The sequence below is a fragment of the Curcuma longa genome, chromosome 2 (assembly GCF_044706935.1).
Source record: "Curcuma longa cultivar G26 ecotype Majalengka, Jawa Barat chromosome 2, ITB_CL_G26_1.1, whole genome shotgun sequence".
Taxonomy (NCBI): Eukaryota; Viridiplantae; Streptophyta; class Magnoliopsida; order Zingiberales; family Zingiberaceae; genus Curcuma; species Curcuma longa.
This window is the reverse complement of record NC_133862.1, coordinates 15,711,414-15,855,592: the sequence shown is the minus strand read 5'-3', so window position 1 is coordinate 15,855,592 and position 144,179 is coordinate 15,711,414. Positions and strand designations below refer to the sequence as shown.

Sequence of the window (144,179 nt, the reverse complement as noted above, 5' to 3'; positions counted from 1 at the left end):
TCACCCACATCGTGCAGTGAGAGTCAACAACAACAACATATTATTATGTTATGATGTACAATTCAACAGATAACTACTAAATTTACCAAGATATACACAACATCAATCATGATAAGTCAACATAGATAAATAATTAAGAAGACTGTATTGATGATAAACAGATCATATCAAGGTCAACGATAAGTCTCAGGCAATGAATCAAGTAACGAATCAGGCAACAATGCAATAAAGATAATAACAGGATAATCATGCACTACGAAAGGAACTGTGTTAATCAATCACAGGAGTACCCACCTGGTGTGACACACGTTAAAATCAGAACCTCTCCGTATAATAGGATCCATAAATCAAGGTCCTGCAGATTACAACATATAACACTTACTAAGTACAATAATATATTAAATTCTATGCCAAAGTAAACCCCAACCGAATCACACATCTTAACCGAATTTAACCTAACCAAGTCCAATTAACACTAACTCCATTGGATCCCTCCAAACTGAATTAAAACCATCCATCAGAGATCAACCTGATTAGAAGGTCCATGAACCGATCCAATCAAAAAACCTGATCTCAATCCAACAGAACTAACAAAATCCTAATCAATTAGAACTCATGCCAACCAATCCCTGCTCAACTTCCAAATCCTAGTAGAACCATAAACACTATTAAATAGATAAATCAAATACTAATTCTATTAAACTCATTAATTTAATTAATTAATCACTAATTAAACCCTTCATTAACTTAATCAACTATTAATTAAGCCATCCAAAATTAACGAACCTATAGTTATCTTCTTTCTTTTCTCCTACTTCCACATATTAGGTTATCATCCCTAGACTGATCACCGTTTGCCATATCCGACAACCATAACCAACCCCATATTCTAATAGAACAGATCAATCAAACCGATCTGTTGAATGGAGACCAACAGTAAACCCTAATACTGACAATTCAAAGTACAAAATTCATTCACCCACTCAATCCCAATCCAACAACAACAGCTCCGATCACCCAACAAGGACCAATCAAGGAATTCAACCAAATTGAATTCAAAAACTTACCTCATACCCTAGAAACAAGCTTTAATTGACGGTGGTGAACCGTAAAGAAGGAGATCGCTTGGCAACCTGAGGAAGAAGGGAGGCGGTGCTGGTCGGGGCGGCTTCGGGCGTCGGTTGGACGAGAAAGGCGACGTCGGACAGAGGGTGGTTGCAGGCGAGGCGTGGCGGTGGCAGAGCAGCGTCTTTGCTTCTGGAAGAACGGCAACGACGAAGATGGCGTCGGGCGGTGCAGAGGGTGATCAAGGAAAGGAGGCGCTGGTCTTCGACAGGGGATGACGTGGGGGGCTGGAGCACGGGGTCGGGTGTCTTCTCCACGCGGCGACGGCGGTGGCATCGGGAAGAGGAGGGGATCATGAGGGGAAAGGGTGGCTAGGGTTTGCTCCCGTACTCTGCCTTTAAAGCTTGGAATTCATGTGATTTTCGACGTCGGACGTGGGCGTGTGATGACGCCCGCGTCCGTTCTGACAAATCCGGCGTTGGCGTCGCCGATTGCGCGAAATAGGGGAAAGAGTCGCATAGAACAGGGGAAGGAGTTGCGTGGAACAGGGTTCGTGATACGAGGAGTAACAGTGATTTTAATACCAGGATTAGGGTTTGCGCTAAACCGGCTTAAAATTTAGGTTTACTGTAACAAATTGAGTTTAATCTTGATTCGCTTGGTTTAGTAATCAAAGGAATTCTGATTTAACCCAAACCAGTTTTGTTTGATTCGTCTTCACAAGACAAATCTTCTCATCCATTTTTGTTTTGTCATAATCTTAACCTAACTCTAGATCCAACCCATTAACCTAAATGAGCTTGGTTAATTTGGGCTTCAACCCACTTAATCCGCCCCAATTAAAACTCAGGCTTTATTTGGTTAGTTCTAATCCTAAAATTTCTAGTATATTACATATCTCACTAAAAATTTAATTATTATTTCAAATATGTATGTGTTATAATATTATTTAGCAAATATAGATATGCTAGATCAGGTAGCAGCACCTAATGGCCAGATTGTCTTGTGAGTTGTTGAGGGTTGGTAAGAATTGATATTATTAGTAATTTTCAATTCATATATTTATTTATAATATATGTCTAATATTTATATGTTTTATAATGCAGTTCTTCTCCAGATGGCCATCGAGTTGTGACATACATATCCAGTAAATTTAGAGAAAGAGTATGCCTTTCTAGTACTACATCGAGACATCGAGACATCGAGATTTTTACTACCAGGAGTTTTTAGTAAGTTATTTTTATTATCAGAAGTTATATTTATTTATACTAATTTGTAAACTTTGTTTTTGCAAAAATAATATATCTGGGAGTCAGGGCACGAGAAGACATTTAAAGAAAGATGGAATAATATCTGTGTCAAACTATACAAGGATCTATTATACAAATGTAGAAGAAAGAGTCTAAGATCATCTTTTATCTCAGATGATATTTGAGATGCATGGCAAGCCATCTGAGCTACAGAAAGATGGTAGACTAATTCAACGATAGCTCGAGCCAACAGAAATACTGAGCTGGCTGGCCCTAGCATCGGATCTACAAAGCATACAGTTGGATCTCATTCGATCGTCGAGTATGCTATAGACTTGGTGAGTTTATAATTCATATATTTATATCAGAATATTTAATTATCAATAAATTTATTTTAATTTAATTATATTATTTAATAGTCAAGAATATGAATTACAGTAACCTTCTACTTGTTGGGAGATTTTTACCGAGACACACAAGTCAAAGGATGACACATTTGTTGATCCTCGATCGAAGATATTAGACGTAAGAATTTAAATTTTAAACTTATTTAACTATTAATAATAAGTAATTTTTCTAATTTTACATCTTATATGAATTTATTTTTAAATAGGATGAAATAACTGCCAAAGTTACACAAGTGTCTTAGTCTGATAGAGAGGGAGGTGAGAGATAGACTCTCTCCATCGACTATGCAAATGATATCTATTATGATGTGGTTGGTGGAAGGAAAAAGAACTCTACTCTTTACGGTCTTGGGTCCCAAGCGGGAGTCGTTTATGATTGTGTGATGGCCTTTAGGGCCAGGGGTTGTTCTGATGGATCATCTACTAGGATAAAAGCCCTAGAGCAAGAAAATCAAGCATTGAAGAATCTCCACATTGGAGCAAGAATTTCAAGAGTCTCATCAAGCTCAGTTGAGATACTAGGAAATTGGGTGAGAAATGCAGGAATTCATGGCTTGCATGAGTCAAACGCCGCATAATTTTGACTCTCAAGAGACTCAAGACCCTCAGGACTCTTAGGACCCTAATCAGTAGCTGCATGAGAGATATGTTAATATTTTTAACTTTCTTTTTTTATTTATCACTCATGAACATGCAAATTAAATTTATTAATTTTCATAACAGATATATATATTTAATTATAATTTATTTTTTTAGGATATTTAGATAATGATATATATAGGGACGGATCTAGAAATTAGAGTTAGGGGGAGCTTGACTTAATATAATGAATTATATATTATTATCCATATATATATATAATAATAATAATAAATCATTTACACTATACCATTCAACAAAGTTGTGCAGAAGAGATTGTATAATGTTGTCGTCAGATATTATTAAAATGCTATTGATTTAACTAGGACGATCATAAATTCAGTCCCAATCTTGCCTAAATCTTGAAAATTGCCAGTTCAAACAGAACTAGGGTTCTAGGGATCAACTTGGCACTGTAATTCACCCTGATTTTGGTAAGAAAAACAAACTCTTAATTGGTTGATCATTGTCTCCTACGAAAGATTTATTATTCAAGCAATTCAACCAGTTGCAAGTCTGGTCATGAATAATCGACAAATGTTTCTTTTGTTAGTTTGTGCCTTGTGATTGACAAGGAACATAATACATGAGGTAGGTTTGATTATATTAGGTGATAATGACAATGATACTTTCAACCACTTCATCAATTGATACAAAAAAAAAACACACAAAGCCTAGTTAAACAAATAAGTGGCTCTATTATCGCATCGGATTAGCGTGATAAAAGGATGAGGAACAAATTGTGCTGAAACAAGCAGCTAAATTTTTCTTTACCTGCCCACATGATTGTGTTGGAAGTTTTCCCTGGCACTTTTTTGTGGTTCCATTACATAGGTTTCAGCTTTTGATTAGTATTCTGATCCTGCAAGGAAAGAAAGAAAGAAAGAAATATTCGTTTGAACATCAGTATGAAGAACAACTAGTAAAAGCGTACAGAAAGATTTCCTGAAAGCAAACAAACATTTCAATTTAATTTTATTACAAACATTAGAAGTTAAAAATCATTGTAGTGCAGTCGCAAATGTGAGCGATCCACCGAAGAAAGTAGAAGCAAAAGGACACAAACCAATTGACTCCAAGCGTAGACCGAAAAATATAAATAAAAATAGAGGAGGAGGACTGGAGGAGCATAACCTGAAATCTGAATGGAATGATGCGCCATCGTTTCCTACCTTCCACAGTCAAACTTTCCACATCTTACGTTTCTTTCAATTAATCGATCGATGCCCATCAAACCCTCCCTCGTCTTGACCCGAATTGGAGGAGTCCACTACAGAAATGGAGCCGGCTCTCCAGGCGCTGATCGCCTCCCTAATCAGTTTCCTCTTCGTCTCCCTCATCTTCCTTGTCCTCGTCCTCCTCTGCCACTACGCCTCCAAGTCCCACCTTTCCGATTCGTAGGTCGCCTCTCGATCGGCCGCACGCGCTAAACCCCTAAAAAAATTATGGGAAACAGAGTTGGGCTACAGCCCATTAGAAGATCCGTCTCTGGATATATATATCTTCATCAATAGATACCAAACTAGCATTCAAGTGTGTAAAATCATTATCTTATTTATTTTTGTATTATAGTGTAGAGTAAATTTAAATTTAATTTATTAGTCATAATTGTAATTATATAGTTTATCCTTTTTTATTAATAATCTATCTTATTATATTTTTTATAGGATTCGATTTTACTAGTTGGATATTTATAGTTTTGGAGTGTATTTATATTTTATTATTTTTGTAGTTCAATTTGAGATATTCATTATGTTGGATATTTATTGTATTGGATTTGATATGTTAGGATTAATTTTAAAAATTTGTTGGATTGATTTTATTGTCGAGATGTATCATTTTTAATGCATGTTATTTTATTTGTGTAGATGTGGATTTGTTAATATATGAATGTGTTTGTGTTTGAATGCATGTGGATTTGTGAATATATGGATGTGTTTGAATTTTGTTTAGATGTGGAGGTGTGGATTTGTGAATATATGGATGTGTTTGAATTTTGTGAATATATGGATGTTTGAATATATAGATGTGTAGATGTGGATTTGTGAATATATGGATGTGTGTGAATTTTATAAATAATGGATGTTTGAATATATAGATGTGTAGATGTGGATTTGTGAATATATGGATTTGTGAGTTATGGATTGTATTGTATCATTTGTGTTTGTGTAGATATGTAGGCTGTGTGAATTATAGATTGTGTGAATTGTATCGTTTGTGTTTGTGTGGATATATAGGATGTGTGAATTGTAGATTCTATTGTATTGTGAAAATCATCGTTTGTGCTATTGTATCATTGTATATGTAAATGTAAATAGGAAAAACTTGAAAATAAGGAAGTGCTACCAAAATTGAAAAGGAATTTAGTGACAAAATTTTAATTTCGTCGTTAGATCTGAGACGGAACAATGCTTTCCGTTTATGATTTTAGCAATGAAATTTTTATTTTCGTTGCTAAATAGAACAATAGATATTTATATTTGTCGCTAATAAACATCCATCACTAACATTAGCGATAAAACTTTATATGTCGCTAAATATTAGTGACGGAATATAAATTCCGTCGTTCAATGCCGTCAATGATTGATTATTTAACGACGAGAAATATCAATCGTTAATCGATCGCTATTGGCCAATGGTGATCGAATATCAACGGATTTTTCCGTCGCTAATTAGCAATATTTTTGTAGTGACTACCTGTCCGACTGGATTTTTGTCTTACATCTGCGGCTCTCTCTGCTTCGTTACCAAGCGGAGGAAGACATTAAGTTAACCGTTTTGCTTTTAGGGAGTCAAGAGTTCCATTTAAGCCAACTTTCCCAAGTGGGTCTTAGTCTAGCTCTTCTAGATCCGGATATCTCGCTTAGTAGATTATATTATTTTCTCACATACTATGCCAATTTGATGAAGTCCTTCCTCGCGCTCGGACCTCAACATCCTATGAACCAAAAGCTCGTCAGTGAGGGCCGATGAATGATTCTGGTAGCAAAGTTGTTGTAGTTAATCACCTTCAAAAATTATTTCAAAGTAGGAACTTGTGCATTATGGATATAATAAATTTACAAGTTGCATGAAACTGCGATCCGTTCAAAATATTTTAACTGCATTGTGGGCTGTGAAAGCAGCTACTTCAGCTGTTGCTCTTTTGCTTTATTTCAAAGGTTTTCCCTTTCTTTTTTTTTTTAAAAAAAAAAGTAGTTAACAAAACACCTGATAAGTTAGGCTACCTTGCTTTCTTTGAAGAACAAGGAAAATAAAATCATAAAATAAAAGTAATTTAGCACAAATTGCCATGGATAAGAGAGCTTCCTTGAATCCTTGCTTTTAATGGGAACTTCTAAAGCGCAGGGCGATCGCAGAAAAGATAAAGAGAGCCTTTCTTTAGTGGTTGCTTAGTAAGAGAGGAATCGACAGGGGACAAGGGAACCAATTGAAAGATACTCAGCATGGAGTGTGTTGCCATGCCTGACAGAACCTTCTAAAACAGCCTTAAATCAGCTTCAGTTACGTTGCAGCAATATGATTGAGGTGAATCTGAATTATCTACTTATCTTTTTAGTTATATGAGAGAGGAGTTATATGTACAGGAATCTGACTTTAGTTCCAACCAAGAAGTGTCCGTTTTCTGTTTAGCAACAATGAAGCTCCTCGTGCTTCTTTGGTGTGGCCTGTTATTAGCTTGCGAGTCAGAGAAGGTGCATGGATGGAAGGAAGAACCTGAGATGAGAACGAAGGCGAAGGCGCGCTACCTGAGCTACGCTGAAATCTTCTCTGAGAAGCTTGATGCAGGGAAGAATGGACCATCTCCATTGGACGCCAACACAGCGTGCAAGCGAAGAGTTCGAAGAGGATCCGATCCCATCCACAACCGTTGCTGAGGCTTCGATCGACAGTAACTGAAGCTCAGAAGCATGTCAAAGAAACTAATATTCGACGGAGATGACGAGGATAATTTGGTTGCGCTTTGTTTCTCTGTGCCGTAAGTTACTCTTCTATTTAAAAATTCAAGCATCTGCTGTGGCAGTATCTGTACACGGATGGTTGTTGTATGCGAAAAAAAGTGAAAAACAGGATGTGTGCTTCCTAAATTTGGTTGTCGCGATGCACGCGAATCTAAATATTATTATTATTTTTTAAAATAATTTTTAAATTTTTTATAATATTTAAAATATTTTTAATATTTTTTATCTTTTATCATTTAAAAATTTTAAATCCAATTTTTAAATTTTTAAATATATTAAAAATATTTTTTATTAGAATTTTTTCTTTATATTTTAGTATTTTGAATCTATTTAAATAATTATCTAGTTGATATTATAAAATCAATTAATAATATTTTTTAATATTGATATTTATTTTTTATCTTCTGGTATTCTTCTGAATCAATAAGTTTTAAAAGATTATTTTCAACATTCACAGTCGAACCAACAAATTCAATATTGACTACAAGATAATCATTATCTCATCCAGTATCAATTGGTATTAAAGCTCTTAGATCCCATGGATGGTCATGATCGTGCTCGTGGCAAACAAGTTCTAGCTGAGGAGCCTCACATCGTAATCGTAGCATCCGAGATGAGATACTTCGAGATATACAAAGACAAGTCATAAAGTTATCTCAGTATCTAATGACGCAAGATCATAAAAGTCATAAGTTCCTTTATTCATATTCCGGTCAATACACCGTGGATGATCAAGCCACCGGTTCACGAATTACTGACATGCACACTTCTCGAAGATAGTCGTCAAAGAGACATGAAAAACACTCAAAGAGAGAGTTAGAATAACACCAGAGATGGATCCCGATAAGCTACTCCGATGCTCAAGTTAGAGTTTTGCATGAGAAATGAGTTTAAGGACTTGGATAAATTAGGATTTGATGTGCGCATACCTGTGCCCAAAATTGATCTATGAGATATTAGTATCCATTTAGAAAATATTCCAAAATATCCATTTCAGTTTTAGAAAGATTTTAATCGTCTGTGTCTTTTGAGAATATTTTACTACTTTTAGAAGAAATAATCTTAGGCTCCTCTGATTGCGTAGGTCGACTGACTCCATAGATTAAGCAGGCTCTGAGATTGAGACTCGAGGTCGAGATAGGGTCGATGGGTGATGTCGAGTAAGCGCCGAGTCTGAAACTCGATGTCAAGACTTGAGGCCGAGATGAGTCGGCACATGATGTCAAGTCAATGCCAAGACCGAAACTCAAGGTTGAGACTCGAGGTTGAGATGGGGTTGGCGCGTGATGCCGAGTGAGTGTTGAGATCGGATCTCAAGGTTGAGACTCGAGGCCGAGATGGCATCGGCGCGTGATGCCGAGTGAGTGCTGAGATCGAATCTCGAGGTTGAGACTTGAGACCGAGATGGCGTCGGCGCGTGATGCCGAGTTAATGCCAAAAGCAAATCTCGAGGTCGAGACCCGAGGTCGAGATGGGGTTGGCACGTGATGCTGAGTGAGTGTCGAGACCGGATCTCGAGGTCGAGACCCAAGGCTGAGATGGGGTCAGCGTGTTGCCGAGTGAGTTCCAAGATAGGATCTCAAGGTGGAAACCCAACACTACAAGAAAAACAGTCATAGACATCGGTTTTCCACCGATGTCTATGAGAAAATCGACCGATGTCTATGAAGGCGATGTAAAAGGTCTGACATTTTAGACATCGGTTTTTAACCGATGTAATATCACTCAACGACATCGGTTTGTAACCGATGTAGTACCGATGTAGTATCACTCAAAGACATCGGTTATGCAACGGTGTAAAACTGATGTAATATCTGTTTAACATCAATTTTAGCAACGGTTTTTGACCGATGTAATATCACTCAACGACATCGATTTTGCAACGGTGAAAAACCGATGTAATATCTGTTTAACATCAATTTTAACAACGGTTTTCGACCGATGCAATATCACTTAACGACAACGCTTCCAAACCGATGTCATTGAATTTAAAACTGTTGTAATAACACTTATTTTTTTTATGTTGTTTGTAAATTATGATCGAGCAAGATTACAAAATTATCATAATATTATAAATTTACCAAACAAATCACAAATAGAAAAGCACCGATATATTTAATCACCTCAATATTTACAAATAACCAAAAGTAACTAACACAAATATTCTTCTTGCAACATATTACACATTCCCTCAGCGTTTTCATTCCTCAGAAGGAACTAATAGAATCCTCAGCGTTTACAAATAACCTTTTGACTGCTGTACTTCTTCTACAGATACAAAATCTCCATCTAGCATAGCAATGAATCATGAGCCACTCCATTCACTTACTTGGAAAAGGCTTGGACCAGCAAGCTTTAAATTCTTGGATGCTCTCCGTAGACTTCTGTTCTTCCTTTAATGCATCAAATTGTATGACTGAAGTCTCTTTCACTGTTACCTAAAAATATGTAAATACAAGAAAAGAATTCAGAAAATATGTAATTTCCAAGTACAAGTAAAAGAATGCCAACAAGTTATGAGGTTCATGTTTAAGATTTTTCACAAAAAATAAATAAAAAACTGACCACAGCAACAAGAAAAGCAGCCTTCAGATTCCCACAAACGTCACAGCAAGCTTAATTGTTGCTACGCTTTTTTCCTTTGTTCTATAACCAGTGAAGCAACCAGTGAAGCAACCAGTGTATGTAACCAGCAACCTTTGTTCTATAACCAGATTAACCAGTGAAGCTTAATTGTTGCTACGCTTAATGGTTGATCTGCAACCAGTGAAGCAACCGCATGATTGAAGCAATATAGACTTTACAGTTGGGATTACAAAGTTGAAAGCTCAGGTTATTTTGTTATCATTAATTTAGAAAATGTCTTAGAAAATCTACAGTTACGGGTAGATTTAGCAATTAATCCTAAGGATAAATAAAGAAAACATAGATGAAGTCACCATGTTAGCGATGAGCTAGTGTATATTGTTCAGAAATTGCTAATTGAAACAGACATTATTTTCTTATATGGTGAAGATTGATGTGTCGTTAAGCAAATTGTGTTCACTTATTACAAAATGCTATTAAAGGGTTAATGTGCCTCGTTATCTTGCCGACTCTTTATTGGAAAGATCCCTTTAACAGGCAATTCTAGAGTAACCTGCCAAATTGCCAAAAGAAATACTGAGATTGATTTGAGAATTATTATTATTATTTCAAAAAGGAAATCAATTATATTTCAGGTCCACCAATATGGCAAGCAAGTAGGCTTATCAGTTTTGAAGAAACTACAAAGATTTTACCTCCTCAAATACTTCACTGTATGATATATCCACAAAACCCTGCATCCATTCATTGCTAGTATCAAGTCCGAGCATAACTTCCAACCATTTTAAAGCTGGAAACAAATTGTCAAATGCAAACATAGCAAGAAGGAACAGGTTGTCAGGATACCAATTTTCTGAATAGATTCAGTGATGCTGTATTCGATCCACCAATTTTTGCACAGAAAGTATGAATTCCATATTCCTCTATGGAAAAAGCCATCATCATCAGGATAGATTCTTTTGCGAGTCCCTTTTGACGGCTTCAATGAAGAAAAAGAAAAGAATTGGTGAATGAGAAAAATTACATGCAGCTAAGAACAATTGAATTTGAACAGACATTAATCACTCATGCTGCGGTGGTGCGGCGCTGCGGTGGTGGGGCGCTGCGGTGGTGCGGCGCTGCGATGGTGGGGCACTGCGGTGGTGCGGTGGTGCGGCACTGCGGTGCGGTGTGCTGCGGTGGTGTGGCGATGCGGCGATGCGGCGCTCGGTGGTGCGGCGCTGCGGTGCGGAAGAAGAGCAGAGCGGTGTGTGGTGTGCGGTGCGCTCGGAAGGATGCGGTGGGGAAGGTTAGGGTTAATGAAATGTCCATGTTATTTATTATTTGATTTATAAAACTATAATTATGTAAAACTTATAATAAATTATTTATTTATTTATAAACTAAATATTTATAAAATATTTAATTAAAATAATTTTATAAAACGTAAATAAAAATAAAATTTTTATAAACATAAACAAAATTTTTATTAATTTATAAATATTTATTTATATTTATATAAAGAAAATTTTTATTCATTTATTAATTTATAAATATAATAAAAATGTTTATGTAAAAATAAGTAATAATGATTTTAAATTTTTATTAATTTATAAATATTAATTTATATTTGTCTAAAGAGATTTTTTAATCATTTATTAATTTATAAATATAATTAAAATAATTTTATAAACGTAAGTAACAACAATTTTAAATTTTTATTAATTTATAAATACTAATTTATATTTATCTAAAATACTTATGTATGTGTGTGGTTTTATTTTTTTTGGACACAATCAAGACAATTTGTGACAAATACTTTTTTACCGTCTTATTTGAATGTCTTATATAACTATATCTTTAACCGTCTTTATTAGGTGTCTTATTTAATTGATTTTGAGACAAAATTTTAAATACTGTCTTAAATTTAATGTCTCAATGTAAAATTTTAAGACACCTATAATTACTGTCTTAATTACATAATATTTGAGATGAATTTTGTCACTGTCTTAAAATTTTTGTCTCAAAAGCCTAGATTTCTAGTAGTGCTTGCTCTGTCGGCTACGAAGGAGGAAGAAGATGAGGTAGGGCGGCGGCGGTAGACGGTGGAGAAGGAAGAAGTAGGGCTCGGGTTTATGAGGGAAGGGGCGCGAATATTCCTATTAAAATAAGGAATGCAAATGAAACCGAGGTTAAAAAGGTTATTCGGCGGCTAAACCACTGTAAACCTAAGATTTATTATAATAGTTGAACCAAATATTATAGTGAATCCGATCCAAGTTTGATTTTGGAAGCGCGTAGTGGAAGAAATATTTGGAGGGAGAGAGGGAAAGAAAAAACGAAAATATACAACGGTTTTAAATTGTTGTTATAGCTTCCAAAACCGTTGTTGAAAGCGCAAATAGACATCGGTTTTAAAATGTTGTTATAGCTTCCAAAACCGTTGTTGAAAGCGCAAATAGACAACGGTTTTCAAACCGTTGTCGTAGTCTTCAAAAACCGTTGTTGAAAGCGCACATAGACAACGGTTTTAAAACCGTTATTGTATCCTCCAAAAATCGTTGTCGTAGTCTCCAATCAACCTCTTAAAGACATCGGTTTTTGTTAAAACCGTTGTAAAAAAGTAAAAGACATCGGTTTTGCCATAAAACCGATGTCTTTTGAGTGTTGTTAAAGACCGATTTTCTTGTAGTGTGACAATAAATGGCATGACATAATTAATGCAACTAATCATGACAAATTATATGACATGGCATAATTAATGCAACTAATTATGATTATTTCCAGCCATAGCCATAGTTGTCGTAAACCTAATTTAATAAAATATGGAAAAGAATCCAATTTCACAAATCAGAAATTTTTAATTAGATTAGGAAATAAATTTCTACATCTAATCACATATTTTATTTTTAGAAAATATAATCTTTAATTAAGAAAATCTAATTAATTAGGAAACAAATTTCCTAATCTAAATTTCCTAACAAATTAGGAAATTCTAAATTAAATCTCAATATTTTCTTTTAGGAAATAAAATTATTAATTAAGAATATCTAATTAATTAGGAAATAAATTTCCTAATACGAAATTTCCTAACAAATTAGAAAATTTTTATAATTAGAAATTCTGAATTAAATTATAAAATTTCCTATTTTAGAAAATAAAATTTTAATTAAGAAAATCTAATTAATTAGAAAATAAATTTCCTAATACGAAATTTCCAAACAAATTAGGAAATTTTATAATTAGAAATTCCAAATTAAAATCTCAAAAATTTCCTAAATTAAATTTACGACTAACTACTACACGTAAAACAATTTTACGCGTAGGCCTTGCACGATCTGGCTCTGATACCACTATTGGGATCGTCCTGGTGCAATGTGCGTGTCTACACGTTTCGTAAACGTGCGCAGCAGAAATATAACAAATAATTAAACTAATTATTATCATACACACGCATGCATAGCAGGAAATAATAGCATACAAGGCATGGCAGGAAATTAAAATTTTTCTAAATAAAATTTATTCTACTTGCACAATTAAAATTTGTAGAATAAAATTATTCTAAACGTATACCTCGCGATGACGATGTTGAGCCATGTTGAATCAATCGAGCGATCCTCGTCCGAGTCCCGCCTCTACTGGTGATCCACGCCAAGCTCCCGTCTGGACGGCTTTGGAAGTCACGAGTCGCGTCATCGTCTTCGGTACTAGCCGATGATCGATGACGATCGAATCGAGAGAAGCCTTGTTCCCGAAACCACGTAACAACGTGTGTCGCGATCGTTCCGAGGCTTTCTAACTATCACTGAGAATCGTATTCTCGATGTAGTTTCGGTGGTCAATTATTGACCGCCGATAACGGACAAATTAATTGAAACCTTTCCGACGATAGATGGAAATTTCTCCGAAAACTTTGGAAGTTTCCGTGAACGAGATTCGTTACATGGCCGAACAAGAACAAGTTTTCTCTTCCGACAATGAGAATCAATAAACTTCTACAACAAGAAGTAGAGAGGTTTTATGGTTGGTAACAAGAAGCAAATAACTCCTCTGTTCATTAACAAGAAGAAATAAACTTCCTTGTTCCACAACCAAGAAGTAAAGAATTTCCCTTTGCCACAACCAAGCTACAAAGAACAAGCTTTCTTCTGTTCCTCACGGCAACTAAAAAAAAACTCTCTGTTCTTCACGGAACCAACAAGAGAAGAGGATGGGCTCCTCTCCAGTGGCTAAGTTCTTTCGGCAGCAAGGTGGAGAAGTGCAAAACCTTCCTCACGGTTACAAGATGGAGAAGACTTCCTCACGGCAAGTAGGTGGAGAACATCCTTCTTCTTTCTCACGGCAACAACAGAGAAAAGGTAGAAGAAGACCCATCTCCGTCTTTTGCTCGCGCGGAGGAAGAGGAGCTTCTGCTCGCGCGGTGAGGAGGAGGAGTAGCAATCCGGCAGTCTCTTGCTCCTCACAGTGGTGTCAAAGCGGCGGCAACCGCGGCTCCGACGACCTGCTTGTAGCTCCGGCTTTCGCGCGAGGGAGAAGGCAGGTTCGTCCTCACCAGCGGCGTCAAGGTGGAGACAACCGTGGCTCCGGCGATCTCGCATGGGAGAAAGCAGCTTCGGCTTCCGCCTCTGTTTGTCGCAGCTCCATCAACCGGCGAGCAGAAAGGCCAGCAAGGGGGCGGCAGCATTCTTCGGCCGACGAAGGATCGCCACAGCAAAAACAGCGATGAACAGGGACCTCCCTATTTTTATCGCGAGCCTTGGTTAAAGAGGGAAGCTACAGTGGCGGCTTCATCCAAACCAAACCGGCAAGAAACCAAACCTAAAGGAAAAGCCAAGAAACCCTAAACCGGGTTTAGCTACTGTAGCGAACCGAACCGGGTTCATTCTTGGTTCGCTTGGTTCAACAACCAAACGACCTCCGATTTGACCCAAACTAGTTTTGTTCGTTTCGTCTTCTCAAGACGAATCTCCTCATCGCATCCGTTCTGCCAAAATCTCTTCCATCGCGAACCAAACCAAGTTGGTTCAATTCGGTTCAAAATCGAATCATTTGGTTCATTAACCATACGGTCTCTGATTTAAACGAAATCAGTTTCGTTCATTTCATCTTTGTAAGACGAGTTCCATCATTTTGTCCATTGTCTGGTTCAACCAGATTTATTTCTCTCATTCTGAGAATTCAATTCTCAAACTCGTTTTAAGTCCTTCGGAGAACTTGTTGTGCGTGTGACCCAATAGGTTCCCGGCTATGTTGGCCGTCCGTAATTAACTATTAATTACGGAACGATCATGAGTGACACCTAGTAGTATATCATGATCCCCAATTGATCAAAAAATCAACGATTGATTCCAGAACAATTCTAAACCCTTCAGCAGCTATACTGAATCGTGTCTCGTTCCTTTCACCGTCTTATATCCGCTTGGTTCAGGACATGGTCTATGTGTCGGTCCCCACTAGGCTGACTATGTCACACCTAGCCCAAGCTGCTTTCTTGTCCTGTGGATTCAAGTTACTTGTACATGTGTCCAAGAGTACTCGTACTCTTAACATGTAATGCTTTGGCCAAAGACTTTTAGTAACAATCCTGACAAGCGGCCGCAAGGTATACGTCTCCTTTTTCAAGGAGCGGTGAATCCTCTGTGGGCTATTCAAACACCTTCGGACACTTCGACTTATACCCAATCATCTCGGGTCCACACCTCCTCGGAGATGCTTACTTAAGATGTTAAAGCATAAGTCTCCATGACCAAGATGACTTGAATACCGCAAGTCAAAGGAAACTCGCACTTAAGCTGCATTGAGATCTTCATTGACATATATATATATAGAACCATATGAAGTCTCAAGACAGGTCACTCCAATGAACTGGTTACCTTTAACCAGCATCCACGTTTAACTCTCAACATCTAATGTTGACAGCAGTGAGATCAGCTGCTTGGCTAACCAAGGAGTTCAAAACGTGCTAGTCTCGACAGAATCGATGACATCCGTGCTCATCAATTCCTTGACTAGGGATAATTTCAATACGCTCATAATTGCACATGTAGAGATGCTCACGAGTTATGATCCAATCACAAATTCTCTCATGTTATGAATCGTATTACGGACATTCAGTATTCGAGTTTAAGATCCGATCAAACACATATGGAATGTGCACTCAAATAGTGAATTGCTATTTATCTAATAAATAGTATAACCGTAAGGCGATTGCCTTAGGACACCTCTCAAATCTAACACTAAGTCTGCCGAGGAAAATTGGACTACACCTGGAGGCCGATCCTCCTGGTAAAAATATATATGCATGATATCTAGGGTGATGTGGGAGTAGGGATCTCCAAAAGGTAAATCCCTATGTGGATAACACAAGAATGTGCACTAAGATGGGCGGAGTCCTAAGAATGTACTAATGATGGAGGATGTGATGGTAATGTCCCTCTCTCCAACTCGAGTGGAGAGGGTCATGTCATCGACCTGGACTAGGTTATTATACAACTCGGCACACAAAGTTTTGTTAGACAGAGTCGTACAATAAACTAGTCGATGTAGATGGTAATGCTCTATAACCTCTATGGATGGAATGCAAGACCGTGCAAAAAATGCTCTATCAAGATAACTAGAATGCAAGGGTACATATGATAATGTCTCAAATCTAAGGCTATATTCCTCTGTGGGGAACCTAGGGTCTGTGCTAGGGGTCCTAAAGGGTCCAGCCTCACGCCCTCTTTTCTTATGTCTAAAAGCATAAATACAATTTAAATTTTAATGCCTAAAAACTTTAAATAAATTAATTTAGGGGGTTTTAGAAAGTTACCTAGGCATTCTGGAAATACTAGAAGAGAACTGACGACTTAGGACGATTTCGACGGCTCGAGATGGTAGAAACGTGGGTAGAAAGTGATTTGGTGCGTTTTTACCATGTGGGCCAGCGCTCTGCTTTTATAAAGCTATTCCAGTCGACTAGAATAGTGATTATGGTTGACTGGAATAAAGTAGCACGAGTCGACTGGAGCTTCATTCTAGTCGACTTGAATTAGAAAATTGTGTGCTCGAAGGAAATCCACGGCTGGTTTAGGGTTTCTCGTTTGGTCGACTAGAATATCAATTCCAGTCGACTGGAATTGACTGAGTAGCCATTTTTCAATTGATTTCTTTTATTTGATTTGATTTTAATTAATTAAATTTAACTTAGAAGTTGATTAAGATATTTGTGGTAAAATTTTAATTTGGTTGGTTTAAGTAAAAACTTAAAAATTTGTTAAGATTGGTTTAATATTAATTAAGTTGAGATTAATATTAATTAGATAAAATTATTAAATTTAAAATCAATTAGGAAAAACTCATTTAAGGATAAAATTAATTAAGTAAAATTATTTTAGTTAAAATTATTTAGGTAAAATTCATTTAAGATTAAGTAAAATTATTTAGATTAAAATTAAATTAAAAGTATTTAAATTAAAATTAATTTAAGTTGAAAATTATTTAGATTAAAATTATTTTAAGTTGAAAATTATTTAAGTTAAAATTAATTTAAGTAAAAATTATTTAAGTTAAAGTTAATTTAAGTAAATTGTTTAGATTAAAATTAATTTAAGTAAAATTTATTTAAGTTAAAATTAATTAAGTAAAATTGTTTAGATTAAAATTAATTTAAGTAAAAATTATTTAGATTAAAATTAATTTAAGTTAATTTCTAAGTGATTAAAAATATTTTACCTAATTCATCTCACCGATTTCTAAATTATCAAACAGTTAATCATATAGGTTTTGTGAGATGATTTTTCAATTTTATCTTATTAATTATTATTCAGGTATCTATTATTTGATTAACCTTGAGTTAGATTCAAGTTTAACCTTTCCACTTTCTAAACCTACATTTCAAAAAATAGTTTTCAGGCAGTGGCGAGGCATAGGGGCATTCTTAGTTATCGGAACAACGATCATGTTCTAAGACAAAACTGATTTAGGAAATTATAAGTTTAGCTAGTCTAGGAAAAAACTTTGGTCAAACTAATCTAGGATGTGGCGAAGTAGCTTTGACTAGTTCAACCTAGCTAAGCAGACCAAGTAAGGTACTCCTTACCCACTTGACTATTACTACAATAAATTTGACTTTCCGCAGCATGTCATCAACGGCGCACAATTATAGTGTGTTGTTAATAATAATTTTTACGGCGCGCCTAATCAAGTGTGCTACAGATAATATTTCATATTTTATAATTAACAGCACACAAATAACAGTGCACTATGAATACCATTTTTTGTAGTGTGCAAAAATTATACGCTATGAATATAAAATAATATTTATAAGTATTTGCAGCGTATATTGAATATATGTTGTTAAAAAATAATATTAACAGCGCGCATGGATGCACGCTGTTAAAGGGGGTTAAAAAATATCATTAGCAGCGTGCATGGATGTACGCTATTAAAAAGCTGTTAAAAGGGTTAATTGCAAAATCAGTATTTTCTCCCCGCCCGCTTTGTTACGTGCTCGATTAGGGTTTCTCCAACAAGGATTTCTCCTACCTAACCTCAATTAGGGTTTCTCCTTGCCCGATCTAACTGACTAGGACTTCTTGCTAATCTTTTGATCAACTTTAACCTGACTAGACTTCACTCATATCTAAATATCAAATCTTGTTTAGATCAACCCTTGGTCAAATTGACCAGACCTAGTTATATTATTAAATATCAAAACCCTAAGAACAGGCTTAGTGCTCTTTGCACCAACACTTTACTCTGTTAACCATAAAATTTTTAATTTTCATGTCTCTTATAAAAACTTAAACTTAGCATTTACTTTTTCAAGAATCTTATCGATCAAAATAATATCACCTATAAAAAAATATACAGTATGTATAAATTTAAAAATTTTAAAAATTAATAAATTAATAGAAATCAAAATGATATAAATTTTAAAATTTTATTTTTTAAAAAATAAATAAGTATAAATATATATATATATATATATATATAATAATTTTTGATCAAAACTAATACACTGTTATATAATAATTTTAGTTAAAATTACTATATAATCATATAATAAATCCAGTTAGAACTATTATTATTTTTAAATATTTGAGTCATTTTTAAAACATGTGTAAAGTTTAATTACATGATTCTATCACATAAAATTTTTATACGTAAGTACACAATGACCACCTTTAATACACCCATCTGTTCATTCATAGAAATATTTTAATCACCTTCGTAGCATAATTGAGTTGATTATGACGGAACAAAGTTATTGAAATAGATAAGGATTGAATCTTGATGAAGTCGATGATGGGGAAGTCTTGAAAAACCGTTCCGGTAAATTCTTGCAGAACAAAAATTTTTCCGAAACGATCTCAAGTTGCCCGATCGTTGGGCTCTTGTGTTTGGTTTACAGGATCCAATATAAACGTATAATTTAAATAAAGCGGAAACATTAAATTATACCTTTCTTCCGACGTTTCGGAAGATCGAAGTTTGTACCTGAAGACCTCTTGATCTTCTGTCGTATTCCTCTCCTCTTCTCGAACGTTGTGTGGGCAACGATCCTTCGAGAATTTCTCCACCAAAATTCTCCTCCCGATGGCTTGCTAACTTTCCTTTCTTCTCCGTAAAGAAAAGAGGACGAAGGAGCTTGTGGCTGCCGAGACTCTCGGCCACCAAGAAAGAGAAAACTTCGTGTGTTCTCAAAACCTTTACCACCCCTTCTTTTATAGTCTAGCCATCCTTTATTTATGGTATAATTAGAGCCACAAACATGGTATAATTGTTCCATAAACATGGTATAATTTGATTCAATCAAATCGGAGAAAACGGCAAGATTTCGGAAGTTTCCAATTCGAACCCGCGGCCTTTAATCGATCAAACAATCGATTAAACCACGTAACTTTTTCTCATTAACGTGTGTAATTGATCAAGTGATCGATTACACACATGGTAATCGATCCGGTGATCGATTACCAGGCTTGGTAATCGATCACCCGATCGATTACCTGCCTTTGTCCGAGAAAACCTGGTAATCGATCAAGTGATCGATTACCAAGGTGTGCAATCGATCAGCTGATCGATTACACTCCTTGTATTGGTTCGAAAGACTAGTTTCTTCATGAATTCTTCCACGGTGGACTTGAGGATTCCCAGAGGCTACAACAGAGACCTAGAGGAGGAATTAGTTTTGGCCTTCCGATGAGCTAAGGCTTCCCGTGTTCGCCCCGAACACACAACCTTAGTTCATCAATAATAACTCATACCACAAAAGAGTTATTATCGAACTACCGCACCAATCCCATATTACAATATGGGCTCCTTCTTACTATCAGTACATTAATCTCCCTGTGTTTAAGATATCGCATGTCCGTCAATTAAAATGAGTTACTGACAACTCGTATTTAATCGACATCTAATCCAAGAGTAGTACCACTCAACCTTATTATCATGCGGACAAGGTCCACCTGCAGGGTTTACATGATAATCCTTATGAGCTCCTCAAGGGGACATCATCAACCTAGATTATAGGACACAGATTCCTTCTATAATCAACAACACACCATGTACATAATACTACTTCCCAACTCATCGGGCCTTTTGATCTATCGTTCTAAATCTCACCCTTTGATGAATTAAAGAAGTACATATTAAGCACACGTGTTTGCTATTATATCGGGATTAAGAGCATGTACTTCTATAGTAACAGAGGTTTAGTTCGATTATATAGTCAGTATAAATCGAACAATCCTCAGATGATCCTGCTCAATACACACTTAGTGTACTAGTGTAATTCTATAGTCAAGACAGACTAAGACCGAATTACACTACAACCACTCCGATGGTTTGTCCAATCCATCTTGGTTGTGAACACTGTTTATAATCTATAAGGGACTGATAACATGGTCTTCTGTGTGTGACTCCGCACACCATATTAATCTACAATATAGATTAAATGGATACTGCAAAATATTGACCAAATGTGATTCTCATTTTAGAATATTTATTTACATAGCTAGGATTCTAGTATACATCCCAACAGTCGAGGTAATATGGCTCTACAGTGACAAACTATAGCATTTTGATTTACTTCCTCAAAGATGATTATGACATCGATCATTTGAAACCGCTAAAGTGACAGATTCCATCATATACTATAATAAAACTATTTTAGTCAGATAGTAAAAAGGTAAGGGGCGTTTGGTTTGATGTTTTTCTGTTTTCATTTTCTATTTTTTTGGAAGACGTTGTTTATTTTATATTTTCTAATCTTATTTTCTGGAAAATGAAATGTCATTTTCTAGGAAAATAGAAAATGATAATATATCATTTTCTACTTAGAAAATGGAAACGATGGAAAATACAAAAACGTGGAGTTGAAAATGAGAAAACGCGGGCCTTATTAATCTATGATTTTTTGTCTCCCTCGAAACAACTCTTTCTTCCTTCCGATCTTTCGCCGCTATTCTCCCCCAGACGCAACTCTTTCTTCCTTCCGCATCGCGATCTTCTGCCGCGTGCTCCTCCTCCTCTCCTCTTCCTCCTCCGTCGCGGCATCTGCCACCGACCCCTGCGGAGCTCTTCCGTGTGTACTACTCTTCGGCCGCGTGCTCCTCCTCTACTCTTCCTCCTCTGTCGCAACATCTTCCTCCTCCGCCCAGCAGACAATGGTCAGTTCTCCTATACCATTTGATTCCATGTTTGTGAGTATGTTCTAGGGTTTGGTTGTTTGATGGTCCAATTGTTTGATCCCAAAATTCATCCGTATATGTTTTTTTTAATTTTGTTTATCTATGTTAATCAAATCTCTATCAATGGTGCTCATGATCATGAGAGGCAACTCATTCTCTCTTCAATTTTTCTAAGTTTTTTCCACTTACTCCTTTCCTTCTTCAATCTACACCTACACCACGGAGTAAATAGAGCTATTTATCAAACGGCGCCAATACCATAGGGCAACTTATTTTAGGTTCATAAGGCAACATTTGGGGCTGACCACCTGTGGCACCCCCATAAGAACAAATAGTTTTTATTTGAGCTATATTCATTCATCTAGAAATCCTTTTCTAATTGAAAATATTTTTGTTAGTTTCAACATTCAGTGTTTGTACGGTTCGGGACTTCAGATATACTATATCATATATTCGAATTTCCTTTTTTAAATTTTATAAGTGAACGTCGAATCATAATTTAGAAGATTTCTTGAAGATCAACTATGCCCTCATCCAGATTTTTAAAGAGTTTCATATGCTTGGATTTATTTAAATTTTAAATGTTCAAATTATAACATGAGGTTGGATATGTTCTGAAGAGAAGAGGTTCATGTGGGTGTGCAGGTCTTGCAACATGACCAGAGGAGTTAGAGTTAAGGATGCAATAAAATGGGACTGTAAGATTTCAAACATAGCAAGGAAGAAACATCTTATGATTCACCAAAAAATACTACTAATAACTTTTAAGAGTAATAATGTTGGTTGCTAAAAATTAGAGTCATCCTTTGAAATAAAAATAAAGCTTCTTGTCACAATAAATTCCTGTCACAAATTTGTCACAACAAATCTGAACCGTTCAATTTTAAAATTAAGATTAAATCCAGGCGGTAGATTGAATGAATGATTGTGATGATTTGAATTTAATTTTCTATTTAAAATCTAACGGTCCAGATTTGTTGTGACAAATTTGTGATAGGAATTTGTTGTGACAAGAAATGACTCCTCTTGAAATAAATGTATGAATAATCTAGTTTTTTCTTTAGTAATCAATCATCTGCCCGCAGTTTTTTTATAATGTTGCAAAGGTTCAAATGCATTTTTTTTATCTAAATAGTTTCATTACTGAAGTTGATTTTACTTTTAATTTGTTCACAATAGATTAGTAATTGTATGTACACATAATACATTATGGGAGGGCATAATCTGTTGGTGCAAGGTGCACTAAGATCTTGCCTAGAGTTTCGATGTTTGACAATACACCTAAGTCTAGTCAGTTTGACCAAGGGGTGATCCAAACAGGACTTGATGTTTGGATGTGTGGAAGTGAGCGAGAAGACCTAGTCGGTTAGAATAAGCAGTGGAAGTCCTGATCTGGACGATCGGGCAAGGGAAGTCCTGGTGAGTGAGGCTAGGTAAAGGGAAGTCCTGATTTGGAGGATCAGGCGGAAGTCTTGGCAGAGTCAAGTGCACCAGGTGAAGTCTGGGCTGGTCTAGGTGACCGAGTCACAGCAGAAGTCTGGGCTGGTCTAGGTGACCGAGTCGCAGCAGAAGTTTGGGCTGGTCTGGGTGACCGAGTCGCAGCAGAAGTTTGGGTTGGTTAGAGAGAACCGAACCGTAGCAAAAATCCTGGGGGCCTAGGACAGAGCCGAGCACAAGTCCAACAAGTCTGGAGGACTTGGTTGGCATAAATTCTCCTGAGTGGAATGGGTAGGGGCGCGTTCCTGGAGTGGAACAGGAGGCGTCAGACTAACCCAGGATTTCGGTAGAAATCCAAACTTAGATCCACAAGGTAAAGCTAGGTTGACTTGGTTGTTTTCATGCTTGTTTTGCAGGAACCATAATGCAGGATCAACTTCAACAGGTCATAACTTTTGACTCAGGGCTCGAAACGAGGCACGATCGGATGCATTGTGAAGCCCTTTCAGAGATCTACAAAAAAGGTTTCTGGAGTCAACTCAAAGGGCTGGAGTCGACTTAGAAGGGCATTTGAGTCGACTCGAACAGCAGATAACGAGCAGGATGAAGTTCTATCTGCCACGCAAGCTGGAGTCGACCCAGATTGGTATCTGAGTCGACTCAGGAGCAGTATAAAAGGATGTCAGTGTGCAGAAACAAGTCATTCAAGCCAATTAACCTCCCTGCTCAACTAGAGGTGCTTCTGAACGCGAACGAGACCAAGCATGTGCAACCGGAGAAGATCCAGGAGGAGTACGCGGTGCTTGGACTTCCAGATCGACGGCTACCTGTTTGGTTTTAATTCTTACTTACTCCTTTTTGTTATTCATTTGTTTATCTTGCTTATTGGACTGTAAGATGGGTTTCTCCGCCTCCGAACACGGTTCGGAAAGGAGACCACTAGTGGACGGGCGCCTCCCAAATTAGGCCTTGGACGTACTAACCCTCGAGGGTTAGGAACCACGTAAATCCGTGGGTCCTTGTGTTTTGTTTTTAATATCCGCTGCTTAGTTTTGATAGACTTAAACGAAAGATTTCGAAAAAGCGACACGGCCTATTCACCCCCCTCTCTAGCACGTACATCGATCCTACAATTGGTATCAGAGTCGGTGCGCTCTTGATTGGACTAACCGCCAAGGGAGCAAGACAGCAAAGATGGAGGGGGAAAAAGGTAATATTTTAAATTTGCATTTTAAATTTCATATTATATATTTTAAGTGCAAGGAGAGAGGGCACTACAAAAATAAGTGCCCTACTCGAAAGATTCGGACGGCACCACCGGCGGCAACGGAGCAACCGATGCCAGGAGCCCGGAGGAACAAAGAACACATCCAGTGCTTCAAGTGCCGAAAACACGGTCACTACAAGAACCGGTGCCCGGAGAGGAAGACGACGAAAATGTCAGAATTGGAGGAAGCAATTCCGTAAGTAGTTTAATTTACGAAAATACCCCTAGGATGCATGACCATGCTAGATTTACTGTTTCTACAAACCTAGATAATTTTCTTACAAATTTAGAAAAATTTGAAAATTTAGATAAATTTGAAAAATTAGAAAATGTCAAATTGAATAATTCAATGGATAAATCTAAAAATCTAGATAAGATAGATTTGACTAATTCAAATTTGAATCTGTCAAATCTGAAAAAATCAGAAAATTTTAATTTAGATAAAAATTTGACTAAATCAAATTTGAAAATAGAAAAACAGAAATAGAAAATGAAAAATAGAAAATAGAAAAAAATTTCCAAACAAAACGCCCCCTAAATTCTGCATTATCAAAAAGAAACTTTAAAATTTACGTACATAAATTATTATATAACTATTTTAAATCTTTAGATACTCTCAAAATTATAATCAAATTCATTTTTAAATTTTTACTATTAAAATAAATAAAATCGATTAATACTTAAACAAAAACCAAATATGTGAGGTTGGTCGTCTCTCGTCGTCACTAATTTACATTAATACCCTCCACCAAACCATATAGTTTCTATTATTATGTGTGTTTTGTGTAGGCTCCTTCCCAACTCACTCGATCCCCACCCGCGCCCAACGCTGATGGACCAATCCACCGAATCCAAGCAAGAGGACAACCATGCCCCCCGCCGCCGACGACGACGGCGACTACGACTCCTCGGCCTAATTTCCCTGCTCCTCCTCATCCTCCTCACCGTCATCGCCGTCGTTCTCGCCCTCACCGTGTTCAAGATCCGGGAACCTTCCACTGTCCTCGTCTTCGTCCGCGTCCTCGGCGCTTCCCCGCGTATCTCCCTCCCCGCCATGCGCCTCGACCTCAACCTCTCCCTCGAGCTCAACGTCCGCGTCCACAACCCCAACTACGCCTCCTTCTCCCACGGCTCCGGCGGCCTCACCCGCCTCCGGTACCGCGGCGCCCAAGTGGGCGAGGCCGCGGTGGCCCCCGGGCGGGTCCCCGCACGGGGGACGGAGATGGTTCGACTCGCCGCCACGGTGGAGGTCGACCAGAACCTGACGGAGGCGGGCCAACTTGTTCAGGACGTCGCCAGCGGGGTGGTGGCCATCGACGCCGAGACACGGATGCCGGGTCGGGTCACTGTCCTGGGCTTCGTCAGACTCCACGCCGTCGTCACCACCAACTGCCGCGTGGTGTTCGGAGTGGCCAATCTCAGCGTGACGAGCCAGCAGTGCACCCACGACACGAGGCTGTAGACTGTAGTCTGTAGCCAGTAGCCGGTCACCGACCCGACGAACTACGCTGTAGTGAAGACCTGGCGTATTTTGTCTTCGTGTCCGCAGTCGTTAATTTATTTATTTAAATACAGCACGTCTCCAATCAGCCGTTCATTTTTTGTCGATGAAATTTGGTTTGGCCGGGTGTTCAGCCCTCTAGCTTTCCCCTTTTTTCGAAGTTGCAGTAGCTACGGAGGTGGATAAATTAGTTACGATAATTATCTTCATGCAAGATCAAGGAAAGGATGAAACTAAAGTGCAAGAGAGATTTAAGCAATCATTATTTAAGTAAATATTCAAATCCTCTTTTATAGCCTTTCAACTTTTTTAATTTTATTTGTTATAATATTATTTTACCGTCGATCAGTTAAAGTAGATCTGCAATCAGTGGATTATCATCCAATCCATTGATATTCTATAGATTCTAAGTCATCTAATTATTCCAGTTTCAAGATCAAGATTTCCCTTTAACTTTCTTATCGAGTAATCAATAGAGTAGCATTTATTATCAATTGCTTACCTAGTCAACCTGACACCAAATAAAAATATTTTATTCGTAAGCCACTTATACGGTGGAAATATACCACCTTCACATGTCCCATGAAGTCAATAGTCATGCAAAATTGACGGTCAAAGTCATGACGAGCTAGTCAGACCCTAGGGAAATCTAGTTCACTCTCAAGGGGACTCAAGTAACTTGCTTCGATCAATCTATCCTTGCCCCAACTTCTCCTCTCAGGATCGGGTACCTTCCTTTAACAGCCAACTCCTCCGCCTTAAATCCGACCTCCCTCTCCAACTCGACCTCGAATCTCTCATAAGACGATGGTCTCCCGATATTTCAGCTCAACTCCATATAGCCACCTCCTCCGCCTTAGAGCCAACCTCTCGTGAAGGTTAGAATGGACTTCTTAACGATTTGGGCTTGGTCTTTGGTTTAAGACTATAAAAGGATGAGGGAGGGGGCGGCAATTAGAGGAACAAGGCAAGAGAGAAAAGTTTTCGGAAAGAAACTCCTCTCCTCTTCTCTTTGGTGCCGCCGCCCATCATCCTCTTCTTCCTTCTTTTCTTTTCCATCTTCTTCCCTTACTTCCTTCCTATCTTTCCTTTGGTGGCCGAACTTCTTTCTCCAAGAAAAGTGGCCGGATCCAAGAAAGGAAACAAGACGAAGCGAAGTTGCTGCGAAGAAGAAGCAAAGCGATCCAAGGTTCTTCATCCGGAGAATTTGCATCTTTTATTTCTGGAGGTTCGTTGTCCACCCAACGTCCAGGAAGAAGCTAGGAATACAGTGGAAGATTCCGAGGTCATCTAAAGGTTCTGGTATGATTTATTTTCCGCAGTTTATTTTCGTACTAGAACTAGTAGTAGAAACCGTAGAAGGTAATTTAGGAATCGGCGATCCTGAAGGATCAATTGATCTAGTCTTCTTTATAGACTTTGTCAATTGATCCTAGGCGGGATAAATTTTTGTCCTGTGGGATTCTATGCTTCTCGGAGCGGATAGAGTCCGGATCATAGGACGGAGATCCAGATCGCCAACAGTTTCCCCTGTAACAATCGACTTTCCCTGAATACATACACGATATAATAAGGCCTATCTGGCCACCATACACCAGTCAAAATATGAACTCCGTACTAAATAATATAAATAAAATTCACTACCAATTATATAAGCATGTACCACCACAACTAACACATACGAAAATTCACCGGAAATAGAACAGTTTCTGACACAATACGACATAAAACAATTCCTGACACAATAGACTCCGGAAATGTAAGAAAAAGGAATTTAAGCAAATTGCAACTCGACGCGGGACTAGCAGCACGGCTCTCCAGACAGACCTCAACCTGAAAAGATAAAAGCAACGGGGTGAGTTCAATGAACTCAGCGGGTATCAAGTAGACATGTATCAAATAACTAGCAGACAGAAATAGAAATACCGGTAGAACAATGACAGGAAGGAAAATCTGAATTCATGTGTAAACGTACTCACCAGAACATGCGAACGATATAATCATAAGTAACATGATCACTAACCAATCCATACGACCCCTGTATATACATATCCAACATATGCAAATAATCTGAAAGTAACCATATCACCAAAGAATCCCGATATCATGCACAAGTATAAAATCCTATCCTGGTCACCCCTGCTACCCATCTGATCCTTACATACCAAAGTGAGGTCGCGTGGGTCCTCAATGATAACTGCCCGTCAGATCCATCACCGAGATGTGAGGTCGCGTGGGAACTATGCCCGTCAGATCCATCACCGCTAGGTGAGGTCGCGTGGGAACTGGATATGCCCGTCAGATCCATCACCGGTAGGTGAGGTCGCGTGGGAACTGAATATGCCCGTCAGATCCATCACCGCTAGGTGAGGTCGCGTGGGAACTAAATATGCCCGTCAGATCCATCACCGATAGGTGAGGTCGCGTGGGAACTGAATATGCCCGTCAGATCCATCACCGCTAGGTGAGGTCGCGTGGGAACTAAATATGCCCGTCAGATCCATCACCGATAGGTGAGGTCGCGTGGGAACTAAACATGCCCGTCAGATCCATCACTGGTATGTAAGGTCATATGGGTAGGGGTATAACCGCTGTGCACTCTGACGTCATCGCTAATGCGTGACCGAATGGACAGTATGCTGGCCAGCATGTCATAATATAAACATGGTATCTAACCCTAGTACGGTAACCACCTACAATCCCTAAGGCATACTACACTAGTACTACTGTGGTACGAAGTCATATGTCTAGCATGTGCATCAGAAAAAGTGATGTATAACAATCAAGCAGTAGCATATGGAATGTGTCACATGATATTCAATCAAAGGAATAACAGATAAATAATCAGATCATAGGTATCAAACAAAATCGGTATAAACTGAAAATATACTATCACTGGTAGCTAGAAATAAATACATGTCTAAACCGGCATATCTATAAATAGATAAGTCAGAGACAAGATACCCGCCTTTCGAAAGTAGTCGGTGTCCGAAAAGAAAACTTCCGTCCAGAGATCCGGTTCAGTGTCCTGTAATTAAAATAAACATTCCTAAATATTTAATTTTCCACGAAGTGAACCCTAATTAATTCTAAGGTTAATCTAACCCCTCACCCGGACCAAGAGTTAACCCTAACCCCCAACTCAACTAAATTACTAATAATCCTTTTTAAAATTTTGTTTTCCTCCCCAATTTTTTTTTCGGTTCAACTTCTGCCTCAATCAACAAATTGATTTTTGAATTAGTATAACTACTGTAGTGTCTTTAGAAATTTTGTTTTCCTCTTGTTCTTCAACTGAATTTGCAAGATCAATTGAGGAGAAACTATTTGTCTGAGAATGTAATTGACTTGATTCTTGAGCTTGAATTTGATTCATGCTACTTACAAGTTGTCCAAACTGCCTCTCAAGATTTTGCAATGTTGTAGCTGCCCTTTGTTGAGCTTGTTGTTGCAATAGCATTTGTTGCATCATCTCCTCAAGCCTTTGTTGTTGAATCAACTCAATAGAATTTTCATATTCATCTTGATTTGTGTTGAATATTTGTTGATGTTGAAATTGATTGGGCTGCTGATTTTGAGCATGAATCTGTCCACTTTGATAATTTGTTGATTGACATTGATTTTGGGCTTGAAATGGTGCATTTTGATCTTGAAAACTTGCTTGAAAGTTGGAGGAAGGTTGCTGAAAATTTTCTCCTTGAAAACCCTGATTAAAGGGCTGCTGAAACCCTCCATAAAGCTGTGAAAACCCATGATTTGAAGGCTGAAATTGTTGTTGCTGAAATGAACTGTTTTGATGCTGTAAATTCTGGAATTGAGGTTGGAAATTGTGGTAGGGTTGCTGGAAATTCTGTTGAGGTTGAAATGGTTGCTGAAATGTTTGATTTGGATGTTGGAATTGATTGTTTTGCTGTTGAACTTGATGAAAAGGCTGTTGAAACCCTTGTTGAAATTGGCCATCCTGAAAATTTTGATTTTGAGCTTGAAATGGTTGATCCACTTGTTGAAAACCTTGATAAGGTTCCTGCAAATAAAAATTTTGCTGTTGAAAATATGGTTGCTGATAAAATGAGTTTCCATACATTGTAGGAACCAACAATGATCAAAGCAATAAAGAAAAATGATAATAGCCCAATTCAAACAATCTCTACTAGTTTTCCCCGGCAACGGCGCCAAAATTTGATAAGCCCACAATTAGTGTCACGAATGAGCCTCAAATTAGAATTTATAATCGAAAACCCTTAGCTCACAAACAAATGTAATATAGGGGCCACGAGTCGTATTTTCCAAGGACTAGTAGAGAATTTGTATGAATCAAGCTAAGATGTCGTTATTTTTGGGTTTTTCTAATATAAATGGGGGTTTTGGTGTTTTTCAAATGAAATGTAAATGAAAATTCGATGAAAAATGAACAATGCATAAAACCAAGCAATAAAACCTAAGTATCAAAACTAATGAAGCCTAAAATGCAAATCAATATGAAATCAAGTATCAAAACCTAAACTAATTAAATGAAATCTTAATAATCCAAAATGCAAAATTCAACTAATGTTTATAATCTAAAATGCAAAACTCAAAAGCTAACAAGATTGAAATCAGACAAATAAAATCACAAAATGCAATGGAATAACTAAAGGAAACAATATACTAAATCAAGCAACATGAATTATCTTAAGAAACAATCTAAATGCAAGACAACAATTGAATCTAACTATCAAATGCAATTAACTAACACATGAAACTATGTATAAAACTAATCGAAACTACATCTGATACAAAAGTTAAAATCTGATACGGAACAGTGTATTGAAACATTCAGAACAATTGAAATCAGATTCAAGGAAATGCAAGAAATTCAAGAAAACTTGAAAAGAAAGAATTCAAACAACATCTAAAGAAACAATTAACCATGATTAAATCGAATTCAACAATTTCAAAGGTTTGATCAAAACATTTCAATGAAAATTTCATTACAGAAATTAAGAATCTGAAAAAATGCAGAAACAGAAAGAAATGCAATCAGAAATCAAAATGCAATCTTCAGATCTTCCCTTCCAAATTGACTTCCTCTTTGCCGTCACACAAAGACTGGTAAATAACCAGAAATCCCAGAAACAGCTCTCAATCTCAGCTCGATTTAATCTGGATTGAATCTGATCAGCCACAGGGAACGCCCCGCTTGCGCCGAACAGAGCCAGATCTAGATTTGAAAACCCCAGCTAAAATCCTTCAAACCGCTTTCAAATTGATGCGCCGGAACCCTAAAAAACCTTCAAGGAACGCCTCTGAATGCCCTTTATTGCTCCGATCGATTAGATCTGAAGATTTCAGCTGGAAATGGCAGCGGCGAAACCCTCCGGCGAAACCCTCACCGGACGAAAACCACCCCCGATTTAGCACAAACTAAGGTTGAAGTTGTCTCTGGAATCCGGAAATCTGCTTGGAAGGTAGATCCGGCGACGATCGCCGCTCGAAAATAAGAAAAACAGAGAAAAAAACAGCGGGACGAAGATCTACAGTAACTACGTAAAAGTGCTACAGTGTTCTTTCTCTTTAACGAAGGATTTAAACTGGGTACTGTTCACAGCCAAGTCGGTTAAGCTGGCTCAGCCTGAGTTAGCTCTGGTTCAACCGATTTCACCCAATTAAGCTCCAATTGAATCCAATTTCAGCTCCAATTGAATCCAAATCTTGATCATGATGTTTTAGGACTATCAAATTGACCAATTTTGGCTTGACTCGGTCTCCATTTGGCTCAATCGTGGTTCAATTTGGACCCTACAAGGAATCAAGCTCAATTAATATCAAATTAACCATTAAATCACAGAAATTAGAATTAATCATCCAAATATACAACATTTCACAATTGCAATCAATTCATGTCATTTAGCATTTTATTTTCATGTAGAAAATCCAAATTGAATCAACAAAATACCATAAAATCCTAGCTTATCACGCTATTCACCCCCCCTCTAGTGCGTATCCCGATCCTATACAATTAATCAAAAAATCAATGATTGATTTCAAAATAATTTCTAAGCCTTTCAACTACTTCAATAAATGTGCCTCGTTCCTTTCACGTGCCCTATACCCGCTCGGTTCAGGACATGGTCTGTCTATGTCAGTCCACACTAGGCTGACTATGTCACACCTAGCCCAAACTACTTTTTTGTCCTATGGATTCAAGTTACGCGCACATGTGTTCAAGAGTTTCATGCTCTTGACATGTGTTGCCTTGGCCAAAGACTTTCAATAACAATCCCAACAAGTGGTCGTAGGGTATATGTCTCTCTTAACAGAGAGCGATGAATCCTCTATAGGCTATTCAAACACTTTTAGGCTTCAACTTATATCCAATCATCCTGGGTCCACATCTTATTAAAGATGTCTGCTTAAGATGTCAAAGTATAAGCCTACATGACCAAGGTGACTTGAATACTGCAAGTCTAAGGAAATTCATACTTAAGCCACGTTGAGATCTTCGTTGACATGTGCTTTAAAGGAACCATACGAAATCTCAAAGCAGGTCACTTCAATAAACTGATTACCTTTAATCAGTATCCATGTTTATCCCTTGTAGCAGAGTGGCAGGGGTGTCTTCTTCACATGAGCAGCGGGGCGGCGTCGGATCGTGGCAGGCGGCACAAGTAGGGCCGAATAGGGGGTCGCGATTAGGGTTCTCTTCTGCCCCCTCCTCCGCTCGCTCGTCCCTTTTTAACGATGGTCATCGCGGTTTTATCATCGATGGACACGGCGTGAGCGGCTTCGTGGTCGTGCGAAAAAACTAGTGGCGCGGAGAAGGTGCGGCGGTCGCAGGTCACGCGGACGACCACGATCGCGCGGAGGAGAGACGGGCAGCGGGCGAGATTAATTATAACGAGGAGTGCATAGTAACTTTCAAATCAGGTTTCGTTTGGGCTAAATCGGTTTAAAAATTTAAGGTTTACTGTAATTAATTGAGTCGTTTAGTTCACTAATCAAACGACCTCCGATTTGATCCAAACTAGTTTTGTTTGTTTAGTCTTCTCAAGACGAAAATTCTAATCTATTCCATTTTGCCAAAACTCTCTTTCATCACGAACCAAACTAAGTTAGTTTAATTTGGTTCAAAACTGATCCACTAAAATTTTTGCATATCTTACATTTACTAACCTAATGGGTTTGGGCTTTAATGATTTACGTATTTAACCAAATTCTAACTTTGAGCTTATTAACCTAAATGGCTTGGCTAATTTTGGGACTTCAACCCACTTAATTCAGCCCATTTAAAAACTTAGCATTTAATTGGTTAATTCTAACCCTAAAATTTTTAGGAAATTACATTCCCCCCTACTAACAAAAATTTGATCCCCAAATTTCCTATCTACTTACAATAGTGTCACAATACTATATTCATTAAAAATTAATCCTTAATTGACCAGTCTCTCATTCTGTTGTGCCTCTGTTCTGGTCATAGCATCAACATGTCCGAATTCCATAGTGGTTGGCTAGGTAGCTGGATGGAATACAGTCTGCCTCCACTCTAGATGAAGCTGACTCTGAAGTATTGATGTCGAATTATGAATATATGGATGTACAAGGTCCTAATAAAATTAAATATCCTCCGCTAACATTAATACTATAAATTTCTAATAAAAAAATAAGATGTACTAGTTAGTTTTACTTACAATGCTTGGAAAGATCATATCGTTGCTTGTCCCATCTCACAATCTGGATTGAATAAACCAACATATGACAACAACCCAAAAGAAACAATGACAAATCCAAAAAATTGCATATGGACTATAAAACTAAGCTCTGATACCATAAAATTTGTCATGTCATGAGAGACGGCTGTCCGAAAAATTTTGACAGCATCTATCCTGTAACAATTCAACTTTTCTTGAATACATAGTAAGACAGAGACCCACACGACCATCTACAATCCAACATACATACACAAGGGCCCACATGGCCATAACATACATACACAAGGGCCCTCATGACCATAACTACATATACACACATGCATCCACTACTACAACAATTCCACATACAACAACGAAAATGTCAAAGCACTATGATAGCGCTCACAATAAAATCCAATGACAAACTCCATGAACCAAACATCGAAAATAATACAAAATCACATAACCAAATAAAATTTGAATAAAAATCATACGAAGTACCCAACAATCAAAAAACGCACAAAGAAAAATTAACTTCTTCCTGTTGTGAGATGGGGGACAGTCCGGCCGAACTCCAAGCTTCAATATCCTTATTTGCTACCTGAGGAGACAGAAAAATCCTAGGGTCTGGATGGTGAGTATAAAATACTCAATGGGTACTAGAATGAAAGTGCACAACATAACAAAGTATCAAAGGAATATAAGCATGAATATTAAAGATATACAGTCTCAATATGAGCAAGGTCAACTACGTACAACTAACATGTATCATATAATAATGTATGTCATGTCATACAAATGCAGCAAGCATATAATAATAAGTGCACAACCACAACAATATAACAGCAAGTGCATCAACTATAAATACAGTAAACAAAATGCATGCATGGTCATTGTCTACACTCACCAACCCTAGTCACCCACCTAGTGCAGTGAACTAGGGCGCTGATGAGTTAGGGTTTTATGCATTTTAATCGATTCATTTTTGGATTTTGCATGAAAATAAATTACACAATGAATCAATTCGATCATATTTGTGTTATATTGCATAATTTGAGATTTGATTATAATTTCTATGATTTTATTGGTAAATTTTGCATTAATTGAGTTTAATAAATTGTAGGGCTCAAATTGGACCAAGATCGAGCTCAACTGTGATCGAATCGAGCCAAATTTATCCAAATTGATCAAGCTCACATGGAGTACATGACCTAACTCAAGCCCGATCAAAATCCATCAATTTTTACAAACCCTAGGCTGCCCTAAAATCTCAGATTAAAGCTGCTCCACTGGATTAGAAATCAACGGTTGAGATTCAAAGATGAAGGGCTTGGATAAAAACCCGAATAGAAGGGATGAACAGTGGTTGCACCACTGTATATGATTTTTTGACTCTTTGAACATAAAGATATTATGATTTACTATTGCGGTTTTGCATTTGATTTTGTAAATATGATATGATACTCTTTTAAGTCATAAGGTTGAGTTATGACTTACTACTGTGATTTTGTATTTGGTTTTGTAAATATGATATGAGACTCTTTTGAGTTAAGGTTTACTACTGTGATTTTACATAAAGTTTAAGTAAACATAATTCAAATCCGATTTAGATTATAAGGATGACTTTTGAAAATGGATATGTACAGATCACATTTCATATCATTTTCATACTATATATCCATATTTGATCAATGCCATTAATTAAATTAGAACTGTGATTACTGTTTGGTCTTGTTATAGTTACTTAACTTTTTTAGTCCTGTACTAATTAAATTAATGGACTAGATTATTTAAGAAGGTATTTAACCCATAAAGTTTTGACATGTTGAGCTCAACTAAAGGGTTATGTGGCATATAAGAAAACAAGTATAGCTCAAATGGGAGATTGAAGGATTAAGTCTACATTGGTGGGCTTAAATCTCCATAAGGTGGGCTAACACTTAATTAATATACATAAGTAATTATCATTAAGGAATTAAACCTCAATTAAGTAATCTAATGCTTATAGCATGAAGGAAGATTTAGGTTAAATGGATGTGAATTAAATGTGTAGATTTGTTAACCCAGTTCATTAATATTAATGAGATGTTAATGAGTAATGAGTTTTATGTGGATGATCCCTATAGGATGGGCCAAGGTATAAAAGGAGGAAAGTCAAACTTCATTTGAGCATCTTGACTTTGGCCTCTTTTTCTTCCTCCCCTCTTCCCCATTGAGAAGGACTTTGGTTGTTACCCATTCCTATAGAAGATCATTCAACGTTTGTAGGAATTTCTGATGATAAGGAGTAATGACATTGTCTCTTGATTCAAGTCAGCCCTTTGGTTGTCGTTGCATTCGATTTCATTGTTGTCTTATTGATGATGATAACTAGATCCTTATATTGATGCCTCATTGATTAAGTTCGATGTATTATATTGTGTTGACATAGGTATATAAGGCTTTGCCAACCTCTAACAAGACATCAAAGTTACCTATTATTCCAAAAATAATGGTTTCAATAAAGACTACAACATGATTATCATGCAATATAATATCCTTATAATCCTTTATCACGATATACCTATAGAAGTATCTATCCTATTCTACCAGGACATGTCTAAGTATTTATTCAATACAGTCATGACTCAATGAAATAAATATCAACTTGAGAATTCTTCTCAATTGCATTCCATTGTACATGAGTTTAATCTAAGTGATCACCAATTGAAACAACAATGTTATATGTTTTGCCCTTTTACAAGTCATAAATCCACTGATGCTTACTCTCCTAGCTTTATAAGTTTGGCAACATGCCCAGTAACACATATACATACAACACGTTTAAAAGACCAATAACATGTATTGAAGTGTATTAGTCCTCTTATGAGTTGAATAGTAATCTCAAATATAAATGTTAGTTGTACCCATTTGCATGAGATTTTTATACATGATATATAACATACTAATTGAATTGTCATGGTGACATGTTCTCCCACATACCATTCAAATGTTTGAGATCCAATCCACGGGGCTTCATTTAACATTAACAATCTTACTTACATAATGATTGGGAGCCCCATGTAGTTCTATGCTCGGGCTCCTACTCTCCTAGGTCACCTATATAACTCGGCTCCTGAATCATCCATACAATTCAACACTTTTATCCCATACAATTCGCCACCTAGAGTTACCCATATAATCCGTTTCATGAGTTTTTTTATGCAACTTGATCTTTAGAGTTCCCTTTACAACTTAGTCTTGAGATCATCTTTTACAAGTCAATTCTTAAGTTTTTGAAGCACTTCACTTAAAGTTGTTCTTAAGTTCTACGCTCAGTTCTTCCTTATAAAACATTCGAGACCTCCCTAGTCATTTTTGTTGAGCCCAACTTCTTAGCCCAATTATATAAGGAATCAGGGATGCACTATAATTGGACACGAGCTTTATAGGTATATGTTATAATTGGACATAGTCCTTACAAGTATAGCCCACTTGACATGGACCTCGTGGGGATGGGCATAATTGGACATGGCTCCTCCATGATCCGTGCTTTTATAGCCTTAGACCCCTAGAGCTCAACAACTATAGGGTTTAGAGTATTGGTTATTTATAAGTGTTAAAGCTGATGATAGTACATAAATAGAACAACTTAATTTCATTTTTCTTCTTTCAGTACTATTTTTTTTGTAATTAAAATATCCAATTCTTATGATCCGATTAATCCTAGAAGTGATCGATCCGATTTGATCAGATCCCACAGAAATTTTTTTATCGATCATCAAGATAAATCGAAAAGTATTCATGGAGGCTCATCGAAACTGCCATCATTCTTAGACCGACTCTCCATTGATTTTTATTGTTTTGTTGATTACCATAGCATTAGAGTCATTTAAGCATCAAAAGGATTTTACCATACAACTCCTTTCAAGGCTTCTACTTCAACATCTAATAGGGTGATGAATTTTCGATGGATTATCATTCTTAATTGAGACTAGCATCTTGTGTGACAATAAATTTCTAATGTATCATTATTAAGAAATAATGCATTTGATATGCGTTGAGATGACTAATAAAAAGCTAAGAGCGAAGGTATTTTACTTATTTTTTATTTTAAGAAAGTATGCTAGCCGACTATTTATCAAATTAAATATATTTCAAAAATAAAATTTTAATTTGACATAAATCTAAACTCATCCTTCCAAGAATAATTGATTCCACAAAAAACTAGTATACTTTTAATTCCATTACTTGTTTATTTGTTCGAACTAGTAATATTATTTCCCTATTAATTAATTATATACAACATAAAACAAATGCAACCCCAGAAATAACGAAAATTAACTTTCCAATAATCGGAATAATAAAGTGCCTGCCGCATTGCGATCCGTTAACCCTTATGTTTTGGGCTGCCATGCTATCTTTTTATTTTCTATTTTTTATCCGGCCCTACGCCCGCGCTTCTCAGATTCCCAGCTCGCATTTCGAGTCACTGCTTCAAAATCCCTCCTCTTTTTTCCATTTGGATTTCGCCCTCTCTCGGGCTCTTCTCGCTCTTCTCATCGATCTCCACTAGTTCTACTCTTCTCCTGGCTCGATCGATCCAAGAATTCGTGGCTTCTTCCTTGACTCAGAGAGAAACCCTAGCTGTTCGCGCGGTTGCCCCCTCCCCCAGTTTCTTAGATTTTTCTGAAGTTATTAGTTCATTCATTTATTTTTGTTTATTATTATTATTGTTGTTGTTGTTGTCCAGATGGTCGGAGACTCGGGGGAGTTTGTTCAAGCGGCTCTACCGGTTGAACCGCCGACGGTATCTACGAGCTGTGGAGAAGGTGCGCAGACGGCGGATTCGTCCCTAGGCAAGGCCGGGAGGCGATTTAGCGCCAGGTTGCTGGGAAAACGGCATCGTTACTGCAGTCCGAAGCAGTCGGAACCGGATCCCGGCGACAACATAGCGAGAAAAATGGCTGCTCCCGGTGACGATGGTGAGGATGGCTGCTCCCGGAATGGAGCTGCGAAGAGTGACCATGGCGAAGCTGCGACCACTGAGTTGCCCGCGGCCAAGGTCGCTACGCGATCCAGTTCCAGGCTTGCAGAGAAACAGCGGCCAAATTGCAGTGAGAAGCAACTCGAGAAGGGTCCTAAGAAAGAAATCGTGAAAATGAAGGCCATAATGGACCTCTCGCTTATGCAAGCTACCGACGTTGAGGCTAAGGTGGCTCTTGGCAAGGTTGATGCTAACGCACAGGGTAGTGTTAATGGTGTGGGTGGTTCCTCCCAGAATGGAGCAGTGAAGAGTGATCATATGAAGGTTAAGGAGGCACTGCGGGTTTTTAACAGTCACTATCTTCATTTTGTTCAGGTACTGCCTCATTATAAAATGGGAATATGATATAACGAATCGCTCTTATGTTTTAACTGATGATAGCATTGTAGCTCCAAATTTATTTATATTTCAGAAAGACAGTTTAGGTCTTGCAAAACATAATATTTATACTTAGGGAGATCAATATGATCATCACCTATCATAAGAAAAAATGGTTTTGGATGCTTGTTCTAGATGCACAGTTTCTGTCTTTTTTCATCCAGCTGTTGATGGATGTATTCAGTTTATTTGAAGGAAAATTTAAATTATATATATTTGCATGAACTTATTTTTTTATTTTTATGTTTATTTTTTATTTGTTGCCATGACCAGCTATCTATTAGCTTTTATTATGAGAATGATTGTATAATTATGATATTTTGAGAAAAGAATCCTATAAATGTAACTTTCATAGAAGTTATCAATGCTACTTTGCGAAGCACTTTTGAGTTCGTGTGGAAATAACCAGAAATGCAAAAATGCTTCACTTTGTCCTCATTAATAGTGCTTTGGGTGTTTTACCTCAAAAAACCAGGCTCTAATGCCAATGACTTTAATATGTTTGATTTTTTTGTTTGACGATGTTTGTCCCTTTATGATGGTTTTGTAATTATGAACATGTTGAATGTGCTCAAATGCACATTCATTTATTTTCTACAAGAATTTTTGTTTGTCAAAGAATTTTGTAAAGCTTGAAGGGGAGTCTTGACGCAACGGTAAAGTTGTTGCCGTATAACTTAGAGGTAATGGGTTCGAGTCTCGGAAACAATTTCTTGTAAAGTAGGGTAAGGCTGCCAACGATAGACCTTTCTCCGGTACTTCGCATTGGCGGGAGCTTCGTGTATCAGACTGTCCTTTTAAAGAATTTTGTAAAGCTTTTGATGATAGACACTTGCTCTGCTATTTCAAATTATTTATTTGCTAATCTATATATTATTTCTCTTTTCTCTTTTTCTCTTTTATGACACAGGAGGAAGAACAGAGAGTAAAGCAGGTTGAAATCAAACAATTAGGGAATTGTAAGGCTGCAAAAGTCAAGGTTTCAAAAAAGAAGGTTTTACCCAAGCTATGTTTGTTAATGTGATTCTGACAATAATCACCACAATATGTTTGCCAAAATCTGAAAATGATTTTTATTCAAATAGTTTGCTATTCTATGTACTTATTTATGCAATAATAGTTTCTGATAGTAAGAACCATAATAGCATGAATTTTTAAACAACTTATGGCAGGACATAGAAACCTTTTTGTTGTAATGTAGATTTCTATAATACTATCTAGCTATCTTGAAAAATTATCACATTTTTGAATTCTTTTCACTAATTTCAAAGTGAGCATAATCACAAGCACAAGGTATCCACAAGATATATCCGCATCACTTTATATTTATAAACAAGTATAAATTAACAAAACTACGCCCATGGCGAATACTCTACCATGGTCGATTCTAGAGCCAAATAAAGGAGGATTGTGTTAGGTTGCCAACCAACTTTAAAATATAGACAAATGTTACATATGAATCCATCAAAGTATTGTGCTAATGCTAGGTTATTTCTCGAAAGGAACACGTTGTTGGGTCTAGCTACAATACTTTGGTAAGGACCTCTACATCTCCATGAGAACTTAGGTGAGCAAGAGTAAAACTTTCGAACGCTTATATTGACAACATAATATAAAAGAAGAGGAAAGGGACAATTATAGAATAACTAAAGTGAGAGAGGAAAATAACACATCTTACCCAAATAAGATGCATTAAAGATGAATCCAGTAGGGTATTAGTGATGGATGAGGAAATAAAGGAACAATTGAAGAGGTATTTTCATCAATTTTTCAATAAAGATTTAGGTGACCAATATAGCTTAGGAAATTTAAATAGGTTAGACTTGTATAGAATTTAAATTTTATAGAGACTTCAAATTTCTGAATTAGAATATACTTTAAATGGGATGAAAAATGGATAAGTAGTTGGACCAGATCATGTTTGAATAGAGGTATGAAAGTGCTTAGAGAAGTAGACTTACGAAGTTATTCAACTTGATATTGAAAAACGAAGAAAAATGGTTGACTAGTGGAGAGTAAGTATTTTAGTGTTCTCGTATAAAAACAAAAGAGATGTTCAAATTATACGAATTATAGGGGATTAAGCCAATGAACTATACTATGAAATTTTGGGAAAGAGTGGAAAAAAAGATTAAAGTAGGATAGTAAGGTGTTTGGAAATTAATTTGGATTTATACTTAAAAGGTTGACGATAGAAGTTATACATCTCTTTAGACAATATTGAAAAGTATTGGAAAATGAAATAAGACATAAATATGATATTTATTGACTTAGAAAAAGCTAATGACAAAGTCCCAAAAGAAATTTTGTGGAGAATTTTAGGAAAAAAAGGTGTTAGTTTACGTATATTGAAACAATTAACGATATATGAGAATGTAGTGACAAAAGTAATGACTCCCGACAGATTAATCGAAGTGCTTCTTATAAAAATAGGGTTATTTCAACGATCAAGTCTAAGTCCATATCTTTTTATATTAGTTATGGATAAACTCAGTGGACACATAATTATGATGTATATTGTTTGTAGATAATATTATTTTCACTAATGAGAAAAGAATAAATATTAAGCTCGAGTTTTATGTGAGACATTAAAAGTTAAAGGATTTAGATTTAATAGAGTAAAGATATAATATATGGAATTTAAATTTAATAAAAATAGACATAGCAAGACAATTATTAAAATATGAGATGATGAATTACTTGTCATTGAAAGTTTTTAAATATCTAGGATTGTTTTTTGCAAAAGGATGGAGGGATTGATTAAAATATTTTACATAAGAAGGATGATTGAAATGGTGGAGGGCGCAATGCTCTTTATGATTATAAGGTACCTTTAAAGTTTAAAAAGAAGTTTTACAAAATGATAATTAAATCTGTTATATTATATGGAGCTGAATGTTGGGCTATGAAGTAAGTACATGAGCAGTAATTAAATCTGTTATATTATATGGAGCTGAATGTTAGGCTATGAAGTAAGTACATGAGCAGTAATTAAATCTGTTATATTATATGGAGCTGAATGTTGGGCTATAAAGTAAGTACATGAGCAGAAGATAAGAGTTACAGAGATGAGAATGTTAAGGTAAATATGCAGACATATGAGAATGGACAAGATAAAAAAGAGAGAGAATCGGTGTTCACCTATTATAGGAAAAGTTCGAGAGACACGTTTAAATTGTATAGATATGTATTTAGGCATTTTAATAATCAACTCCTAGCTATAGTTCAACCATTAAATAATGCAGTTAGGCAATGCGAGTCTATGATAAATCACATATTAATCGAGTAAGAGAGAGAATAAAAAAGATTTGATTAACAACTATAAAGTAGGATAAAATTCATTTAAATATAGACGATGGTATAATAAAGGATGTTCAATGGTGCAGGAGGATCTGACTTCACTTAATGAGATAAAAGTCTTGGTTGTTGTTGTATAAATTAATAAATATCTTACTAGTGACAACCTACCTCTATCCCACAAACTCTAAAATAAAATGAATGAACTAAATTAATTTTACATTTATTTCCATACACTTAACCAAATGAAGGAAAACCAGTAATAAAGACATGAAATCTCATGGGAAGAAAGTGATTCAGAAGCATATGGAAAGAGAGGCCCCTAGAGAACACCATCTGTTCCAAAATTCTGAAGGATGTGAAGCACTAGAATCGTAAATGTGAGCTTCTTACAAAATAGGAAAAACTCCAAGAATCTGTATATATGAGTTTTAACACTTAAATTCTGCATTCCCTAATCATTTTGTTGTTCTCCATCACAATTATACTCTACAAATATTTACTGCTCGCTCAAGTAGCAAATGATTTTCATAAATTGAATTGCAATAGCAGAGATTGAGTACTAGAAATAGCTAACAGCTCTTCAAAAGAAAAACAAAATCCAAAAACAGAAGAGAGTATGTTTTGCAATTTTTAATACCCCAAGTAACATTTAGGAATTTGATATTGTAGCATCTGTAAATGCTTCATTTTGTTCAATACTTCTGCATCCTTATTAAGGGTGAACCTTAGCATCAGTAACCATTATTTGTTCATTACTTATATCTACTGCGAACTCTTCAGGTATTAGCCTCACTTCTATTTCACCATCATCCAAATGACTTTCCGAGTCAACAACTTCATCACCTTCATGAATGGATTTAATCTGGACTGTTTAAATCCTGCAATCAAACTTGATTGAGCGACTACTCATAGCATTTCCTCGGTGTTGCTGTTCTTCCCTGTATAACCTTAGTTGCAGATTGGAAGTGTTACCAGAAAGTTTGGTTTTATATCTTCAGATCTTTAATCTTTATTTAGAAAATTTTCTATTTTTATTCTTTATTTTTTTAGAAAATAGAATTTGAAAGTTGGAAAGAGAAATAAAATAATTAAAATTGATTTATTTTTACATATTTAAATTTATTAAGGCGAAACAGAGTGATAAATATTTATTTCTTCTTTTCAATTTTCAATAACTTATTCTTAAATCTGCAAGATGAAAATTAAAAAAAAAAAAATCTAAACCTTCAATCATAGGATAATGTCATATGTAATATATTAATTTAATCAGAATACTGGTAGTAAGGTGATCTAGTATCAATCAAAAAACTTATAAAGCTATATATACTAGATAAAATTCTAATATTTGTAATAATTTCTGTTATTATTATTATTTATATAGATCACCTCAATGATCAACTATAAATACAAGAATTCCTTTCTTTTGTAAATTGATAACCAGAATGCTTATCTTGGAATTGTATTACAGATTATCCAATAAAAAGCCATATGCATTTCATTCTTATTTTCTCTTGATTTACCAGGCATCTCATTACATAAATAACATGAATGCTGGTCTTGAATTTTATAAATACGGTTTTATTCTTTTCTCCCATCTACTATTTTAAAATATCATTATTTTTAAAAGCAAGTTGCTGTTTCTACAGATTGTAGGCAGCAGTGAAGATGAAATAAAACGAGGTTCAAAAAGGCCTGATCTCAAAGCAATCACCAAAGTAAGTATTTCATCTTTGTAACATGTTTAACTATTCTTTTCAGATTGAAGCAGCCACTGGTACTTTTAATGTGGTTTAGTTTACAAGATAGCAGTGTTCCTTAGTTTAAGTTCTTTTCTAATGTTACAACTGTCGTGACTGTTAGAAATTTTTTTAGCACACCAGCTTAATAGTTAATACTGCACATGACTATGCATGTGCAGGCCAACTGGTAGGATTGAATCATGCCCAACAGATTATTGGGTTAACTTGGTGCATGTACCTTAAATTACTAAGGTGTCATGACCTTAATCTCAATCGAGTCATCACCAATGACAATAATATAATTTACATAGACAATAAGAAGGATATGCTTTCTATATTATAAAATGAGGTTGAACATATGTCACGCCCTGCACAAGCTAGACTCGCGATGCTACTATCTTCACTCACTATACGTGAATTGCAAATATGACAAAGCAAAAATATAGACAAAAGCTAGCTAAACTAATTGAATGCATAGCTTTGAAGAGACTCCATCAATACCATGCACAAATCTCAACAAATAACATGGAGGTCAAAAATACTATAACGTGAGTATAAAAAATAAAAAAAGGTATTAGAAAGAAGTGCGTGGTGTAACAAAATCCTATGAAATAGTAAATTGTAAAGGCTATCCTATTATCAACTTAGTCTTATTCATCTCATCACGAATTTCTTTTGGTCAATTTCATTATTTCTTGTGATTTTCTCCTTTATACTTTTGCAAGTATTCTGGATTTAATTTATTAAGAAATTTATATATATATATATATATATATATATATATAATTATATATGGTAAGACGATCTATGATTTGCATGGTAAAGGATGTATCAAGGCAGTCAACATTATAAATGTGGATTGTTGCAATTTTAGCCATTTGAGAGAATGTATCAAGGCAGTCAACATTATAAATTTGGGTATACCCATTTTCCATTAGGCGAACTTTATGCTCATCAATGATATTATTGGGTGAACACCTAACACACAAAATAAAGCCCATTTACAACCCATTGCAGGCTTCCAGTAAGGAAGAAAATCTAGCTCTCTAGTGCCATTAGATTTGAGGGCATCCATCAATCATAGCCTATTGCCACCCTTGATTTGAAAGTGCCTCTGAATATTTTTGGGAAGTGATTATGGGGATAAAGAGTGCATAAAGGCAAAGTCTTTGAGTTTTAAAGATGCATAAGAAATAAAACGAGAAAATGAATGAGAAATGAGTGCCTTTACAAAAAGCTATAGAAATATCAAAATTAGAAGTGGGATTCAGGATGGCAAATAGTGATTAGAGAGTGGGAGAGTCTCAAGGAGCTGTTGGAGTGTCTCTAAAGCATGGTCGTCGGTTCGTCAGTTCGTCAGTTCGTCGGTTGTACACTTGCAAGGAAGGTACTTTAGGTGGTTGGTTAGCTATAGTAGAGGGTGGAGGAAGGTCCGCATGTAATGAAAGGTTACAATGGGAGAGATAAAGGTCTTAAATGTCTCAGGAGAGTAATAATGATAAGGTGATCATAACTACGAATATTCACTTGATGGACCTTGAAAATAATTTTTTCTAGCCAAGGGACACTAGATGAATAAAGCAAGTGCATCCAAAGACTTATGGTGGAAGAAAATATATAATATCTTCTAGAAAGAGAATAGTGAAGGGAATATAACATCATCCTAGATAGAAAGCCAATATGCATATATGAATAAAGCTTGAGCAATGTTACAAGATGCTAGTTACTATGCCATTTTGCTCAGGTGTATGAAGGTGTATGAGTGCATGAAGATTGATGAAGAATATCATGGCTCAATAGAAATGACTAGAATGAGTGAGAGCGCTAATACTTGATTGAGATGCCAATTTGATTTTTATTTCAGCATAGAAGGAGACACTCTTGGTCTACTGGAGTAATCATCAATAAAGGTAACAAATTATCTTTTAAAAAAATAGAGCTAACTCGATTTATTTCCCAAATATCTAAATGAACTAACGCAAATGGTGCAGAAAATGAAATGTAATATGTTTACCTAACTAACATACTAACATGATTCACATTCAAGGGATTGAAGATTGGGAAAAAATTGAGAACCATTTGCTTCTAAGTTTTGGAGAGAGGCATAACTAAGACGACTGTGAATCTAGAGAGTGAAGGTGTAGCAAATAAAGCCATAGACATTGGAGGCACATCAAGCTATTTTAATCCTTGAGATTCATGCTTGATGCCAATTTCTGTGCCTGTCCTACAATTTTGAGTGGAGACTGAAGTAGCATAAAAGCTAATTGAACAATTCAAGAATCTTGTGACTTATTAATAGAAAATAAGTTCAATAGAAACTTAGGATATAAAATACCAAAGACAGGTGCAACATAAGTGACATGGGGACATCTTCAATGGCTTTAATGAATGAGTGAGATCTGTTGACATTGGTTGGGTGGTCAAGTGGTGTGAGAGTTTAGAGAAGGATTATAGGTTATTAGAAATATGGTCAACTCTCGAGTCTAAGATCCAAGAAGATGATCCTGAGGCATGTGATGAACAGATAATAGAGATAGTACCTCCATGGGCAAATAAAGTGATTTGCTGGGATGACACAGTGAAAGCAGTTTGGAACTGACGGAGTCATGGTACTCCTATGCCATAATGACAACAGTGGAATTTCATTGAATTGACTGAGTGGGGGTAGTATTTGATATTTTTTTCTTCCTTTAGTAAAATTTGGTGTTATCCAATTGTGGACTGGGACCTGCTGCTAAAGTATTAAGAATGCTCCTGGAAATGAGTGGAGGTGCGGGATATTATGAATGCTCTTGGAAATGAGTCCAGAAGCATTGCTAGCCCAAGTTAGAATTCGAAGGTCTGCTGTTATGAATCTGATTGCTCGTCTTGAGGATGCTGTTGATGGGAACTGAAGGGCGGACTTGAGAGGGGCTGAAATCCAATCAGATAAAAGGAAATAAGATGTTGAAACCTCCACAGAAAAGTGTCAAGCTTGAGGATGAGCTTAGCATTCACCAAAGGGAATACATAACAATACAAGTTTAATAGCCATGGTGCTTCAGATGAGTAAGAGGCAAAAGTTGCATAGCGTATAAATTGTTCCTTGCCGAGTTGCACAAGGTCTTGATGAGAGAACTTGTGGTGAATAGCCATGCTGGTGCCAACGTTAGGATAATCTTATGTGACCTAGATCATTATCTATTCGACCCACACCCAAAACATCCCTAGTGAGAAGGGCCTTGGAATTATGGAGGGGAGACTAGCAATATGAAGGTGTGATCACTAAGATGGGAACTACGACCATGGAGGTGTAAAGGATATGCTGGTTAGAGCCGTCAATTTGGGTTGGACTTGTCGAGTTGGCCTTCCTTATCAAACAATGTAAGCGGGTTGAGTTGAAATTTTATCAACCCATTTAAAAGCAGGAATAAAAAGGCCAGTCTGTGAAGGTTGCGGTCCAGACGGGCCGATCCGTGCCAGGCTTGGGTTGACTTGCAGATTGAGAAGGAAGTTTTTTTCCTTCTAAAATTAGATTATGGATTTATTTTTTATACCAATTGGTGTGAAATCAAGAATTAGAAATTTTATTGGGGATTTTCTACAAATGCTTATTTATGAAAGGATCAAATTCAATGAATTGTAGGGATTTTATTTTTTTATTTTTTGGTGGATTGACCTACCTGACTCGCAACTTATCTTGGGTTGGGTTGGAGATTTCCTAATCCGTACCACGGCTTGTGCCTCACCCCACCCTGCCTATGATGGATTTTTGGTAGGCCACCCCGCCACGGGCCGGCCTGCCATGGGCCTGCCCGACCCGCCACGAGTTGACCCGTCTGATAGGTCTAATGGTGGTTCAATGGATTGTGACATGGAGGGACATACAATTATATTTAGTCGGCTAGTCAAATTTAGTCATCTAGCCAACAAACAGAAAGTTCGTTTTGGTTCACTAAACAAGTTTGGCTGCCTAAATACATCTCAACAAGAGAGAAATTCAGTGTGCCATTTTTAGTCATCTAACTAGTAACTAATATATTAAAGGTGATACAAACTTGAAGTTTGAGTTTTGTTTTAGTTATGCTTTGACCAACTGACAATCATCGATTAACCATACAACACGAGATACTCAAAATATCATCTCTAAGGCTCCTAGACCCATTTAGGACACCTCTCTTTTCAATGCATATGTTTAGTTGTCCACCATCGATATATAACTCGCTAAAATGAACATAGGTATCCCTTGATATAAAAATGGAAAACAAGGAACTCGATTCAAATGCCTTGCTATAGTTGGAAAATTACAAGAATATGATATCTAGGTAAATTACAAGAATAGGTAGATGCTTTTCCTAGTCATGCAAAGATCTTCCTATGAACTCAAAGTACATTTTTTGTACATGTTCTCAAGCTTATTTGATGCTTGAGAACTTCACAAGAAGAAAACTTCTCTTGCCTTATAATTTTCTTTAACTAAGTTGTTTATGCTTATTATCTTCAAATGATCTACAATAAAAATTAGAATAACAAATCCAAGACAAAGTCAATCTGGACATTTTGATTTAAATTGTTGTGAAGCCCATGTGATCAATTTAACCATAACAGGGGAAGCAAGATTATCCAACATATGTAAACTAGAAAGCAATTCAAAGACAATCTTTTAGTTGATAAGGACTTTTATTTTCCTTTGAGGAAAACTTATCCAAGTGATCTTTAGTGTTAAAAAAATACAGCTTACAACTAAATATCCAAAAGTATTTTATGGAAGACTTCTTATACCAAGAGTTCATAAAGATTTTCAACAAGATAAAATATAAATAAATATTTTAAATATAAAATCTAGTGCTAATAACTTCAACTTAAAACTTTTTAGATGAAGAAAATTCATTAAGCATAGCATAAGTTGCCTTTCGTAATGAACACACCACTTTGTTGTATGCTTGAGGAGCAAAAATAAGTTAACAATGTATGCATTTTCATTTCAACTTGCTATAAGAACAATAGTGCTCGAATTAAAATGTTTTATAAGATATTTGGTTGGTGAAACTCAACCTTTTTTTCCCATATTACACTAGTAACTTGCACTTATGATGTTATCCTCATACATTTACTAATAAAGTTTTATGAATAATTTTTTTTTGAATTCGTTTTTACTATATCTAATGATTATGTTCTCATCATTATTGTGAAATGACACATTACCTTTACTTGTATCTAATGATTTTGTTCTCACCATTGCTGATTGTGTCATGAGCATCCACTTTACAAGTACTATTTATCTCTAGTGATCACACTTGTTGTGCCTACTGAATGCCATGGAAAATTAATATTTTTGGTACCCTTATGACATTGAGTCTAATGGGTTTAACAAGATATTGCTTGGAAACCTATGCTTAAATAATTCTTTTAGATTAAATACCTTGAGTTGCTTGCATAGATGTATTAAAAAATAGTTCGCTTTATGTTCATCATGTAGTTATGTACCTTCTAAATGAGCATGCTTAAATTATTGTATACATTATTCGAAAATAAGTTTCTTAACGAAGAATATATGTAATTAAAATAAATGCTTTAAAATTGAGGCTTGTTCTTGGGTTGAAATAAGCATTTTTATTTATCTTTTTATTTTTTAATTTCCTATTTTTAATGTTTCTAAATTTATATTTTTTATTTTTAAAAATTATTTCCTAAAATTTCTATTTAAAAAAATATTTTTTTTGATTTTTCAATTGTTCTAATTTATATATATATTTAAAATTTTTTTAGGGTTTTGGTGGTCTCTTGCTAACTATTACATGGTGATGCCACGTGCCTATGACTAGTGGAAGTCCGTGCCATTCTTGGCTCAACACAACAAAAATAGTTCGATGGGTCTGGGTTGTGCTCGACTTAATCGGCTTGTTTGACACCTTATCATTCCATATGCTAGAGTGTTTTCTTTTTTCATTTTTTTAAAAACTTGTCTTTCTTGATCTCTATTCATTCGTTCTTGTAATTCATGTAATGATTTTTCTTCCCGCAACTATAACACGCCATCTTTGCCTTTGAATTTTCTTCATTATTTTTCTTCTTTTTTGCAGCATTTATTCTTGGTTTCAATTTTGATTATTCTTCCATTAGTTCGAGTGCTTGATCCTTTGAATTATCTTTTTTTACAATGTGTGAATTCTTTCGAATCATCACATAATCATTTGAAGGGGAGCCTTGGCACAACGGTAAGGTTGCTGCCATGTGACCTAGAGGTCACGGGTTCAAATCCTGAAACAGCCTCTTGCCAAAGGCAAGGTCATCACATAATCATTTGATTAAATTTGAGTTAGAGTCAAAATCTAAAGAAAGCTATCATTATGAACCAGTTGTTGCACCTTCTTCTTGGATGATCCTCTTTTTTCTTTCATCTCTAAGAAAACAATATTTTTCTTGTTTTCCTTTTAAATAGGTTTGGAACTTTCATGTAGCTTAAAATATATAAGTTTACATTTAGAAGTTTTGTTGGATATTTGATACAAATCCATTATTGAAGTCCAAAATGGAGCCTACATGGTAATTCTTTCAATGCATTTGACAAGATATCATGGCTGTCAATCCTTTCATCAATAGCATATAAATCCATTGCAAACCCATCTTGCTTGCACGTAAGCAACATATTCATCCTCCTTTATTTAGAAGTTATTCTTCTAATTCTTCAGCAGATCTCTTTTCACTCTCTTTGATTGTGATGAACCTTTATAAAGTCAGTGAGTTTTTGTGACAAATCTTAAGCATCTTTTTATTTGTCAACTTTGCTTTGGTCATTCTTTTGGGACAAAGTAGAATTTTTGTAGACTCGCCTAAACGAACCTTAGTCACCTAAAAAGATGTCCACTATTGCTAGGTTGGGTAGAAAGATATATTTAGTTGACTAGTTAAACTTTAATCGAAGGTTTAAAATCTCGACCTGTGTCGAGGTTTCGGCCCCAGACCAGAACGATATGGTTTCGGTACCGTATCGTATCGTGCCGATACACTTTCGATATTTTTGTATTTATATATATAGTAATTATTAAATCAATATGTTTATTGTGTAAAATTTAAAAATTATTTATATATTGATTTTATATAAGTTCTTAATTATTGAACAACTTAATATTGTTAGGCAAAAACTATAGTAACAATGTTCAAACGTAGAGACACAAAAAAGAATTATGACTAATGTGATATGTAAGCTAATCGAGTTTAAACGATTGATGACTAAGTTGTAATGTACTCTTGATGACAAGTTGTAATGTACTCCTACTAAGCTGTTGAAGTTATATTGTGATAATCAAATTCTCATGCACATCCTTATTCATGCAGTTATAAAAAAGTGGGAGAAAGATAGTTGATTAGGATTTGAGCTTTGATACCATGTAGCAGAGGAAGGTTAGGTTGATTATCTTGGATAGTTCCATCTATTTATATATATCTTATAATGTTATGGGGATTAACACAAAGATCCTAATTTATATATAATAATTATATAAATTAACTATTTGTTCATTTAATTACTTATTGATTTATATAATATATATTTATATAATTATAGTTTATAAATATTTTGAATAATATGTATATTAAATATTATAGTTTATATATTTATATACATAGCTTATATTGCATTCTAAAGTCAAATTTATTTAATATATATATATATATATATTTATTTTTTAACAATTAAAAATTCTAAAATTATTTATAAAATTTTAAAATTATTTATAAAATTTTAAAATTATTCCAAATATTTTAAATATTTTTCTGAAATTTTAATCTATTTTTAATTTATAAAAATAATTTAAGATTTGATTTTGAATAAATTATCAATACAAATTTAAAATTTTTAATTAGAATATTTTTATTTTTTACTTTAAAATTTTATATGTTTAATAAAAATATAAAATTTTATATTATAATTATATTAGTTAATCATTTATTTAATTAATTATTAATTTATATAATATATAGTTATAATTTATATAGTAATTAATTATTAATTAGAAATTATATATAATTTAAATAAAATATTTTATAAAAAAACTTATATAACACTAATATGATATATATAACACTTATTATAATTTATACAATTTTATTTTATTTTAATATAATACTTTTAATTAAAACCATTATATTAGATTTTAATAAAACTCTAATTTCTTGCGATTTTGATTTTCACCTTTTCTTCTCCCCTTACCGATTTTGCCACTTCTGTGGATTTTTTCATCAATTGACATCTGGCCTCTTTCGAAGAGGGGTCGCCGCCTAGCTACCGCTTCGCCGCTGCTACTGATCTCTCGTCAGTCGCCTCGCTAAGCTAATCTTTCACCAATTGTCTTTGTCGATGCTTCTAGGTAAGTTTTCGTAGATTCCTTCTGTTGCGTACGTGTGACGCACGTGATGAAGCACTTGAAATTGTCGCGCGTGTTGTGTCGGTGCCGATCCCTTGTCGAAATGGTAAAAATCATCTATTTCGGGCAGCACGGCACGATATTTCAATCCTTGCTTTAATCGCTTAATCAACAAATAGAAAGTTGGTTTTGATCTATTAACAAGTTAGTATCCTAAATAAATATCAATAAGAGACAAACCTAACTGCCTCGTTTAGTTTTCTGACTAGTACTAGCCGATTAAAGAAAATACAAACTTGAAGTTTGACTCCTATGTGAATTATACTTGACTAATGAAGGACCATTGATCAATCACAGAACATGAAACATTTAAAAAGATATCTCTAAGTTTCCCAAATATATTTAGGATGCTGATTTTGCAATTCAACTATTCAAGTCATCACCATTGATCCACCATCGATCTAAGAGTCCCTAGACTAAACATACATAGTTCTTCATAGGAAGCACGAAAATTATAATATTGACTCAAATAGTCTTGCTACGGTTGATAGATGCCAAGAACCAGCTGTCTAGGTAAGATAGACTTACTCTAGATGCTTATGAATAGATCTAGCTATGAAGTTAAAATAAATTTTATTTCACCCATAATCCTAAAATAGATTTCAAATAGACTGTCAAGGTATTAGCCTTAAGCTTGACAATTTCACAAGATGAAAGTTTCACTTGCCTTAAAATTTCTTCTATAGATTTACTGAAACTTAGGAGGCGCTTGGTATATATTCAGTAATGGGAATGGTAATGAGTTTTCATTGAGGGGTTAATGACAATGGGAATGATTACTGGATTGATGGTGCTTGGTATAGATACTGAAATGAGTATAATTACCATTGATGCTACTTGGTATGAATAAGAAAGTAATGGGAATCAGAAAAAATTTACAATTTTACCCTTACTAATTAAATACATGAAAAAATTTATTGAATAATTTTTTTATGGATATTATGAATTGGGAACATCCTTTGCAAGAAAGATGAGCACGTTGGAGTTGAGCACGTTGGAAAAAAATAATTTTTGGGGTGATGGCAATTGATCTGAAGGTGTAAATTTTCAATTTTCTCGTCCAAAGAAATGTTTTTCGGAGGCCTTCCATCTCCTTTGATGTATTACTTGTGTTAATTTCTGATTAAGTACCGTACATATTAAAGAGAAATATATTATAGCGAGAGTAAGAATTGTGAGAAATCAAGAACCAATTTTCTTTTCCAGCTTTTACTCTTTATTTTGAGAAATCAGCTTTTACTTTTTATTTTGTGAATCTTACGGGAAAACATCATAACTTTTATTTTGCTGCTACAAAGGTTTTGAAGAATCTTTATCTCCCTTTTAATCTGTAACAGTAGGAATAACCAAGAATTTTTTTAGTTAAAATACACATGAAGTCTCCATAGATTTGAAGCAATCAAAATAAAACATAGTGAACAGTATTTGCATTGGCACAAGAAAATGAACACACATTTACTGATGGTTACATCTTGACCCATAGATCTAAAGCAATCAAAATAAAACACAATAATTATCTCCCAAATAAACCATCGTCAAACAAAAAAGTATTATCTCCAAATATTCATCGCAAGCATATTACAAGCAACTGAGCACAAAATCTCCAACTTCAGAGGGATCCAAACTGAATAATAACTCAACTTTCACAGGATCTTCACAAATAACTTGAGCAGTCCTTGTACTTGTTCTTACCAATGAATCCATACTTATCCAACATTTGAAGAACTTCTGGCATTTTTGAGGATTTACCTTGAACCCAAGCTGACATTGACTCAAAGTGTGAGCTAACAGTTTGCATAAATCCTTCAACTCGATCACTGAGTAACTTGAAGTCAGAATCAATATTTTGCTCAGCTGAAATCTTTGCTCTCTTCGAAGCTTTTTGAACTTTGTTAATGGATGATTTATTTTTCTCCTTAGAGTGAGATGCCTTTGATGTAACAGAAGGTTCTTGATGTGACATCGAATCAACTTCAACTCCTTCATATATAGGTGAATTATCAACTGATATAGTCAACTCAGCATCCACATCAGTGATGTTTTGTGCAGCCATTGTAGGATCTTCCGCAACAAGGCCTGTTGCTCTGTCTTTGCCATATACTATTTCTAACTCCGAAAAATAAGGGAATGATACATTGTAGAGACTTTTGGCATCATTGTGATTCTTTCAAAAAGAAGAACATATCAGTTAATTTAACATATCCATAAACGACATTATAATTTGAAAAAACCAATAATGACTAACACACGTACCTTAATCCATTCAAGGTACCATGTTTCTTCACAAGCTATCTTCTTTTCAACATCATTCCAGGTGCAATCACTTTGTCTACACATTTCATTGATAGCGTGGAATTTCCTCTTTAAGGTTTTGATCCTAGATTCAATGTGACTAACAGATTTGACGAATGTTGGGAACTTTTGGATCATAATCTTTCTTATCTCGACCATATCACACAATATTACACAATATCCTAAATGTTTTCCTATCCATTCAATGTAGCTTTTAAACCTCCAACGTCTTGTACCATATCACACAATATCCTAAATGTTTTCCTATCCATTCGAAGTTCACTAATACTTATTTCATCGCTCTCTTTTGTAAGGCTGAACATCCATTCCACACGTGCAATCTGTTTGTCCTCCCTACTTTTTATTTGACGAATCCTACTTCGGCGATATGTAAGTATTGCAATTTGATAAAGTAGGACCACCAAACAAACCATGAGCATTCCATACATATTCCATAAAGTGTACATTAATTTACGTCTTCTATAGTTAAATGGTGGTCGTGCCATCTTTCTACAAAGTTAAATAGAAACTCATTAAGAGGCGAAATGTTTCCAACCCATAATATTATTAAAAATGCAATGTCATTCCAGTAAGAGGCGAAATTATCTACGAGAATTGAGAACAATGACCAGAAACAGGCTTTCAGAATGACGACTACTTGCATAAGGTCATGAAAGACCAATTACTCTTAATTTAAGAATCAAGAACAAAGAAATCTCCGGCATTGGGCGAGCAACCCATGGTTTACTCCCTCAAATCCCACAACACTTTCTCCCAATCTAATCGGCAGATTTCTGCTCACATATCTACCCTAATCCACCACGAAAAGTTTTCTTTCTCCTGATTTCTCAAACCGAAACCACAATCAACGCCGCCGAAACGCAAAACAAAGATTTAATATCTTTTTTTCATGGCATAGCAGTCGAACAGGCAAACGGAAGGCATGGGTTAAAAAAGACAAAGAAACTACAACAATAAAGAAACACCAACTGAATAGAGAAGAACAGAGTTCGTGGAAGAACACACCTTTGAGCTTGAGATGGGAGCTTCTGTCGGATTCTGTTGGATGCTTTGGCTTGTGGTGGGCGTGGTTGATGAGCCCTAGCGTGTGAGGAGGAGCGACGCGAGGTGAGGAGGGGGGAGAAGCGGGCTTCGCCTGGAGAAGGAGGCGGCGCCTGGAGAAGGAGGCGGCGGGAGAAGCGCGGCGCCGCCTGGAGGAGGAGGGGAGACGACGCGATGTGGCGGGGGGAGGTGAGACGACGCGATGCGGCGAGGGCTTTGTGGTCTGCGACAAAAAAAAAATGAAGAGGGGGGAATGAGTTTAGTGATAACCGAGGGGTGAGTAGGTTATCAAAATAAGGGAATCAAAATCATACCTTAATTCCGATTCCCATCTACCAAGCATTAGGTATGGGAATGAAACTAATTTCATTCCGATTCCAACCTCTTAAACCCGTCTACCAAGCAGCCCCTTAGCATTTTCCAATAATCTTCCTATTTGAGTCACTTTTTATTTATCTTGGATTTTTTAGAGGTAGGTACATACGGTTTTTATGTTGTTAGCTTGAACCTGGAAATGTGATTTAAATCTTTATTCTCACAATTACTTGACAAAGCAATCCAATTATCTAATAACATTTGATGCAACTTTCCAAAATTGTTTGACACTCTTGCACCTGTGTATAAATCTATGTAGGTTGCTAGATATGCGAATAAATGAATTAAATATGATCTTATGTTGGTAACTGGGATGATCTTATTCTGAATAATCGTTCCCATTTGATCTTTTGAAGATCAGATGTCAAGTTTTCTAAAGATTCTGTGAACTTTTAGAATTTATTGAAAGCTCATAGATTACCACTCGTTGTATATATTGAAGATGAATATGCCACCATTTATTTGCTTATTATAACCCATCTATAGTGAATGCTATAGTGAATGTCCTATGTGAAGAAGCCAACTGTTCTAATTTTTTGTGTCTGGTTTACTGAAGTGAGTACTTTGTTTGGCAGATGATTGAGAATAGATCTGTTTTATATCCAGAGAAAAGGATAGGCCATCTTCCAGGTTAGCCATTCCAAGATTAAGCTTATTTTGATAGGTTTCATGCAATGTTGTTTTTTGCATCGTCTGTTACATTTATTGTGTGATATATACACATGAAGTTTGCAATGCAATGGAAAATCTTGCTCTTGATACTTCAACTCTTATTTGACGTGACATGGTATTTTGAATTTAGCTAAATAATTTTGTTTTTCAAGTTGATTAAGACACCAATTGAATGAAATAATTTGTCAGCCCAGTGTAACCCTTTACCATAATAATTTTGAATTTATTGAACCCCATTCAGTTGGAACTTCACTGAACTAGAACCCTACTAATCTTTAACTAGCAAAAATCATAATTCTAAGTTCATGGAATGGTGTAGATAGGCCTAGGTGTAGAAAAGGTTCCAAAACTTCAGTATTTAACAAACTGAATGTCTAGCGTATGATATTGTAATTTGCCTTTTTATACTTTATTGTAATCATATTTCTTCATTTTTTTGTGCGATGAATGTTCATGATCATTTGTCAGCAAGTTTATGTTGAACGATCCTTTATACATGTCAGGTATTGACGTTGGGCATCAATTCTATTCACGTGCTGAAATGGTGGTTATTGGTATACATAGCCATTGGCTAAATGGAATTGACTACATGGGGATATCTTATGCTAAACAGGTAATCATTGGTTAGCCTTTATAACTATGGTTTTAAAAAAGCCTTTTTTTTTTTGAATTTGCAGTTGTGTAGGTAAACTTAGAAGGGAATCATATAGGACATGGTATGCATGTGCAATCATTTTAGATGGAACTAACTCAACTAATTAACTTTATATATATAAAAGAGGTGTACATTTATTTATGTGAAGGTTTGAAATCTCATTTTGAGTTGGGTTTTTGATCCCTCGTCTGAATGAGATGCATTGGTGTTGTGTTGACACATAGTGCTATAGGCACCAAAAGAAGGGAATCAAGGAGTTGAGGACAAAGAGAAGAGGGAGTACCAAACTCTAGCCCTTGTTGTGTCGATCATGGAAGGCTTGTGCCACTTTATTGCAGGTGCACACTTTACAGAAGCCTCAAGGGAAACCTTGTGCTTTGTCGATGTCGTCGTGCATGTTGGGACCGGTGATGTTGCTAGTGGAGGGATGAATAGTAATTCTCGATTTCTTTGTATTTGTCGTTCATTGTGTTCATCTACAAAGAGTTAAAATGCAACGAAAAGAAAATATAAAACAAAAACAACACAAGCACAACAAATCGATTTTTATATGGTTTGGAACCCTTGATTTTTACTCCACAGCCTAGTGTCTTAGCAACATTACCACTATGCTTTTTTCTTCTCGGATACCTTTCAGAGGCGGAGAAATTTTTTACAATCTTTGTTTTTTACAATAAGGGGCTGTAATTAGACTAGAGAATCTAGTAAGGGGCTGAGATATCTGAATGATATGGAACCCTCCTGAAAGTCCATAATGGAAAGCAGTTGTACATGGGTCCTGTCATCAACCCCAACCAGGTAGATACATGACTTGAGTTTATTGACCTGAAGGCCTGATGTCACGACAAATGCCTGTAAACAAGTAGTTAGTGCACTAACTGAATTTGTATCACCTCTGCTGGATAAAAATAGATCATCTGCATAGGCCAAGTGAGCTAGTATGAGGTGAGCACATTGAGGGTGGAAGGTGGAAACTAAAACTAAGACTGATTGTGCACTATTGTATTTCTCTCCCAAATAGGCACCATTTAACCAAGAGTTCTTGATGACCCCTTGAGGCCTCTTTTATACCTAATAGGCACCATTTCACCCTTAGTGGTTTCCTTTTTTCCTAATTTGGAACCCTTTAAAGTCATCAAACATTTTTGACCGGAAGTGATTAATAACTCTAAAGAGGATAGCTTTGTTCCAAATGACACTGTTGTAACCATAGTAATTCTTAGTCTGCTTATGCCCCTTTTTCATGGAGCCCTATAGGTTGTCAAATGCTTTTGGTTAAAAGTTCTTGATGACTTTAAAATTCTCAAGTTTGTACCAAATAAATACCATTGTAACCCTAGTAGTTCATTAAATTTGTCTATGCCATTCTTTTCCTAACTTAGAGTCGTTTAAGACTATTAAACACTTTTGCCCAAGTGCCTAATGACCTTAAAGAACTTGAATTCGCGCAAATAGGAATCATTACACCTGTTGTGGCTCAAAATTTAGATGAAAGATCATAAATAGATTCAAAAAATTACTAGGGGCACAATGGTGCCTATTTATCACAAATCTAAGCCTCTTAGTGTTGTTAAACCATTTTTGTTAAAAGCGGGCGCGCGCGCGCGCGCGCGCGCGCGCGCGCGCGCGCGCGCGCGCGCGCGCGCGCGCGCGCGCGCGCGCGCGCGCGCGCGCGCGCGCGCGCGCGCGCGCGCGCGCGCGCGCGCGCGCGCGCGCGCGCGCGCGCGCGCGCGCGCGCGCGCGCGCGCGCGCGCGCGCGCGCGCGCGCGCGCGCGCGCGCGCGCGCGCGCGCGCGCGCGCGCGCGCGCGCGCGCGCGCGCGCGCGCGCGCGCGCGCGCGCGCGCGCGCGCGCGCGCGCGCGCGCGCGCGCGCGCGCGCGCGCGCGCGCGCGCGCGCGCGCGCGCGCGCGCGCGCGCGCGCGCGCGCGCGCGCGCGCGCGCGCGCGCGCGCGCGCGCGCGCGCGCGCGCGCGCGCGCGCGCGCGCGCGCGCGCGCGCGCGCGCGCGCGCGCGCGCGCGCGCGCGCGCGCGCGCGCGCGCGCGCGCGCGCGCGGCGCGCGCGCGCGCGCGCGCGCGCGCGCGCGAGCGTGCCATGTGGTAAATAACAATGTATTGGTATTTATTAAGTTTCGATAGACAAGTTGATTTTAATAGGAGGAAATCTAAATAAACATGTTAAGTAACAAATGAGGAATATGATAAAGTACATTAGGGTTATGATTTTGGAATAAGAAATGAAGAAAGAAAATTTGTATTGAATTTTGTGATAACATATGAGTTTATAGTAGCTAATATATTTTTCAATGAGAGAGAAAAACTACCTAGTTAATTTCAAAAGTGAGAATAACAAGTTACAAATTGACAAGAAGAATGATATAAAAATTATAAAAATTGCAAGGTTATTTCTGGAGAAAATTTAACCACCTAACCTAGGTTAACTGTGTTAGATATGGATGTTATTTGCTAAGGTGTATATTATTTACTGATGATATTATTTTAATTAATGTGACACGTAAAAAAATTAATGTTGAGTTCAAATCTTGGAGGGAGATCATGGAAGCTAAATGTTTAGGTTTAATAAAATAAAAATAAAATATATAGAATCTAAGTTTAATAGTAGTTGATATAACGAGATAATTTTACAGATAGAAGATGATGAGTTATCTATCATTGAAGTTTTAAGTATTTAGAATTATTTTTGTAAAACGATTAGAGATGTTAGAGATGTTTTACATAGGATACAAATAAAATGGTTGAAATAGAGAAAGATGTTAGATGTTTTTTATGATCGTAAAATATCATTTAAGATTAAATGGAAATTTTATAAAACGACGGTTAGATTTGTAGTCTTCGGAAGAGAAACAGACGACGAGGAGAAAGACAAACAAAATAGTAAAGGAACACGATGATAACTCAAAGAAACGTAATGAGGAGAAGGATTACGAGTGGAACGCACACCTTTCCGAAGTGCAATGGGAATATCAGACTCAGGAGATGGGACTGGAGGACGATGTGAAAGACTTGGCTCCAAAGATGTGTCCATGGCAGTGTCAATGGTGGTCGGCGGCAAAGCAAGACGAGAACGACGCTGATAAACCTGCAATGGAGATGTCTCCGGAGGCGACAGAGACTCCTCCGGTGGATAAAAGATAGCCATTGGTGCAAGTGTAGAAGGAGAAAACTCGGATGGAGATCCGTTAGGTCTAAAAAATGGAACCGAATTAAAGAAAGTGACATCAGCCGAGATGAAGTACCGACGGAGAGTAAGGGAATAACACTTGTACCCTTTCTGAGACCTTGGGTACCAAAGGAAGACACACTTATGAGATCGAGAAGAGAGTTTGTCAATGTCAGGATCAAGAGCATGAGCAAAACATATAGAACCAAAGATCCTAGGTGGTAAAGGATGAAGAGACTGATGAGGATAAAGAATATGATGAGGTATTTGACCTTGTAGAGTGGAGGAAGACATGCGATTGATGAGATAACACGCAATAAGTACAACGTCACCCTAAAACTGAAGAGGAACATGAGAATGGAGAAGAAGAGTTCGGGTGATCTTAAGAAGATGATTCTTGCGTTTAACAACTCTATTCTGTTGAGGGGTACGAGGACAAGACGTCCGATGCAACACACCATGAGACGCCAAGAAGGTTTGAAATGGAGTAGATAGATACTCACGTGCATTATTATTCTGTAAGGTTAGAAGAGAAATACCAAATTGAGTTTTAATTTCATAGAAAAAAGATTGAAAAAGAGAAAACAATTCCAAACGATCCTTCATCAGATATAACCAATTGCAACGGAAAAAATCGTCTATAAAACTAATAAAGTATCGTGACCCCAATGTAGAAGAAACACGACTCAGACCTCAAACATCGAAATGAACCAAAGCAAAAGGTGACGTAGCCCGACTCATAATGCGAGGAGAAAAAGAACTACGAATATGCTTTTATAATTGGCATGATTCACAAGATAAAAAATCTAAGTGAGAATGACCATGATGTAATAGTTTTAATTTATCAAGACCTGAATGTCTCAACTGAGCATGAATAAGAAGGGGAAATGCCGCGCCAAACCAACAAGAGAGGACTGTTGAAGCCGATAAAGGCCATGAGACTCATATCCGAAGCCAATTATCCTCTCCGTACTCTGGTCTTGTACGGAAACAGAAGATTTAGTAAACGAGATAACACAATCAAGAGATCGAGTAAGCTGACTAATTGATAATAAATTAAAGGGAGCACCGGGAACATAAAGAACATTATGAATAGAAAGAGACGTAGAAGGATGAACAATACCGACACTCTGGGACTGAATTTGAGAACCATTTACCATGGTGACAAAGGGTAAATAACTAGAAGTAGAGAGCAGAAAAAAGTGATCTATTACCAGTGATATGATCGGTGGCCCCGGAATCAAGAACCCAAGAACTCGAAGAGCGAGATATGCCAGCAAAGTAATTACCAGTGAGTGCAACAGCAACAGGGGAATCAGAGACCTTTCGATCCTCATACCATTTCAGAAAATCGTTATAGGAAGGCTGTGGGGTCGGATTTGGTGACAACTGTGAAATGGAAGCTGAAGGAGCGACAGAACTCTGGACGAACTGCGTAGCACGGGAAGGTCGACCATGTAGACTCCAACATTTATTAATTATGTGTCCTGGTTGGTAGCAATAATGATACCAAGGGCGTCCTTTGCCACTCTTATGAGGTGGAAGTCTGTTGTTGTTTCGAGAGACCAAAGTTGATGAGTAAGGAAGCGTACCGAAGGCCTGTTTCGCCATCCAAAGCATTCACGCGCTGCTCACTCTTTGTGGAAAGCGCGAGCTCGTGACCTAACCACCTCCGCCGCCGCTGCTTCTGGGAGGGAGAAAGCGAGGAGGGGGAAAAAAAGGATGCGGGGCGGTCAAAATCGCACTTTTGTATTTGCTCCTGGCGTCACCGTGGTTGCTGAGCGTCCTGCGGCCCAATGTCGAAGCGGTGGATAGAGGTGCCGGCTGAAGGATCACCTCTGTTAATTCGGAATTGACAGCCAAAAGCGGTGAGCTGAGAGGAGAAGAAGTCGCCGGCGGAAGAGGGATTGCGAGAGAAGAAGTTGCGATCCGGTCGATAAAGACGGCGAACAGAAACGCACGCGAGGAAAACGCGTGGCGAACAGAGAAAGAGGGAAGAGGATTGGTTCGGACGTATAACCTTAAACCTAACCTCGCTCTGATGCCATGTAAAATAATATGAAATCTTGCTTTATTACAAGAGATAAGCCCTATTTATACATGAATATAAGGACCTATTTTAGGAGAATTATTCTATAAAAAAGAAAAATAAAATATTTATCCCTAACAGAATATTTATCCCTAAATATTCTAACAACTCTAATGCATACGCTAAAATATTTTAATAAGATCATTAAAGGATGACAATTTTAGAAAAGGTTTAAAAATTATCAAGAGTGGTGAACCTTTGTTTTTTGAGATTTCTAAAATGCACTATGCCCACCTAAATGACCTTAAAGCTTCTAAAATTATTTTATAACATTCTATTATTCAAACTCAAGAAGCATAATGGATCATGAATCCATCCTTTCATCCTTCCGAGTTTTGCAAATGCATTGGTTGTCTTATATTGTCATTTTGGTAATTGAAAAGTTAACACATTAATAGTTTTCCGATGATCAAAATCAAGAAAGGCATGAATTGATTTTCGGAAGCACCATAATGGCGGTTTCATATTTTCATTTTCAACGTGGTTTTTGTAAATGACAATATCTTCCCCCCATTAACATTCACGGTGCTTCTAGGACTCCATTTATCCCTTTACTTTGATTTTAACCATTAAAATGCTTTTGAAAATTTTAGCTGTGTAGAAGGATATTTTAGGAATATCAATGTTCAAAGGTGTGCCTTTTGATAATTTTAAACTTTGGAAGACATGTTTAAGATGATATAGATGTACACTTAGACGACTAATAAATGTCCGAGTTAGACAATGCGAAATTATGATAAATATGCACATCAAACAAGAAAGATCGAAAAAGACTTGGTTAGCAACAATAAGATAAGATAAAATTTATTTAAATATAAGGGATATTAGCCTATAAAAAAATATTTTTTATAGAAAAGTTCTCCTAGAATAGATCCCTAAATTGGTGTATAAATAGGGCTTTATTTTTTTTAATAAAATAAGATTTTCAATATTATTTTACATGGTATCAGAGCGAGGTTAAGTTTTTTGGGTTTTCTTCTTTTCCGCCGTGCGCCTCTCTCCCATGCGCGAGCCTTCCTTTCTCTTTGTAGCCCGTCGCTCTCTCCAACTCGACTGCGAACTCGACGGTGGTATTCCTCCTCATTGTGCGCGAACTTGATGGTGGTCTTCCTCCTCGTCCCGCGATCCCGCTGTCGCCGTGCATCTCCAGTCCGTTGGTGCTCCGTCGTCAGTCCCTTCCGAAGCACATCTCCTTCGAATCGCGTCACGTAATTCCTTCCTCTCCCAAATCGCGATCGAGGCTCTTCCGAATCGTCTCCTTCGTGCCGTCTCAAGTTAGGTTCTTCCGACCTAAATTGTCTCCTTTGGAATCACGAACGAGGCTTTTCCGAATCGCGTAATTCCTTCGGATCAGCGTCTGAATCGCGAATCGAAGCTCTTCTCTCGCGGCGGACGGCGAGCGATCGGCCACCAACACCTGCACAGCTCCACGCACCTGTTTCAGAAGCCTTCTTCTCCTCTCTGCTCGCTACTTGCGGTTGCTTCTGTTCCTCATCGGGCTCCCTTTCACCGTTCTTGCCCTTGCCTTCTCCCTCCTCGGCGTCGTCGTTTGGATCATCAGGAGCATCTTGAGTTGCCTCGATTTCTGTAGGCAGCTCTGATGGGAAACACTAGAAAATCCGTTCCGGTGAATTCTTGTAGAACAAAATTTTTTTTGGAAACGGATTTAAGTTGCCCTCATAGTCGATCAAATAAAGTTTGATCGACGCATTTAGATCATTGGGCTCTTGTGTTTGGTTTTCAGGATCCAAGAAAAGACAAACAATTTATTTAAAGCGGAAACAATTAATTGTACCTTTTCTTCGGGATGTCTAGAAGGAGTGGATGACCCTCGATCTTCTGCTGTATATCCTCTCCTCTTCTCGAACGTTGTGTGGACAACGATCCTTCGAGATTTCTCCACCAAAACTCTTCTCTCCGATGGCAATCAAGCAAGCAACCAAACCTTCCTTCTCTTTTTCTTCTCCTTCCTTCTTGTTGGTGGCCGCCGACCCTAATTGAAAAGAGGACCAAGGGCGCCGGCCCTAGAAGAACTAGAAGAGGGGAAGAAGAAACCCTTAGGGGCGCTGACCCTAAAGAGAAGAGAGAAGATGGTGTTTGGCGGCAACAAAAGGAGGGTTCTTGTTGGTGCCGTTGGCCCTAGGGGAGGAGGAAACCTATTTGTTTTGTGTTCGTTGCCTCCCCTAAACCCCTCTTTATATAGCTATGCCATCTAGGAATTTTAAGAAAAAGTCTAACAAATTTTATAAGATTTAATTAGAACAAATCTAATAAAATCTTATGGATAAGATTTGTTATCTTTTTAATAAGTTTCCATTATATTAATTTTGTTCTTATATTTAACAAAATCTTTTAATTATATCTCGCTAATTTTTAACGAGATTCCATAATTAATATTTTATTAATTTAACAAAATTAATTCATAAAATTTTATAATAAAATTTTGTACTAGAAGAGACGAAATTTCTTTGCGGAAATTCTTTTTAAAAAATTTCTTAATTTTTATCAGAATTTTTGTCGGAAAAATTCTTAATAAAATTTCAGAAATTTTCTTTTATAAATAGAATTTCCTATCCGAAATTTCTCACAGAATTCTTTCGGAGGTCTTCTAGAATTCTTCCGGAGGTGGATTCGAGAATTTCCAGAGGCTACAGTAGGGACCTAGAGGAGAAATTGGTTTTGGTCTCCTGATGGGCTTGAGCTTCCCATGTTCTTCCTGAACACACAGCTTAAGTCCATCAATAATAACTCATTCCACTAGAGAGTTATTATTGCACTACCGCACCAATCCCATATTACAATATGTGCTCCTTCTTACTATAAGTACATTAATCTCCCTGTGTTTAAGATATCGTATGCCCGTTAATTAAATGAGTTACTGACAACTCGAATTTAATTAACTTCTAATCCAAGAATAGTACCACTCAACCTTATTATCATACGGACAAAGTCCACCTGCAGGGTTTACATGATTATCCTTATGAGCTCCTCAAGGGGACATCATTAACCTATATTTAGGACACAGATTCCTTCTATAATCAACAACACACCATGTACATAATACTACTTTTCAACTCATCGAGCCTTTTGATCTATCGCACTAAATCTCACCCTTTGATGAATCAAAAAAATATATACTAAGTACATGTGTTTGTTATTATATTGGATTAAGAGCATGTACATCCATAGTAACAGAGGTTTAGTTCGATTATATAGTCAGTATAAATCGAACAATCCTCAGATGGTCCTGCTCAATACACACTTAGTGTACTAGTGTAATTTTATAGTCAAGACAGACTAAGACCAAATTACACTACAACCAGTCTAATGGTTTGTCCAATCCATCTTAATTGTGAACACTGTTTATAATTTATAAGGAACTGATAACATGGTCTTCTGTGTGTGACTCCGCACACCATGTTTATCTACAATATAAATTAAGTGGACACTTGCATAAAATTAAATGCAAACATTGACCAAATGTGATTCTTATTTCAGAATGTTTATCTACATAGATAGCTAGGATTCTGGTATACATCCCAACAAGCTCTTTGCTTATAGCTATTTTAGAGGATACATCCTGTTGTACGCTGCTGCTCTCCGTCATCCTTCTCCGTTGGTGGCTCTGTCTCGCATAGAAAAACCCTTAGCGCCAAGAGCAAGGACACGGGCACCGTCGGTTGCTTATGCGATCCGCGTGGAAGAAAAGTTTGCCGAAGAAGAAGCAAAACCTCGATTGTGCGACACCCTCTGTCTCACCGTCGACCGTCTCTTGTAAAATAATATGGAATCTTGCTTTATTACAAGAGATAAGCCCGTATTTATACATGAATATAGGGACCTATTCTAGAAGAATTATTCTATAAAAAAGGAAAATAGAATATTTATTCCTAACAGAATATTTATCTCTAACAGAATATTTATCCATAAATATTCTAACACTTCCCCTCAAGCTGGAGAATATAAATCATATGTACCGAGCTTGTTACATATGTAGTCAATTCGAGGACCTTTCAGTGACTTGATGAATATATCTGTTAGTTGATCCTGTGAGTTAACAAAATTAGTAGATATTTCACCAGATATAACTTTTTCTTTGACAAAATGACAGTCGACTTCAATATGCTTTATCCTCATGAAAAATTGGATTCGAGGCGATATGCATGGCGGTTTGATTGTCATATATAAGTGACATTTGTGTAAACTCTCCAAATCTTAGCTCTTGAAGCAATTGTTTGAGCTATATAAGCTCTTGACTGGCTATGACTATAGCTCGATATTCTGCCTCTGCACTGGATCTTGCCATAACATTTTGTTTTTTTTACTTTTCCAAGAAATAAGGTTATCTCTGACAAATATACAAAAATCAGAAGTAGATTTTCTATCAATGGGAGATCTTGCCCAATCTGCATCAGAATAGTCTACGACTTGAGTATGTCCTTTGTCTTTGTATAAAAGACCCTTTCCTGGAGCACCTCTGATATATTGGATAATACGTGTCACAACATCCCAATGTTCCTTGCATGGAGAGTTGAAAATTGACTTACTACACTTATTGCAAAAGAGATATTCGGACGAGTAACAGTAAAGTAGCTTAATCTCCCTACTAATCGTCTGTATCGTTCAGGATCTGGAAGAAACTCCCTCTGATTTAGCATGAGCTTGACATTAGGATCCATAGGTGTGTCAACTTTCTTTGAGTTAAACATGCCTGTTTCTTTTAGAATATCCATTGCATACTTCCTTTGGGATATGATAATCCTATCTTTGGACTATGCTATCTCTATCCCCAAAAAATATTTGAGTTTGTCGAGATCTTTTGTCTGAAAATGTTTGAAAAGATGCTGTTTCACTTGTGAAATCCCGAGATGATCACTACCTGTGATAAGAATATCATCAACATAAACTACTAAGTAGATGCAACCAGTAGATGAGTGATGATAAAAGACAGAATGGTCAGCCTCACTCCGAGTCATGTCAAATTGTTGAATTACAGTACTAAATCTATCGAACCATGCTCTGGGAGACTGTTTGAGGCCATATAAAGATTTCCGTAGGCGACATACAAAACTAGAAGACTTCCCCTGACCAACAAAACACGGAGGTTGCTCCATATAGACTTCCTCGAGCAGGTCACCATGTAAGAAAGCATTTTTGATGTCCAATTGATAAAGAGGCTAATGTCGAATTGCAGCAATGGACAGGAATAAACGCATAGAGGATATCTTGACAACAGGAGAAAAAGTGTCCTCATAATCCAATCCGAAGATCTGAGTATATCCTTTAGCAATGAGGCGAGCCTTAAGCCGGTCAACTTTTCCGTCTGGACCAACCTTCACTGTATATACCCATCGACAATCGACAACTGACTTTCCTGGCGGTAGAGAAACGAGGTCCCAAGTCCTACTGCTCTGTAAAACACACATTTCATCGAGCATAGTCTATTTCCATCTTGGATAGGCAAAGACATTACCTGCAGTCTGCGGAAGAGAAACAGATGACAAGGAGGAAAGACAAGCAAAATAGGAAGGAGAAACACGATGATAACTCAAAAAAACATAATGAGGAGAAGGATTATGAGTGGAACACACACCTTTCCGAAGTGCAATGGGAATATCAGACTTAGGATATGGGACCGAAGGATGAGGTGAAAGACTTGACTCCAAAGATGTGTCCATGACAGTGTCAATGGTGGTCGGCGGCAAAGCAGGATGAGGACGACGCTGATAAACCTGCAATGGAGGAGACGTCTCCGAAGGCGACAAAGACTCCTCCGGAGGATAAAAGATAGCCAATGATGCAGACATAGAAGGAGAAAATTCGGACGGAGATCCGTTAGGCCCAAAAAATAAAACCGAATCAAAGAACGTGACATCAGCAGAGATGAAGTACCGACGGAGAGTAGGAAATAACACTTGTACCATTTCTGAGACCATGGGTATCCAAGGAAGGCACACTTATGAGACCGGGGAGAGAGTTTGTCAATGCCAGGATCAAGAGCATTAGCAAAACATATAGAATCAAAGACCCTAGGTGGTAAAGGATGAAGAGACTGATGAGGATAAAAAACATGATGAGGTACTTGACCTTGTAGAGTGGAGGAAGGCATGTGATTGATGAGATAACACGCAGTAAGTACAGTGTCACCCCAAAACTGAAGAGGAACATGAGAATGGAGAAGAAGAGTCCGGGTGGTCTCAAGAAGATGACGATTCTTGTGTTCAGCAACTCCATTCTGTTGAGGGGTATGAGGACAAGACGTCCGATGCAACACACCATGAGACGCTAAGAAGGTCTTAAATGGAGTATATAGTTACTCATGTGCATTATCACTCTGTAAGGTTCGAAGAGAAATACCAAATTGAGTTTTAATTTCATAGAAAAAAGTTTGAAAAAGAGAAAACAATTCCGAACGATCCTTCATCAGATATAACCAAGTGTAACGGAAAAAATTGTCTATAAAGCTAACAAAGTATCGTGACCCCAATGTAGAATAAACACGACTCGGACCTCAAACATCGGAATGAACCAAAGCAAAAGGTGACGTAGCTCGACTCACAGTGTGAGGAGAAAAAGAACACAATCAAGAGACTGAGTAAGCTGACTAATTGATAATAAATTAAAGAGAGCACCGGAAACATAAAGAACATTATGAATAGAAAGAGACGGAGAAGGATGAACAATACCGACACCCTGGGATTGAATTTGAGAACCATTTGTCATGGTAACAAAGGGTAATTAACCAGAAGTAGAGAGAGAAGAAAAAAGTGATCTATTACCAGTGATATGATCGGTGGCCCTGGAATTAAGAACCCAAGAACTCGAAGAGCGAGATATGCTAGCAAAGGAATTATCAGTGAGTGCAACGGCAACAGGGGAATCAGAGACCTTTCGATCCTCATACCATTTCAGAAAGTCGTTATAGGAAGGCGGTGGGATCGGATTTGGTGGCAATTGTGAAGTGGAAGTTGAAGGAGCGACAGAACTCTGGACGATCTGTGTAGCACGGGAAGGTCGACCATGTAGACTCCAACATTTATCAATCACGTGTCTTGGTCGGTGGCAATGAAGACACCAAGGGCGTCCTTTGCCACTCTTACGAGGTAGAAGTCTGTTGTTGTTTCGATAGATCAAAGTTGATGAGTAGGGAAGCGTACCGAAGGTTTGTTTCGCCATCCAAAGCATTCATATGCTACTCGCTCTCTGTGGAAAGCGCGAGCTCGTGACCTAACCATCTCCACCGCCGCTGCTTTTGGGAGGGAGAAAGTGAGGAGGGAAAAAAAGGATGGGGGGCGGTCAAAATCACACCTTTTGTATTTGCTCCTTGCGGCACTGTGGTTGTTGAGCATCCTGTGGCCTAATGTCAACGTGGCCGCCGCCGAGAGACGACACACGAACTTAGGGATGCGGTGTAGGAATACCGCCGATGAAGCAACAGAACCGCAGGACAGATTGGGAATCACGATTGGGAGGGATCGCGGTTGGGAGGAATCGTGATTGGGAGAGATGCTTCTGGCCGCCGATGAAGCAACAGAACCGCAGGACAGATGCGGTCGGTCCTTTGTCGACGGTGAGATAGAGGCGTGATTCGGTCGACGCCGCGATCCGAAGGAAGGAGAGGAAGGCTCTTTCGCGTGGCGCTGTGCTCCAAACACTGAAATCAGAGGCGCTTGGTCGATGACGAGATAGAAGTGCGGGACGAGGAAGGAGACGCCACGATTTGGAGAAAGGAGAGGAAAGCTCCTTCGCACGTGGTGGCGGAAAAAAAAATCTAATCCCGCTCTGATACCATATAAAATAATATGGAATCTTACTTTATTACAAGAGATAAACTCCTATTTATACACGAATATAGGGACCTATTCTAGAAGAATTATTCTATAAAAAAGAAAAATAGAATATTTATCTGTAACAGAATATTTATCCTTAAATATTCTAACAGTTCCTATTGACCTTCAATTGTTCGAGCTCGAGGTTGTTGCCTCCTTCACCACCATTGCCTTAATCTGAGAAAAAGCAAATTCTGAAAAATAATAAATGAAATACAATGTAAATTAAACTCAATTAATACCAATCAAAAGCTAGTAAAACTCTAGGCCATAATCTAATTGAATATACTTATTTATAACTCATGAAATATTATTTTCTTCATTAGTTTGCATCTTCTTTTTTTCTTGCAATTTTATTAAATACAGTTTTTTAGATACCCCATATTATCTAGCATTATTTCTATCCTGTGTCACTCCTTTTTCTTTTTTGAAACTTTGTTAACTTCTTTAACATAATTTTATAGACAAAATTATTGTCTTATTACATTCTCTCTGCAGTCTAGAACTCAACAAAAGTTGTATGAACATCGTTAAATAGTTTAAATATACATAAATTTTTATTTTCCTTTATGATAAACTAAGAACAATAGGATTAATAATCTTTTATACAGTTTGCAGTTATTTTTTCTTACTAAAATTGATATTTGATCTGTGATATGTATGGCGTCTTATAATGGATATGCTTAGGTATTCTATGCCTGTATCACAATATATTGGAATTCTATATTTTCTGCTATGTTTTGGTGTTACAAAATACTCTGCATAACTTTATTATTTATTCTTTCCTATTTGGCAGGAAAAATATAAGGGTGTTACTTTTCCACTGGCTGTGTGCATAGTGTTGTCAGGAATGTATGAGGATGACACTGATAATGCAGATGAAATTCTGTATACTGGTCAGGGTGGGCATGATCTTCTTGGAAATAAGCAACAAATCAAAGATCAAAAGTTGGAACGTGGTAATTTGGCATTGAAGGTTTGTCTGAGTGCACTATTGATGTTGCTTCATGCAAACTATGAAGATATGCTGAATGAATTTTTCTCAGTAGTTCTCATAATATTTAAGTGAGCCCTTCAACTGTATTCTCAATTGGAGCTATGACTTAAAAGAAATTGAGACACTTAAATCTTGATGTCAACACATTTATCCCTTTTTTCATATGACATCTAGTTGATTTACTTTAATTTTAAACTTTGAGTTAAAATACCTTTTGGAAATCAAGTGGTATTTATGACTTTTTAAAGGGTAATTTACTATTTTTAACTTGCATAACCATATTGGCACATGACAATAATTATTTATAGCTTATATTTATAGGCAAGGATTTTGCCATTTTAAGTATTTAATGTTGGCATTTATCTATTTTTTAATTTAGTCGAGCTAGGGGGACATTACTACATTTGTTTTGTCTACTACTTATGCAAAATAAGTGAACTATAATTGCTCTTGGTGATTTACTCCATCTTATTCAATTCTTTTTTTTTCCTAGAGAACCATAATATGTTATAGGATAAATCTATTTGGAATTGAGAAGTGATTCTTGAATTATGTATTCTTCTAGTTATTTTAGAGTTCTATTTGTATGAAAATTGACATGCTTAACTACAAATATTTTTGATGCCTCTTTAGATTTTTTTCGGGAACTTGCTGATTAAAAGTTGTTGAACTATTAGTTATATTTTTATTCACGCTCTATGAGTTTGTGATATTATGTTTCCCCCTTGTTGCAGAATAGATTTTTTTTTATTTATGCTCTATTACTTTCATGATATCATATTTTCCCCTCTGCAGAATAGCTTTGAATCCGGTTTGTCTGTTCGAGTTGTTCGTGGACATGAATCTCGAAATAGCTATTGTGGAAAAGTATACACATACGATGGCTTATATAAGGTTTGCATATGGACAAGGAAATTTCTTTTTTGGACTCACTTTTAGATAAAATATAGTTACCAACAATAAAATAACATGAAATTTATTTAAATATAGATGATGATATAGTAGGGAATACAATCCAATGGCGTAGAATGATCCATATAACCGACCCCATCTAGTGGGATAAGACTTCATTGTTGTTGAACTCATGTTTAGATGATGTTGCACTTTATGCGCGAAATAATTTACTTATTATTTTACTTGTTGTAATATGTTTCGAAAAGTCGTCTTGCACCATATGCATGAAATATGTTACGTATGGTTTTAGTCATCATATAATATGCTTTAATCTTTTAAATTGCCACAACCCTAATGACTTTGGATCCTAGTGTATGAGTTAGAATTTATTTGTTATCATGATAATTCTATTAACATCCATCGTGTTGGCCCTTTATTCACGTGGCATTTTTAGTAGGTTCTCATATTTTTACAACAACAACAACAATCAAACCTTTATCCTATTAAATGGGGTCGACTATATGGATCATTCTATGCTATTGGGTTCAATCCTTTACTAAATCATCATCTATATTTAAATGAATTATTTTTTTTTATCATTTCTAACTAAGTCTTCTTTTGTCTTTTTTCCTCAATTAATGTGCGTATTTATCATGATCTCACATAATCTAATTGGGATATTTATTAAGCTCATAAATACATATCCATACCATCTTAATCTGTTTCTCAGAGTTTTTCCTTAATTGATGCAATTTTGATTTTTTTCTTATGTTCTTATTTTCTATAGTATTCATTCTCATATGTCCTCACATTTATCTTAACATTCCTATCTCTATGACTCTTATATTATGTTCTTGTGCTTTCTTCATCACCTAATATTCAACTTTATATAACATAGTGGTTCTAATTTTTAACTTTCTTTTAAGTTATTTTTAACTTTCTTTTAAGTTTTAGAAGTATCTTATGATTACGAAGAACACTTGATTACGCCCTCTTCCATTTCATCCATCTTGCTTGTATCATATGTAAAACATCTCTATCAACCACTTTGTTCAAGTACAAGTATATGAAATATACTAATTTCCCCAATCCTTACTTTACATTACATGGATTTACAAACATATATTTCTAATTTCTTCTATTGATATTATGCTTTAGGTGTGTATCTAACACCACTAACCTATATGAGTGGTTAAGTATCCTCCATAAATTACATTGCAATTTTTATAATTTTTCTCTCTCTCTTTTTAATCAGAAGTAAATCAATTTGTGAATTGTTTGGATTTTTGAAAGTAATTAGGGGTTCTTCTCTCTTCTTGAAAATGTGATAGAGATTATAAGTTCACATGTTATTGCAAATCTATTATAGCTTTTCTCTCTTCATTTTTTGTTCTCAAATCATAGTCCCATGCATCTTACCATATTTCTCGTTTTTTATTCCTTATATTTCCATTTAGATCTCCTATCTTCTTTGTCTAAATTTTTTTGTACCGTCTCATTTAGGTTTTTCCAAAAACTCTACATTGTCTTCATGTAATCCTACTTGAGATGCATATATGCTAATTATTTTAATAGTTTCTTTATTTCTACTATCTTAAGAGTTATAAATTTATCTTCCTTCCTAAACTCTAAAATCCTTATTTTTAATAAAGAAAATTATAAAAAGACCTTAATTTAGAAAATTTAAATTTTATCCTTTTATTTACTCCTTAAAAATTTTGTTACCTAAAGCAAAAAGATAGTGGTTTACATAGCTTGCATGTCGTCCTCATGCTTCTAAAAAAAATGATAATCCCAGTCAGTCGCATTGACTCAATCCCTGGGGGTGACCGGCCCGGTCCCGCGGAAGTTTCCCACCGACCACCAGGGTAAATCGGGAAGCGCACGCAGTGGCCAACCCAGATGCCCAGCATCCTTTGATTGCAATCCCCATTTGGAGGAAAATTCTTGCAAATACGCCGTAGTTGGGGATCGAACCGCGGGTGCCTGGGTAACAACCCGGATGTCCTACCGCGGCACCATGGCCCCGGGGACCGTCCTCATGCTTCTAGATAGCCTTCTAGTTGTAGTGGTACTACCACTTGATGTTCAATTGCGAACAATCATGTTTCACAAGTAATGTTGCCTGTGGTTAGTGCTCATTGGAAGCTCAATGGAGATTGCATTTGCGGGAAGTGATACTTTTAATTGTTAGAATTAAAAATTATATTAATTCAAAAACTTATTTAATATATGAGATCCTTATCCAATTTTATAAATTGATAACACTATTTATTTTTTTATAAAATGATAAACTTTTCTAATAAAATCTTAAAATGTTTAACACTTTTCTAAACAAATTTATCTAAAAAATTATGCATACTTTTATGAAGATTTTATGAAATCATATTTTCTACACTCCCTCAAGATGGTGAATAATTTATCATTTTCAACTTGGATACGATACTTTGAAACACAGAGCTAGTTAACTCTTTAATATATATCTACAAGTTGTCCAAGAGTAGATATTTAAGGGGTTCAAATCAACCCATTCTCTAATTTCCTTGATGAAATGATGTCAATTTGAATGTCATTTGATCATGCTGTACTGATTTCTGGGCTGTGTTAATTGCAGATTTATTATCATAATAAAATCTCGTTAGACCGTCCCACTTGATCTTCAAGTCTTTGGATCTTCAACCAAAATAATTAACACATACCTTGAGTCATTGCTTGGAATTCTACCCTTACACTAGACCACCATTGAATTTTACTCCACATTGCTATGGGTAGTAGATAACAAGTCCATGCCTAGGATAATATTAAACTTGGTGAAATTTAGCAATTAAAGCCTCGCCAATAGAATTTTATCACTAAATTCTAGCTTACAGTCCTTCGACTATATATAATATAAGAATATAGCACTCCTTTGAAAGGGTTAAGCACTAACAGAATGTGAACTACTTGTATCAATCTCACAACTGTATGCAATAAGTGCAGTAAACACTAGCTATAGTTTGACCCACTAACATGAGTGCATGATCAAGATATCCACATGAATTTTCATTTTCTCAAAATATAAGTGCTTGGTTGTTTTGTCCATAATGTTCTCAAACAGTTATGCAAAGTTAAATCATTAATGAGGTGGACCAAAAAATTGCTTTCCTAGTACACACTTTGGAGTGATAGTCAATGCTTGCTATAAAGTGGTACTCTATGATTAGGTATGATTTTACCCATCATCATAATTGCATAATGCTGCCTGAAGCACCAAGGCAGTCAGGTGTTCTCATGTACATTGACCTTGAAGTCTAATGCAGCTGTTCTAAAAAAATGCTGAAGTCATTGATGATGTGATGCCATTGCTACATTAGTATGAACTAAAAACAACCATAATGCTTAATTGTGGCTATCATCAACTATCAATTTTCATCAAAATGAAATGTTCATGTCTTCGATAAATAACATCCAAATACCTACATCATAATGACATAATCAACAAAGATCCTACAATTTCACTGTATAAATGTAACCTGACTATAATCACTTATAAAATAGTATCACAAGGATGTGTAAGAGAATGACTAAAATACAACATGGCAAACACAAGAGATGATAAGCAAATCGAGGTTCTTTCTGAGGTTTGGTTTGTCTACAGTCATCCTTAAACATGTTAACATAGCTTTAATTTGATTTTTAGATTAGCTTAAGTAATACATAACTCCATGCCCAAGCCTACAACGAGTTCAAACATACTCACATCCTATATGCTTAGACTAAACATCAAATGTCCAGCCACACATTTATCAAATATTTATTTGAGCAACACATTCTTTTGATTTCCTTCACGCACTGCACAACATAGTTAATAACACTTGTTATACATCACTTGCCCATCAGCTATGTATAACAACCACACAACACTATTTAATTTGCCATGATGCCATCCACAATTTCATTGTAGCTGTACTACTAAGTAGTGTACTAATGTGCAAAATACAAATTAGAGAAAATATATGCAAATTCAAGTCAATAATTCAACACCATGATACCAAGACAAAACAAGCACCAAAAGAAAATACTAACTCCACCATAGAACCTAGTCACATCCTCCAATCATAGAGCACTGATTAGCTTTATCCAAGTTCATTTAATCATACACCATTAAATCAATATATATGCTCATCCAAAAAAACTCAATTAGTTTAACCAACATCCTTGATTTAATATTGTAAAATCTTAAGCTACAATTACACTAAAAACACTTGAAAATCAAACTCTACTATCCGACTAAAAACTATTGGGAACCCAATATTCATCAATCCACATATGCAATGTGTAAAAACATGTCAAGTTCTAAAGTGATACTCAGATCTAACAAACTTCATTTTCCCCCAGCATGTTTCACTTAGTGACAACAAAATTTGAAAAATAAGAATAGTGACCTTCAGAACATTATCTAGGAGCTACTTTTGATATTGTAAATATATAAGGTCATGTTTGTGGTGATGTGATACCATAATTTACACAGGTAGAGAGTATTACCTAGGGCTAAATAACCTATATTAATTTTCCTATGTACATGATATCAAAACAATCAATTCACACGATCTCCTATGTGTTAAATGCCCCTTAATGATGTTGTTCATTGTGTTGTACAATTTGCACTACAAATTGTTCCTTAAGGTTTTACATAGGTAGTTGGCCCATCCAACAATTGAAGTGGAGAGCTGTGCCGATCCGCATGGGAAAAATTGATTGTTTTGCTCATCGATCGACATGTGAGATAGCTAGCACACTAAAGCATCAACATGAGTCCGAAATTACTAAATCATTGGAACGACAGTGCATGATAGAAATAGAGAGGATGAGAGACTGAGGGAGAGAAGAGTAACTAAGGGAGAAAAGGGAGGAAAGGAAAGGTACAAGAATGAGAACTAAGAGAATTGTACCCCATTGAGAGTGAAAGAGGGTTGGCCAACAAGTCGCTAATGATTGGTGGGTAATGGGGGGGGGGGGGGGGGGGTGCAACGAACGACAAGTGAGATAGAGCAATTAGGAGAAAGTGAGGGGAATATTTGGAGAGAAAAGAGGTAGAAATTTAAAATAATTCCTGACCTTGCAAAAATATTACTAGTCTAATTAAATACGATTGAATCGTACTATTATTATATAAACTTGGTTTAATTTTAAGCCACTCAAAATAAATCCAAATTGAGCCTCTTTTGAACCTACCTTATCCTAACCACCATGTCTATTTGATGGAATTCACCTAACCCTAGATCCACTTTCACTTTACTTGAAAAGTCAAAATAATTATTTGATTTAGCTTAATTAGTCATCTAATTTTTTAAAACAATTTAAAATGCTCAAAATTAAATAGGACAAAATTTAACATCTTACATTAGAGAAGATTTTTTTTCGTGTTTTAAATTTTGTGATATTAGAAGAGACCAAGAACCAAGATATTGTGCAAGTAAATTGCAAGAAATCTAAGATTCGAGTAGATCATGTTGAACTTCTTCTCAACCTTTGACTTCTCTCACTTCAGTTTGGTGTTGAGGAATAACTAGAGTTTGATATGGTGCTGCTTTAATTAAATGAAAATTTAGTTGATTAAGTTAAAAAGATAACTCATTTTTTCAGTATTTTTACTTCTTTATTAAAAAATCATTGAATATACGTGATTTTATCAAATGTGCTATTTTATTAAAAAAAAACTCTCCAATTCAACTTGAATGAATAAAAAAATTTCAAATTTGAATTTGTTTTTTTTTTTAAAAATCTCTAGTCCAAAGTTCTCAAATTTAGTTGTGTTGAATATGAACTTGCCATTTGTATTTTTTATATTTAGATATTTTATGCTTATAAAATTAAAGAACATTTAGCTACAAATCCAATTTTAATCTAAAATATAATATCTTATATTCTAAAATATAAAAATAGTGGGTGTTTCTTTTTTTTTGGTCCACTCTAATAATTATAGTTATATAGAAGAAATAAAACCAATTTAAAATTAAATGATTGAATTTTAAATTATTTCTTTGCATTCAAGGGCTTAATTTTGGTTTTATCAAATACAATAAAAGAACAAAGTGATATTTTATGCTCAAAGTTTACATCAAATGCTTAAATTTCAAACATAATTACAAAAAGTATAAAAATATACGTTCATGTCAACACAATTACATCCCTTATAATAATGTCTCTTAGGCTTCAAATTTGTAATTGCTTCGTAGAACCTGGAGCAAATTATGCCCCAATCTTTAGGGCACCACGGAAGATTTACTTTTCTCATTTTTATTTCATTATTTTACCTACAAAATTGAATAAATTAATAGTGTAAATTAAATGCAATGAAAAAAGTATACAATTTACAAGAGACTAAAATTGAAAAATTGAAACTCCGAAACCATGGAGATTAAATTAATAAATTTTTTAAAAAGAAACATGCATAAGCAACATGTCGATTATTAAATAAATAATTTAATTATAATAAAAAGGTTGTTAAAAGTTACAATTTATATTAAATAAAATTAATTATCTTATTATTAATAATTTAATTAAATTAGTGTTGAAATTATATTGACCGATATAGTATGTTATCTTGTTAGAGATTGAAACTCTGGTTGGGGGGAGGGGTCAAGATGTTAAACCTTAGACTCAACTCCTATGACTCATGAGTTCATCTTCTTCTAGCACAATGACCCCTTATGAGTTATTTTAAGCACGAGTTTGAGTGTTACCTTCGGCAACATTTGGCATCAAGTTGAGTCACATGGATGCATATTGCCTTACAGCTAGCTTATGAAGTGACCCGCCAATTGGTCTTATGTGATCACTATAGACTACAATCTCTTTGCAAGAAGACCAAGTTGTTTTTTTGTTTTGTTTTTTATGTGTGTGCGGCATTCTGCACATTGCCTCCTTTTATGAGTTCTATCTCTCTGTTTGTGGTTGCTTCACTACATCTCTTTGGGATCTCAACACGTGTTTTCATACCGAATCTGCAACTAGCAACAATTGGCCCTGTCACATGTAGTAGGGGACCCTCTTACAATATTTTGCCCTCCTTTGTGTTGTTCAGCAGTAACATCAATTTTCTAACCTAGTAATGTCAATTTACAACCTGAAAAAAATCATATTTGTGAAAAATCATATAAAATACTAAAATTAAAATTTTGGAAAGCTAAACTTGTTTTATATCTAGAAGATAAATTGTGTTATATTTACTAAATTAAATATATAGATAAAAAAAGAGAGGTATGCACTTAAAATATTGTCTTGGGCAATGCTTATGAGGAGTCCTTCCACTATTATTATATTGAGTTTTAAAAAAGGAAAAACTATCCAAAAATTACAATTCAAAAAAGGAAAATTTAACATAATATAGTTACTTGTGTTGTGACAATTAGAAGAGCAATGAGTTGTTCTCCTTTAATTGTAGATGTTGATTTACATCAAAGATCTATTCTATGCCCATATGTATTTTTTCTTTTCTTTTTTTTTTTTATCTTTTGCACTAGATTAATTTACTCCATTAGATTTTATCACTTGATATTAAATCGAAAATTACGGTAAAGTTGTAACTTAAATTATGCATAGAAATTTTAGAAACTATAGGAGTTAAGTAGAATGAACATTGAATGTATGAATATTAAATATTTTAAATGATTAGTGGAAAATAGTTAAGATGGATAAAATATAATGACTTAAATATGTTTGATATATTATTCAACAAAAATATATTGATGAGGATTTGTTTTGATTAAAATGCAAATTAACTTTTAGGACTTTTTCACCATGTGTCTCTTACGGTATAAGAAAAATTTAATATGATTGGTTTTATTAATCTTATCTTAAAGAATTTTAGTGCTGACCTATTTTAGCTTGTGCTAGATAATAAAAAACACATCAACAATAACAACAACTAAGTCTTATCCTACTAGGTGGGGTCGACTATACGGGTCATTCTACGTTATTGGACTATATCCCCTACTATATCATCATTTATATTTAAATTTTTTAATCTTATTTTATTGTTGCTAACCAAGTCTTTTTTGGTTTTCCTCTTTCTCGTTTGATGTGCACATTTGTTATAGTTTCACATTGTCTAACTGGAGCATCTATTAGTCGTCTACGTACATGTCTATGCCATCTTAAACGTGTCTCCTTGAGGTTTTCTTCAATAGATGCAATCTCGACTCTTTAATATTTTCATTTTTTATCTTGTCCATTCTTGTATGTGTGCACATCTACCTTAACATTTTTATCTTTGCAACTTTCATCTTCTACTTATGTGTTTGAGTCATAGCTCGACATTTAGCTCCATATAACATAGTAGGTCTAATCGTTGTTTTGTAAAATTTTCTTTTAAGTCTTATTAGTATTTTACGATCACAAAGAACACTTGACACCCTTCTCCATTTTAACCATCTTGCTTGTATTCTATGTAAGATATCTCAATCCCTCCATCATTTTATAGAAATGATCCTAAATACTTAAAACTTTCAGTTATAAATAATTCATTTTTTATCTTAATAATTGTCTCATTACGTCAAATATAATTAAACTTAAATTTTACATATTCTGTGTTTACTCTATTAAGTATAAAATCTTTCACTTCCAGTGTTTCCCGTCAAGATTCGAATTTAGCATTTACTCTTTCACATGTTTCATCAATCAAAATAATATCATCTACAAATAACATGCATATTATGGTACCATATCTTGAATGTGCCCAGTGAGTTTGTTTATGATTAGTGTAAAAAATAAACTTGATTCTTGATGTAACCCTATCTTTATGGGGAATGTTTCGGTTAGTCCGCTTGAAGTCTTCATTCTTATCATTACATTCTTATATATATCCTTAATTAGTTCAATATACGCTATGCTAAATCTCTTTTTTCTAGAATTCTCCATATATTTCCTTTGGGATTCTATCATAAATTTTTTCTAGGTCGACGAATACCAATATGTAAGTCTTGCTTTTGTTTCCATACTTTTCAATTAGTTGTATGAGAAAATGTATAACTTCTATTGTTGAACTTCTAGATATAAATCTAAATTGATTTTCGATTACCATTGTCTTATCTTTTTTTATTATTTTTTTTCAACGTTTCATGGTATGACTCATTAGTTTAACACCCTTATAGTTTGTACAATTTTGTATACTTATATAAGGAATTTGAGTACTTATCCTCCATTGATCATATTTTTTTATTTTTAATATTAGAATAAATAACTTTGTAAGTCATTTAATATTTTATTTCCCTAGGCACTTTCATACCTCTATTGGAACATCATCTAGTCCAACTGTTTTTTCATTTTGCATCCTATTTAAAGCTTGTTTTACTTTTGAAATTTGAATTATATGATAAAAATTTAAATTTTTATACTTATTTGATCTACTTAAATTATATAAGTTATGTTGGTCATCTAAACCTTTATTAAAAAGTTGATGAAAATATCTATTCCATCGCTTTTTTATTTCCTTATCATTTACTAATGCCCTATTGCATTAATCTTTAATACATCTTATTTGAATGAGATCTCTTGTCTTTCTTTCTCTCACTTTAGCTATTCTGTAAATATATTTTTCCTATTCTTTTGTATCTAATTTTCGATATAAATCCTCAAAAGTTCCATTCTTAGTTTTATTCATTGCTTGCTTGATCTCGTTTTTGGCTATTGTTTATTTTTTTAAAGTTTTTCTCATTCTTACAAGTATATAATACTTATAGGCTCTTCGTTTTTTTTCATTTTCTCTTGTACTTTCTCATTCCACCATCAAGATTCTTTATTTTGTGGTGCATACTCTTGGTTACTATTTTCAACTTTGATATCATTTTATCCCATGTCGTATTGTATATTTCTCCTAATACTTGTACTCCTACCCTATTGTTAAATATGTTTTGTTTCCTATTCTTTAACTTCCACCACTTAATTTTAGGAGTCACGTATATTTTCTTTCTATTGATATTATGCTTGAGACTTATATTTAATACTACTAACCTATGTTGGGTAGTTAAGTTTTTTCTAGTGATTACCTTATAATTTTTACATATTCTTTTCCTAACTATAAGAAAATCAATTTACGATTTATTATCCTTGTTTTTGAACGTGACTAAGTGTTCTTCTCTTTTCTTAAAAAAATATATTAGCTAGTATAAGGTTATATGCTATCGCAAAATCTGATATAGTCTTCTCTTTTACATTTCTTGTTTTAAACTCATAATCCTATGCACCCTATCATATTTCTTATTTTTCATTCTTACATGCTTATTTAGATTTCTTCCTATTAAAATTATTTCGGTTGACGGAATATTTTGTAATACCTTATCTAGGTCCTTCTAAAATATAGATTTGATGTGTTCATCTAATCCTACTTGAGGTGCATATATACTAATTATATTAATAATTTTTTTCGCCACCGTTATTTTGAGAGCTATAATCCTATCGTTCTTTCTAACTACTTCTATTCCTTCATCCTTCAGTGAATTATCTCGACAATAATACCTATTTTATTTCTTGTTTTACTCTTTCTGTATACCATAACTTAAAATCCAAATTTTCTATCATCTTTGCTTTCTCTTCTACCCATTTTGTCTCTTGTACATAAAATATTTATTTTTTTTCTAATCATCATATATACTACTTTCATTGGTTTACCAATGAGTGCTCCTAAATTCCGTGTTCCAAATCTTAGCCAATTAGATTTTCTATAATATTTATTCTTATCCAATTTATGGTGTGAAAACTCTTGCATATTTAACACAACATCCATATTTTCATGGAGATGTAGCGGTCCTTGTCAAGATGTTACAGTCAGTCTCTGCAACATGTTCCTTACGGGAACATCCTAGTATTAGCATAATAGTTTGATGGATCCATTCATTGAATTATAAGTTCACGTTGATTGACAACCTAACGTGTAACCCTCCTCCCTTTTCAACCGAGTTTGAGACCAATTTTGGCGGGTTTCAATAAAAAAAACACACATCATATACAAAATATTGTTGTAGCTCAAATGTGAATGACAAGCAGACCATGTGCGTTTAAAAAAAGTTATGAATAAATTAATAGTATTATGTCAGACCAATTACCTAAAGTTTTGATTAATAATTAAATGAAAGAAATTAGTAAGATGTTAAAAGCATGTTCAGAAAGTGATGAGTTATAGTTTTTATGTTTAAACAAGTTGAATTAATTAGAGTAAGGAAATATAAGGGGTAGAGGGAGTCTAAAAACATAATCTTTATATCAAACTTGATTTTGTAGAATTTGATTACTAGCAAAATAGTGCTAGCTTTATTTAGATGTCAATGGAGGAGTAAAATGAATTAGTCAACCCTCGTTGAGTTTTGCAGCTCATTGCTGTCGTATTTTGGAACATACCATTACTCATAGTAAAGATCTAAGTTGGAATTGTTGCAAACAAAAATCAATTGATTATATTTTTCATATTATTATAATCTTTTGTTTCTTTATCAAATTTCTATTTCTCTTTTTATGTGGTTCATTATGCTCGTGGCGGGACTCGCATATTGTTTGTTCTGCTATTTTGTTTTCAACAGGTGGTGAATTATTGGGCTGAGAAAGGGGTCCGGGGCTTTACAATTTTCAAATACAAATTGAAGAGGCTTGAAGGACAGCCTCTTCTAACAACTAGCCAGGTTTCACAACTTTTCCCTTGCACTGACAATACAGTTGACTTTTTGTTGCTTTATTGGGGATTAATATCCAGGTGAGATTAATTGCTTAGTCTGCCTTCTTATGGTAATTGCCTCCACTTTTAAGTTTGGCAAATTTCTTTGGTAACTTATTGCATGTATATATCTTTAATTGCAACCTTTTCTGTCTTTTCTCTAGAATACCGTTCAAACAATCAAAACAATATATTGACTTTCCTTGATGACATAATTCTAGGAGTGAAGTAGATTATCATGATATTAAGTTATTATATGTGCTACTTGCACCAGTATACCCAAGCTTTAAAATATTGTTTAATGATGCAGTTTCAAACTATGGCTTGAATGCTTGTTTTCTACTAGGTTGTGTCATGCCAGTATCGTCCTTTCGTACTTCTTTTTTCTTTCCTTTTCTTATTTACTCATGTTGGCAGATGAAATTTAAGGATGATACATGGAAAGAAAATCTTCCTATCCGAGGAAATTAGAGAAGTTGAATTTTATTCCTCATCAAAATGTAACTCTAACTTATAGTTGATAACACATCTAGAAAATAAAGAAAATAGCTTTGGACATGTAAATAGATAGATAGATATCGATATATGTCTCAAGAGAATCAGTGAATAACAGCCTATATTCTCAAAGATATCCTACGAATTAGCTAATTAACAGTTATACTATATAAGCTAGCAAAAATATTCTTCAATATTTTACACTATCCTTATTAATTCTTGATTGTATCTGTCAAGATAGGCTCTTCTTGGTTAATAGAATTGCAACCATGTCAATGCGGGTGACATAGTGACATTTACCCATGCCTTTACAATATTAGTATGGCTTGGCAACTATGAGGATATATTTCGGTTATGCCAACTAACAATGTTTAACACTTTATGAATCATAGTTGTACCATGATATTTTTATCTTGGTATTAAATGCACATATATTTGTTTGATTAGTATTTTTAATATTTTTATTTTTCACCCAAGTTGCATCACACCATGTTCATTAAATTGAGATGTTGCATGCCTTGATTTCGTCTCATATCACTCATATCAAAATCTCATTATGCTGAACATACGTAAGAATTCTTACGAAGAACCAAGTCAATTCACATATAGGTGTATTTTTAAATAGGCTATGATAGTTAACCTATTAAACGCATGTTAGATTCACTACCCAATTATACATTTTTTGCTTTGCTATGATATCTCATTATCCTGGTTGTTTTATGGGTTATGCTCACACCTAAACTTGGCATGTATTAGAGGGGTCTCATTCCGATGCCAAAATATGTCACAATTAATATATAATAGCCAACATTTGTGAGGTATTTTCCTTTGTATGTCACATGGACTGGAATATGATTATTTGATATGAATATGAATCTAAGTATTAGACATGTGATTTTTTAAAGTTGGATATGAAGTCTAGTTTAAAAATTGTCCAAATTTAGGATATACATAGGACAATAAGGAAATTAAAAAAATATATTATGGATAAATTAGCATAAATTAGATTGTCACCAACGTAATTATTGTCACTTTAACCTATTAATTAGCATAAATAACTGTAGTGCCAATCCATGTACTATGGATATTTACCTTTCTCGTCCACAACGCTGGTTAACTGCTTTAAATATATTATGAAAATCAGTTTCTTGCAAATGTAGTCAATTCTAATTTTGTTTAGCAAGTTTGCTAATTGATTATTGCCATTGAGAATCAGGTGATGATCTCATTGGATTATGTTTAGATGAATTAGCAATCAATTTTTTGTATTTTGTTCCATTACCAAATAAAACTCATAAATAAGTTGATGATCTCATTGTATTGTGTTTTCTCTCGGATAAACTAACAATCTCTATGCTTTGTCTCTTAGTAAACATCAGATTAGTGGCTATGTATAGTAGCATGGTTGGCGTAGTATTTCATTGACTTTATTGGAACATGTCTCAACTTAATCATCAATTGTGTAACCTCAATATACTCACATTTGTTATAGCCCTATACTTGTAATCATCTCTATCTCTAGGAGAACCAACATTTTCCATTTTAATCCTTGTCGGTCCACATAAGTGAAATTTTTTATTCCACTTGTCGACTAACACACAGGTAGGTCTGAAATTCTATTTCATGAGTAAATACTTAAACATGAGCTCATCCTCTTATCCTTTTGTATGTAAGTTCTTCTACTATTTGTGAGTTTGCCTGTTGTTTGTGAGTTCATTTGTGAGTTTATACTTTGTTTGTGAGTACATCCACTAGTTCATATGCGAGTTTATTGGTCATTTGCCAGTTTGTCTACCAATTCATCTATTATTTGCAATGTTACTTGGGTTAGAGATCTAGCTCCCCCTTTATAAGACATCCTTGAAATGGTTGTATTTTCTTCTTGGTAAGTTTATCATTGTGGTAGTCCAATGCTTTAAGTTTGTTTCTCCACAGCTTGGTGCTACATCAATTGGTATTAGAGCCGAAGCTTGATTGTTTAGTCATAATACTAGTTCTTCCATCCCCTACATCGTATTTTCCTTTATTATCTTTACACCCATAGATTTCCCCATTAAGCCTACACCAATTGCAAGGAAAAAAGATTACCATGCTCCATCGCTTTGTCGTACACCATTATTCCATGTCTTTCCTTTCTCGACCACCTTCTCCATCTTCCACTATCTTTGGCCTCTAGTCTTGTTCAATAGATGGCTACCTTTCTTTGATTGTCCTCACCACCTAATGGATGCCACCACATAGCTTGCTTGATTTCCTCCTCGAGAATGTTCAATGATATCACCACTACCCTTAGTACCTTTGTCCAATTCCATTATGCTCCCATGCGCTGTCGTTGATGGTCGCATGATTGTTGCCTCTTAAAGCACCCTCACGACCACTACACCCTACTTTGGCGACATTGCTCTACAAGAACGATCTACTCCAATGAGTTGAAGTTAATCAATATTCCTCTTTGATCATCTTTATGAATAGTTGTGTTGCCTTGCGTTGTAGCTGTCCTAATGCTCGTATTGCTTTATTAAGCCTAGCTACCCTTGCACCTCCCAACTTCTTCTATAACCCATTCCGTGAGCTCTTACAACCCCTTTTGTAGCCCTTTTTGTGTTTAGGGTTTGAGACTGAGATTTTTGAGATCCTAATTAGATTTAACTTTGATTAACTATAAAAACAAAGGGGTCGAGAGAGATATCTTATATAAAATACAAGTAGGATAGTTGAAATGGAGGAGAGCATCAGATGTTCTTTGTGATTGTAACGTACCTCTAAAATTTAAAGGGAAGTCCTAGAAAACATCAGTTAAATTTGTTATGGTATATGGAGTTGGATGTTAGATTGTTGACTTGAGCACAAGCACAAGATGAAAGTCGCAAAGATGATGATCTTAAGGTGGATGTGCGGACATACGAGTATGATTAGGATAAAAAAATAAGAATATTCGAGAGAAAGTTGGGTTGTATCTATTAAGGAAAATTTTAAGACGATCAATAAATGCTACAGTTAGGTGATATGAAACTATAATAAATACACACATTAAATGAGTAAGAGGAAGAGGAAAAAAGATTTGATTAGCAACGATAAAATAAGATAAAATTGATATAAATATAAATGATGATAACAAGCTTAACCCTTAGGAGAGATTTCAATCACAATAAATTGCCACCTCTTTCTAAAGATAAAAGTGAAAGATTAGGGAAAAGGTAAATAACCAAAAGCTTGATATTGAAGCCTTCAATCAATTGAAAAAAGCCTACAGTTGACATACTTGAGTCTGACAACTTGTGTAATGCCCCTTCAATTGGCTAAGACTCCATCATAAGCTTGCACAAGAGTTAAAACTTAAGCCAGTTAACAAAATACGATTTTGGAGGTCATCTCGCAATTAAAGGATTCACAACCATCAAGCCTTAAGCAACTCACTCACTACCTAGACAATCACAAAGTTATACAAGACTACAATCACTCAATGTAATCTCTCATGGCTTTCAAACTTTAGGACTTCTGATTCTCGAGTTGATCAAGCTCCTGTCAAACTCTGGTACAACAATCTGATTGAAGCAACCAATCTGAACCTACAACTCTCGGATCCATTGAGCTCCACCCTAAGGTCTAGGTCTCCAATTTGATCCAAGTCACCTTGCCCAAGAACAGGATGCCTATACTCGTGATGTTAATAACTCAATCCTATCAAAGTCCATCAAGCTCCATGCTTCACTTGATCAGGCCATCACCACTCGAGCACATGATTTCCATGATTGCCATGAATACAAGCTTCATGAATTTCATTCAATCAAAGCCTCCAACACTTGACCTCACAACCGCCATGTGCAATATCCAGGTGCTTGCACACTTGATGCCCATTAAATTAAAAGACACCTAACTTAAACTATATTGGTAACCCATCAAAAAATGTGGTTAAGCCCAATCATAAGCCCAATCATTTCCCTAATACTGAGGGCATGCAACTGAGGTTTCTTATGAAATGTTGTCTTACATATACACATTTATCATTGTTGTGTGAATGAGTAGAATCTTTTTGTCTTGCACCATACTCGGGAACAACATTGAAATGGATCGTTTTGATTTAATCAAATAATTTCTCATGTCGTTTGTGTCAACTTTGCTAAAGAATCATATCTTGTTGACATTTGATACACTATGATACGCATCAAGTTGAATTCAAGCAATATTTTTTATTTTTAAAAATTTTTCTCTAAAATTCTAATTAAGTTGATTATTTAATTTCAATGGTTTTATTTGTATAAGTAAAAAAAAAGTTAAGTGGAAGAGGATTATCAAATAAAATTTATCTCAACATGCATTGAATAAATAAAGAACAAGATCATTTTGAATATACTCTTATTAAAATAGAAAATAAAGTGACAGAGGATCAAATGAATAAGAAACATTTTATTCTTTGTCAGGATGCTTTAACACACATTGAAATATGTCGAGTATCCATACTAAAATTTAATTCAATCGACTGTTTGATTGCTACACTTATTTGTAAATAAACTAAGTGAAAGGGTATTGATTTAAATTCACCTCAATATACTTTGATCAATGTTGTGTGTTGACTATCAGGACAACACAGTGTTGGAGCTATTATCTTCTAGCCAAGAACTGAAACTAACTTCAGCTTGAATAATACTTTAAACCTTGCCCCTAAGTACGTAGCGTTCTTCTTCTCTTTTTTTTCTTCTTCATCTTCTTTTTCCTTTTTCATCTTCTTTCTCCTTCCTTCTTCTCTTTTTTTCTTCTTCTTCATCTTCTTCTTCTTCATCTTCTTTTTCCTTTTTCATCTTCTTTCTCCTTCCACCTCTATGTTTTCCACTGGGATTGTGGGTCAAAATTCAGGCACTGTATAGAAACTGTACCATTCTGGTTAGTTATTGAAACTCTAGCATGGCTTAGGATTTCAAACTGTGTCTGTCACTGTCAATGATATTATCATCAGGTTCTACTTGTGTATATAGTCATGTTCTACATTGACATCTCTAACACATCTGTTCCACTTAGTTTTTTTAATTTATTTCTCATTTCAGGTGTTTTTTGCTCGAGCACAAGCTCCTAGGTCAATTTCAAACCTCCGTGGGTATGAAATATACTTTTGTTTTCTCATTTATTGTTCTGTTGTTGATAATCAAATCTACACTTGATGTTCATGGACAAATGATAAAGTTAGCTCAGCACTGTGGTTGCATGAACTCTGATCTTTATTTTCTTTAGATTTTTTGAGATTGTAGGATTATATCTTTTTTGTTTTTTATGGTTGTGGATCAACATATAGTGAATTGTTGTTTCGGAGTATTAATGGATAAATGTCATTTAGCTGCCATAGATGCTGCATATGGCTGAAATTATACTTGACTGATTTAATTTTCTATTCTGATATTTAACTCTGATGGATGGAACAAGTGAAGAAGTTTTTGGAGTTCTCTATTTCTTTTGCTTTTCTTGGGATGTCTATTATGTTGGCCTCTTTATTTTCTTCGAACTATCTTAGCCAAACATCATGTCAAGTAACATTTTTGAGAATTGATGGAATGAATGATAATTAAAGGCTCTTATAAATGTGCCTGCAGATTGGAATCAAATTTGGTTACTAAAAATGTTTCTAACTCATAAAGATTATTTGATCCTTGATGAAAACAATGCTATCCTTCTAATATTTGATTGATATATGATCTATGCTTCTTCAAGAATAGGTTAGCTAATCTCTAATATATATTCCACTAATCCATTAATACCATTCCTCTGTTAATCTGAAGATGTTTCATTCAAACATATGTTTCAGTAGAATACGTTTTTGTTCCTTTTGGTATACCACCTTGATCTCTAGCCTACCTATTAGCTAATCCGTGTCTAAATAATTGATGTTTGTGTTCTATTTATGTACAGGTTGATTCACATAAATCTTGAGTGCTTTTCTCTATAGTTCTTTAAATTTCATTTCAAGCTTTTTGCGTGCCACAACTGTTTCACATCCATTCTGATGGTACTGTTTCATTTCAAGCTTTTTGTATGAATTAGTGCCACCATCATTTTTTGAGAAAACATGATCCATTTTAACAATTTTTGTTGGTGAAGAATGATTTAGTCACTTGTTGAATGGGTCACTATGCATAGAAAGGGCATTTATATTTAGATAAGTGGTAAACTTGTAGTACAATGCAAGGTTTAAAATTTCACACTATATCGAAGTTTCAATTTATGACCAGAACGATATGATTTTGGTACCGTGTTGTGTCGTGCCGTGCCATGCTGATACCAATTCAATAGTTTTTAGAATATAAATATATTAATTAAAAAATATTTTTATCAATATTTGATTATTATAGATACTTATTATTGAGTTTTCTTTGAGATATTGAAAGTTAAATTCAAAATTTAATATTATTTCATAAAATATTTAATGCTTATTGAGTAAAAGTTAATTTAGGATTAGTTAAAATCACCAAATAACCAATTCAATAGTTTTTAGAATATAAATATATTAATTAAAAAATATTTTTATCAATATTTGATTATTATAGATACTTATTATTGAGTTTTCTTTGAGATATTGAAAGTTAAATTCAAAATTTAATATTATTTCATAAAATATTTAATGCTTATTGAGTAAAAGTTAATTTAGGATTAGTTAAAATCACCAAATAACCAAGTATGTAGATATGACAAGATGTTTAAATTAAATTAAATTTATATTTTTTGAATCAATTAAAAATATATATAATAATTTAATTCATAGTAGTATATTTTATAAGGTTACAATTATATCATGTTTTTTTTTTAAACAATTTGTTTTTTTTTCATCTTAAAGAGGTTTTTTTTTTGTTTACTTTGTAAATAAATAGAGGGAAAGAATTAACCATCCTTGGCTTTTTTATGGATAGATAGAAGAAAAAAATTAACTGTTTTTATGAGGGATTTTTCATAGATAGATAGAAGAAAAAATTAATGATTGTTAAAGAGTAAAAAAGTTTTTTTTAATCTCATTGTTTACCCTTATGGATGGATGAAGAAGAGAAAAATTAATAATGGAGGAAAAAAATTAATGGGTTAAAGAAATAAAAAGAAAAATAGAAAAGAAATTTAAATTAATGGTTAGAAATAATAAATAAATAAATTTTAAAAAATTAAAAATGTAAAATAAATAAATGAATTTATATACATATATTTTTAAAACAACTTGGAGTTGTTTCCTTGACATCGTGATGATCCGCGATTGACACGATATGGTTTTTGATTCTATGGTACGAAGTATTGTAAATGCAATCTCAAATAAACTACTCTCAACATTATCAAGGTGAACATAGACTTGTATTTCATTTGATTTCTTAAATAATTTGAAAGTCAACAAACCTTCAGATGTTATCTACAAGTAGAGTTTGTATGCTTGTAAGTTAAAGAATAGTCCATAGATAAATTGACAATACCTGTGTTTGGAAGATAATAATTATTGGCAATGTGAAAGTTGGCTTGTTATCAAAATGTAAGCCGTTGGCTCAATCAACAAACATCAATATCCATCAGGTATTCAATTGCACAGGCATGACGACTCAATATTTCCTCAATACTAGTAGATGCCTTAACACTTTTTTCTCTTTCTAGCAATCAAATTTATCCCAACAAGCATATGACATCTAGAGATGAATTATGATCACTTACCAAGCTAATATAGTTTGCATTAATATAGATCTCAATTTTTATGCTTATCTTTTTTGTATAAAATACTTTTCCTAGGTGAAATTTTTAAATCTATTGAAGAAGGATACACTCCTAGTGGCACTAGTTAGGACTTTATATTTATGTCTAACTGGCCCCAGTTGTAAATGGTAAGTTCAAATGGGTAGCATTTTAATAGATTAGCTTGCTTGTAGGATATATCATTGGGCATATCTTCATCATAATTGGGGAATGGTCGAAAATCTTTTAAGTATCCATCGATTTTCATAAAAAAGTCCCATCTCATGTAGATCAATAGCATGTTAGGTCAGTGACATACTTCCTTTGAGAATGAAAGTTCTTTGCATTATATACTAGCTTACTTCGAAGTAGCTTAATTCATAGAAAACCTTTAAGTGTTTGAACGTCCTTGCCAAAAAAGTTTTTATTGAGCTATTATGCCACTTTAATTATTGTTTGAAATCTCGTACTGTGTTGGGCGGTATGGTCAAAATGTCTTTCACATAAATTTTCAAAACTTGATACAAGTCACCAGGAAGCTATCCTAAGATATATTAATAACGTCAATGAGTATTGTGTCATATTGACATTCGAAATCCCTTGACATGCTATAAAATTAGACATATAATTGTATTCTCTTTTTTTCATCTCCTTGCTCCTTGCACACCAATTCTTCACTAGCATCATATGTCGAAATGTCAACATGATACGTTGAAACACCAAATGATACATCGAAACAGTTTTCCCATAGGCTATTAATATAACAGCATTATTTGACCTCCAAGATCCATGCATAATCCTAGTCACTTGAATAATAATCCCCTGATGTTGTATCTAACAATAATTGGATGACCAGTTGTTAGGAAATAGTTCCATCTACACATTTATTCACATAGTACTCACATGTGGTTAGGGAATGTTTAATGGTCCAACCAAGCCAAATAAGTGGGCTTATTCAACTGTTACCATCTTTTGAACTACTGTCACTGCACGCGCTTGGGTTTCTGCTTTCCTATCATGTTCAAAGTATAATGGAAAACCTACTATGCCAAAAACTTAAGCTTGGCCAACTTGTATCTTTGAGTTTTTAATGCTTGATCTTGTTTGTATCAAGAAAATTGAACTAATATGACACATACTTAAAGCTTAGCTAAAAAATTGCAGACATTTGTATTATTAGCTTCAATATATTATTTTTTAATAATATTTTTAGTCATTACTTATTATTAACGTTGTTAAGCCAGTGAACATTTTGACTTTGTGTTTAGCAGTTGGTTTTGTCATTTCTTAATACCAAGTTAAGTTTGATTGGTTGGTACTTGATACTTTGTCTAAAGCATTGGTTGCTAGTAATGATCTTATTATACTATTATTATTATTTGTTTTCCATAGTACTATAATTATCTACTAGAAGGAAACTTGTTTGATTTTAAGTATATAAGATGGTGTGAATGTGTGCATGCTAAGATGGTGTGAGTGTGTGCATGCATTTGGTTTCAATCTTTTGGTTGGACATGATATCAAATTTCTGTTACTCATGGTATTGTCTTTAGCAATGCTATTATTTTCCCCATTATTGAGCATGCTACTTTGTCTTCTGTGAGTGTTCATTAATATGCATTTTGAAGCTGACTTTATCCTCTCAGACTAGTGTGTGAAGACCTGAGTGGTGGTCAAGAGAACATTCCAATACCTGTAACCAATGTTATAGATGATCCACCAGTTGGGCCTATAGGTGAGATATTATAAGAATTGCTCACTTTGCAATTTAGAATTTATGGTAAAATTGTCATCAATTGCCGTATATGTAGGACCTTATTTCTTGTTAAATATTTCTGTTTTTCCTTAATCATAACTAATTTGCAAACACTACATAGATGCAGAGATTGAGGGAGAGAGAGACTATAAATGTTGGTCTAGATTTGAAATTTCGTGCCGTATCGCCCGATACGCACAAAAAATCTCGTTCCGCCGAGGCACCGGCACCGGCACAGCGTCGGCACATGAATTCCGGCCGGGCGGCGCCTCCGGCGGCGTCGCCGGCTCTGGGCGGAACCTCCGGCTGCGTCGCCGGCTCCGGGCGGAACCTCCGGCTGCGTCGCGCGGCCTCGGCGACGCTCCTGAGGCGTCGCGAGGCCTCGGCGACGCTCCTGAGGCGTCGCGAGGCCTCGGCGACGCTCCTGAGGCGTCGCGAGGCCTCGGCGACGCCGCCGGAGGCGCCGCCCGGGGCCCGTGACGCCGCCCGGGGCCGGCGACGCTGCCGGAGGCGTCGCCCGGAGCCGGCGATGTCGCCGGGGCCCCGCAACACTCCGCGCAGCCGCGTCCGCGTGCAGCGATCGCGCGACCGCGATGTTTTTCTTTTCTTTTTTTTTTTTAACTTAGGTTTTAATTGGATTTTAATAATCAACTCCTAGCTATAGTTCAAAGTTATAATTCAGGATAATTTAAATAGGCCCTATTAAAACCTATAAAATTATCAAAAAATTTTATTTTTTATTTTTAAATATTTAGATTAAATTTTTTATTTTAATTAATATATTTTATATTTTAAAAATATCGAAACTATACCGGCAACAATATCACTTCCAGTAATAACAATATCATCCACATACACGATCAACAGAATGACACCAACTTCTGACCGCTTGTAGAATACAAAATGATCAGACTTGCTTTTCACTATACCAAATTTTTCAATAACTTGACTAAATTTTCCAAACCAAGTACGAGAGCTCTGTTTTAAATCATACAAAGATTTTCGAAGACGACAAACTCGCCCTATCTCCCCCTGAGTAACAAAACCAGCAGGTTGCTCCATATACACCTCCTCCTGAAGATCACTATGAAGAAAAATATTCTTGATATCAAGTTGATATAAATGCCAATGATGAGTAGTAGCCAGTGAAATAAATAATCGAACTGATGACAACTTTGCAAGAGGAGAAAAAGTATCAGAATAATCCACACCATATGTCTGAGTATAGCCCTTAGCAACAAGATGGACTTTTAGTCTAGCAACTGATCCTTCCGGATTGACTTTAACTGTGAATACCCATTTGCATCCAATAGCCTACTTGCTTAAAGGTAGATCAACCAAGTCCCAAGTGTCATTATCATCCAAAGCTTTCATTTCCTTTATCATTGTCTCTTTCCAACCAGGATGAGATATGACCTCACGGACAGTTTTAGGAATAAAAATAGAATCAAGTGAAGCAATAAAAGAGCAGGAAGAAGACATCAAGCCGTTATAGGAAACAAAAGAAGAATAGGATAAGTGCACAAACGTTTATTTTTACGTAACGCAATAGGAAGATCATCACTCGGAGGTGGATCTGATGACGAAGTAGTAGGTGTAGGATATAAATCAAGAGGTCGACGCCTGGAGTATACTTGAATAATAGGAGGCTTGTCAGGAGTCGGTTCCATAATAGGTGCGGATGGGGTGATAGAATATACCAATAAATCATCTTCCTTTTGAGAAGTCGGGCTAAGTGAGGATGGGAAATAAGGTGTGTCTTCTATGAAGGTGACATCAATCGAGACAAGATATTTGTTAATACTAGGATAATAACACCTATAGCCTTTTTGAAGACGAGAATAATCAAGGAAGATACACTTCAAAGACTTGAGATCTAATTTAGTGACATATGGACGAACATCCCGAATAAAACAAGTGCTACCAAATATCCTATGATTAACAGGAAACGATTACTTTGGAAACAGAACTTTGTAAGGGATCTCATCATGAAGAACAGATGATGACATACGGTTAATAAGAAAACATGCTGTAGAAATTGTATCTGCCCAAAAAGATTTGGGAACATTTATTTGAAATAAAAGGGGTCTTACAGTCTTAAGAAGATGTCTATTCTTACGCTCAGCTACACCATTTTGGGATGGAGTATTAACACAAGAGGTTTCATGAAGCATACCATTCTGACTAATATTAGAGTGAAATAGACTCGATATATATTCCCTAGCATTATCACTTCGTAAAGTATGGATGGATGTATTGAATTGAGTTTTAATCGCGACACAAAATATACAAAATAACTCAGAATGATTTTTCATTAAATACAACCAGGTTATACGAGAATAATCATCCACAAAATTGATAAAATATCTAAAATCAGGTTTAGACAAAATAGGACAAAGACCTCAAATATCAGAGTGAACTAACTCAAAAGGACTAAAAGCACGTTTATTTATTCTTGAATTCGAACTAAGACGGTGATGCTTTGCAAACTGATGTGACTCACAATTTAAAGAAGACACCATACTATATTGTGGACAAAGCTTCTTAAGCAAAGGAAGAGATAGATAACTTAACCTACAATGAGCCTCGAAAGGAGATGTTACACTCGAGCAAGCAAAGGATCTTGAGACAGATGGGTCAAGAATGTAGAGGCCTCCTGTTGGGATGTATATTATAAGCCTAGCTTTTGTATGAACATCTGTTAAAATATTTTGAAATGAGAATCACATTGGTCAAATGTCTGCATTTTATATAATGTGTTATTAAATGAGAATTACAGTTGTCCACTTAATTTATATTGTAGATAACATGGTGTGTGGTGTCACACACAGAAGATCATGTTATCAGTTCCTTATAAATTATAAATAGTAGCTCACAACCAAGATGGATAGGGACAAACCATTGGAGTGGTTGTAGTGTAATTGGTATTAGTTTATCTTGACTATTAAATTACACTAGTACACTTTGTGTGTATTGAGTAGGACCGTTTGAGGTCGTTCGATTTATACTGACTATATAATCGAACTAGACCTCAGTTATTATGGATGTGCATGCTCTTAATCCCTATATAATAACAAGCACATATACTTAGTATGTATTTCTTTAATTCATCAAAGGGTGAGATTTATTCGTTAAATCAAAAGGCCCGATGAGTTGGGAGATAATGCTATGTATATGGTGTGTTGTTGATTATAGAAGGAAACTGTGTCCTAATAATTAGGCTGATGATGTTCCCTTGAGGAGCTCATAAGGATTATCATGTAAATCTTGCAAGTAAACTTAGTTCCGCATGATAATAAAGTTGAGTGGTACTACTCTCGGAATAAGAAGTTAATTAATTGAGTTGTCAGTAATTCAATTAATTGACGGACATACGATATCTTAAACACAGGGAGATTAATGCACTCATGATAAGAAGGAGCCCATATTATAATATGGGATTGGTGAGGTAGTTCAATAATAACCCTTTAGTGGTATGGGTTATTATTGATGGACTTGAGTTGGGTGTTCAGGGAGAACACAGGAAGCCCAAGCCCATCAGGAGGTTAAAACCAATTCCTCCTCTAGGTCCCTACTGTAGCCTCTGGATAAAGCCTCGTATCCACCTGAGAGAATTCCGTAAGAATTTCGGTTAGAAAATTCTGTTAAGAATTTCTAAAATTCTGTTAAGAATTTTCCTATTTCTGAAAAATTCTGTTAAGAATTTCCGTTATGAAATTCTGTTAAGAATTCTATTTCTTCTAAATCCTAAACAAAATTTTGTTATGATTTTTTCATAGAAATTTTGTTAAGAAAAAATAACAAAACTTAATAAAGAAATTTTGTTAAGAAATTAACGAAATTTTATTAAGAGATTTTGTTAAAAAAATAACAAAATTTAGTTAAGGAAATTTATTAAGAAACTAACAAAATCTTATCAAGAGATTTTATTAGATTTTTTCTAACTAAATCTGAATAAGAAAAGTTTGTTAGATTCTTTCTAAATTTTCTAAGATGGCATAGCTATAAAAGGGAAGGATTAGGAGAGGCAAAGATCATAATCTCATGGTTCCTTAAACCTAAGGGTCGGCCACAAAAGCATCCTCCTTTCCTCCTTGGTTCACCTAGGGCTCCTCGCCCCTTTAACTTCTTCCCTCTCTAAATTCCTAGGGCGGCACCCATGGTTTTCTCTAAGATTAGGGCCGGCTCCCTTAGGGCCGGCCACCTCTCCTTCCCTTAGTTCTTCCTAGGGCCGGCTCCTAAAGAAGAAAGAATTAGAAGGAGAGGGTGGGCGGCCAAGAAAGGTAAAAGGAAAAACTTTCTCTTTTCTTCCTAAGGCCGGCGCCCAACCTAGTAGGTTTCTCTTTCTTCCTAGGGCCGGCGCCCAAAGAAGGAAGAAGAGGATAGGAGAAGGTGGCGGCTTGGAAAGGAGAAGGAGAGAGGAAGAAAAGAAGAGAGGAAGAGGAGAAGGTGGTGGTTCTACCATAGGTTCTCCCTTCTCTTGTTGCCATCGATTTGGAAGAGAGGAAAAGAAAGGAATTGGGTGGAGTCATCTTGGTAGATCGTTGCCCACACAACGTCCAAGAAGAGGAGAGGAATACAGCAGAAGATCAAGAGGTCTTCGGGTATGTACAATCATCTACACAACCTACAAAGAAGAAAGGTACAACTACTTCATTCCGCTGCATAGTTGTTATTGTTTTCTTTGTATGGATCCTGAATACCAACACAAGAGCCCAATGATCTTATGCATCGATCAAGCACATGGTTGATCGAATATGAGGGTTACTTGAAAAGAATCCGTCTCCAAAAAATTTTTGTCTGGCAAGAATTGAAGTGCCAGACCCATTAACACAAGAAGAAGACCCATCAGCTAAAGTAATTCCAAGGCTCCATCATGCGACTGAATATATTTTGTAAAGAGGAGACCTCAGAACCAGAGAGAATTTGTGATTTGACAGATAAAGTCAGGAGATAAACCAGCTCATGATCGTCATCTGTTCTCTTTGGCGTTGTTGAACCTTCACATCAGGGCTAAGGGCAGTAACATATTCAGCTCCTCATATGTCTTCTTGAATGCGATAAAATAATTAATCAGTGGTTGATCTTGCTTTTCCACACGGTAAAAAACTTTGCAAACCTCATACATACGGGAGATATTCCCTTTTCCAGAATACAAAAATTCTAGATAATCCATCAATTCTTTAACAAATTCACAGTGATTAATCAAACCAATTACCTCACTATCAATACAATTTCGAATCTGAAGAAATAAACGACAATCCTCTCTCAGTCATGTCTACCTCGAATCATCTTGAGGAGGGTCATCAGTAAAATACCTATCCTTGTCAATATTTCATAGGTAAAGGCGAACAGTTTTACTCCAATTCAAATAGTTTGAACCATTTAACTTATAATCTGTGATTTTAGACATCACAGGCACCACTTCCGTCATAATAGAAGGTTTATTTTCAGCCATATTTTTATCTTAAAGAAAATCAAATAAAAGAAAAATCTAAACTTTTGAAGTACAGATAAATCCACGTGTGAAAGAAAGACCAACTAATATAGCGCCACGGAGAAATTAATACCAAATTCGTCAAAGATTGAGAGATTGGATGCGAATCTTGTGCTAAGAGGAGTCGTAGAGGCACTGTAGCTTCTCAAAACAGGATCGCGGTAAAACCCAGCCTGGCCACACCCCTATTTATCTTCTTCCTGGAAGACGCCGAGTATGAACCCTAGCACCGCCTCTCTTTTCCGTGGTCGCGCTCTCCCATCATGCGTACGTCGACCGTCGTCGAACGTCGCCTCCTTCGGCGATCGTGAGTGTGCTATGGCCAACAGTGAGCAGAGGAAGGAGAAGGAATCCGAACGCTGGCCCAGTGGGAGAAACTGGAGAAGGAATCCTAGTGCTGTTGAGTTCCTTCATGTGGCAATTCCAAGTCGCGCAGACGGACTGGACGGTGGCCCGCAGCAATATCGCATAGAGGAGATCGCGGGGTGATGTCAAAGTCTAAACATAACTTTCAATGCCAGCAGAGCCTTCGATCCCGAATCGCGTCAAACCTAAAGGACACGATTCGTTCACACCAACGAAGCGTCGGTTGGAGAAGAAAAAAAACGGTGAGAGGAAAACCTAAGGCTCTGATACCATGTTATGAAAAATTCCAAAAGAAATGTTATTCCTCTTAATCCACCATCCTTTACATAAGAGGTCTATTTATATACAAACTAGGAATCTTTCTAAGGAATGAATCCAACTATGGAAACTATAATTAGATTAATTGACAACTACATAATTAAGAATATATATTGCCTAATATGACCAAATAATATATTAACTAATATAACTAGATAATAATCATCTGAAACGATAGTGGAAGGATAGCCAGAAACATACAATTCTCTGAAGAGCTGACATTATCAACTACATTTTTCCCACATAAGAAAGTATGCATTGTGGACAAGACTGAAGCTCACTAATGATGGCACCAATATATTGTCTCTGATATCCTGAGTTTCTCTAAAGCAAGTGGTATACTAAGATACCCAAATGGGAATGTACCCTCTTGGAACCTTGAAGTTTCCATCAAGCTGACCTTGATTTGTTCATCCGCCCAAGCCATGTAGATTTTCGATTTGAGCTGGTTGACGTGCAGTCCCACTATCCCACCAAACCACTCTAAGCAACAAGCAAGTATGCCCACTGATGAAGTGTCACCCTTGGTGAAGAGTAGCAGGTCGTCAATATATGCTTGCTAGGTGTGTGATCTGCAACACATTTCAAATGATAGTCAAAGGCTGTATTTGATGTAGCCTGATGTAATTGTTGTGAGAACACATTTAAGCACAAGCCAACTACAAATATGTATGGGGATAGTGGGTCCCTCTATCTCGGATCTCTAACTCCTCTGAAGTGTCCATAGAGTCCTCCATTAACAACAAGTGAGAAGGTGGTAGTGGTAACACACTATGATTCATGCAATAAACTGATATGGGAACCCCAACCATGTAGTGCATCCGCAAGAAGTCCCAACTAACTGAAAAAAATTTATGCATGCCCATCTTAAGCATGCACCTAGGGGAGATTCTATTCCTCTTATATTTCCTTAGTAGCTCTTGAGCTAAGTGGATATTATCTACAACAGACTCCTTTTATCAACTGTTGCTTGAGCTCACAACCTCTGCCTTGCAACTATCTTGGCTATGACTTTATAAAAGACTGTACAACATGAAATGGATCTATAATCCTCTACTCTAGTTGCACGAAGGGATTTTGGTACTAGTGCAATAAGAGTGTGATTTCATTGTTTGAGGAGCCTGCCTGTGCTGAAAAATTCTACAATGGCTGCTTGAAAATCATGCTCTATAACCATCCAATCATAGTTGTAGAACCTTGCACCATAGCCATCAGGCCCAGGGGCTTGATCATCACCAATAAACAAAGACTGGATCAATTGTGAACCTGCCCATGCCTAAACCGATTCAGATTTATCTCAGCTCTGTTTGTTGCATTCCCAAGAAGATTTTGAAAGTTAGCTGTAGAATCAGAGACTGTCTCCTCCCAGCTGGATGTTACCTCACCAGAGCTTCGTTGCAAGGCTACAATCACATTCTTCTTGTTGTTACATCATCGAAGAATTTTGTGTTTCTATCACAACCCTTAAGATAGGCAGCCTTGGACACTGAGTAAAAGGATATTTCATCTTCAGTTAGATTCGTTGCTTGTTGCAAACACTGCTTATATTGAGCATCCATCTCCCCTGTACATGATCCAGTGAGCTGGGCTTCTTCAAGGTCTGATTTGGAACGTTGTCCTCTCTCCAAAATGTGCTAGTAATGCAGGTTATTGACGGGCTGAAGCTTAGGTTTCAGAATGTTAAGCTTTTGCTTGAGATTGAACTGTGTCGTGCTGTTTGGTTGTGCACTTCAGGCCGCCTCTACAATCTGCAGGAAGTGATCGTGTGCTGTCCACATTTTGTAAAACTTGAATGGTTTCCTGATCCGCTGCTGTTCTACCAGTATTGTTACCACACAAGATGCATGATCAGAAAGACAGCTTGGAGGTTAAAACTCAGCAAAAATTCTGTGATCAGTTTCCATCCGCTCCTTGTCGATCATAGCTCGATTGAGCTTACAGAAAATGGTACCATTTATCCAAGTAAATCTACAGCCCACCGACATCATCTTCTTGGGTTGTGAACTCCAGAAAATCTGCTATATGATAATTGGTCAATGGCAGCCCACCTTGTTTCTCATCAACTGACAACATTGATTTGAAATCTCCAAGGAGCAGCCAAGGAGAATCCATTCCCGTACTCAATCTCTGGAGAGAAGTCCACAGTGGACGTGGTGCAACAATTGATAGATTTCCATAGACAAAGGTGACCGTAATAACAATGAGTGATCTTACAAGTTACCTTACAATGTATCCACTGCTGTTGGAAGTGCAGAACCACTACATTAACTTTTTGCCGATCCCAGATTAATAACATTGGTCCTCTTTGTGCTCCTGCAGTGCTGTGCTCCATTTGTAGTTGCTTGAACCTAATTCTTTGCAATTTCTGAAATGCATCCTGCATTAGTTTTGTTTCTGGCAATCCTATTTCTCCAATCCCATGTTTCTGAAAAGAAGTGCTCCACTCCATTCTGCTATAGGGACTTGTTGAAGCCCATAATGTTCCAGGCTGCAATTTTCATAGGCTTGGTCGTGGTTGATGCTGCCCCATTGCTGATTTACCGAGCATACTGCTGTGATTTACGGTAGTCTGCAAAACCTTTCCCTTGTGACCGCATATCCAACCCTCCTGCAGATGTTTGCTGCATGCCAACAGCTGAAATGGATGTTCCAGTTCTGTGATTTAGTTCATCCACCATCATTGATTTCTCTTTTATAATCTCCCTAACAGCATTGCTTCTGAGTTTTGAAACTGCAGCAGATGATGTTGCCTTCCCCTGCTGATATCTTGTTGTTGTGCCATTGGTTTTTGTTCCATTGGTTGCTGTTCCATTGGTGAGGCATTGCTGGCTAAAGATTTCTGCATAGCTGCTTTTGCCCAAGTTTTGATTTGTATGGAGTTGCCAGTTACAGTTGCAGTGGCCTCCTCAGCTGGCATCTGTTGGTGTACTAGTGCTGTAGCTGAACTTGTCTGTTCAGAGTGCTGCTGTTGGCTTTGCGTTGATGCTTGGTTATTGATGTTTGAGATGGCTGCAGAAGGCTGCTGCTCCTTTGATCTACTATGCACAGTCTGTTGAGCCAAACTAGCTGCTCTGAGCCTTGCACCTTGTGCATTTGTTTCACCTTCCGCAGGTTTACAACTCAAATCTACCTCAGTTCCATCTGGTAGTTTGACGGGCACATGTTGTGGGAGCTCCTTGGATATGCCAATTTCCACAAGCAGATGAGCAAAACTGATGCCCTCCCTGGTTTTAGTTAGCTGATTAGTGTATAAAGGCTTGGCAATGGGAGTGACAATCTTTGATGAACTTGCAATTTCTATGGTAGGTGCTAATGATTGACCATGTCTTTGACCACCTGTCAACTAGGGAACCTTCCAACTAGACAAAAACCCATCACTTGCTCCATTACATCTATATCATCATATTTAGGATTACTTGACTATTGATAGATTGGAGGTGTCACAATGCTGTTTCTTCGGTTTAGAGTCGATTGGTAGAGGATAAATCTACCTATCTCTTCTTCCTGTCAGGTTTATTGGCTAGTGAGGGGTCCTGATCTGCCTCTTTTTCATACTTAATCTGCTTTGACGTCGGCTCAATAATACCATTGTGTACTAGTGTTTGCCCTTCACTATGTTGGCTTGTTGATGCTCGACAATGATTGGAATTAAGGGATGCCCATCTAACTCTTGACCGCCAACCAACTCCTTGCTATCATCTTGTACCTTCTCTACTATGGGAGCCCAATCTTCAACTTTAGATGCTACCCCATAAGTAGCAAGAAGTCCTTGAGGTGTAATCTTCATGCTGCACCTCTGCTTTACCTTCACACTAAGCAATTTCTTCTTGTTCTTGCCCATTTGAGATTTTTTTTATTTATTTTAATTTTCCTTTTTCTTTATCCTGTGCCCGTGTTACTTTCTAGTAAATATTCACCAAGCTCAAAAGCCTGAAGCCCAATCCACTCTCCATGCTAGTTAGCATCTATATAATTACTATTCAAAATTCAAACACCTGGCCACATGCGCCCTGTCATGCCGCCTATGCGGCCTATCACTTCTTTGTTGCAGTATCATTACAACTCTCCACCATCTAAATTCTTCCATATGGTAGCCTGCATGTTTTGTGTGTTGGACATGGTGATGTTGTTGCTTACAGAGGTCTTCTCCACTTAACTCATTCGTCATTCAATGACACCAGCGTCGCCTGCCTCTGATGCCTACTGGCCTGCTTCTGGTCCCACAACAACTTTGCTTATGCATCCTTAGAGACAGTTAAGATTGAGGATGGTACATTCCTCTGCCTTGCCTTAGTGGACAAAGTTGTCTGTTGCCTGCAGTTTGGGATACTTTCTTCCCTAGTTACGGCACATCCCCTGCCTTTAGGTCTGTGATCAGTTGCGCCTTGACTCCAATGGTGCTCATAATGCTCAGTTCGTGCGGGATTATGCTCACTTCACAAGAGTTTGTTGATGAAGGAATTCTTTTGCCATGAACAAAGGTTTCACTCTTCTCCCAATTGATCTCAGTGAGTGCACCCTTTCCTCCTTTGCTACTAGCCAATTAGTAGATGACCTTGTTGCGTAGTCATCAATTGTCTTTGCCTTTTAAATCCCACCAAGTGGCATCACCTTTCGACTATCTTCACTAGAGTCTTATGTCTCAAGTGATCCCTTTCCCATGGTTGGGAATGACCACATTGAACAATAGGACAATTATGTCCTGTGTTTGTTAAAAATTAATGCTCGAGTCACTAGACAACATTTGTAAGACGACCATACATGTACCCATAGGAACACAAGCATTATGATAATAATGAATAAGAAGTAATCTTTTAGAAAAAATAAAGTTCATGTTATTATGTTTACAAAGGTTCAATATAATAGAGACAAATATCAAAGCATAAAGTAAAAGTGTGGAAGCATAAAATAAACTAATCAAAAAATTCTATAAAACATGGGAAGTCTAAAGCTAATTGTGGCTGCATCTAACTAACCCAATAGCACACCTAATGCAAAGACTCAACACTACTAGAAGCCTTAGGCTAATTTGAAGGGAAAGAGAAAGGAGAATTGCTTATAAATTTGATAGGAGATCCATCCAAGAGGTCAAACAAAATATAAGCAAGACAGTCAAAGAGAAAAACTATGCATATGCTATAAACTCAACATGAAACATAATAATATAAAGGACATTAACATGGTGCATATAGGAAACCTCAATTATAATTGTCAATCAAGGGACTTTACCCATTCTATCAACCTAAGAGGACCAACTCAAAATATCTTTGTTGACTATAGTTGTCATATTAGCCACTAGACCAACTAAAATTGAGAAGTTACACTAGAAGCTCAGTCTTCAGTTGGGCTTAAATAACATCCAAGTGACATGAGTTAAAAATCATTATGAGAGTTGATCCAACCCAACTCTCAAAGGTCCAACCTAGGAGTCGTAAGACCCTACAAGTGATTCCCTAATGGTTTGTTGCAAGAATGCTACCATGTTTGTAGGTTGTGTTTTATCTCTAAATATGAGTAGTGATGTAGCGGAAACTATCGATTCCGTTGATTCATGCACGAATACTGAAAGTAATCTTTTAAAACCTGTTGATTCGACAAAAGAATATTTGGAAATAAACATCCAAAACTCGAAGTTTTAGGAAAAGAACGACGCAAACGGCGGTCGAAAATATTATTGATTCAAAACTACTTAAAAACAACTAAATAAATTTTTAAATAGACTCAAACTAACCTTGTGAAAGACAAAAATATACCTAAACTCTAACTCGGCAAAACAAAAAAAAAAGACTAAACTTGTTCCGTATCATTATCCCTATGGTAGAGAAAATTCGTTCTCGAATTGCTGACCACATCATTATCAGAAGAATCACCATGGAAAGAAATCAAATGCTTTATATTAAAGACATCAAAAGTCTTCAAATGTCTAGGGAGGCGCAACTTGACGATGATGATCGTGAACAATGATGCTCCACTTGATTTGTTGGCTAGTTGGGTGGAATGCAAAAAAAATCCTTCAAAATTATCCTTGTCTCTACAGTAGAACCCAATGGGCAATTGATAGGTCAATCGCATCTAGAGAAATGTGTCACATCATGCTAAGGTTGATTTATTTTGGACCAAGGACTAAACGAACCTGAAGTAGTATAGGTGCCCAATCTTGTTACTCTTGTTAAAATTGTGATAAAATCTAACAGCAACCTCAATGCAGGCAATTAGAGCTTCACCTCATTCTCCATCTTTAGCACTTGAAACAATATATAAAATCATGGGAAACCTTTGTGTTTTTCATGATCATCTTGTTTGTTGCTAGTGTCAACACTAGAAATTTGATTCGCTTGGCATATTGTTTCAATAATATCTTCATGGCCATGACTGGCAAATGGTACATCAAGAATAATTTTCTCCAAAGTATGATCATGACATCAACTGAGCATTTCATCTATATGACCATGGCAGCAATATCCGGGTAGCATGGACCTTTTGATGTTTTTCCAGTGAGGTTAAAAGCAATTTCTTAGGGAGAACAATTTTAGAACCAATGTTTGTCTCTGTACAACAACACCAGAATAGTTTTCCTCATGGTTCTTTAGACTAGATTGTGTGGAGATTTCCACAACTTAAGAAGAAATGAATGATGCACCTTCACAGAGCTTCATGGTCTCTTTCTCCTTGATTTTGCCATCGACTCCATCTTGGCGCTCATGGTGGCACATAGTCCTCCCCATAAGTTAACATTAGAAGGAAGATAATCAACCTTTGCACCAATTTCAATGTCTGTCTTTGTCTCTTTTAACAAAGCATCGCAATTATCATGAGATGAAGCGAATCTCTTTTAATAAAGCATTGCAATTATCATGAGATGAATCATCTAGAACACTTACTTCATTCTCCGCCTTCTTAGAATATACTTGTATTTCTAGGTAGCGATGGCGGAGGAGATCTACATTGCCAACTTTGGGGTCTCTGATGATGGGGTTGTTCGTTGGGGTTGGATTCTGTTCGGATCTTGCCATGCTCTAGGAGGATCCCATAGAGTAGGATCCTCCTCGTAGTCCTACTACCTTGGTTTTGGAGGTGGACATGGGGACGGACTTATCTCGCGCTTGGAGCCCAAAGTTGCGAGCAAATTTATCAGATGCTTTACGACGCCTACAGGGAGCCTCCTCGTTAAAAATGTCCTCTTCCTCCAATGAGTTTGTCTAGTGATTGTTATTGCATTGGACTAAACTTCCTCTATTCAAGGTTCCCAACATCGCTGCCATCCTCTTTGTTAGTTGATCTACAAATAGGTCAAACTGTCCGTCAACCATCTCTCGAAACTATTGCTCCATATCACAATCCAAAGCGTAGTTGACGCGTTGCTGTCTTTTTGGCGACATGATTACGCAAGTTCAGTTCAACTCTGATACCACCTGATGTAGCGGAAGTTGTCGATTTCATTGATTCATGCACGAATATCGAAAATAATCTTCTAAAATTTGTTAATTTGATAGAAAAATATTCGGAAATAGACATCCAAAACTCGGAGCTTTGGGAAAAGAACGGCGCAAACGATAGTCGAAAATATTATTCATTCAAAATTACCTGAAAAATAACTAAATAGATGTTTAAATAGATTTAAACCCTAACCCTGTGAAAGATGAAAATACCCCTAAACTCTTAACTCGGCAAAATTTAAAAAAAAAGACTAAACTTGTTTGCATCAAGTAGTCATATTTTGTACAACAAATAATTTTACAATTAAGAACAATCAAAGAGTAATAAAGCATATTCCAATAAAATAATTACTCTAGCATGTGACAAATGCAACATGGTATGTACATAGGCATAAAAGTTTAGTAGTCATAGAATGGTAACAAGATTACAAAAGGAGGTGCATAAATAAGAATCGACAAAATCTCACCATGTGAAGTTTCAACTAACTCTATAGCATGGCTAGGCTCAAGCTTTTTGGTGGTTATGTTCGACTCCAAATTAAGGGGAATTATAAACTATCCGCAACCTTTCTTCTAAGGTTCGGATGTAAAATTTCTATTTTTGATATCGCCACAATGGGTATATCCCTAATGAAGCGAATATCTTGGAGGTTGGTTTCTAACTATGTATAAATTGTATTTTAGATTTACCTAGTAGGAAAACTAGGAGAGAAGGCTATTTACTTCTAGGATTAGTTGGGCGAAGCTCGGACACCTAGATTATATATAAAAAAAATAATATGTGAATACATTTTGCAAAACAAAAGTAGAATCTCCAACACTATCATCTATTCAATCCAAAATCCTTTGTTACCTTTTCATTGTTGGTTGACCCCTAGCCTATGGATTTGCCATACAATCAAGGAGGAGGATCCTATCTTGGTTCTGAAGGTCAAGATAACTAGAACATGATTCACAATCAACAATTGCAGCTGGAAAAATGAATAATGTTGCTGTCCTAATCAAATAAAAACAGGGGTTTTAGGGATAACGATGGCAAGGGTAGGAATCTAACTTACCAAGATACAAATTGATCAACAAAGGGAGATGGCTCATGCACAACTGAAGCTTCACTTTTACTGTCATTGACCTATGCCAAAAAAGCAAGAGGGTTAAGACACTTTGCTAATGGAGGAGGGAAAAAAATAATGATCGAGTTACCTCAATCCATACTATTAGTTGTATATATGATACCATATTAGTTGTATATATGATATCATATTAGCTATATATATATAAGTATATATTTGTTAATTATATTAGTTATTAATTTATTTTATTAATTTCCTAATTGTAGATAGTTTCCTAGGATTTAATTTTCTAAGATGGGTTTCTAGTCTTGTATATAAATATACCTCATCTTTTAATAAAGTGATATATTCTTTTTCTACCTTTAGTAACATGGTATCAGAGCATTAGAGATTCGAAATTAGAGTTCCATCCTTGCTGCTGCTACTCTCTTGTTTTCCACATGTCCGCGTGCACATCAACCCGACGAGCTCACGACCCCGCGCTCATCTCGTCGCCCATCAACCGCTGCATCTTGGTCTTCTTTCGGATTCTTCTCTTATTTGACTTCCTTTGGGATAAATTCTTATAGCTAAGAATAAGTCTTCTATTATGATGGATGTGGTACCTATGATGTTTAAAATCACAGATCATAAGTTGAATGTTTCAAACTATTTGGATTGGAGTAAGACTGTTCGTCTTTATATATGGAGTATTGATAAAGATGACTATTTGATTGATGATCCTTCTAAAGATGATTCAAAGCAAACATGACATAAAGAGGATGCTCACTTATACATTCAGATTCGAAATTGTATTGATAGTGAGGTAATTGGTTTGATCAATCATTGTGAATTTGTTAAAGAATTGATGAATTATTTAGAATTTTTGTACTTTGAAAAAGGGAATCTCTCTTGCATGTATGAGGTTTATAAAGCCTTTTACCATGTGAAAAAATAAAATCAGCATTTAATCAATTATTTTATGGTGTTCAAGAATATATATGAGGAACTTAATATGCTACTGTCCTTTAACATCTTTAGCCCTGATATGAAGGTTCAACAACGCTAACGAGAGCAGATGATTATCATGAGCTTCCTCGCTAGTCTATCTCTTGATTTTGAATCTGCTAAGTCACAAGTTCTCTTTGGTTCCAAGGTATCCTCTTTACAAGCTGTATTTAGCCACGTTCTCCATACAGAAAGTATTATACCCATTGCGCTTAGTGGTGCTTTGGTAAGTCGCAATTTTAATTATGTGCTTGGAAGATCAACTAGTCACAGTGGAAATAAAGGAGGAGGCCCACAGGACTTTCATACTCGAACGCCGAATTCTAATGGTGTTGTGTGCAAAGTAAGCCAGGTTATACAAAGTTTGAGTGTAAAAAACTTCAGTACAAAAATCAATAAAAACATGTGGCCTATATTGAATTCACTAATGATTTCTCTGATAAATCAGTTCTTATCTCTGTAGATGAATATGTAAAGTTCTCAGAATATCAGGAATCACTTGAGTCTTTATCTTCCTTTGTCACTGGTATTGCTGATTTAGATAAATACAACGCATGTCTTGTTTCTTCATCCTTTAAATGGGTCATTGATTCTGATGTCACGGATCATATGACAGGTAATTCTAATCTTTTTTCTACTTTTCAATCTAAAGTTAATACTTCTACCATTACTTTAGCTGATGGGTCACCATCTTGTGTTCGTGGGTTTGACACTATCAATACTACCCTTGGCTTCCTCTATCTTTTGCCTTATATTTATCTAATTTATCCTTGAATTTGCTCTCTGTTACCCTACTAATTTGTAATCTTAACTGTTGCATCTTATTTTTTCCTGATCATTATTTATTTTAAAATATTTTGATGAAAAAAATTATTGGTAAGGGACATGAGTCTGGAGGCCTCTACATTCTTAACACATCGCTTCCAAAATCTTTAGTTTGCTCAAGTGTTACTTCTCCTTTCAAGATTCATTGTAGGTTAGGCTATCCATCTCTCCCTTTGCTTAAAAAACTTTGCCCATAATATAGTAAGATATCTTTATTAGATTGTGAGTCGTGTCAGTTTGCAAAATATCAACATCTTAGTTTGAGTCCTAGAGTAAATAAACGTTCTAATATTCTTTTCAAATTAATTCATTATGATATTTAAGGTCCTTGTCCTATTTTTTTCTAACTCTGGATTTAGGTATTTTATTACTTTTGTGAATAATTATTCTCGTGTAACTTGATTATATTTAATGAAAAGTTATTTTGAGTTATTTTCTCTATTTTGTGCATTTTACATTGAGATTAAAACTCAATTCGATGTGTCCATCCGTACCTTACGAAGTAATAATGCCAAAGAAAATATGCTCGGTTTATTTCAATCTTATATGGGTCAGAATGATATGCTTCAGGAAACCTCTTGTGTTGATACTCCAACCCAAAATGGTGTGGTAGAATGTAAGAACATACATCTTCTTGAAACTGTACAAGCCTTTTTATTTCAAATGAATGTTTCTAAAACATTTTGTGTTAATGCAGTTTTATATGTTTTCTTATTAACCTCATGTCATCCTCTGTTCTTCACGGTGAGATTCCTTTCAAAATACTTTTCCTAATAAGCCGCTATTTCTTGTTAACCCTAGGATATTTGATAATACCTGTTTTGTTTGGGATGTTTGTTCACATATCACTAAATTAGACCTCAAGTTTTTGAAGTGTGTGTTTCCTTGGTTATTATCATCTTCAGAAAGGATATAAGTGTTATTGTTCCAATATTAATAAATATCTTATTTCAATTGATGTTATTTTCATAGAAGATGCATCTTATTTTCAGTCTTCATCTATTCCGACTCGTCAAGGGAGGATGATTTATTGGTATATTCTATCAAATCCTCTGCACTCGTCTTAGAATCGGATCCTGTCAAGTCTTCTATTATTCAAGTCTACTCCAGTGTCAACCTCTTGATTCATGTCCTGCACCTCTTCCTTCGTCAATTGATTTAGTCCCGAGCGATAATCTCCCTATTGTGTTATGCAAAGTAAACGCCAGTGTACTTATCATACTTCTTCTTTTGTTTCTTATAACGATCTGTCATCATTTTCTTGTTCTTTTATTGCTTAACTTGACTCTATTTCTATTTCTAAAACTATTCGTGAAGCTATATCTCATCCTAGTTGGTATGATGCAATGATAGAGGAGATGAATGTTTTAGATAATAATGACACTGGAGACTTGGTTGATTTACTTTCAGGGAAAGGGGTTATTGGATGCAAATGAATGTTCACAGTTAAAGTCAATCTAGATGGGTTAATTGCCAGATTGAAAGCATGTCTTGTCACAAAGGACTTTGCTCAGACCTATGGTGTGGACTATTATGACACTTTTTCTCCTGTTACAAAATTGACATTTGTTTAATTGTTTATTTCAATGGCTGCTACTCATCATTAGCCTTTACATCAATTTGATATCAAGAGTGTTTTTCTTCATGGAGATTTTTTGGAGGAAGTGTGTATGGAGCAACCTCCTGATTTTGTTGCTCAAGGCAAGTCAGGGTGAGTTTATCATCTTTGAAAGTCCTTGTATGGTTTGAAATAGAGTTCTCGTGCTAGGTTTGAAAAATTTAGTCAGGTTGTTGAAAATTTTGATATGATGAAAAGTAAATATGATCATTCTATGTTCTATAAGCAATTAGGAGCTGGTATCATTTTGTTAGTTGTGTATGTGGATGACATTATTATCACTAGAAGTGATATTGCGGGAATTTCATCTTTTAAATCTTTTATTTATACTCCGTTTCACACGAAGGACTTGAGGGTGCTAAAGTATTTTTTAAACGTTGAAGTTACAAGGAGTAAAAAAGGTATATTTCTATTTTAGAGAAAATATGTTTTTGATCTATTAACTGGGACAAAAATTGAGGACAAAGCTTTTTAGTGCTCCAATAATTCAGAACATACACCTCATAGGAGATGGGGAATTATTCGAACATCTTGAGAGATCGAAGATTGGTTGGGAACTTGGATTATCTTATTGTAATTCGCCCAGATATTACATATCCGGTTAGTGTTGTCAGTTAGTTTATATCATCTCCAACAATTCATTATTGGACAGCGATAGAGCAAATTTTGTATTACTTGAAAGAGACACCTAGATGAGGTATCATGTATGCAAATCATTAACATATTCATATTGAATGTTTTTCAGATGTAGATTGGACATATTTCAAAATGGATAGAAGATTTACTTCAGGTTATTGAATCTTTATTGGAGGAAATTTAGTCTCTTGAAAGAGTAAGAAGCAAAATGTTGTGTCACGATTCAGTGTAGAATTAGAATATAGGGCTATGACACAGTCTGTATGAGATAATGTAGATATATCCTCTTGACTGAAGTAGGACTTAAGGCTTCAGTACCATCAAAACTGTGGTGTGATGTTCAAGTTGCTTTTCATATTGCATCAAATTCTGTATTTCATGAGCGAACTAAGCACATTGAAATTGATTATCATTTTGTTCGTGAGAAGATTTAATAAAATTTGATTTCTACAGGATATATGAAGACTGATGAACAACTAGCGGACATCTTCATAAAAGTTTTAAATAAGATTTGAATTGATTATTTTTGTAACAAGTTGGGCATGATTAATATTTATACTCCAACTTGAGAGAGTATTTGCTGTATATATGATACCATATTAATTGTATATATATAATACTATATTAGCTATATATATATATATATATACCATTAAATGCTAAAGGAAAAATCTTAAATGACTTAACCATAAGTCAAAAAAATAATAATAATAAATAAAAAAATGGCACTATTATTGTTCCGGGCGCCTAAAACACTTCTGAGCACCTAGAATCTTCTCTCGTGCATCGTGCGCGGAGGATCAGGCGTGGCACTGTTATTGTTCCGGGCGCCTGGAACACTTCTGAGCACCCAGAATCTTCTCTCGTGCACCGCGCACGGAAGATTAGGCGCGCCTGATCCTCCGCACGCGGTGCACGAGAAACGATTCTGGGTGCTCAGAAGTGTTCTAGGTGCCCGGAACAATAACAATGCCATTTTTTGTTTATTATTATTATTATTTTTTACTTATAATTAAGTCATTTAAGATTTTTCTTTTAGCATTTAAAGGTTGTGTTATAGTATTAAGCATAATTTTTTTTAAAATTAAAAAAATTTAGTTGCTCACGGGGTGTGCTAGATAAGAAGTGTTGGATAACAACTCGACATACCTCGTGAGCAATTAAATTTTTTTCGTTTTGAAAATTTTTTTGTGCTTAATACTATAATCTAATTCCTAAACAATAAAGGAAAAATTTTAAATGACTTAATATAAACATAAAATAAAATAAAAAATGACATTGTTATTGTTCCGGGCGCTCGGAATCTTCTGTTGCACACGAGTTGCGCAGGATAAAACACGCAGGGTATCAGAATTGTTTGTGTGTGTATGTGTGTGCGCGTGTGCGCGTGCGCGTGTGTGTGTGTGTTAGCTATTAATTAGTTTTATTAACTTCTTAATTGTAGATAGTTTCCTAAGATGGGTTTAGTTTCCTAAGATGAGTTTCTAGTTTTGTATATAAATATATTTCATCTTTCAATAAATTGATATATTCTTTTTCTACCTCAAATAACACGTACCAAGGAAAAGTCACTAGGGTTGTTGCTTCTCCTGCTAGCTCTTGGCTTTCACAAACTATCGACCAATCTGCAGTTTACTTATAGAGGGAGCAAGCAAGGGCTGCTGGTGGTTGTTGCTTCAAAAGGCCAACACATCAAGGCGAAGAGGAGCATGCGAAGTTGAATGAGGGTCCTGACAGTGTCAAGAGATATAAGGTTAGGAAATCACACTATAGGAAGTTTTATAGATTCAAGTGTGAGGTCAGGGCATCAAGGCCATGTCTTGCGGATGATGCACTAATTGAACTGTCTCTGTTGTGGTGTGAATCCTAAGGAGGAGGCAGCCACTGTGGAGAGGTCTTCATATACAAAAGGAGGACCAAAACTCATGGTGGTAGCTGCCGAGTCTTGTGCACATACAGGCATGGACGGAGTCAGCAGAGAAAGAAATAGGTTGGTCCGGATCAAGGAAAGAAGAAAAGGTTGTGGGATTTAATTGGCATTTTGCAAGAAATGCCTTTTTTGGAAATTACAACTAAGTTATCATTTTGAAAATGGTTATTACAATCTGGCTTATGCTGCCATAATCATGGCATAGGCAATCTGTATCTGGCAAAGAGCAGCAGAGGAGAATATTTGGATTTGTCAAGGAAGCGATGCTAGATCTGGCAGGTCTGAGTTCTCTGCACCAAGGCCAAGCTTTCATGTTCTCCGTGTCTGATTGTATATGTTCCTCAAGTCAGCAGAAGGCAAGACGACTGAGCCTAAACTATGGCATTGGCATTGGTAACATGATCTGGGCAGAAAAACGAGAAGATAGAGGATCAAGAGATTCTGACAGGGACAATGATCTAGGGTGAGTTACAATACATCAGTGCACATGGGCATGTACTGTGAATTGCAAGTTGCAGATTGGATATTGGCTGATGATTGATAGGCAACGTGCAAGAGAATGTAGACTCAACCAATGTTTAAAATATCGAGCCATGCCGGACCGGAACGATACAGTTTCGGTCCCGGACCGGAACGATATAGTTTCGGTACCGTATCATACCGTGCCGGTGTAGTTTCGGTATTTTTAAAATATAAAATATATTAATTAAAATAAAAAATTTAATCTAAATATTTAAAAATAAAAAAAATAAAAGTTTTTGATAATTTTATAGGTTTTAATAAAGCATATTTAAATTATTTTGAACTATAGCTTTGAACTATAGCTAGGAATTGATTATTAAAACCTAATTAAACCCTAAGTTTTAAAAACAAAAAAGAAAAGAAAAATGAGAACAATGCGCAATCAGTACGCGCGACCCGTGCGTGGAGCGTCGCCAGGCCCCGGGCGGGGCCTCCGACGACGTTGTCGGCTCCGGGCAGGGCCTTCGGCGGCGCTACTGGGCTCGGGCGAACCTCCGGCGGCGTCGCCGAGGCTTCGCAACACCTCCGGAGGCGTTCCCCGGCTGGAATGCCAGCGCTATGCCGATGCGGTGCCTCGGCGGAACGAAAATTTTCGCCTGTATCGCTCGATACGGCTCGAAATTTTAATCCTTGGGCTCAACTGTTTTGAATGAGAGGAAATGATAACAGTTGAAGGCAATGAGATGATAGAGACTTCCATAATGTTGCAGTTGAGGCAGTGATGGCATTACTGTCAAAATATATGCAGTGTATGGCTGTATTTTTGAGGGAGGGTTGCTTATGGACTGTTGTAGTCTAAGGTAGCACTTTGTCTATTTGTCTTTGTGTGTATGATGATGGCTTTGTAGTAGCACAATTGCATTGTTCAAAGGGGGCAGGAGTAATGATTCACAAGCTTGAAGGAAATGGGAATTGAATTGGGTTTAGGAGGGGAGGGTTTTTAAATACTGTAACAAATTATAAGTTGAACAAATTTACTGAATGCTTGGTTCAATTCATCTGGGTTCAACTCTTAGCTCAGTCATAAATCTTTCCTATTCGACTTTGATTTGGTCCAGGGTCCAGTCAAAACAGCATGAATTTCTAACCAGCCTAGATCCAATACCCTGAATAAATCAATAATTAGTGAACATTAAATCTGCTCCTAACACAAATATCACAATCAGTGATATAGGATACTAGTTTTGTAATTTGCTGGTTAATCCCATCAACAATGATTAACAAGTAGTCTGGTGCACGAAGCTTCCGCAAATGCAGGGTCTCGAAAAAGGATATATTATACACAATCTTATCCTACATTATAAGAAGTTGTTTTCGCGATGTGAACCCCTGACCACCATGTAACACGGTGGCAACTAAATAATTTTAAACCAACAACGATTAATCAATAGAATTTTAAGCCAAAATATATCTAAGGAAATAAAAGTAACTTTTATAAAATTAGTACAAATTTCTTGTATCAATTTTTGATATGCTTCTCACTGAACTTTCCAATTGGTCAATTAAACTGAAAGTTTTTTTGGGTTTCTCCATATTAAACCAAGCTATAGCAAAATTGAAAATTATGTTTGGTTTGATATTTTTTTAGTTTGAAATGGATAATGTTCTTGCCTAATTATATGACATCAATCATGGTAATCATGTTCATGACAAAATACAGATATAATTAACATGATAGTGCTATGTCAGCAAATGTCAATGAGTATGGAAGAGTGGATGATGACTAGAAGTTTGAACCTTTTTGAACTTCCCTAGTTGAACTCTTGCTCTGCATTTGTTTACTATCTTTGACATTCCTTTTTGGAGGTTTTCGTGACTTTTTTATTGAAGAAAATCACTATGGCTTTGTCATTTAGCCTAGTTCAAAGTCACAAGATCATGAAATATAGCTTTTATCATTGAATTTTCAATGAACCAACTGATATCTTGCTAGTCCTGGTTGATTTCAAGCCTAGCTGCATTCTAGTTGAGCACTCTTTAATTTCTTATTTGTATTGCAATATATTATTGGTTATGCCTGCTCAGGCTCAGATAATCTAAGCAATTATCCTTACTAATTTATAATTGTTCAATGCATCTGTTCATGCATCTTTTCTAACAGTTATGAACTATTAATGCAAGATTTTATATATCAAAAATCTATGCAATTTGCAAACAACTTGAAGCTTCCTTCAAATGCTCGCGGCTGTCAATGCAAAGGGGGTTGCACAAATCCAAGAGCTTGTGCATGTGCTCAGTTAAATGGGAATGATTTCCCATATGTTCAACGAAATGGTGGCAGGTGAGTTTAATGATTCATTAATTGTAGTAAGAGAATCAACATTACATCAAACTCCATTCAAGTTTGTTTTTTCCCCTTGGGTTAACTCCATTTGCTGGATGTATACTTATAATATAACCTCAAATTCCATAATTATTGAACCTTAGATAATTGAATGGATATGCTAGTGTTCAGTGTTCAGATGATTCTGTCTAGATGGAGAAGGTAAACAAAAAGTAGTTGGTGTCTCAACTCCTTTTAAATCTTAAAGTAAATGTGCGTGTCTAAAAAATTAAAACTTATTACACGAGATGATACAATTCAATGACGGGTAGCCATTATCAATTGATACAATGCTTGAAACTGATAACCTATACCAAGCACCTTTCCAGTCTGTAAATCCATAATAAAAATAGAATTAGCAGCAAAGATTATGTGACAGTTTAGTAATTTAGTCGATTTGCTCATAGTTAGCAATAGAATAGAAACTTTGGCAAAATTGACGTGGTTGTATTATTCAGCAAAGAGAAAAGGATATCATTGATAATAACGAATTGATGATTGGAATGGATTGGAGACTATAGTATAGTTTGATTGAGGGACTCAATAGAAAATATATTAATATCCAAAACAATTAGGTGTAGCTCTAACCAATAATAGACTAAGAGAATAATTTGAGGTGGTTTGACCATGATCAAAGGCGACAAATGGATTTTATTGTCAAAAGAGTTGGATTGAATAGATTGGAAGATGTAAGAGGTAAAGAAGACCAAAAAAATCATTTATCAGAAGTGCAGATCAGGAGTGCATGTTGCTTTCACGTAGATTTGCAGAAGATGTTGGAGAAGCGCCACACTGAGTGAACTTTGCTAAAACAGGACGAGGGAAAGGAAGTGAGTCAGGTGTCCCTTCTCTGCCGGTTCAGGAAGTCTGCAGCAGCTTGCAGCACTATGCAGACAATTGTGAAATCAAATAAGGACATGACCAGGCTGATGCACAGGCTAAAATCACAAACACAACAAGAATTTTCTCTGATTCCAAAGTTTCAAAATTTTGCAGAGAACCTTTCCAATCACTTATGCAGGAGGAATGTTAGGAATTCTTAATAGAATGACCCTTCATGTTTGAATTCTTTGTTACTGCTACATAGCTCAGTTGATTTGGGTTTCTTTCACTTTAACAGTGTGCCATTGATTGATCTTTTTCATGTGTCTCACTGGATATTCTGATTTTGGTCATTATTTGAAACGAGCCAAATTGAATTTTTCCAAATTCATTGTTGTTTTCAGGCTATTTTGAAACTACTTTCATTTTCATTTTCCCCCCTTTCAGGCTAATTGAAGCCAAATCTGTTGTCTTTGAATGTGGTCCAAATTGTGGGTGCAACATCAGCTGTGTCAATCGTATATCTCAGCAGGGAATAAAATATCATTTGGAGGTTCTGCCTAATTTCTCAAAGATATTTGTTTTAATTGTTGAATTGCATAACTTATTACTTGTGTATAGGTGTTTCGCACACCTAGCAAAGGGTGGGGAGTTCGATCTTGGGATACTATTCCTTCTGGTGCTCCAATTTGTGAATACATTGGAATCCTTACAAAGACTGATGACATGGACAACATAGCAAACAACAGCTATATTTTTGAGATAGACTGTCTTCAGACAATGAAGGGTCTTGATGGCCGAGAGGTGCCTCTGTTAATACTAGTTTTCAATTTAATTTTATCTTTCCATTTTATTTACATGATGAGCATTTCTATGGGTATCTATATAAAAAGCAAAATTATTATCACATATTGCGTTTTATTTCATGAAAAATGCAATCTTTGTAATGAGGCCTTTCGAACTGAAAACCACTAGCCGCATATGAAAGTTCAGTATGACAATTTTTTCAAAAAATTTAATGGGCACTTAAATGCTTAAACATAACAGATGAATTCCATAATTAGACTAGTCCTACATACCCTAATTTAGTCTGTCACACCCTAGTTTAGTCTTGTTAGTTGAGGGACTAATTTTGATATGGTGAGAAAGCATTTGTATGCATACAAATTGCATGAATGTAGTACATTAATGAGACAATATCTAGTTAGAGAGGACTAAATATGGAAATCAATATTTTTACTTAAAGTTAAGGTATCAAAGTGCACTAGTTCATCTCATCTTGATTTCACCTTCAGCACAAGCTTTGTTTTCCTTCATCATCATGCAAAGCCTCTCCCTTACATAACGTGTGAGATTTTCCCAGCCTTCTCTCCATTATGGTATCCATTTCCGTTGTGAGATTTTCCTCACATCTTCTCATATCCTGGAGAATGTGTGGTTGGAGACCTCAAAATGCTGAACAGTTGAAGCACCCATCAATAATTAGCTTTCATGCTCCATTTGCTCCATTTGACACTGAAGCAAGAGAACACAAACGTAAAAATGCCTATTATTTCTGCTATTGCTACCTGTTAGTGTTAGTTCTAGAGTCAATTATGAGATGATTGACTAAGGGACTTTTTATATCATATTTTATTTATAAAGGCAAAGTTTTAGTTATTATATTACTTCATATTTGTGCCAAATGAATAAATATAATAATGTCATTGGGTAGTAGTTCTAATCTATATCATATCAATTAGTTGAACTGATAGTGAGATAATATAGATAACACTACTCTTAACTATTCTTAGTCAAATATTAATATACAAGGACAATAGTAATACGTTGAGACTAGCATGTAGGTCAATTGATGACTTGATCTCACAAGTCATGGATATGGAATATCACGTTGACACATGAGTATATATTAAAGAATATATACTGAATTGACTCGCTATGAGAAAATTTTATGGATCGCTATATGATTGTCATAAACTTTTTCATAGTGATTATTAGTATGAATAGTTCTTAGATCTGAAGTCACTATGGTTCCCTACATAAGGAGTTGTATATTTTGGTATCGTCAAACGTCACCTGTAACAGAGTGAACTATAAAGTCGATCATTGGGTATGTAATGAATTATCCGGAGGGATGTGAGTGATGTAAATAGGATCTATCTCTCTCATATGATGAGAGTGATATCCGTGGGCCCCTTAATTAAGGACTACTAGAACGCACGAGCATACTCAAATGAGTCAATATGAGATATTGAGCTCATTTGCTTGAGTGAGACTATTCGGGGATCAAGGAACACAAAGATTGATACGAGGATGACACGGTCTATGCTTCATTGATCAATCTTGATATCGAGTATAGAAAGGCAAAGTCATACATTATAATAGACACGGAAAGGTTAGGTTAGATTTTGACTTTCTCGTCACGGTTAGATGTCGCTCATTGTTTTGTCTAAAGTGATTAAGATACATTGCCAACGTTACGAGAACCTATTGAGTCACACACAAAGAACACGATGTTTTAGAGATAAGTTAATTTTAATTTGACTAAAATGTGATTCGAAATTGAATTAATTGAGTTAAACTCAAATGAATCCAATTAGATTATAGGATTGAGTCTAATTCGAGTTAGATTCATTTAGATTAGATTCAACCACTTAATAATGGATAATGTTCATTAAAAGGTTTAATGAAACATTATTAAAGAGGAAGGCCAACAGACATTCTATTCATTGGATAAATAGAAAATGAAGAGTCAAAAAGAATACCAAGAGTTTTTGGTATTCATTGTGATTCATGGGCATTAAGAGGAGGGGAAACTCAAGGGGCAAAGGCCCTTTGTATTCATTGGATGAATATAAAAAAGGCTTCTTGTAATTTTGAATGAGAGTGAGTGTTCATCATCCTTCTTCCTCCTCTCCTTCTTGGCCGAAACACACAAGATGTGTTTTGGTCCTCTTGTCTTGTGAACCATTCTAAGTTGTTAGCACAACTAAGATGGTTCATCTCTAAGATCGAGATCGTGTTCGTGTGGGTACTATTAGACGCATGGTCATTATGATCGTGCAAAGATTCGACGAACCAAGGACTAGTTGGATACGCTAAGGACACGCAACAAAGGTATAGCTCATAGTTAGAATTTAGTACGAATTTTTTGTATGGATCATTGAAAAGAATCCTATTTTCCGCTGCGTATATTGTTATTTTTCGCATAAGAGATCCCAACACTACTATCACCACTGCAGAAGCCAACCTTTTATGTTTTCTTCATCAATTTGCATGTTGGAATTTGGTGCATCTTCAACCTCCACTTCTGTGTTAATACCCATTGTTTCCAAATAGGTGATCTCAATAAAGGCAACTTGCTGTCTTGTTCACCATGGCCTTCTTCCAGACTGTTCTTCCTCAAATCCAGTACCGGATAAGGAGAAAAAATATGAGAAAACAAGCTGATCTCTGTAAATTTTCTGAGATTCTGCTGTTAATTCAACCTCTTAGCAGTATTTACTTTCAATATGTTGCCATTGTCGCTGAGCAAGATAGAAAGCGTCTTTTAGTATTTCTAGAGAAACTTCAATTAATAAAGACAAGTCATTGTTTTCATTATTTTTCTCACATACAATTACATCTTCATTTTTTGTATGGAATTAATCTATGTTAATTTTCCTTTGAATGGAAAATTAGTTATATTAATTGCATCTTTTTATATAGACGCGGCCTGGAGATGTGTCCTCACTCATCAACTTTGATGATAAAAGATCAGAGGTTGTAGAGTATTGCATTGATGCAGGTTCAGTTGGTAATGTTGCTAGATTCATTAACCACAGTTGCCAACCAAATCTGTTTGTTCAGTGTATTCTGAGCTCACACCATGACATGAAAATGGCAAAGGTGATGTTGTTTGCTGCAGATACTATACCGCCATTGGAGGTAATTTCCCTCAAGTTCTATCTTATATGTAATATGACATTGTATATCAGATTTAACATTTCTTTTGATGATAAGTGATGTGGTGTTTGTTTTGTATTAGGGAATTATTGTTTATTTATATACTTATTCCCTTATTTGTTGTCACTCACTTACACCCATCAAAATTAATTATTTATTTATTACCAAATCCCTAATTACCGCTTAAGTAGTATAGAGAGGTCCAGGTCGTCTCTCTTGGACTCAATGACAGGGAGTTGTCCTATCCTAGACTTTTGGTGCGAGGTTTTTATTATTGCATTATTCATTCCTATCTACACTCCAATTATTCACAATTGAATAAACAAATACAAAAGAATCCTAAATATACAAAATAACAAATTGTAATCCCAACAACTTATTCTACGTATCCCAGTAATAATTACATGATATTAACCAAACTCAGCATACAATATACACAATGTCATTCATACAACATGTACAGATCTACAATATAAATTACATCCATACATTATACAATATTAATATACATTATAATACATATAACAATTTCAAAACACATCATTATACAATCTATACACACAACATTAAATATCATACAACAATACACATCATTCATCCTACATAACGATACAACATGAATTTTAAGTCATACAACATGTACAATTTCACACAACTATATACATCATACAATACATACAATATGATTTGTCCATGAACATTAATTCCATTCACAATGCTTCCATTCCATTAATGACACAAATCCAAGTTCCCCTTTGTCAATCATACATAACCGGTTACTCATTCAATTCAACCAACTCAAAACATGAAACATGAACATCACAGCATGCCATTAACCTCCCAAACAACATACAATCCATAATTCATAATACAAGTCCAATATTCAACATGAGTTCCACTCATAAGCACAAATTTATCACACAACCTAGGTTTCACATCATGTCACATCCAATACAAACTAATTTATTCATAAGCATGAATCAATTCACAACACATGAATATATACAATCTGTTCATGACCATTTTATTCAGATCAAAACATTTCAAATCCAAACCGTAAGAGGGGTATTGCTTCCTAATTTCACATGACAAGATCAACCCCTAATTCCACATGTAATGAATCAACAATCAAGTCAAACAAACACTGAAGGGGGCTTTTGATGCAAGAACAGAACAGAGAAATAAAACAGGGATAACAATATGATCAAGGAAAATAGCAGGGATAATCTCTCCCGATTAGCACAGAACCAAGGCTGCATCAAGCAATCGACGACACTCCAAAAGGGGGCAGCGTATCGCACCGGAGCAGGACACCCACGGCGGAAACGAACGGAGGAGCGTGGATCGGGAACTTCCTCTGCCTACTGTCCGGCTGCAACCAGCAAACCAAGTATTAGAAGAACAGAAAAGAAACCCTTACCTTTCACTCTCCGGGGGATGGAAAACGGTCGGAACCGAGGTGGAACGTTCTGCGTTCGCAACCACGTCGGCGGAAACGGTCGGAACCGAGGTGCTACATAATTGATGTTCAAAAAGATTAGAAAACATTATATTTTTCTCAAATCAACAATATGATGGGGTTTGTTCAAAATTATACTATATTTTATTTGAAACAAAGATATAAAATTACCAAGCAAATGAAGGCTACAAAATTCTGAGTGGCAAGATAGTTACATGATTAGAAGGCTATTTTAGTATAACTTATAAGTATGATGTGGGCCTGTTAATACCAGCATTAATGAAGCTGGTAGAAATTTATTTTTGACAATGAATAACATTGGAGGTTGATTAGAAGGCCAACTATTGCATCAATACTTGGAATTTTCAATGAAATAGCTCAAGAAAAACTCATGCATTGGATAAAAGGAGTATGGAGCAATTTAGATTTGAATTTTGATGCCTTCCTTCAATTCTGAAGTTGGAGGGGAATTGTAAGAGTATGTTTAACTGATGATCTAAAGCTTTAGCATGTAAGTATCAATGCTTGTTTCATGGAGTCAGATCTATAGCTTTAGTATGTGTGAAACATTGCTCGTATCATGGAGGTCCTTTTCTCTGTTCAGCATTTGTATGCTTTATGAAAAACTTGTTTAATACTAGTCTTTATTTTCATCCTGCAGGAGCTCACATATGATTATGGCTATGCTTTGGATAGTGTCGTAGGAGCTGATGGGAAAGTTGTTAAGATGCCATGCCATTGTGGAGCGGTCGACTGCAGAAAATGGTTATACTAAATGGTTGGGTGATCATTAGATCGGTGTTAGCTAATTCCTTGAGATGTCTACTGTAACGGTGCCACTAATTTTACATTGGTCAGGGCATTCAAAGTATCTTTGCAGGGACTCTGTTTTTGACGAAAGAGTGCAGTGTGCTATTCTTTCAACTGTAGTCTCTTTAGATATTTTCATGTATTGTAAGTGTTACATGCGTCAAATCTTGAGCATTTTTCATAGCATTATCTCAATTTTTAGTGTATTCTCTTGGGAAAGGATGTATTGTAGACTGCTCCGCATCTGTATGCATTACATTGGAACTACAATGTTTTGAATGAAGATTCCTTTTCCAATTTGAATATGTTTGGCGGTTCCTCTTCTTTTATCTACCTAAAGCTACGGGTTCGTAGTAACAAAGATCATGTAGTTCTGAGTTGGTAAATTGCTCAGGATGGTGCGTTTTGAATTTCATATGAACTGACGGAGGAGTTTGTTCCATTTTACACAATTTTAATTATTTCAACGTATGTAGGCGATTTTGCATTTAGTCAGCAACTTTTTCAGGCGAAGACATGCTTCACTCTAGTTAAATAATATGCAATTATGATGTATTTGTATTTCTTTCTTAAATAGAGCATTATATGCAATATTTACTAAGTAGTTCGTTCTTTGTCCAAGTTCATTTTTAAGACTTATTTTTAATGCAATTGTACAATTTATTCATGATCTATTAACATTCTATCCAGAATAATTCATCTAGTTCATATGTTATGTTTTTTTTTTTGTTAAGAATTTGACATAATTTGGGGAGGAATTGTCATCAGTTGAATATGACCAACGGTAATTATATTATATAGTGGTGTTTTATCTCATTCATTAAATTTATTATCCCTTTTGTTCTATATGTTGAAGAAAAAACATTTGAATTTTTTAGCATCTCTCAAATACCAATACTATTTGAGGCAAAGGTATTTTACCAAAATTTTAAATGATATATTGATACATAAAACTAAAGATTTAAAAAGAGTTCAGAATTTTATATAGTTTCAAACATTTTAAATAATGTGTATATATATTTTTTACATACTAAATGTTTCAATGATTTTCAATTATCTGAAAGTAAACTTAAAACAACTTAAAAAATCATATCAATTTTAACTTATCTCTAAATCTTGAAAAAAAATTGAAAAATCAAGGAAACAGTGAACGATGCATTTTGATAGAGGTATCATAGGGTGGCCATAGGTTCTCAATTGTGGGCATGACTATTTAATCAAAGAACTAGAGATCTTTTAGGGCATTACTCCAATCGTAAACATATAACCATTTCTTGATTTGGAGGTTTTTTTACTTGATATCTTATTGGCTTCATTGCATTCGTTTAATATGGTTGAATATCTCAGACAAGTATTTTATTGTATATTTATAGTACCTTGACACTCTCATTAGTGTTTTTTAGTAATAAGACAAATTTATTTTAAGAAAAGCCTCGGTCCATTCTCCACAAAGATACTTTTGTCAATGTTCGATAGTTTAGATTTTAAATTTTATATTTATGTTTATTTATGTATTTCTTTTCTCTCCATCGATCCCCTCAAGTAAAATATTTCTCTCTTTCTAAATTTTTTTTTATGAATATTTATCCTCCATATCATTACACTCTCCATATCAACCTTGACACTTGATCTTACACTTGATCTAATGATTTATTTTTATATAATATTAATATTATTATATTTTAATATGATCAGATATATATTAAATAAGTCATGTATATAATCTTATTATTAAATAAATTATATTATTAAATAAATTATTATTAAATAAATTATTATTAAATATATCATATAAATCAAATGACCTCTATAAAATCAATAAGGTAGATGTTGGATACATAAAAATTAGAATAAGATCAATTAGTGACCTATTAAAAAAAAAGCTAAATAAGATGGATAAATTGAATGACTTAAAAGTGAAATAAATTTACATTGGAAAATATAAACTAGTTTATATTGAATTACATCAATCAGGTCAACGGATAATTCACTTGTTGACCTAGTTACAATTAAAGGTCTGGTTCAGCCTGGGCACTCGTGAATGACCATTCAATTTGTCAATTATACAATCCACGATGATGACATGGTGTGAGTTTTTTTATCTTCCCTTTTGAGTCTTTGTCTTTCACTGCCCACACCATTGTTAGTAGTAGTCCTAGAGCCAATGATGCGATAATTGACTAGGGACTTTTGTATCATATTCTATTATTAATAAAGGCAAGAATTTTCATTATTATACTTACTTTATGTTTGTATCAAATAACTAAATATAATAATGTTCTTGGGTAACTAATTCTAATCTATATCATATTGATTGTTTAAGTCGATAGGAAGATGATATAGAGAATACTACTTTTAATCATTCCTAGTCAAGCATTAATATTCAAGAATGATATTAATGCGTTGAGACTAGCATGTATGTCAACTGGATGACTTAATCTCACAAGTTATGAATATAAGATATCGAGTTGACACATGAGTATACATTAGAGAATGTATACTGAATTGTCCCACCATGAGAAAGTTTCATGGATCGTTATATGAGTGTCATAAATTTTCTCATGTGACTATTGGTATGAATAGTCCTTTGACTTGAAGTAACTACGGTTCTCTTCATAAGGAGTTATGAACTTTAGTGCCAACAAACGTCATACGTAACATGATAGACTTTAAAGGTGATCATTGGGTATGTAATAAATTATGCGGAGGGATATAAATGATGTTGATGAGATATATCCCTCCCATATAACGGAGTGATATCTTGCGGCCTCTTGATAGAGTAAGACCATGAAATGTATGGTCATACTTAAATGAGTCAATATGGGATATTGAGCTCATTTTCTTGAGTGAGTCTACTTAGGGATCAAAAAACACAAAGATTGATAGGGGATGACACAGTCTATACCTCATTGATCAATCTAGATAGTGAAGATAAAAGGACAAGGTCATACATTATCATGGTGATGAAGATTATGTCGAATCTCGACATTCTTATCACTTGGGTAGTAATGATGCATTGCTAGATGTCATTCATTGCTTAGATTTCTAAAATAAATTTTAAAGGCATTGCTAACGTTACAAGAACCTATTGGGGCATAAACAAATAACATTCTATTTTGAAGATGAGTTCATTTTAGTTTGACTAAAGGAACAATTAAGCTCATTAGATGGTTAAGACTTGATTTAGACTCAAGTTGGTTGAATTTGAGTTAGGCTCAAATTAAACCAAGTTGATAAATGAAGGTTGATTCATCATGCATGATTAATATGAATTAATCATGTATTGAAGAAGAGGAAGTTATCATGCATGGAAGAGAAAGTTATCATGCATGATTAATAGGATTAATCATGCATTGATGAGAGAATACCGAAAGCCTAAAAACCTTTGATATTCATGGCTTAGGTATAAAAGAGATTTTCTATCCTAAAGTGAAGTTGGATGTTCATCTTCTTGCTTCGGCAAGACTTACAAGGTTGGTTGCTAGCACAACCAAAGTTTTCTCCAAAAGTGAGTGTTAGTGTAGATACGCATAGAGGCACGGAAACTTGAACGTGCAAGAGATCCGACAACCTTTGGATGAGCGGGATAAGCGAAAGGCACACATCAAAGGTATACCCTATTAGATAGGATTTCATAGATCTAAACTTGTACGAATTTTTCGCATGGATTATGGAAGGGATCCTATTTTCCGCTGTGAATTTTTGCTTATCGCATAGGATTCCCTACAACCATTGCCACTAGGATGGAATGGATTGTAGCCAATGCCAACCCACTTCATAGTAATGTTAGTGTTGGGAGTACCACATAGAACTTAAGTTTTGATATATGACTATGTTTAAAGTTAATCTTATGTTGTATTGATAAATATTGTCAAGTGTGCAGGTGCAAGTTACTTGACAAGAGGTAAAGTCTTGATTGGAAATCAAACTTACTAAATCCTAGTGGGACTAGGAAATTGAAGTTCTAGTTAGGAACCAGACAAAGGTAAAGTCTTAGCGGGGCTAGGTGGTGGAAGACAAGGAAAGTCAACTGGAAGCTGAGGTCTTGGCAACAAGGCCAAGCAAGTCAACTAGGAGTTAAGTCTTGACAACTAAGTTTAGATGTGTCAATTGGGAACTGAATATCTAGCTAAGATACGTACGAATAATGTTTATATGTTAATCATATTCATTATATACAAAAATTGTAAGGAAGAGACTTTCAACAATTCCAAGTGATCGGAAAGGAATCTAATCGATTGGTTGGGGATAAATCTCGACTCACGAAGTCGGGAGGTTCCAAGCGACCTGAGCAAGGAACGGGCGACTTCGACGTTTGAGCGATCAGAGATAATGAGATCCAGTGATCCAAAGAGCTAGTCAAGATCAGATTTGAACAAACTCCAAGTGACCGGAGGGCTTCTAGTTGATCAAAGACCATGGATGATGCTATCTATTGGATAAAAGTTGCAGCCACATCAATATCTTCTAAGCGATCGGAGAGCTTTAGTCGACTAAAGTAGTGCCATGTCAACATTGACATGAGCTCTATAAAAGGAGACTTGAGGAACCTATATTTAGGGCATCAATCTCATGACTACTCTCTCTGTGCTCTTCGAAGTTTTCTTGTGCTCCGTGCTGACGTGTTCCGCTCATGAATACTAACGACCATCGACAACCAAGGGATAGTAACTGTAATATATTTTTGTTGTCATATAATTGTTCTTATACTTTGTTCTTAATAATCTTTTTAGATTCTTTTTGATGTTTCTCCACCTCTAGGGGCTTTTTGGAAAGGAGGGATTTGAAATAATAATCATAATTTTTTTAATCGTGTGTGTCAATCTTTACTTAACATTGTGCTCAATATTCTGATTAACTATTGCATACTCTTTATGATAAAAAATCTAATTAAGTTCTTGTATGCTTCTTGTGATTAAAATCTAATTAGGTTTCACAAACTTTTTATGCTCAATATATAATAGCATATCTCATTCTTATCGTGCTAAGTTCTGCATTTTAGTTTGATACTTGTTTGCATGATCGTTACATATATTTTACTTGATTAAATTTATGTTTAAGTTAGTTTATTTTATTCCATTGCATATTATTTGATTTAGATCTTAAATATATCACTCGTAAAATTGTAAATGCTTTTCACTCCCTACTAGCGTGCAATTAGTGTTGGTGTTAGAAGCACCACAGTAAACCTAAAGTTTTGATGTATGACTAAGTATAAAGTTAGATTTGTTGAAACCTAACACTCTTGTGTTAAGTGAAGTAGGTTACTTGACAAGTACGAAGTCTTAACTGAGAACTAAATAAGTGGTTAAGTCCTAGTGAAGCTAGGCAAGTATAAAAGTTCTAGTTGGGAACTAAGTAGTTGGTTAAGTTTTGGTTGGGAACCAAACATAAAAGTCTTAGTTGGAACTAGATAGAGTCAGTCCAAGAAGGGTTAGTTGAGAGTTATAACTTTGGTAGAGCAAGTCCAAGCAGAGTCATACAGCCTAGATGAACAAATGGAAGGAATAAGGAGCCTAGTTCAAGCATCAAGGATTTTCTTGGAGTTAATTGGGAAGCGTATGAGATTCAAGGAATTACAGGGACGAATTGTCATTAAGCCTGATACAAGAGGAAGACGGCCGTGGCACACGTGCCCTCACTGGTGTCTTCGAAGGACTCACCCTGTAGCACATCAAATTACCCCTCAATTCTGACTAAATATGCAAGATGTTTGGAAGAATTGCTTTTCAGCAACAAGTAGTAAATTCAGGAAAAGAAAAAAAAATACCTGATAGGCAAAGATCCCAAAATGATATTCTTCAAAATATAAAAGAGACAAGTATAAAAGAGATAAGAAGATGAATAGGGTTCTTCTTCTTGGGAGGCAAATTTAAAATTTCCATTTTACCTCTACCTGCCGCTGCAAGGGGAGGAAATAGGCGCGGAAGGAGTGAGGGACGGCTGAGTGGGCGGCCGAGCGCTGGAGGAGAACTCGACTGGCGTGCGAGCTCAGGAGGAGTGACGGTTGGCCAGGCCAACGCTGGAGGAGAACTCGTCGGGCGGGCGAGCGCGGGAGGAGTGACGACCGAGGGGGGGATCTCGCGAAACAGCGCCGTCGGGAGAGCGAGCGTGGTCGGGAGAGCGAGCGGGGCCGGGAGAGCGAGCGCGGGCAGGTAGAGCACAGGCGGGCGAGGGGCAGTGGCGGTCAGGAGAAAGGCGGTCGCGAAGAACAGTGGCTGGAGTCGCGAAAAAACCCAAAAAGGCATAAAGGCGTGTGTGCGGGTAAAGGCTGATTGAGAAAAGAAATTAATAATTTTTTTATATATTTTTAATAGCGTATTATTTATCCACGCTGTCAATATTATTTTTTTAACTCTCTTTTAACAGTGTATAATTTTTGTACGTTGTAAAAAATACTATTCGTAATGCACGGTTATACGCGCGCTGTTAATTTTAAAATATAATATACTATCCGTAGCGCACTTGATTATGTGCGTTTTTTATTGTGTTTTACTTTATTCATTCCTATCTACAAATTCCATTTATTCACAATTTCAAGTTACAACAAGTTTGACCAATTTACAAATTACTCTACAATACAAACACAATTACACATGAATTATTTAATCTTCACAGAACATGGTACAACATTAATTTATTAATACAACCAAGAACATGACAAACAACACTCATCATTATACAAGACATGTTTCATTTACAACAACAATCTTTCTTTTCATTTTATTCATTATCACAAGTTAAAATACAACATAGATTTAATCATCATGCAATATACACCAATTACAACATACAATATACAAATCATTCAAACAACATGCATCATGAATCTTATATACACAATTTCATATTATACAACACTTAAAACATACAACATACATCTATAAACACAACATGCAATCTCACATCATGTATCATACAATAACATACATCATTCATTTCAATTACATAACCTACAACATGAATTCAACATCATACAACATGTACAAACCACTTAACATACAACACACAACCTATAAAATATATCCACAACACTTTATTCATACATGGAACAATTATACAAAAAGTATTTACAAGTGATTAAACCCAATACATATCTCCTAGCCGGCTAACCACATTTCTCAACAACTCAAATTTAGCATCAACAATTTATTCAAAGTAATTCAATGCTCAACATACAATTCAGGATACAACTTGGCACACAATCCTACAAACACCACTCAACCTACATAAAATATACAAAACATGAATCCCCCATACAATCTCAACTCACAGGCTTATTCAAATCTACAACCCAACAACACATTATACTATACAAGCACAACATTAACAACCAGAACATGTTCAACAAACATTTACTCAAACATACATACAACATAATTTTAAATCCCACATACAAAAGTTCATACTACCATAATTCATACACAGAATCTACATAAACCCATACAACCCTATTATCAAAACACAATTCCCTTTTAACAAAACCTAACTGCCATGATCAAGCTCATTCACTACCAAGAATACAAGATGTTCAACACATTCAAATAGGGAAATACCATATACAACTAACCACAATTGAATCCCAACCTTTCCATAAATGTTAGAGTTATACAACAACCACAACAACACAACTACAAAGAACCAAGTTAGAATCACTGTTAGAAATTAAGATCAAAGTTAGAAAATTAGGGTTAGCAATTAAGGTTAGAGGTTAGAGTTCATGGGGGGTTTTTGGATCAAGTAAACAGAAACAATCAAAACAAGAGCAAGAACATAAATGAAAGAGTTTAAGCTAGGGTTTTCTTCCCTCTTCCAATTGGCACAGAATAAGGCTTCCAGCAGCTCCGTGTGAATCGCGTCAACGGGACAGTGAACCTCACTGGAACAATCGCTCACAGTTTGGCACGATCGGAGAAGACGCAGGCAATGGAGCTTCACCTTTGCCCTAACACCCTGCTACAATCGCTGCCAGGACATCAGAAACAGAAACTGAAAACAACCTTACCTTGCCATTTTTCAGGGACGGTGGAAGTCGAAGACGCACGAGAATCCCCTGCTACAATCGTCGCCAGGAGACCAGCCGAATCTCAGCTACAATCGCCGTCAGAGACCGATCGCCGCACGTTGCTTCGGTGGAGATGGAGGATCGGGCTATCGTCGGCCGCCATCGCTGGAACAATCGCTCTCAACGACGGTGCACAACCGACAGAGGAAGAAGAAGGCTCGCCGGAGCTCACGGTGAGCTGCTTCTGTGGTGTTGACGATCTTCAACCACTTGATGCTGCCTTTGCTTTGAGCTGATCGGGAGGAGGAAGAGGAGGCTCGGCGAAGAAGAGAAGATGCACAGTAGAAAAAATCGCGGATGAGAAATGCACAGTGAACCCTAGCTTCCGAGCCTCCCCTCATTTCTGAGCCGAGTTTTCCTTTTAAATCGTGTTGCTGAGCCGGGCTTTGAACTGCAATTGAACCAGCTTTCTCTGAATCGAACCCAATTGATTGAACCGGACCGATTTAATTGGATTGAATCAAATGATTTGGGTTGGAATGATTGATTTGGGTTGAACCTAATTGATTGAATCAGCCTCAATTGAAGCAAAACTTGAACCAGACTCGTATTGAACCAGATCGAAACCAGGCTGAGCTAATTTGAACCCTGATCAAGCCAAATTGAATTTGATTTGAGCACAGCTTGAATCAGAATTGATTTTTCTCTAAATTAAATTTCTTGCAAAATAATTACAACCAATTAATATCCATAAATACCATAAATTAATGAAAAATTTTATTAACACCAAAAATTCATCCAGATAAATAATCAGCCCAAAAAATCCTATTTATTGACAAGAAATATGATTAAATCAGTCCAAAATAACTCTAATTAAATAGGTAAAAATGCTCGTTATCAATTGCCAATGCAACCACCAATCTGATTGTGTCATGTCTTGCAACGGGAGCAAAAACTTCTGTATAATCAATCCCGTACTCTTGCTTATATCCCTTAGCTATTAGACACGTCTTATACTTATCAACTTCATCATTTTCTTTTATCTTTGTTTTGAAGACCCACTTTATACCAATGGTTTTGTGCCCTTTGGAAGATCAGTCAACTCCCAAGTATCATTTCTTTCAATGGCTTCAATTTCATCATCTATCGCCTTATGCCATTTTGCATATTTGACGACACTTTCAAAGGTTGTAGGATCACAATATGAAAATAAAGCAAAATGAGTGATTGGATCTTCAATATCAGTTACCTCATAGTCCTCCATCCATGTAGGCCTTTTTCGAATCCGACGAAGAGATTGAGTTGTTGTATCAGTAGCTTCTGCTACTGTTGGTAAAATTTTAGCAGTTGTTGGACTAGCTTCTGATGAATTTTCAAGCATAAGGACTGCTGATGTTGGCTCTCTTTCAGAATCATTGTCAAAAAGAACTTGAGTAGTTTGCTACTTATTCCAATCCCAATTGTTTTCCTCATCAAAGATAACATCTCGGTTGGTCACAATCTTCTTAGTTTATGGATTAAACAATCTATACGCTTTGGAAACTTCACTAACACCGAGAAAGATACACTTTTCCCCCTTAATTATCATCAAGTTTCCTCCTTTTCTCATCCAGAATATGTGCATAAGCGATGCAGCCAAAAATTTTAAAATAATCTACACCTGGTTTCCTTCCACTCCAAGCGTCCTCTGGTGTCATATTTTGAACAGCAAGTGTAGGGCTTCTATTCAAGATTTGAACACTCCAATTTACTGCCTCAGGCCAAAAAGTTATTGGAACTCTCCCTTTTGTTAACATGCTTCTCACCATATTGAGAATGGTTCTGTTTTTTCTCTCCGATACACCATTTTGTTGGGGGTGTATACGCAACTGTCAGTTCTCTTCAAATGTCATTAACTTCACAAAAACCTTCAAATTTGCCACCTCCACGCCTATATGTAAAGTTTATTAAATGTGCTTTCTGGCTTACTTCTGTGGGATTTCTAGGGAATGTAATTTCTAGCAAAGGGATTTCGGTAGACCCCTAGAAGATTGAAGTGGTTGTCAAATGGGAATCACCAAAATCAGTGCAAGAAATTCATAGCTTTCTCGGATTCGCTGGGTACTATCAGAGATTTATTGAAGGGTTTTCTAGTATTGCTGCACCTTTGACTCGGTTGACTAGAAAAGGGGTCAAATTTACTTGGTCTGATGCTTAGTGAAACAAGCTTTCAAGAACTCAAGTAGAGATTGGTGAGTGCTCCAGTTTTAGTTATTCCCTCTAAGGAGGATGGATTCATTCTTTACACGGATGCATCTATTCAAGGATTAGGGGCAGTTTTGATGCAACATGATCGAGTGGTGGCCTATGCTTCTCAATAATTGAAAGGGCATGAGAAGAATTATCAGGTGCATGATTTGGAATTGGCAGCTATCATCTTTGCACTTAAGATTTGGAGACATTATCTTTACGGTATTACCTTCGAGATATTCACAAATCACAAGAGTTTGAAGTATCTGTTTATACAGAAAGAGTTAAACCTTAGACAAAGAAGGTGGATAGAGTTTCTGAAAGACTATGACTACACTATCAACTACCATCCTGGAAAAGCTAATGTAGTAATAGATGCATTGAGCAGAAAGTCCAGAAGTGTATTGGTAAGTCATTCGGTGGCAGTTACTGAGATAGTCAGACAATTTTTAGAGTTAGATTTGACTAAGGTAGGACAAACACAACAGGGCATATTGGTCTCCTTGATTGCACAATCTCTATTAATTGAGCGGATCAAGAAAAGTTAGGTAGAAGATCAGTATCTCTGATTGATCGCTAGTGAGTTGGAGTTAGGACCCAAGCCAGATTTCTCTTGTGATGTGGATGGATCCTTGCGATTTTGAGGTAGGTTATGCATTCCAGAGGTACACCCTGTGAAGGAATATCTCCTACGAGAAGCATATCGATCCAGATTTATAATCCATCCGGGCAGTACTCGGATGTATCAAGATCTGAGATTATCATACTGGTGGAAAGGTATGAAAAGAGATATTGCAGATTTTGTAGCTCGGTGTCTAGTTTGCCAACAAATTAAAGCCAAACATCAGAGAGCGGTTGGGTTACTTCAGAAGATCGTAGTGCTAAAATGGAAGTGGAAGCATGTTACTATGGATTTTAATTTGTCACGAGACTACTAAGGACCTAGAAGAAACATGATTCAATTTGGGTGATCTTTGATCGATTAACCAAATCAGCACATTTCTTACAGATTCGTAAGACAGAATCTCTTGACCGTCTAGCAGAGTTATATTGTAGAGAGATTATTAAACTCCACGGTATTCCCCTCAGTATTATTTTAGATCGAAATCCACGCTTTACTTCAAGATTCTGGCAGAGTTTCTAGAAGGCATTGGGTACAGAACTGTGTTTTAGCACAACTTTTCACCTTCAGATTGATGGACAATCAGAATGAACTATCCAGACTCTGGAGGATCTTTTGCATGCTTGTGTCTTAGATTTTGGCAGTAGCTGGGAGGATCATCTATATTTAGTAGAGTTTGCTTATAATGACAGTTACCACTCTGCTATTTAGATGACACCGTTTGAGGCATTCTATGGTAGAGCATGTAGATCTCCTATTTTATGGGATGAGGTTGGTGAACGTCAACTCTTGGGATCGTAGAGCCTTCAATAAGATGCTGAGCTAGTACGAATTATTAGACAGAGACTGCTGACTGCTCAGAGTCGACAGAAAAGTTATGTAGATTGAAGATGAAGAATGTTAGAATTCATAGTGGGTGATCATGTATTTCCTCATGTTTCACCCATAAAAGAAGTTAAGAGATTTGGATTGAAAGGAAAGTTGGCTCCCAGATTTATCGGACCTTTTCAGATCCTAGAGTGGATTGGTGTTGTTGCATACCGACTCGCATTACCCTCATCTTTAATAGGAGAGCACAATGTCTTCCATGTCTCTATACTATGGAAGTATGTCCCAGATCTGACACATATTCTCGAGGATCTTACAGCGCCACTACAACTTGATGTGACATACGAAAAATTTCCTGTTCGTATTCTGGATCGCAAGGAGCATCGGTTGCGGAACAAATGCATCCACCTCGTGAAAGTTGGATGGGGGCATCACTCTAATCAGGAAGCGACTTGGGAGCATGAGGATGATATGCGCACCAAATATCCTCATCTATTTTCCTCAAGTATCGATTTCCCTTAATTTCTTTAATTTGGAGACCAAATTTATTTTACTGGGGGGAGGATGTTAAGAATTAATTTTTTTTAAAAATAAATTAATTAATTAAAATTGGATCAGGTTTGAACTAAACCTAATAGGTAGGCGCGGAGATAAGGATTACATCGGTTCAAACTGGGATTGGTTTGGACTTGATTTGGCTAAATTATAGCCGAACCAAGGATAAGATAAAACCGATTCGGTCAGTTTAAAAAGGAACTAGGGTATTTTTTGAGGAAACCTTTTCTCTGCTCTCATGTTTCCCCCTTCATGCGCACAACACCCACGCCGCCTCACCATACCGCCGCCCACCTCTTCTCCCTTTTCTTTTCTCCCCTCTTCTCTCCCATTTCTCTCCTCTTCTCCTTCTCCTCCCTCACTCTTCTCTCTCGAGTTGCCCGCGCGGCTCCACCTGCTCCCGCCATGCACCGCACCGTCTCACGTCTAGAGCCAGCGTCGCTGTCGCTGTCGTTAACAACCAGTGTCGTTGCCTTCTGCCCCTCCATCTCTGGCAACCCCTTTTGCCCCTCTTTCTGGCAGCGATCGAGCAGCAACCAGTTCGGGCTCCTTTACAGTGTAGTAAACCCCCTTAGCAATTGTGAGAAGTCCTTGCTTCTGGTTTATGTTCGTGTCCAGACCCTTGTTGCAGTCACTATAGGGTATTCAATCTTGGAGCAATCAATACCGTTGATTGAGCAGCCACACCTAAAGCCTTCTTTTCTAGCAACCACAACCACCTGTAGAAGGTATACTTTTTGTTAATCGATTTGTAGTTAGGATAGATAAATAATTAGATTATCAAGAAGTATTAGGAATGGGAAATATTACGAGGAAGCGAACTCAAAAATGATTATTCGACTTAGAGTTGTTCTTAATGTTTAGATTTTTGTGTTATTATTTTGATTGGGTAATATTCTGAGTATTTGAGTTATTTTAATATTATGTGTAGATACTAATTCGAGTGGAGTACGTTGATCTGTTGACACTCGAAGCTTGACATACATAAAAAGTAGGTACATTCTATCCTTGGACTCATATATTTTTCCTGTGCATGAATAAATAAATTAAATATATATATATATATATATATATATATATATATATATATTTATATATGCCATAATTGTTTTCAAAAGGGGATTAAAATGATATTTAAAATACTGAAACAGGGTTAAAATAATTAAATCATTAAAGGGTAAATAATTGATTTATTTCCTGTTCACACATGAGTTCACCTGGGGAATTAAGATAGGAAAGGGTGGTTTAAAAAATTTAATAGATATTATGACTTACTCTTCTGTTGATACATGTCTTTAAATTAATTGATCTGTTATATTCCATGATGTTGATATTGCATCTTATTGATACTTATCCTTTATATGTAAATCTTACGGTGATACCTTAATGAATGAGTAAGATTTAATTTGACTTGAGTTGGTCATTTATACCAATTGAGAAGATACAGATTAAGAATGTAACAATTATGATAAATGATGAAAAAGATATAAAGTGAAATAATTGTGATACAAAAATGATAAATATTAAAAAGTGTTAACTATGAGCATAATTTTTATACTAGAGCTTTATGCCAGAGTACTGGACCGTACACCTGAGTAGTGGTGGCGTGATGTAGCCCTCGGTCCAAAGCACTTGACTGCTCACATATTGTTATGGTAGCGCAAAGGTCGCGGTTAGTGTTTATCATATCTTTCATCGATGAGAGATTTTAGCCCATACGTTAGATAACGTATGCGACGATATATTCTGAGGAGGCTGTTAGCCTATATGTGTGATATTATTATACTCTGATGATATTGGCTCCCATTGTTCACTTTTTAATTGCTTATATACATGTTGATACTCACAAGATTATAATATTTAACCATGTTGAGATTATATTAGTGATGATTTAAATATCTTGATTAAATAACAAGAACTGAAAAGTTATCATAATTGATGATAATTAATGATAATTAAGTTGAGATACAATATATATATATATATATATATATATATATATATATATATATATATATATATATATATATATATATATATATATATATATATATATATATATATATATATATATATATATATATATATTAGGTATAGGTATAAATGGAGAACTCTAAGAAGAACTTAAAGTTGTAATATGAAATAGTGATCTTAAAGTTGTAATATGAAATAGTGATCTACTCTATTTCTTTGGCTTCTTAAATAAGATTAAATTCATGCACATTTTTTCTGATTACCCACTTAGTCATTGGCTAACTGTCTGCATTCTTTGGCCTCTAGTTTTGCAGGTACAGACTTGATACTATATTGATTCAGTTTTCCTTAGAGTTGCTCAAAGATCTTGACGTGCTGATTTCCTATTTGGTTTACTTTAGTTTGGTGGTGTTTTATGTCATTTCTAAATGTACAAGTGGTTGCCCATGAAACATAATAAATATGTATATGAATTTTTTGGTTATTTTATTTATATAGTATGGATGATCCTTTATGTTATGTCTCTTTTATTTTATTTTATATAAATTATAGATGGTTCTGTTATTGGTTCTTTTATTATATTGTCATCAAGTGAGGTACCTCTCGGTATGTGGGACACCTATGAGGCATGACATAAAGTACTTGCAGGTCAGGTTACCGAATGCAAGTGGTAATGTCCTCGCAAGTTAAGTAAGGTAATGAAGTCCAAGAAGGCTATAGAGGCCAAATTCTTGGCAAGGAGAAAAGCCAGGCAGATTAGCGATTGTGTAAAATACTAGAATTGGGATGGTTAATGGCCTAATGAGTATTTGGTTAGTGGATCCTAAACTAAACCTGACCTGACCCGTTAAGAAACTTATAGAAGCTACAGCGCCGAAAGCTTTCTCCCCATCGCGATTTAATCCCTTGCTTCGCCTCTGTTCGTTCGCCTCCGACGCACGCACAGCTCGATTTGTCTTCGCCGGAGCTGGGAACCAAGGAGAAATTGCCGGTGATGGAAGCCTGGTTGGTTGGGGTTGGATTCTCGCCGGAGGAGGCTCGGATCGTTGGCGTGTTGGCGGCTCTAGCGGCGGCGAACCGAAGAGGGGAAACAGATCGGTAAGGGTTTTTAGTTAGATTTCAGGTTTGTGATCGGTTCTTGAGCTTGGATTTACCGTTTAATCAAGTTTTCAGGCTTGGATGTTGGATAGGTGAGATTGTGCTGGAGTTTTGGTTCGGCGGCGGCGGTGAATCGGAGAAGAGGAACGGTAAGCCGATCTTGAATCTCTAGGGTTCCTGAGGTTGAAACTCATTACATTGGCTCTGAATCTTCCCTAATCTTGGATCTTTTCCTCTCCACAGCTTGGTGACCGGGATCTGATTTGGATTTGGTCGGCAGGTGGGTGAGGCAACGAGCAAGAAGAGGGAAACAGTAGGTAAGGGAAGATGGAGTTAGGTTATCTTTGTACTTGGTTTCTTAAATGGAATTTTATTAGAGTTCCTTGGATTGTTTTAGATCTGATCAGCTTGAGGGAAGGGGAAGAACCTCTGTTGATTTACGGCAGCAAGGGAGGAGGAGAATTGAAGTTGATTAAGGTAAGCATTTGGTTAATTCTAGACTATTTGCTGTGAGTAGCAATGAATTTGATATATTTATCTTGGATTAGGAAGGTGTGGATAGAAGAAGTAAGGAGGGGAGTGTGAATACTATTGGATGGAGTTGACCTATGTTAAGGTTGGATTAGGTTGATCAATTAATGATTTGACTATGTTGATACTTTGTTGATAGATGAGTTTAGTTTGGATAAAATTGAAACAGCAGAAGTTCTGTTTTTAGGCTTGCTTTGATTTATTCAAGGCTAGGCTAATCAGAAACTTTGTAAGTTTCAATAAGTTGAGTTTGATTGTTATTGTCCTATTTATTTGTAATAGGATTAGTTTGTTGTAAGTGTTGTATTGTTGTTATTGCAGGACCTTGACTTGATTGGTCCTATTATATACGGAGTTCGTATTTCTGGAGGATTCTAGTTGTCGATGATCGTCTGATCAGGTGGGTACCCTGTACTTGGTCAATACAGGTTTTCTATTCCAGTGCATGTGTTGTTATTATCTTGTTATCTTGTTGATATCCATGTTGTTTGAGATAGTATCTAGTTGATATTTTTGATAATCATTGCTTGATACCTGTTGTTGACCTTATGATGATCAACTGATGCCATGTTGATACTCTTGTTATTTGTATCATTCATTATGTTGATACACGTATGACTCGTTGCTTGATACTTGTTGTATGATCTTTATTTGATCTATCCATGGTTAGATTAGTCTTAACTACGGTATCATGGACATATATTGACCTCTGTTGATTCTGTTGAACATGCTAATTGACTTTAGCTATTACATGTTGGGATGATCATCATACATCCATAATAGTTGTAGGTGTTGTTGTTGTTGGATCTTACATGCACCGTGTTGTGGTGCCACATAGGTAAGAGGTTGCACTACGGTTGGGTGCGACCAGGATTGGCTACATTGCCCTCCTGCCACACTGCCCCTCCCCACTTATCTTTAGTGGTCAGTTGTCGGAGCTGTGCAGTATGTCCTGTTTGGCCCCTCAATTTACTGCTTTGGGAGAGTGACTGGGGAGTGTAGAGTGCAGACAGTGACAGATATTTTGATTATGTTGATTGATGCAAATTACATGCATTTATTGGTAGGATTATTACATAGTTTACTTTATTCATATGATTGTGGCTGTTGCACTTGGTTGCTATGATTGTTGCACTGCGTGCCATTACATACATGTTTACATGTTATGATTATGATACCTGTTGCACTGCATGATTCTTCCTTAGTAGAATCAGTTATTACACCATGTTCTATACCTGGATACATGATACCTTGTTGATACCTGATACCAGGTACATGTTATTCATTTCTTATGTATATGTTACTTTGGCTCGCACTCTGTTATTATTCTTGTTGTTTACCTTTACATGCACTTCATTCCTCCTGTACCCACTGAGTATCTAATGCTCACTACCCAGACCCTGGGGTTATGTTGTTTTCTTTCCAGGTATCAGATAGGTTACTTGGAGCTTGGAGATTCGGTCGACTGCTGCTATCTCACATCAGGGGGTGTCTTTAGTTGGTATTATTACAGTTGTATTCTATTTTGGACTTGTAGTGTGGTCATGGGTTGTATCTGCGTTGGCTTGTGTTCGTGGTTATTCTCTTTGTCGGATTTACGATGTTTTCGCTACGTGAATTTTCCATATGTTGATGCGGATTTGATATTGCATGCATGAGTTAATGATTGTGGTCGTGTAGGCCTTATATGTACTCTGTTGTGTGTGTTGTGCTATATTGTTGGATGTGCAGTCCTTATTCCAGCCGCATGTGGCTGAGTATCCTTGTATGTATTTAGGGAAAGTTATTGTTATAGGGGAGATGCTATCGAAATTTTCGGACGGCTTCCCGGGACGTGACAGATTGTATGCAGGGCAAAATGAAGACCCAAAGACATGGAGTTCCAGGCACGAAAGCCCAAGGAACAAGCTTCTTTGGCATAAGGTAATAAGAATCATGGGTAGATGAAGTTAGACAATTTTGATCATTAGGATGATTGAAAATAGAGAAATAGTTGACTAATATCGGTGTATCAATCAACTGATACATTCAAAATAGAAGGATGACTTATGTTTTGGTTTTGGAATCCAAGTATCAATCAATTGATGCTTGATATCAATCAACTGATGTTGATTAGAATTGAATAAAAGCAAATCGATTCAATTATTCAATTCAACTAATGCCTGAGAGGTCTACAATTCTGTTCGAGTCAAGCATTCATATAAGAGGGCAAAATATTCTGTTGCAAAGCAAAGCTGCCATTTCAAGTCAAATATTTTTATGCTAAGTTCTTGCTAAGGTTTCTTTAAACTCAACATCCATTCTTGGTGCAAGTATTTGAAGAAGAAGTTAAGGTGTTTGGTTTAGAAATTGTTTTCTATTTTCTATTTCTATTTTTCTATTTTCTGATCTAATTTTTAGAAAATAGAAAATGTGTTTGGTATGATATACTATTTTTATTTTCTAGAAAAAAAATTAGAAAATGTGTTTGGTTTGTTAATATGAAAAATTATAAACAAAATAATTTTTTTAATAAAAGACCATCTTATTCATGGAAAAGGAAAAACCTTGTGTGAAGTATTTCCTGTTCTAACTTCGATTTCAATTATTTCCAAAGACACGCAGTAACATTTCTCGTTTCCTAAGGGTTATATACAAGCACAAAAACTTAGCACAAAGAGGTAGTTTGAATGATATAGAAGAATCCACCATTCGCAAAGAAACAAAAACTTGTATTGCATTATCATTTACAGTCTTCATTTTCTGCCAACCAGGAATATTGGTTCTGAACAAACACATCATCCTTGGTAGCCGACTTGTTTGCTCATCGAAACCAAGTCTTGAATGCTGAAATCAAGTGTGGGCAATCTTCGATGTTTCGGGTGGAAAAGCTTACGCACTGCTGTAGCAAATCTTGAGAATCTGACAATGGAAGAGTAGATATTATACTTAGAAATGCTTCTTCAAGGTCCTGGATGATTGATTTTTGACCTGTTGGCATTGTGAAAATAATATCCCGGCAGACATTCAGTACCGGGAGCCAACATTTGACCAGATTCATCCTCACCTGAGAAAAATAGATACTAACCTTAAGAGCTTTGAATCAACAGATTCTTACAGGATCAAACTGACAAAATATGCATCACACTGATTCTATTTGAATTGCTTTATATATTTTTGAATCAACATTGCACTCATATGCATGCGCTAAATCAATAAAATTGTTGGAATAATCAACAGAATGCAAGTAAGATGTCAAATTAAATATGACAAACAAATTGAAATGAAATAGGAATATTTGCTGTAGAAATTCAATCGGGTAGATCTAAAATGTTGTAAGTCACCTCAAATGTGTATTATCATTTACAGTCTTCATTTCCTCCGATGTGCAATTCCCATCCGCCTCCTCTGAGACAATGGGCAAAATTCTTGCTAGGAGGTTTTCACACTCCTCCCGTCGAAGCAAAGGCATCAAATTGAGTACCCCCTCCTCTTCCTCCTCTGTCCACGGCACTGCCTCAAGGAATCGTACGCAAGCTCGGACGCAATCATCGAAGAGGAGCTCCATTGCCACAGGGAGCATATCCAGAGCATCGGACACGGATCCGATCTCACCAGAGAAGTCGAGGCTATGGAGAAGCCAAATGACTGCGATGTGAGCGTCGAAGGGACTGCGGGAGCGGTGGCTTCCCGCAGAGGGGAGGACCTTAAGGTTGAGGCGATATCGAATCCCGTTCTCACTGACGGAGGAGTGATTCCATCGCTCGGAGAGGAGGGCGTCGAAGTGCGTGGTGGCTGGAGGTAGGACTGGCACTCCGGGCAGTAGATGATGGCGGTGTGGCAGATG

General features: G+C 35.9%; 3 protein-coding genes and 3 long non-coding RNA genes across 10 annotated transcripts in view; 3 read left to right on the top strand and 3 right to left on the bottom strand.

Moving 5' to 3' along the window:
* Window positions 1–10,305: 10,305 nt before the first annotated feature.
* Window positions 10,306–10,885, bottom strand: LOC141816548 (uncharacterized). The gene is made up of 3 exons (XR_012600709.1): window positions 10,756–10,885; window positions 10,605–10,643; window positions 10,306–10,462 (listed from the first exon to the last, which is right to left on the bottom strand). It is a non-coding gene; the product is annotated as an uncharacterized LOC141816548 (long non-coding RNA).
* A 14,209-nt stretch (window positions 10,886–25,094) lies between these two features.
* Window positions 25,095–25,941, top strand: LOC141815557 (uncharacterized). The gene has a single exon (XM_074703507.1). It carries the CDS (start codon window positions 25,097–25,099, stop codon window positions 25,724–25,726), a length of 630 nt encoding a protein of 209 aa, XP_074559608.1. The 5' UTR covers window positions 25,095–25,096; the 3' UTR covers window positions 25,727–25,941.
* A 1,446-nt stretch (window positions 25,942–27,387) lies between these two features.
* Window positions 27,388–28,796, bottom strand: LOC141822391 (uncharacterized). The gene is made up of 2 exons (XR_012601253.1): window positions 28,734–28,796; window positions 27,388–27,598 (listed from the first exon to the last, which is right to left on the bottom strand). It is a non-coding gene; the product is annotated as an uncharacterized LOC141822391 (long non-coding RNA).
* Window positions 28,797–37,873: 9,077 nt separating this feature from the next.
* Window positions 37,874–124,814, top strand: LOC141821205 (histone-lysine N-methyltransferase, H3 lysine-9 specific SUVH4). 4 transcript variants are annotated; one of them, XM_074708599.1, is made up of 17 exons: window positions 37,874–38,069; window positions 38,165–38,773; window positions 39,747–39,830; window positions 43,783–43,851; window positions 56,588–56,642; window positions 57,188–57,297; window positions 71,230–71,409; window positions 72,226–72,324; window positions 83,880–83,978; window positions 89,548–89,597; window positions 93,838–93,926; window positions 117,274–117,433; window positions 118,745–118,850; window positions 118,919–119,101; window positions 122,006–122,059; window positions 122,147–122,224; window positions 124,363–124,814. In XM_074708599.1, the coding sequence occupies exons 2-17, from the start codon at window positions 38,165–38,167 to the stop codon at window positions 124,474–124,476; spliced, it is 2,139 nt and encodes a 712-aa protein (XP_074564700.1). In that variant the 5' UTR covers window positions 37,874–38,069; the 3' UTR covers window positions 124,477–124,814. The 4 variants fall into 4 exon arrangements, with proteins under 4 accessions (XP_074564700.1, XP_074564699.1, XP_074564698.1 ...); XM_074708598.1 differs by having other exon boundaries at window positions 39,747–39,815; window positions 122,006–122,224; XM_074708597.1 differs by having other exon boundaries at window positions 122,006–122,224.
* A 14,820-nt stretch (window positions 124,815–139,634) lies between these two features.
* Window positions 139,635–142,001, top strand: LOC141816614 (uncharacterized). 2 transcript variants are annotated; one of them, XR_012600718.1, is made up of 6 exons: window positions 139,635–139,822; window positions 139,898–139,971; window positions 140,066–140,139; window positions 140,220–140,299; window positions 140,675–140,753; window positions 141,780–142,001. It is a non-coding gene; the product is annotated as an uncharacterized LOC141816614 (long non-coding RNA). The 2 variants fall into 2 exon arrangements; XR_012600717.1 differs by having other exon boundaries at window positions 139,809–139,822; window positions 139,915–139,971.
* Window positions 142,002–143,156: 1,155 nt separating this feature from the next.
* Window positions 143,157–144,179, bottom strand: part of LOC141821711 (uncharacterized) — a 3,503-nt gene continuing 2,480 nt past the window's right edge. Inside the window, exons 2-3 of the mRNA XM_074709062.1 lie at window positions 143,700–144,179; window positions 143,157–143,399 (exon numbers count right to left, since the gene is read on the bottom strand). The exon at window positions 143,700–144,179 is cut by the window's right edge and continues 149 nt beyond it. Coding sequence (XP_074565163.1) covers window positions 143,157–143,399; window positions 143,700–144,179 — 723 coding nt within the window. The remainder of the gene's footprint in view (window positions 143,400–143,699) is intronic.

What these genes read in the sequence shown, in the direction of transcription:
- LOC141815557 (XM_074703507.1), top strand. Translation starts at nt 25,097, where the DNA reads ATGGACCAATCCACCGAATCCAAGCAAGAGGACAACCATGCCCCCCGC.
- LOC141821205 (XM_074708597.1), top strand. Translation starts at nt 38,165, where the DNA reads ATGGTCGGAGACTCGGGGGAGTTTGTTCAAGCGGCTCTACCGGTTGAA. An exon ending in TCAAGGTTTCAAAAAAGAAG is followed by an intron (nt 39,831 to 43,782) that starts GTTTTACCCAAG and finishes CTGTTTCTACAG; the next exon opens with ATTGTAGGCAGCAGTGAAGA. An exon ending in TCCACCAGTTGGGCCTATAG is followed by an intron (nt 93,927 to 117,273) that starts GTGAGATATTAT and finishes TATTAATGCAAG; the next exon opens with ATTTTATATATCAAAAATCT.